At 42.0% G+C, this 144,179-nt stretch overlaps 9 protein-coding genes across 12 annotated transcripts; all 9 read left to right on the forward strand.

The window, feature by feature from the left end:
- Nucleotides 1-6,464: 6,464 nt before the first annotated feature.
- LOC110004578 (acidic mammalian chitinase-like) lies at nt 6,465-22,374 on the forward strand. Its single transcript, XM_065961162.1, has 14 exons — nt 6,465-6,907; nt 7,373-7,469; nt 7,735-7,766; nt 8,094-8,120; nt 8,297-8,498; nt 8,604-8,660; nt 9,188-9,338; nt 9,461-9,585; nt 9,676-9,799; nt 9,889-10,071; nt 10,224-10,340; nt 10,471-10,603; nt 10,848-12,004; nt 22,348-22,374. The coding sequence occupies exons 2-14, from the start codon at nt 7,453-7,455 to the stop codon at nt 22,372-22,374; spliced, it is 2,352 nt and encodes a 783-aa protein (XP_065817234.1). The 5' UTR covers nt 6,465-6,907; nt 7,373-7,452.
- A 1,408-nt stretch (nt 22,375-23,782) lies between these two features.
- LOC110006009 (chitotriosidase-1-like) lies at nt 23,783-40,967 on the forward strand. Its single transcript, XM_065961163.1, has 13 exons — nt 23,783-23,950; nt 24,216-24,247; nt 24,575-24,601; nt 24,803-25,004; nt 25,110-25,166; nt 25,694-25,844; nt 25,967-26,091; nt 26,182-26,305; nt 26,395-26,577; nt 26,730-26,846; nt 26,977-27,109; nt 27,346-28,495; nt 40,937-40,967. Exons 1-13 carry the CDS (start codon nt 23,934-23,936, stop codon nt 40,965-40,967), a joined length of 2,349 nt encoding a protein of 782 aa, XP_065817235.1. The 5' UTR covers nt 23,783-23,933.
- Nucleotides 40,968-41,449: 482 nt separating this feature from the next.
- On the forward strand, nt 41,450-48,606 carry LOC110002874 (chitinase-3-like protein 1). Its single transcript, XM_065961164.1, has 14 exons — nt 41,450-41,889; nt 42,345-42,441; nt 42,707-42,738; nt 43,066-43,092; nt 43,269-43,470; nt 43,576-43,632; nt 44,160-44,310; nt 44,433-44,557; nt 44,648-44,771; nt 44,861-45,043; nt 45,196-45,312; nt 45,443-45,575; nt 45,812-46,140; nt 48,484-48,606. Exons 2-14 carry the CDS (start codon nt 42,425-42,427, stop codon nt 48,604-48,606), a joined length of 1,620 nt encoding a protein of 539 aa, XP_065817236.1. The 5' UTR covers nt 41,450-41,889; nt 42,345-42,424.
- An 8,014-nt stretch (nt 48,607-56,620) lies between these two features.
- On the forward strand, nt 56,621-60,820 carry LOC109978729 (chitinase-3-like protein 1). 2 transcript variants are annotated; one of them, XM_065961750.1, is made up of 12 exons: nt 56,621-56,904; nt 57,370-57,466; nt 57,732-57,763; nt 58,091-58,117; nt 58,319-58,520; nt 58,626-58,682; nt 59,210-59,360; nt 59,483-59,607; nt 59,698-59,821; nt 59,911-60,093; nt 60,246-60,362; nt 60,493-60,820. In XM_065961750.1, the coding sequence occupies exons 2-12, from the start codon at nt 57,450-57,452 to the stop codon at nt 60,679-60,681; spliced, it is 1,224 nt and encodes a 407-aa protein (XP_065817822.1). In that variant the 5' UTR covers nt 56,621-56,904; nt 57,370-57,449; the 3' UTR covers nt 60,682-60,820. The 2 variants fall into 2 exon arrangements, with proteins under 2 accessions (XP_065817822.1, XP_065817823.1); XM_065961751.1 differs by lacking the exon at nt 56,621-56,904 and having other exon boundaries at nt 57,299-57,466.
- Nucleotides 60,821-74,377: 13,557 nt separating this feature from the next.
- On the forward strand, nt 74,378-81,019 carry LOC110004579 (acidic mammalian chitinase-like). 2 transcript variants are annotated; one of them, XM_065961728.1, is made up of 13 exons: nt 74,378-74,434; nt 74,901-74,997; nt 75,284-75,315; nt 75,644-75,670; nt 75,849-76,050; nt 76,152-76,208; nt 76,716-76,866; nt 77,589-77,713; nt 77,804-77,927; nt 78,017-78,199; nt 78,352-78,468; nt 78,600-78,732; nt 78,984-81,019. In XM_065961728.1, exons 3-12 carry the CDS (start codon nt 75,291-75,293, stop codon nt 78,729-78,731), a joined length of 1,143 nt encoding a protein of 380 aa, XP_065817800.1. In that variant the 5' UTR covers nt 74,378-74,434; nt 74,901-74,997; nt 75,284-75,290; the 3' UTR covers nt 78,732; nt 78,984-81,019. The 2 variants fall into 2 exon arrangements, with proteins under 2 accessions (XP_065817800.1, XP_065817799.1); XM_065961727.1 differs by having other exon boundaries at nt 74,901-75,315.
- A 1,243-nt stretch (nt 81,020-82,262) lies between these two features.
- Nucleotides 82,263-86,568, forward strand: LOC110004580 (chitotriosidase-1-like). 2 transcript variants are annotated; one of them, XM_065961729.1, is made up of 13 exons: nt 82,263-82,301; nt 82,533-82,631; nt 82,912-82,943; nt 83,288-83,314; nt 83,503-83,704; nt 83,800-83,856; nt 84,257-84,407; nt 84,530-84,654; nt 84,745-84,868; nt 84,958-85,140; nt 85,281-85,397; nt 85,524-85,656; nt 85,909-86,568. In XM_065961729.1, the coding sequence occupies exons 3-12, from the start codon at nt 82,919-82,921 to the stop codon at nt 85,653-85,655; spliced, it is 1,143 nt and encodes a 380-aa protein (XP_065817801.1). In that variant the 5' UTR covers nt 82,263-82,301; nt 82,533-82,631; nt 82,912-82,918; the 3' UTR covers nt 85,656; nt 85,909-86,568. The 2 variants fall into 2 exon arrangements, with proteins under 2 accessions (XP_065817801.1, XP_065817802.1); XM_065961730.1 differs by lacking the exon at nt 82,533-82,631 and having other exon boundaries at nt 82,268-82,301.
- A 5,801-nt stretch (nt 86,569-92,369) lies between these two features.
- Nucleotides 92,370-95,527, forward strand: LOC110004581 (acidic mammalian chitinase-like). The gene is made up of 10 exons (XM_065961165.1): nt 92,370-92,412; nt 92,591-92,792; nt 92,890-92,946; nt 93,900-94,050; nt 94,174-94,298; nt 94,389-94,512; nt 94,602-94,784; nt 94,937-95,053; nt 95,185-95,317; nt 95,523-95,527. Exons 1-10 carry the CDS (start codon nt 92,370-92,372, stop codon nt 95,525-95,527), a joined length of 1,140 nt encoding a protein of 379 aa, XP_065817237.1.
- A 680-nt stretch (nt 95,528-96,207) lies between these two features.
- LOC109978723 (chitinase-3-like protein 1) lies at nt 96,208-113,431 on the forward strand. The gene is made up of 13 exons (XM_065961166.1): nt 96,208-96,221; nt 98,413-98,716; nt 98,927-99,007; nt 108,898-108,907; nt 109,353-109,554; nt 109,652-109,708; nt 110,659-110,809; nt 110,933-111,057; nt 111,148-111,271; nt 111,361-111,543; nt 111,696-111,812; nt 111,944-112,095; nt 113,113-113,431. The coding sequence occupies exons 1-13, from the start codon at nt 96,208-96,210 to the stop codon at nt 113,429-113,431; spliced, it is 1,839 nt and encodes a 612-aa protein (XP_065817238.1).
- Nucleotides 113,432-128,759: 15,328 nt separating this feature from the next.
- On the forward strand, nt 128,760-137,553 carry LOC109976101 (chitotriosidase-1-like). Its single transcript, XM_065961167.1, has 11 exons — nt 128,760-129,035; nt 129,133-129,189; nt 130,842-130,992; nt 131,111-131,235; nt 131,327-131,450; nt 131,540-131,722; nt 131,870-131,986; nt 132,069-132,201; nt 132,686-132,798; nt 135,439-136,174; nt 137,198-137,553. The coding sequence occupies exons 1-11, from the start codon at nt 128,824-128,826 to the stop codon at nt 137,551-137,553; spliced, it is 2,307 nt and encodes a 768-aa protein (XP_065817239.1). The 5' UTR covers nt 128,760-128,823.
- Nucleotides 137,554-144,179: the final 6,626 nt, after the last annotated feature.

The raw sequence follows: 144,179 nt of genomic DNA on the forward strand, positions 1-144,179 counted from the left end.
TTTTCACTGCAATTATTTATTTTGACAATAAATTATAATAATAATAATATGTCTGTTGCATCAGTTCTCCATTGTTGTTTCATACTCTAGTTAATGGGTGTGTTCTTTTTTGTATTTATATGCAGTCAGTAATTGTTTGCATTTGCCAATATGCAACACAGAAGTTTTATATTGCATATTTATATGGTGTACATCTACATCAAAATACATGCTACTAAATTTTGATGAATGACGTCTATGAAAAAAAAAAATTGTTTAAAAAAATTCTGTGTCGTGACATTTTAAATACAGAAAAAAGAATCAACATCAAAATCAATAAGCAAAATGTACGGTACACATATTCCCACTTGTAGGTCGTGTACAAATAGCAACAAGGTATAGGACATTTGTAAAAGGTCAACTAGACTTTTTCCTTTACATCACTCAATGTGACACATCATATTTGATGGTATTAATTGCCAGTATGGCCCTAACTATTCTTGAACTGCAGTCCAAAACTACAGCAAAAGATTTTTCAACACAGTAGAGTCAGTCAATTATTCATGACTACCGGAAAGGCACAGGAAACAAAGGCAGGGATTAGTAAGAGAAACAAATACTAATGAAACCAGTTCTTAGGATATTATAATATGAAACAGCCTGTGTTTCCACACACAGTATTATAATTCGAACACAGTAGGCACAATTAATTATGCATGATTAAGTACGAGTTTTAAAGAAAGGCTTAGCTGTTTGATATAGATGTTAAATTGTTCCAGCACAGACATGTGGCCATATCTAGAAATTGTCATCTCACATTGGACCCTGATTGAAACATTTGGGCTGTTTTCCTTTTCCATGCATGATTCTTATAGGTCAGATTGAAAATAAAGAAATCCCATTCAACCTTCAGAGTGACCAAAACATTTTTCTATCAAATTGGTGATGCTAAGCAATAGTAATGTGCAGGATTTTCTTCTTTGCAATGTGACATTTTGAAGTCCTCTGTTCCTACTTCATGAGATAGTTGGATGTGGAACATCTCTGTTAAAACTATTGTTATAGGTAAAATAGTTACAGAAACGGCAGCTCATACAGAAAAATGTACTGAAGGGTTGTAATTTGTTGGCTGGATTAACTTTCTGTAAAGAATAAGAATACAAAATGGAATGTTAGTTTAATACCCACAGTATCCATAGCAAGGAAAAATCCTATGACTATTAGTTCCTCATAATTATGGAGTGCTATGACTCCAAAGGCATATGGTATTCTCAGGATAATGATTGTTAATTAGTGCAGTGGAAATGTCAATTGAGAAAAGACCAAATCATTAAATTACCGTTACCATTTAAATTACCATCTATTTTGAAATGCATTGCCTACACCAGTTTTGAACTGTATTATGCTTGACAGATACTGTGGAATCGTTTCACTAATATGTCAGATAACAGGACCAATAAGATGTTTTTTCTTTGGAGTAAACTGTCAAGTTTTCCCTGGGCGACAGATCTTCACCCTGTCTTTGAAGATGCTGAATTACAATACATCTATAGATATAATTTACCATGTAGAGTGAACACAATTAGAAATAAATGACTTGCTGGATATTAAGAGAAAAGGTTAAATGATATCTCGTTAAAAGCAACATTTAAGACATTTGTTCAAATTAAGCACAATTATGTTACTGAATCCCATGTTAAAGCAAACTTATCAAGAAGTCAGAGATCTTTGGTTGATAAGCGGAGAACAGGAATCCTTTCTCTCGCTCTTGAAGTCGGCAGATTCAAAAACATCCCAAAGGAACACAGACTGTGTGAACTATGTGATTCGAAGAAGTTGAGAAGGAATCTTGTTTTCTTTTGTAATGTCTTTTTTATGTCCTTTGATTAATGAAATGTAAGCTCAAAATCCTTCAATGTTTTGGAGCTCTGATGATAACAGGGTGGAGATGTTATTTCATTTCATGTTCATGAGCTGGCCACGATTGTCTCTGAAGCCTGGAAGAAATGTCAGGATGGTTTGTTTCGTTATAACTGTTAAGTGTCACCTTTTGGTCAGTAGTCTGTAGTTTGTTTTGGGCTTTTTTTGGGGCAATTTTTTCATACAATAATGAAATAAAATCATCAATCATCCTCTTCGTCTTCAAATAAAACAGATATTTTATTGTTAATGTTTTGTTGTTTGTAAGATGTACTCAGAATAACTATGAACAGGAACATTTTAATTGATGTGAAAAGGACACAGGGTGTGACCTATGTCTACAAACAGAATGGATCATAGACTGCATAAAAAAATGTAGCGGCGTCACTGTGACATGCATGGAGAAGGAGGTTTCTCTCTCTTACAAACTACGCCATCTGCTGTTGTATTACTGCAAACGTGCTGAACAAAGTTAAATACTTCGCATTATGTATCTCTTTGTCAAACTTTTGTGGTCAGTTCCATCAAGGCTCTCACTAAACTATTGAACACACAATGCTAAAGTTTAGGGGTGTAAGCACATAAAATAAGGTTAGTTGGAAGAGAGATGTTTAAAACATTATTTTAAAACCTAGGTGTGAAAACAAGACCTATGAGGTTTATATCTTATATACTGAATATCAATAATACAAGCCAAGTTTCTTCAAAAAATGTACACTGAAAAAGTCTATAATAATAATACAAAGTAAAGTTTCTATATTTCAAACAAAAAGAAAAACAAGTTTCACTAGTTTCTGGTCAATAATTGGTCTACTGTAAGCTTTGTCCCTGTCTCTAAAGCTACCCACACTTTAAAGCTTTTACTTTAAGGCCAATTAATAATCAAATAAAGCAGAAAGACACAGAGAGTACCTTCATCTCCAAAGCACTTGTGTTATTGTTTAACGTTTGGCCACATGTTAATTTAAAATGTTTTGTCTGACAATTCTTGAAAGCTTCTGCATTACGTCCAAAAGTATTAAATGTGTCAAACAAGAAGGGTTTACCTGTCCTTGATGGTTGAAATAACGAGAATAGGGAGAGAAGATCCTGCTTCAGATAATGATCTAAAACTGTGTACCAATCTGATTTAAGCCTCTTCTCGCAGTGATCTAAGATAGATGCTTGACTTGTAATTATAGGCTGTTGGAACATTTGAACACTTCAGTCATATACTTAAATAAGACACTCAGGTAACACTTTACAATAACCTTACTTAAAAATATATATTTGTAATGCTATAATTTATATTATGTTAACAGTTTATTGTTTCAAACATTACCACAATTTATACACTTTATAAAGTGTTTGTTAATAGTTACCCAAGGATTTGTAAACCGTCTTTTAACATTATTTGGATGGCTATTATAAAGTTGGAACTCAAGATCATAATAACACCTTATTAATACTTTGTAAAGCATCTACAAACCTGTATTAGACAGATAATTAATACTTCATCAATGGTTTATAGTTGGTTTGTAAACCATCTACAATCATTATCTGGATGGTTATTGTAAAGTTGGAACTGATGTTCTTAGAATCGTTTTTTTTATTGCCAAGTACATTTACACATACAAGGAATTTTTCTCTGTATTTTTGTGCAAAAACAGTTAACAAAGGAAATAAAGCAAAAATAGCAAGAACTTAAATAACACAAAAAAGGAGTAATTACAAATCTATACTAGAGTATATAAAAACACAAAATGTACAAAAAGTGCAGAATTAAAAGTCTAGTGAACTTCTCCACAAATGATCAATCAACTCAACAATACTCCATTAATTAACCAAATGCTTCAATTAGTCAGTCTGTTGCCAAGATTTCCTCCTAAATAATTGCAATGTGATATATACGAAGAAATACTGTAAGCCTATATGTGAAAACAAACTAAACATATATCAAAAATGTTGACTATAAATAAATGTATTCACATATAGAGAAATGCAGGTGTTTGTTGAAAGTTGGTGTTTGTGGATAAAACCACACTGGCCTTGATCAAGCTGGATTCAGGATCCCTACGCACTGTTATCTGCAAGCTCCCAATGTTTGTGAAGTAATGCCAGGTATCTCCTCATCTGCCCTTTGGACTGATCCAGTTCAGACACATTCCATCTCCTCCAGTTCTCGCACAACATAGTAAAAACAGAGAAGACAAAAGGGAAACAAAACAAAAGTTTAGTGTCTTAGAGTCACTCTGAATTCGTATACACAATGCAATAACAATTCAGTGAAATATGAACACATTATCTGTTTTTTTGGTTTTTTCTTCTATCTGTGGTAAAAGCTGTCTCCCTGCCGGGGGTGTGTTTTCCGGGAGGAGGAGGGGCTCGCTTTCTCTCCCCACTCCTCATCAAGAGGAGTAATCTAATTGGCTCTCTATTTGAGGCAATGCCCCTTGGACCGCCTCCTAAATTTCTCAAGGGCTTCCAGCCTAACCTGGCTGTCAAAGAGTTAACATCGTCTCCAAACCCAGTGCAGTTAATGCCGAGAGTCTACAGACACACAAAAATCACCACAGTATTTTCCCAATCAACAGCCAAATACAAAAAGTATCCTATGATAGTAAAAACTTCTCCACCTATTTTAAACAAGACTATACGTTCTTTTGAACAGACAAAATTCGCAGCATAATGTGGTAACACACAAACAGACAGAAAGAGAAGAAGAAAATTCACACTCCAATCAGCCGGCAGTTTGAACTTTATCAGGAATTTTTCTGTTCTTTTCTCTAATCTTGCGACCTGAATGTGTACAGACTGTCCTTGCTGGTCCACTTCTGTTAAAAAAACAGATACTATATATACTTATGTATAAACGTCCTTTATTAGGCTCATATGTATTTATCAGATTAAACAAACATCCTCTGAAGGGCTCATATTTTTATCAAAACGAATATATAAACGTCCCCTGAAACAAAGGCTCATGGGTTTTTTTTTAACACTGATGAAGCAAAAATTTCCCCTCTTATGAGTTACTAAAATCGTCTTTATCCAATCTCCTGCTATATATGCCTATTTAATAATACATCTATTCTATTTATCAATTCCACACATACAAGAACATTTCCGGATCACTTACACACATAGCTTCACAGATCTCTCAAAAACATCCACAAGACCCACAAGACACAAGCTGTCTTGCAACACACACATTCCAAGAACTCACACACATAGCCTGCTCCAAGGCTTCAAAAATTCCTCAGCCTCGCACACACAGACAAGCTGTACAGCGACACACATACACACAAGCTTCAACTGCGATTCACCTTAAATCTTAAAGTTGACTCATTTATAATTCTTCTAATAATCCTTCTAACTTTCTTACTTTGGCCAAAATTTTAACAAATTGTCTTTAACCAATTACTTCACACTGCATGCTTCAATGCACACATTTTTTCCTTTATTCAGCACTTTAATTTTTCCTCTTTTCTCAAAACTTTATTCCATTTTTATTTCATCTCTATTTTTTCATCTTCATTTTTCATCTTTTACTTCTCTTCTTTATTTGTCATCTTTATTTCCTCTCTGTATTTCCTACATTATACGTTTAATTCCAATTTCCCTGGCCAGGGATCCCCTTTGTTTTTTTGTTTTTTTTACTCAATTTGACTACTTCTTAAAGCCAACTTTCACTTCAGTGTCTAATTTACACATGACTTACTGTTAAGAGGATACGGGCCCTGTCCTTGTTAAACTTGCATAGTTTTTTAGCTAACTGGTCTCGTTACTCGTTGCGCTTATTAACATTAACTTACTTTCAACTTTATTCTCTTTTCTGTTATTTTATTTTTATCCCCTTCAGTCCCATTCTTTAGAGTTCATGGACTGAGCTGTGAGGCTCAGGGAGCTTTTGAATGTCACAGTTTTCAATAAGATTGAATTGAAATACGACAAGCTCTTCGTAGTTCTTTTTGGAAATTATTTCATTGATGCCATGGAATTTATGAAAAAGATCTTTTAAGGTCTTTTAAAAAGTGAATGTTCATTTTCTAAATTCAATTCCCTCTTTTTGTTATTGCAGGAAAGCGCGGCTTATTCCTCACAAAAGCTAAGGGATTAACTGGGCAAAAGGTTGCTTCTATACAGAGACAGGTGGTGTTTTGGGGTTCCCCTTACATAGTTAAATTAAACTATAGTTTAACATATTTACATTACATATTTGTAATGTTCATATATCCATTTTATGAAATTATGAGGTATAACAACAACTTAAAGGGCTTAAAATAAAATACTTATGAGGTTACAGACTGCTGTTTGGGATGGTGTTGTACTGGACAGTTACAATGAAAGGGGTTTTCTAAATGATTTGCTACTATGAGAAACATAATAACTGGACTGAAAAATAAAAACATTCAATGTTTTACAGTCCATTACAAAAACGAAGCACAGTCTCAGAATACAGAGGGGGGGGGATGTCCGGGTGGTCTAGGATTTGCAGATACTGACCATTTAATCACAATATTACAAGAATGAGACCAGACACAGACCTTTGTTAGAGGAAAAGGACCACAGAATGATTGCAACACTATTGTATCATCTTCAGCGAGTGGTTTAACCTTCTTGGTCATTCTTAGCAGATATCAAAGAATAAACTTGTAGCTCACGATCTGATAAGGTTTCATTGATAAAAAAAAAGCTAATCACACAGTTTGAGTGATCTGGTTGGTTTTCTATTGGATATTAATACTGATGACTGAAGGGTTCTTTTTCTCCCCTAGAAGACGAAAGCTCCTTAAAAAGTGATACTTGAAAATTGAAAGGGCTTGGAATCTCAGGTGATTTCACCCGGCTTCCATGTTGCTTAACAATTAGACAAGAACACTTTAGATAATGCAATATTGCATTATTTATCCCCACCCCCTCTGTTTTTCCACACCTTGTGAGCTGCCTACCTGTATTAAAACTCCACAGCCATCAGTCATCCGTCAGTCACAGTTGAAGAACAGTACATGCTTCTTTCAACATTATTTCTGTGAGTATTCCTTTAACTTTGCATTTATAAAACTAAATATTCTGTTTTAAAAAGTTAGTTAAAGATAAATTTCAACAACTGCTTCGTCTCGCCAACTAGCTCACAAGCTTGACTGGACACATTTTAGCCAGAGAGAGTACAAAAAGGCGGCATTTAACTGGCTTTCTCTTCTAATTTGGATTTAGCTAATATTAATATTTGATTAAATATTGTTAGGATTTGAAGCATTAAAGTTGTGTTTTAAGTCAGGCAAAGGCAATTCATGTGCCAACTTTGTACCATTTAAGTCAAATCAGACCTGACCTGATTTTCAATGGGATAAAAAAACATAAAAGTAAGCTTATATCAAAGCAAATGCTTCACTAGCAACACAGATATGTAACTAGCAATAAAGTTAATTAAAAGATAAGAGAAGAAGTTGGCTGAAAATTCTTGCCTAACAAGTTTGTCTTCTGTGTCTTCCAGCTCAAACCTGTATTTACGGATCAGGTGTTGGAACAATACCTTGGGTGGCTACTGGGCATCATTCCCTTTCCACTCCCTAAATGTTTCCATTGAACAGGTGCTTAGTTTTGATTATTCTACTGTCTTTTGTCACAAAATGTTGCGACTAAGTAAAAGTTTAACCTACCTGTAAAATGATCTGCACTAGTAAGATTGCCTTTTATTTGTTGTGTTTTTATTTTCATGCTTGAGGTTATTTAGACCACATTTATTTTGTGGAAACACACATTCATCTCTAATTATAAATTCTACATTTATTTAAATGAATATATTTTTTGAACTGCATATTCATTCTTTTTTTCTATTTCAATTTATTCAAATAGCAACAAAATGTGGAAGCTAACTCTATCTGCAGGTAAGACATCCTGGTCAAGTATAAGTGTCTTTGAATGTTTGATTAAACTACATCTCCAAAAGTGTTAAGTGTACACGTGTATTGTCTCATGCAGGTAGTTTCTGTTAGGTAACCCCAAGTTATTTTCACTGAGAGGAATTTGTATTCATTTTACCTCCAATGTACTTAGAAATATCAGAAATGTCAGAAAACTTGAATTAATTAACTTGAAACAGTAAACTAGAACTTTTACCTGTAATGCATGAATTATTATGTCAGAAAGCCTGTTTGTATTGGTTGTTTTTTTATTTTATTAAACTGTATACGAACACATGTGTTCTTTTGAAGGTCTCTGTTTGATCCTTGCCAGCTTGGGTAAGTTCATCACACAAATTGATCACAATCATCACCTTTATAGCTGCATAGGACGATTTTTGTAGAAGAAATATAATATCCTTAAGTAAACAGATGTATGTAAGTAAGGACATTGAAATATTTGATCTATACAATAAATAATTAAAATAATCATGATTTTTCTTTCATGTCTATAGCTTCTACCTCCAGGCTGATGTGTTACTATAACAGCAAAGCAGCAGACAGACCAGCTATGGGGAAGTTCAGAGTTTCAGATATTGATCCAGACAAGTGCACCCATCTGATTTTTGGCTTTTCTGACATAATTGAAAATGAGCTGGTTCCCACAACTGTAAATGATGTTCAGCAGTACTTTGGGTTTAATGCACTCAAACAAAGGTCAGTCCTTAAATCTATAAATACTGTGGAGATTATATTGTAATACAAGAATGAATTATGAAAAATGCAAAAAAAAATCATCATTTAAATGTTATGCTCCTGTAGAAATCCACTTCTGAAAACCCTGTTGGCTGTTGGTGGAGAGAAGTTTGGGACAGAAAAGTAAGTTACCTTCAAGGACATTAAGGCTTGTTTGGAAGGACACATATTACTAACAAACTGTTGTAATCCTCTGACGTCCAAATTGGCCTTGCCTTTTGTTGTAGTTTCAGCACTTTGTGCAAAAACAAGCAAATTCAAATTCGTTTTTAAGAGTTGGGAACTCTTGTTTTTTGCTTTAAATTCATTAAAATTGAATGCAACCCAGCTGACCCCTACAGCCAAATAATGAAAAAACGAAGTTTGTAATTCACTGAATCTTGTGCAATATGTATTTCAGACACTCAGGTCAGTGACTGCACATTATAATTATGGGGATTATTTTGCCACTTTTTTTGGCAGCATTTATTATATATAGGCTATGGAAAGCATGGTTGATAATACATTGGATCCACACTAAATATTGGTTTACACCTTATCTCATGTTTTGATTGCCTTGTTCTGTTTGAGCAGAGACCTTCATTGAATAGCTGGAGCGTGAGTCTAAAGACCAAGTTGTGTTTATATTTTTATTTTTGTATACTTACCAGATTCAGGACAATGGCGGGATCACAAAAGAACAGAGAAGTGTTCATCCAGTCTGTAATCAGACTACTCAGAGCATTCAATTTTGATGGGCTAGACGTAGACTGGAGGTACCCAGCTGAAGAGGACAAGCAGAGATTCACAGAGCTTTGCAAGGTCAGATCCTTAATATCTCCTCTGGAACCGGCATTTTCAGAAAAAAGCCATACTGCAAATGCCATGCATGAAATTATAAGTCATTTAACTGAGACTGAGAACCATGCTTCTGTGTTGTATAGGAGCTGGAAACAGCCTTTGTCGATGAAGGAACTTCAAGTAACCAGGAAAGATTAATCCTTGCAGCATCTGTCTCTGCTGAGAGGTCAACCATCGATGCTGGCTATGAAGTGGAAGAAATTGCCATGTAAAATAATTTTTAAGAAATCTCTGCCATAATAACAATAAAAAGCTTCTGTTCTGTTTTAGTAAAGGTGATTTCCTCTTAATTTATCAGGCACCTGGATTTCATCAACGTGTTGACGTTTGACTTCCACGGCCCCTGGGAAAGTGTCACAGCACATCACAGCCCCTTATTCCAGGGATCCCAAGACACTGGAGATGCGATCTACTCTAACACTGTAAGCAAGGGCTTATTTTTTCAAACAGCTTTATATTCAAACATGTACCTGTATCCCATTTGTTTTGATCATTGGTCTTCCCTTCTTAGGCCTCTGCCTTAGAGTACTGGCGGGACCAGGGAGCACCTGAAGAAAAACTGAACATGGGGCTTGGAGCTTTTGGACGAGCTTTTTCCCTGTCCTCTAATTCAAGCGCTGTCGGTGCACCAGCCAGTGGTCCTGGTGAGGAAGGCTGCTACACCGGTGAAGAAGGATTCTGGGCCTCTTATGAGGTATTACTGCACGGTTTCAATATTACCCATTTATATTGATGGCTTTATTATTAGCCAACAGTTTTGGCTGTATTTTGTCTGACAGATATATATCCTTGTAATTATAATTACTTTTATTAGATCTAAATACCAAATCTGACCCTTCTTTTCAGACTTGCCTTTATCTAGATGGGGTACAAAACCATTTTATTTCTGATCAGAAAGTTCCATATGCCACAACAGAAAATCAGTGGGTTGGATTTGACGACACAACCAGTATAAATACCAAGGTAATCATCTGTCTTTAACACAGTATTACTTTTTAGTGGCTGCAAATGACTGATGTGATTGATGTACAAAATTCTGTTAAATTGATTTTTTATACAGACTGTTGAAATGTTGTCTTTCTCATCCTCTCAGATCAATTACCTCAAAGCAAACAAATTCGGAGGGGCCTTTGTCTGGTCTCTGGACCTGGATGACTTCAGAGGAGAGTTCTGTAACCAGGGAAAGTGCCCATTCGTTACCCAACTGCATAATCTGCTTGTACCAGGTAAATCAATCATCAAAATATGTGCTTTTTTATGAGGTAAAGGTTTCACAATTTATTTAATTAAATACCATTAGCAATGAAAAATTCTATATACCACTGTTTTATACTTCTATAACTTTAATATCTAGAACACATCTAGTTCAGATTCAAGGAATCTCAAAAGTCATGCTCTGTCATATCACAATATGATGATCAAGCAAGGGTTAAGATCAATAAAAACAATATCTGACTGTCTTTCTTTCAGGTTTCCCTGAATCACCTACCACATCTCCCCCTACAACAACCACAGCTGCCCCTACTGCAACCACAGCTGCCCCTACTGCAACCACAGCTGCCCCTACTGCAACCACAGCTGCCCCTACTGCAATCACAGCTGCCCCTACTGCAACCACAGCTGCCCCTACTGCAATCACAGCTGCCCCTACAACAACCACAGCTGCCCCGACTACAACCACAGCTGCCCCTACTACAACCACAGCTGCCGCTGCTGCAACCACAGCTGCCCCGACAACAACCACAGCTGCCCCGACTACAACCACAGCTGCCCCGACTACAACCACGGCTGCCCCAACAACAACCACGGCTGCCCCTACTACAACCACAGCTGCCCCTACAACAACCACAGCTGCCCCTACAACAACCACAGCTGCCCCAACTACAACCACAGCTGCCCCTACAACAACCACGGCTGCCCCAACTACAACCACGGCTGCCCCTACAAAAACCACGGCTGCCCCGACTACAACCACAGCTGCCCCAACCACAACCACAGCTGCCCCAACTACAACCACAGCTGCCCCTACTACAACCACGGCTGCCCCAACAACAACCACGGCTGCCCCTACTACAACCACGGCTGCCCCTACTACAACCAAAGCTGCCCCTACTACAACCACAGCTGCCCCTACTACAACCACAGCTGCCCCAACAACAACCACGGCTGCCCCTACTACAACCATGGCTGCCCCAACTACAACCACAGCTGCCCCAACAACAACCACAGCTGCCCCGACTACAACCACAACTGCCCCGACTACAACCACAGCTGCCCCTACTACAACCACAGCTGCCCCAACAACAACCACAGCTGCCCCAACAACAACCACAGCTGCCGCAACAACAACCACAGCTGCCCCAACAACAACCACAGCTGCCGCAACAACAACCACAGCTGCCCCAACAACAACCACAGCTGTCCCGACTACAACCACAGCTGCCCCTACTACAACCACAGCTGCCCCGACTACAACCACAGCTGCCCCTACTACAACCACAGCTGCCCCAACAACAACCACAGCTGCCCCGACTACAACCACAGCTGCCCCTACAACAACCACAGCTGCCCCAACAACAACCACAGCTGCCCCTACTACAACCACAGCTGCCCCTACAACAACCACAGCTGCCCCAACAACAACCACAGCTGCCCCTACTACAACCACAGCTGCCCCTACTACAACCACAGCTGCCCCAACAACAACCACAGCTGCCCCTACTACAACCACAGCTGCCCCAACAACAACCACAGCTGCCCCTACTACAACCACAGCTGCCCCTACTACAACCACAGCTGCCCCAACAACAACCACAGCTGCCCCGACTACAACCACAGCTGCCCCTACTACAACCACAGCTGCCCCAACAACAACCACAGCTGCCCCGATTACAACCACAGCTGCCCCTACAACAACCACAGCTGCCCCTACTACAACCACAGCTGCCCCAACAACAACCACAGCTGCCCCAACAACAACCACAGCTCCCCCAACAACAACCACAGCTGCCCCTACTACAACCATAGCTGCCCCTACTACAACCACAGCTGCCCCAACAACAACCACAGCTGCCCCTACTACAACCACAGCTGCCCCAACAACAACCACAGCTGCCCCAACAACAACCACAGCTGCCCCGACTACAACCACAGCTGCCCCTACAACAACCACAGCTGCCCCTACTACAACCACAGCTGCCCCAACAACAACCACAGCTGCCCCGACTACAACCACAGCTGCCCCTACAACAACCACAGCTGCCCCTACTACAACCACAGCTGCCCCAACAACAACCACAGCTGCCCCTACTACAACCACAGCTGCCCCAACAACAACCACAGCTGCCCCTACTACAACCACAGCTGCCCCAACAACAACCACAGCTGCCCCAACAACAACCACAGCTGCCCCTACTACAACCACAGCTGCCCCTACTACAACCACAGCTGCCCCAACAACAACCACAGCTGCCTCTACTACAACCACAGCTGCCCCTACAACAACCACAGCTGCCCCTACTACAACCACAGCTGCCCCAACAACAACCACAGCTGCCCCTACTACAACCACAGCTGCCCCAACACCAACCACAGCTGCCCCTACTACAACCACAGCTCCCCCAACAACAACCACAGCTGCCCCTACTACAACCACAGCTGCCCCTACTACAACCACAGATGCCCCAACGACAACCACAGCTGCCCCTACTACAACCACAGCTGCCCCTACTACAACCACAGCTGCCCCAACAACAACCACAGCTGCCCTGACTACAACCACAGCTGCCCCTACTACAACCACAGCTGCCCCAACAACAACCACAGCTGCCCCGACTACAACCACAGCTGTCCCTACAACAACCACAGCTGCCCCTACTACAACCACAGCTGCCCCAACAACAACCACAGCTGCCCCTACTACAACCACAGCTGCCCCAACAACAACCACAGCTGCCCCTACTACAACCACAGCTGCCCCAACAACAACCACAGCTGCCCCAACAACAACCACAGCTGCCCCCACTACAACCACAGCTGCCCCTACTACAACCACAGCTCCCCCAACAACAACCACAGTTGCCCCAACAACAACCACAGCTGCCCCTACTACAACCACAGCTGCCCCTACTACAACCACAGCTGCCCCAACAACAACCACAGCTGCCCCTACTACAACCACAGCTGCCCCAACAACAACCACAGCTGCCCCAACAACAACCACAGCTGCCCCGACTACAACCACAGCTGCCCCTACTACAACCACAGCTGCCCCAACAACAACCACAGCTGCCCCTACTACAACCACAGCTGCCCCTACTACAACCACAGCTGCCCCAACAACAACCACAGCTGCCCCAACAACAACCACAGCTGCCCCTACAACAACCACAGCTGCCCCTACTACAACCACAGCTGCCCCAACAACAACCACAGCTCCCCCAACAACAACCACAGCTGCCCCTACTACAACCACAGCTGCCCCTACTACAACCACAGCTGCCCCAACAACAACCACAGCTGCCCCTACTACAACCACAGCTGCCCCGACTACAACCACAGCTGCCCCTACAACAACCACAGCTGCCCCGACTACAACCACAGCTGCCCCTACAACAACCACAGCTGCCCCTACAACAACCACAGCTGCCCCTACAACAACCACAGCTGCCCCTACAACAACCACAGCTGCCCCTACAACAACCACAGCTGCCCCTACTACAACCACAGCTGCCCCTACAACAACCACAGCTGCCCCAACAACAACCACAGCTGCCCCAACAACAACCACAGCTGCCCCTACTACAACCACAGCTGCCCCTACAACAACCACAGCTGCCCCTACAACAACCACAGCTGCCCCTACTACAACCACAGCTGCCCCAACAACAACCACAGCTGCCCCAACAACAACCACAGCTGCCCCTACAACAACCACAGCTGCCCCAACAACAACCACAGCTCTTCCTACAACAACCACAGCTGCCCCAACAACAACCACAGCATCAGGCTCTGTAGTGTGTTCAGGGCCAGGGCATGTCCCCGACCCCAGTGATCCACAATGTTACTACAACTGTGACAATTTTGGTGTAGCTCATCACACATGTTGCGGAGGTAATTTGGTCTTTAAAAACCAAGTCTGTTCATTTCCCTGAAGGGTTTTACATGAATGAAGTCAACACACATATATGGGTTGACCTTTTAAAAACGATTTCTTTGTAAAATATCTTTGTTGAATATAAAGAAAAATGCTCAAAATTGGTAATTCATACCTTTTGTAAGGCTTTGGTGATCTGTACTTTACAAAATATTTTGAAAAGATTCAATCGATTTTGTTTCCTCCTTTTTGTTGACAAGCAAACAAACGTGATAACATGTATAACATTTTTAGCACCATGTGTTCACTTGAAGAGTGGTCCCACTCTTCCATTCATGTCTCTCAATACATAGCATAATATTTATATTACTTTATTCAGAAACACATGACTAAGTGTGTGTATCTTAACCAGTTAGGTGTGTATATTCTCTCTTTTCACCGCAATTATTTATTTTGACAATAAATTATAATAATAATAATATGTCTGTTGCATCAGTTCTCCATTGTTGTTTCATACTGTAGTTCAGGGATGTCAGACATACGGCCCCCCGTATCTGGCCCGACAGCAGGTTTCATACGGCCCGCGAGCCGTTTTGGGAAGAAGGAGGAAATGTATTGAAAAATATTTTGAGATTTTTTATAAATTAAATATTTGTAATACGTATTTTCCCCGAATTGTATTAAAAGCTATGTAAAATGAGCAACGTAAAGGTCGATATCATGATACGAATATGAATTAAACGGGGCACTTTGAATTATCTTCCCAGCAGGGAGTAATCATACAAAAGACGAGTGGCCGAGCGCACGAGCTGCTCCTGCATTATGCTGGTAATACATCACATCAGATAACACTTGAGAGAGGTGACACAGAATGCAGGTTTTCAAGAGAGATCGAAGGAGCGATATTTCTTTAGTTTTATTTGGTCACAAGTTGCCAGAATTTCATCAAAGCTTACGGGACTTAACCACAGGCACACCGCTGCACTGCGCGCGCATCATGGCGGTCTTCGGTTCTGTCCACACTTCTTACCAGTTTCTCCTGTCTTGACTGATGTAAAACAAAAGTTTTAGCTGATAATAACAAAGCTTCCTATGGAGTGAGCCACAAAGAGCAGCTCGTGCAAATAAAAAACAACCATCTCCGTCATGCGTAACGGCCCAGACGTCTCCTCACTTTGAGCCTGATGCATCTCCCGACTAGTTTTACCTCTGGTAAATGTAAAAACAGTAAGTTAAAATGAATATTAACTGATTTTTAATTACAGATGGTTCATTTTTAGGTCACCCAAAGGTGAACGTGTTGTGTTGATCACCTAAAAGTTTCAGCGCAACATCACTTCTAAATGCAGTAGCCTGTTGTTATCACCAGCTTTCATCAGACCGTAAAAATAAAACTATTCACGATATCACGCACAGGCTGTCCAATTATACAGAGGTCCGCTGGTTTAACCGCGGAGCAGCGCTAAAATGCTGTCTCGAATTGCGCACGGAGATGGCACAGATTCAAGACGCAAAAAAGTCAGTGACAGAGTTAAATCACGACATTACGGACACGTAGAATAACGGGCTGCCAGACTCATATGAAATGTCGTTTAACTGAGTTAGTTGATGAACGTGCACTCCACACGGAGCTGATCAGACTGCAGTGCGTAACGCTTAAGGATCAATTCAAGTCTTTTGGTTTGGAAACATGTTATCATTTTATAATGCCTAATAATAAAATACCTGAAGATGACTTCGGTCTTTGCATCAAATACTCTGTGTGTTTGTGACAACTTGTTCATGTGAGCAGGTTTTATCTGTAATGAACCTTAACGAGTGCAAACTGTGCTGTGGCCTGACACACACACATCTAAAGTCTCTCTTTCTCTCTCTCTCTCTCTCTCTCTCTCTCTAATGCACTGATCCCAGGGCAGGTAGAATAACCTGAGTCAAAGTTTCTATAACCTTTAAACAGCAATATTTAAATATAATATAATAATCTCAAACAAAACATAATTATTTATATTTTCTTCTGTAATGTGATACGTTTAAATATTTCCATGTGCCAACATCCAGTTTGCAATGACAGTTAACCCCTCTGATTAATGTTAATGTTAAAGTTTTCTACACAAGCATACATTTGCCTATATATCCATGTGTTGAGTTATAGTGATGTTGGCAAAATTAGTCCGGCCCACTTGAGGGCTCATTTGAACAAATCCGGCCCCCGACCCAATAGAACTCTGACATCCCTGCTCTAGTTAATGGGTGTATTCTTTTTTTGAATTTATATGCAGTCAGTAATTGTTTGCATTTGCCAATATGCAACACAGAAGTTTTATATTGCATATTTATATGGTGTACATCTACATCAAAATACACGCTACTAAATTTTGATGAATGACGTCTATAAAAAAACAAACAAATTGTTGAAAAAAATTCTGTGTCGTTTTAAATACAGAAAAAAGAATCAACATCAAAATCAATAAGCAAAATGTACAGTACACAGATTCCCACTTTTAGGTCGTGTACAAATAGCAACAAGTTATAGGACATTTGTAAAAGGTCAACTAGACTTTTTCCCTTACATCACTCAATGCGACACATCATATTTGATGGTATTAATTGCCAGTATGGCCCTAACTATTCTTGAACTGCAGTCCAAAACTACAGCAAAAGATTTTTCAACACAGTAGAGTCTGTCAATTATTCATGACTACCAGAAAGGCACAGGAAATTAAGGCAGGGATTAGTAAGAGAAACAAATACTAATGAAACCAGTTCTTAGAATATTATAATATAAAACAGCCTGTGTTTCCACATAGTATTATAATTCGAACACAGCGGGCACCGTGAATTATGCATGATTAAGTACGAGTTTTAAAGAAAGGCTTAGCTGTTTGATATAGATGTTAAATTGTTCCAGCACAGACATGTGGCCATATCTAGAAATTTTCATCTCACATTGGACCCTGATTGAAACATTTGGGCTGTTTTCCTTTTCCATGCATGATTCTTATAGGTCAGATTGAAAATAAAGAAATCCCATTCACCCTTCAGAGTGACCAAAACATTTTTCTATCAAATTGGTGATGCTAAGCAATAGTAGTGTGCAGGATTTTCTTCTTTGCAATGTGACATTTTGAAGTCCTATGTTCCTACTTCATGAGATAGTTGGATGTGGAATATCTCTGTTAAAACTATTGTTATAGGTAAAATAGTTACAGAAACGGCAGCTCATACAGAAAAATGTACTAAAGGGTTGTAATTTGTTGGCTGGATTAACTTTCTGTAAAGAATAAGAATACAAAATGGAAATGTTAGTTTAATACCCACAGTATCCATAGCAAGGAAAAATCCTATGACTATTAGTTCCTCATAATTATGGAGTGCTATGACTCCAAAGGCATATGGTATTCTCAGGATAATGATTGTTAATTAGTGCAGTGGAAATGTCAATTGAGAAAAGACCAAATCATGAAATTACCGTTACCATTTAAATTACCATCTATTTTGAAATGCATTGCCTACACCAGCCTACTGTATTATGCTTGACAGATACTGTGGAATTGTTTCACTAATATGTCAGATAACAGGACCAATAAGATGTTTTTTCTTTGGAGTAAACTGTCAAATTTTCCCTGGGCGACAGATCTTCACCCTGTCTTTGAAGATGCTGAATTACAATAAATCTATAGATATAATTTACCATGTAGAGTGAACACAATTAGAAATAAATGACTTGCTGGATATTAAGAGAAATGGTTAAATGATATCTCGTTAAAAGCAACATTTAAGACATTTGTTCAAATTAAGCACAATTATGTTCCTGAATCCCATGTTAAAGCAAACTTATCAAGAAGTCAGAGATCTTTGGTTGCTAAGCGGAGAACAGGAATCCTTTCTCTCGCTCTTGAAGTCGGCAGATTCAAAAACATCCCAAAGGAACACAGACTGTGTGAACTATGTGATTAGAAGAAGTTGAGAAGGAATCTTGTTTTCTTTTGTAATGTCTTTTTTATGTCCTTTGATTAATGAAATGTAAGCTCAAAATCCTTCAATGTTTTGGAGTTCTGATGATAACAGGGTGGAGATGTTATTTAATTTCATGTTCATGAGCTGGCCACGATTGTCTCTGAAGCCTGGAAGAAATGTCAGGATGGTTTGTTTCGTTATAACTATTAAGTGTCACCTTTTGGTCAGTAGTCTGTAGTTTGTTTTGGGCTGGGCCAATTTTTTGATTTGATAATGAAATTAAATCATCAATCATCCTCTTCGTATTCAAATAAAAAAGATATTTGAATGTTAATGTTTTGTTGTTTGTCAGATGTTCTCAGAATAACAATGAACAGGAATATTTTAATTGATGTGTAAAGGACACAGGGTGTGACCCATGTCTACAAACAGAATGGATCATAGACTGCATAAAAAAATGTAGTGGAGTCACTGTGACATGCATGGGGAAGGAGGTTTCTCTCTCCTACAAACTACGCCATCTGCTGTTGTATTACAGCAAACGTGCTGAACAAAGTTAAATACTTTGCATTATGTATCTCTTTGTCAAACCTTTGTGGTCAGTTCCTTCAAGGCTCTCACTAAACTACTGAACACGCAACGCTAAAGTTTAGGGGTGTAAGCACATAAAATAAGGTTAGTTGGAAGAGAAATGTTTAAAACATTATTTTAAAACCTAGGTGTGAAAACAAGACCTATGAGGATTATATCTTAAATACTGAATATCAATAATACAAGCCAAGTTTCTTCAAACATTTTACACTAAAAAAGTCTATAATAATAATACAAAGTAAAGTTTCTATATTTCAAACAAAAAGAAAAACAAGTTTCACTAGTTTCTGGTCAATAATTGGTCTACTGTAAGCTTTGTCTCTGTCTCTAAAGCTACCCACACTTCAAAGCTTTTACTTTAAGGCCAATTAATAATCAAACACAGCAGAAAGAGACAGAGAGTACCTTTAACTCCAAAGCACTTGTGTTACTGTATAATGTTTGGCCACATGTTAATTTAAAATGTTTTGTCTGACAATTCTTGAAAGCTTCTGCATTACGTCCAAAAGTATTAAATGTGTCAAACAAGAAGGGTTTTCCTGTCCTTGATGGTTGAAATAAGGAGAATAGGGAGAGAAGATCCTGCTTCAGATAATGATCTAAAACTGTGTACCAATCTGATTTAAGCCTCTTCTCGCAGTGATTTAAGATAGATGCTTGACTTGTAATTGTAGGTTGTTGGAACATTTTAACACTTCAGTCATATACTTAAATAAGACACTCAGGTAACACTTTACAATAACCTTACTTAAAAAAAATGTATTTGTAATGCTATAATTTATATTATGTTAACAGTTTATTGTTTCACACATTACCACAATTTATACACTTTATAAAGTGTTTGTTAATAATTACCCAAGGATTTGTAAACCGTCTTTTAACATTATTTGGATGGCTATTATAAAGTTGGAACTCAAGATTATAATAACACCTTATTAATACTTTGTAAAGCATCTACAAACTTGTATTAGACAGATAATTAATACTTCATCAATGGTTTATAGTTGGTTTGTAAACCATCTACAATCATTATCTGGATGGTTATTGTAAAGTTGGAACTGATGTTCTTAGAATCGTTTTTTTATTGCCAAGTACATTTACACATACAAAGAATTTTTCTCTGTATTTTTGTGCAAAAACAGTTAACAAAGGAAATAAAGCAAAAATAGCAAGAACTTAAATAACACAAAAAAGGAGTAATTACAAATATATACTAGAGTATATAAAAACACAAAATGTACAAAAAGTGCAGAATTAAAAGTCTAGTGAACTTCTCCACAAATGATCAATCAACTCAACAATACTCCATTAATTAACCAAATGCTTCAATTAGTCAGTCTGTTGCCAAGATTTCCTCCTAAATAATTGCAATGTGATATATACGAAGAAATACTGTAAGCCTATATGTGAAAACAAACTAAACATATATCAAAAATGTTGACTATAAATAAATGTATTCACATATAGAGAAATGCAGGTGTTTGTTGAAAGAGTTTGTGGATAAAACCACACTGGCCTTGATCAAGCTGGATTCAGGATCCCTACGCGCCGTTATCTGCAAGCTCCCAATGTTTGTGAAGTAATGCCAGGTATCTCCTCATCTGCCCTTTGGACTGATCCAGTTCAGACACATTCCATCTCCTCCAGTTCTCGCACAACATAGTAAAAACAGAGAAGACAAAAGGGAAACAAAACAAAAGTTTAGTGTCTTAGAGTCACTCTGAATTCGTATACACAATGCAATAACAATTCAGTGAAATATGAACACATTATCTGTTTTTTTGTTTTTTTCTTCTATCTGTGGCAAAAGCTGTCTCCCTGCCGGGGGTGTGTTTTCCGGGAGGAGGAGGGGCTCGCTTTCTCTCCCCACTCCTCATCAAGAGGAGTAATCTAATTGGCTCTCTATTTGAGGCAATGCCCCTTGGACCGCCTCCTAAATTTCTCAAGGGCTTCCAGCCTAACCTGGCTGTCAAAGAGTTAACATCGTCTCCAAACCCAATGCAGTTAATGCCGAGAGTCTACAGACACACAAAAATCACCACAGTATTTTCCCAATCAACAGCCAAATACAAAAAGTATCCTATGATAGTAAAAACTTCTCCACCTATTTTAAACAAGACTATACGTTCTTTTGAACAGACAAAATTCGCAGCATAATGTGGTCACACACAAACAGACAGAAAGAGAAGAAGAAAATTCACACTCCAATCAGCCGGCAGTTTGAACTTTATCAGGAATTTTTCTGTTCTTTTCTCTAATCTTGCGACCTGAATGTGTACAGACTGTCCTTGCTGGTCCACTTCTGTTAAAAAAACAGATACTATATATACTTATGTATAAACGTCCTTTATTAGGCTCATATGTATTTATCAGATTAAACAAACATCCTCTGAAGGGCTCATATTTTTATCAAAACGAATATATAAACGTCCCCTGAAACAAAGGCTCATGGGTTTTTTTTTAACACTGATGAAGCAAAAATTTCCCCTCTTATGAGTTACTAAAATCGTCTTTATCCAATCTCCTGCTATATATGCCTATTTAATAATACATCTATTCTATTTATCAATTCCACACATACAAGAACATTTCCGGATCACTTACACACATAGCTTCACAGATCTCTCAAAAACATCCACAAGACCCACAAGACACAAGCTGTCTTGCAACACACACATTCCAAGAACGCACACACATAGCCTGCTCCAAGGCTTCAAAAATTCCTCAGCCTCGCACACACAGACAAGCTGTACAGCGACACACATACACACAAGCTTCAACTGCGATTCACCTTAAATCTTAAAGTTGACTCATTTATAATTCTTCTAATAATCCTTCTAACTTTCTTACTTTGGCCAAAATTTTAACAAATTGTCTTTAACCAATTACTTCACACTGCATGCTTCAATGCACACATTTTTTCCTTTATTCAGCGCTTTAATTTTTCCTCTTTTCTCAAAACTTTATTCCATTTTTATTTCATCTCTATTTTTTCATCTTCATTTTTCATCTTTTACTTCTCTTCTTTATTTGTCATCTTTATTTCCTCTCTGTATTTCCTACATTATACGTTTAATTCCAATTTCCCTGGCCAGGGATCCCCTTTGTTTTTTTGTTTTTGTTACTCAATTTGACTACTTCTTAAAGCCAACTTTCACTTCAGTGTCTAATTTACACATGACTTACTGTTAAGAGGATACGGGCCCTGTCCTTGTTAAACTTGCATAGTTTTTTAGCTAACTGGTCTCGTTACTCGTTGCGCTTATTAACATTAACTTACTTTCAACTTTATTCTCTTTTCTGTTATTTTATTTTTATCCCCTTCAGTCCCATTCTTTAGAGTTCATGGACTGAGCTGTGAGGCTTTTAAAAAGTGAATGTTCATTTTCTAAATTCAATTCCCTCTTTTTGTTATTGCAGGAAAGCAGCTTATTCCTCACAAAAGCTAAGGGATTAACTGGGCAAAAGTTTGCTTCTACACAGAGACAGGTGGTGTTTTGGGGTTCCCCTTACATAGTTAAATTAAACTATAGTTTAACATATTTACATTACATATTTGTAATGTTCATATATCCATTTTATGAAATTATGAGGTATAACAACAACTTAAAGGGCTTGTAATAAAATACTTATGAGGTTACAGACTGCTGTTTGGGATGGTGTTGTACTGGACAGTTACAATGAAAGGGGTTTTCTAAATGATTTGCTACTATGAGAAACATAATAACTGGACTGAAAAATAAAAACATTCAATGTTTTACAGTCCATTACAAAAACGAAGCACAGTCTCAGAATACAGAGGGGGGGGATGTCCGGGTGGTCTAGGATTTGCAGATACTGACCATTTAATCACAATATTACAAGAATGAGACCAGACACAGGCCTTTGTTAGAGGAAAAGGACCACAGAATGATTGCAACACTATTGTATCATCTTCAGCGACTGGTTTAACCTTCTTGGTCATTCTTAGCAGATATCAAAGAATAAACTTGTAGCTCACGATCTGATAAGGTTTCATTGATAAAAAAAAAGCTAATCACACAGTTTGAGTGATCTGGTTGGTTTTCTATTGGATATTAATACTGATGACTGAAGGGTTCTTTTTCTCCCCTAGAAGACAAAAGCTCCTTAAAAAGTGATACTTGAAAATTGAAAGGGCTTGGAATCTCAGGTGATTTCACCCGGCTTCCATGTTGCTCAACAATTAGACAAGAACACTTTAGATAATGCAATATTGCATTATTTATCCCCACCCCCTCTGTTTTTCCACACCTTGTGAGCTGCCTACCTGTATTAAAACTCCACAGCCATCAGTCATCCGTCAGTCACAGTTGAAGAACAGTACATGCTTCTTTCAACATTATTTCTGTGAGTATTCCTTTAACTTTGCATTTATAAAACTAAATATTCTGTTTTAAAAAGTTAGTTAAAGATAAATTTCAACAACTGCTTTGTCTCGCCAACTAGCTCACAAGCTTAACTGGACACATTTTAGCCAGACAGAGTACAAAAAGGCGGCATTTAACTGGTTTTCTCTTCTAATTTGGATTTAGCTAATATAAATATTTGATTAAATATTATTAGGATTTGAAGCATTAAAGTTGTGTTTTAAGTCAGGCAAAGGCAATTCATGTGCCAACTTTGTACCATTTAAGTCAAATCAGACCTGACCTGATTTTCAATGGGATAAAAAAACATAAAAGTAAGCTTATATCAAAGCAAATGCTTCACTAGCAACACAGATATGTAACTAGCAATGAAGTTAATTAAAAGATAAGAGAAGAAGTTGGCTGAAAATGCTTGCCAAACAAGTTTGTCTTCTGTGTCTTCCAGCTCAAACCTGTATTTACGTATCAGGTGTTGGAACAATACCTTGGGTGGCTACTGGGCATCATTCCCTTTCCACTCCCTAAATGTTTCCATTGAACAGGTGCTTAGTTTTGATTATTCTACTGGCTTTTGTCACCAAATGTTGCGACTAAGTAAAAGTTTAACCTACCTGTAAAATGATCTGCACTAGTAAGATTGCCTTTTATTTGTTGTGTTTTTATTTTCATGCTTGAGGTTATTTAGACCACATTTATTTTGTGGAAACACACATTCATCTCTAATTATAAATTCTACATTTATTTAAATGAATATATTTTTTGAACTGCATATTCATTCTTTTTTTCTATTTCAATTTATTCACATAGCAACAAAATGTGGAAGCTAACTCTATCTGCAGGTAAGACATCCTGGTCAAGAATAAGTGTCTTTGAATGTTTGATTAAACTACATCTCCAAAAGTGTTAAATGGACATGTGTATTGTCTCATGCAGGTAGTTTCTGTTAGGTAACCCCAAGTTATTTTCACTGAGAGGAATTTGTATTCATTTTACCTCCAATGTACTGACAAACATCAGAAATGTCAGAAAGCTTGAATTAATTAACTTGAAACAGTAAACTAGAACTTTTACCTGTAATGCATGAATTATTATGTCAGGAAGCCTGTTTGTATTGGTTGTTTTTTTATTTTATTAAACTGTATACGAACACATGTGTCCTTTTGAAGGTCTCTGTTTGATCCTTGCCAGCTTGGGTAAGTTCATCACACAAATTGATCACAATCATCACCTTTATAGCTGCATAGGACGAAATATGTATGTTTCTTTTGTAGAAGAAATATAATATCTTTAAGTAAACAGATGTTAAGGTATGTTAATGTTAATAAGGATATTGAAACATTTGATCTATACAATAAATAATTAAAATAATCATGATTTTTCTTTCATGTCTATAGCTTCTACCTCCAGGCTGATGTGTTACTATAACAGCAAAGCAGCAGACAGACCAGCTATGGGGAAGTTCAGAGTTTCAGATATTGATCCAGACAAGTGCACCCATCTGATTTTTGGCTTTTCTGACATAATTGAAAATGAGCTGGTTCCCACAACTGTAAATGATGTTCAGCAGTACTTTGGGTTTAATGCACTCAAACAAAGGTCAGTCCTTAAATCTATAAATACTGTGGAGATTATATTGTAATACAAGAATGAATTATGAAAAATGCAAAAAAAAATCATCATTTAAATGTTATGCTCCTGTAGAAATCCACTTCTGAAAACCCTGTTGGCTGTTGGTGGAGAGAAGTTTGGGACAGAAAAGTAAGTTACCTTCAAGGACATTAAGGCTTGTTTGGAAGGACACATATTACTAACAAACTGTTGTAATCCTCTGACGTCCAAATTGGCCTTGCCTTTTGTTGTAGTTTCAGCACTTTGTGCAAAAACAAGCAAATTCAAATTCGTTTTTAAGAGTTGGGAACTCTTGTTTTTTGCTTTAAATTCATTAAAATTGAATGCAACCCAGCTGACCCCTACAGCCAAATAATGAAAAAACGAAGTTTGTAATTCACTGAATCTTGTGCAATATGTATTTCAGACACTCAGGTCAGTGACTGCACATTATAATTATGGGGATTATTTTGCCACTTTTTTTGGCAGCATTTATTATATATAGGCTATGGAAAGCATGGTTGATAATACATTGGATCCACACTAAATATTGGTTTACACCTTATCTCATGTTTTGATTGCCTTGTTCTGTTTGAGCAGAGACCTTCATTGAATAGCTGGAGCGTGAGTCTAAAGACCAAGTTGTGTTTATATTTTTATTTTTGTATACTTACCAGATTCAGGACAATGGCGGGATCACAAAAGAACAGAGAAGTGTTCATCCAGTCTGTAATCAGACTACTCAGAGCATTCAATTTTGATGGGCTAGACGTAGACTGGAGGTACCCAGCTGAAGAGGACAAGCAGAGATTCACAGAGCTTTGCAAGGTCAGATCCTTAATATCTCCTCTGGAACCGGCATTTTCAGAAAAAAGCCATACTGCAAATGCCATGCATGAAATTATAAGTCATTTAACTGAGACTGAGAACCATGCTTCTGTGTTGTATAGGAGCTGGAAACAGCCTTTGTCGATGAAGGAACTTCAAGTAACCAGGAAAGATTAATCCTTGCAGCATCTGTCTCTGCTGAGAGGTCAACCATCGATGCTGGCTATGAAGTGGAAGAAATTGCCATGTAAAATAATTTTTAAGAAATCTCTGCCATAATAACAATAAAAAGCTTCTGTTCTGTTTTAGTAAAGGTGATTTCCTCTTAATTTATCAGGCACCTGGATTTCATCAACGTGTTGACATTTGACTTCCACGGCCCCTGGGAAAGTGTCACAGCACATCACAGCCCCTTATTCCAGGGATCCCAAGACACTGGAGATGCGATCTACTCTAACACTGTAAGCAAGGGTTTATTTTTTCAAACAGCTTTATATTCAAACATGTACCTGTATCCCATTTGTTTTGATCATTGGTCTTCCCTTCTTAGGCCTCTGCCTTAGAGTACTGGCGGGACCAGGGAGCACCTGAAGAAAAACTGAACATGGGGCTTGGAGCTTTTGGACGAGCTTTTTCCCTGTCCTCTAATTCAAGCGCTGTCGGTGCACCAGCCAGTGGTCCTGGTGAGGAAGGCTGCTACACCGGTGAAGAAGGATTCTGGGCCTCTTATGAGGTATTACTGCACGGTTTCAATATTACCCATTTATATTGATGGCTTTATTATTAGCCAACAGTTTTGGCTGTATTTTGTCTGACAGATATATATCCTTGTAATTATAATTACTTTTATTAGATCTAAATACCAAATCTGACCCTTCTTTTCAGACTTGCCTTTATCTAGATGGGGTACAAAACCATTTTATTTCTGATCAGAAAGTTCCATATGCCACAACAGAAAATCAGTGGGTTGGATTTGACGACACAACCAGTATAAATACCAAGGTAAGCATCTGTCTTTAACACAGTATTACTTTTTAGTGGCTGCAAATGACTGATGTGATTGATGTACAAAATTCTGTTAAATTGATTTTTTATACAGACTGTTGAAATGTTGTCTTTCTCATCCTCTCAGATCAATTACCTCAAAGCAAATAACTTTGGAGGGGCCTTTGTCTGGTCTCTGGACCTGGATGACTTCAGAGGAGAGTTCTGTAACCGGGGCAAGTGCCCATTTGTTACCCAACTGCATAATCTGCTTGTACCAGGTAAATCAATAATCAAAATATGTTCTTTTTTTTATGTTCACCATTTATTTAATTAAATGCCATTAGCAATGCAAAATTCTAAAAGCCACTGTTTTATACTTCTATAACTTTAATATTTAGAACATATCTAATTCAGATTGAAGGAATCTCAAAAGTCATGCTCTGTCACATCACAATATGATGATCAAGCCAGGGTTAAGATCAATTAACACAATATTTGACTGTCTTTCTTTCAGGTTTCCCTGAATCACCTACCACATCTCCCCCTACAACAACCACAGCTGCCCCTGCTGAAACCACAGCTGCCCCTACTGCAATCACAGCTGCCCCTACTGCAATCGCAGCTGCCCCTACTGCAATCACAGCTGCCCCTACTGCAATCACAGCTGCACCTACTGCAACCACAGCTGCCCCTACTGCAATCGCAGCTGCCCCTACTGCAATCACAGCTGCCCCTACTGCAATCACAGCTGCACCTACTGCAACCACAGCTGCCCCTACTGCAATCACAGCTGCCCCGACTACAACCACAGCTGCCCCTACTGCAACCACAGCTGCCCCTACTGCAATCACAGCTGCACCTACTGCAACCACAGCTGCCCCAACTACAACCACAGCTGCCCCTACAACAACCACGGCTGCCCCAACTACAACCACGGCGGCCCCTACAACAACCACGGCTGCCCCGACTACAACCACAGCTGCCCCAACAACAACCACAGCTGCCCCAACTACAACCACAGCTGCCCCTACTACAACCACAGCTGCCCCAACAACAACCACGGCTGCCCCTACTACAACCACGGCTGCCCCTACTACAACCACAGCTGCCCCAACAACAACCACAGCTGCCCCTACTACAACCACAGCTGCCCCTACTACAACCACAGCTGCCCCAACAACAACCACGGCTGCCCCTACTACAACCATGGCTGCCCCAACTACAACCACAGCTGCCCCAACAACAACCACAGCTGCCCCGACTACAACCACAGCTGCCCCTACTACAACCACAGCTGCCCCAACAACAACCACAGCTGCCCCAACAACAACCACAGCTGCCGCAACAACAACCACAGCTGCCCCAACAACAACCACAGCTGCCGCAACAACAACCACAGCTGCCCCAACAACAACCACAGCTGCCCCGACTACAACCACAGCTGCCCCTACTACAACCACAGCTGCCCCAACAACAACCACAGCTGCCTCTACTACAACCACAGCTGCCCCAACAACAACCACAGCTGCCCCTACAACAACCACAGCTGCCCCTACTACAACCACAGCTCCCCCAACAACAACCACAGCTGCCCCTACTACAACCACAGCTGCCCCTACTACAACCACAGCTGCCCCAACCACAGCTGCCCCTACTACAACCACAGCTGCCCCAACAACAACCACAGCTGCCCCTACTACAACCACAGCTGCCCCAACAACAACCACAGCTGCCCCAACAACAACCACAGCTGCCCCAACAACAACCACAGCTGCCCCTACTACAACCACAGCTGCCCCTACTACAACCACAGCTCCCCCAACAACAACCACAGCTGCCCCTACTACAACCACAGCTGCCCCAACAACAACCACAGCTGCCCCTACAACAACCACAGCTGCCCCTACTACAACCACAGCTGCCCCAACAACAACCACAGCTGCCCCTACTACAACCACAGCTGCCCCAACAACAACCACAGCTGCCCCTACTACAACCACAGCTGCCCCTACTACAACCACAGCTGCCCCAACAACAACCACAGCTGCCCCAACAACAACCACAGCTGCCCCAACAACAACCACAGCTGCCCCTACTACAACCACAGCTGCCCCTACTACAACCACAGCTCCCCCAACAACAACCACAGCTGCCCCTACTACAACCACAGCTGCCCCAACAACAACCACAGCTGCCCCTACTACAACCACAGCTGCCCCTACTACAACCACAGCTCCCCCAACAACAACCACAGCTGCCCCTACTACAACCACAGCTGCCCCAACAACAACCACAGCTGCCCCTACTACAACCACAGCTGCCCCTACTACAACCACAGCTGCCCCAACAACAACCACAGCTGCCCCAACAACAACCACAGCTGCCCCAACAACAACCACAGCTGCCCCTACTGCAATCACAGCTGCCCCAACAACAACCACAGCTGCCCCTACTACAACCACAGCTGCCCCTACTACAACCACAGCTGCCCCAACAACAACCACAGCTGCCCCTACTACAACCACAGCTGCCCCAACAACAACCACAGCTGCCCCTACTACAACCACAGCTGCCCCAACAACAACCACAGCTGCCCCTACTACAACCACAGCTGCCCCAACAACAACCACAGCTGCCCCGACTACAACCACAGCTGCCCCTACAACAACCACAGCTGCCCCTACTACAACCACAGCTGCCCCAACAACAACCACAGCTGCCCCAACAACAACCACAGCTCCCCCAACAACAACCACAGCTGCCCCTACTACAACCATAGCTGCCCCTACTACAACCACAGCTGCCCCAACAACAACCACAGCTGCCCCTACTACAACCACAGCTGCCCCAACAACAACCACAGCTGCCCCAACAACAACCACAGCTGCCCCGACTACAACCACAGCTGCCCCTACAACAACCACAGCTGCCCCTACTACAACCACAGCTGCCCCAACAACAACCACAGCTGCCCCGACTACAACCACAGCTGCCCCTACAACAACCACAGCTGCCCCTACTACAACCACAGCTGCCCCAACAACAACCACAGCTGCCCCTACTACAACCACAGCTGCCCCGACTACAACCACAGCTGCCCCTACTACAACCACAGCTGCCCCAACAACAACCACAGCTGCCCCAACAACAACCACAGCTGCCCCTACTACAACCACAGCTGCCCCTACTACAACCACAGCTGCCCCAACAACAACCACAGCTGCCCCTACTACAACCACAGCTGCCCCTACAACAACCACAGCTGCCCCAACACCAACCACAGCTGCCCCTACTACAACCACAGCTCCCCCAACAACAACCACAGCTGCCCCTACTACAACCACAGCTGCCCCTACTACAACCACAGCTGCCCCAACGACAACCACAGCTGCCCCTACTACAACCACAGCTGCCCCTACTACAACCACAGCTGCCCCAACAACAACCACAGCTGCCCTGACTACAACCACAGCTGCCCCTACTACAACCACAGCTGCCCCAACAACAACCACAGCTGCCCCGACTACAACCACAGCTGTCCCTACAACAACCACAGCTGCCCCTACTACAACCACAGCTGCCCCAACAACAACCACAGCTGCCCCTACTACAACCACAGCTGCCCCAACAACAACCACAGCTGCCCCTACTACAACCACAGCTGCCCCAACAACAACCACAGCTGCCCCAACAACAACCACAGCTGCCCCTACTACAACCACAGCTGCCCCTACTACAACCACAGCTCCCCCAACAACAACCACAGCTGCCCCTACTACAACCACAGCTGCCCCTACTACAACCACAGCTGCCCCAACAACAACCACAGCTGCCCCAACAACAACCACAGCTGCCCCTACAACAACCACAGCTGCCCCTACTACAACCACAGCTGCCCCAACAACAACCACAGCTGCCCCGACTACAACCACAGCTGCCCCTACAACAACCACAGCTGCCCCTACTACAACCACAGCTGCCCCAACAACAACCACAGCTGCCCCTACTACAACCACAACTGCCCCAACAACAACCACAGCTGCCCCAACAACAACCACAGCTGCCCCTACTACAACCACAGCTGCCCCTACTACAACCACAGCTCCCCCAACAACAACCACAGCTGCCCCTACTACAACCACAGCTGCCCCAACAACAACCACAGCTGCCCCTACTACAACCACAGCTGCCCCTACTACAACCACAGCTGCCCCAACAACAACCACAGCTGCCCCAACAACAACCACAGCTGCCCCGACTACAACCACAGCTGCCCCTACAACAACCACAGCTGCCCCTACTACAACCACAGCTGCCCCAACAACAACCACAGCTGCCCCTACTACAACCACAGCTGCCCCAACAACAACCACAGCTGCCCCTACTACAACCACAGCTGCCCCTACTACAACCACAGCTGCCCCAACAACAACCACAGCTGCCCCAACAACAACCACAGCTGCCCCTACTACAACCACAGCTGCCCCTACTACAACCACAGCTCCCCCAACAACAACCACAGCTGCCCCTACTACAACCACAGCTGCCCCAACAACAACCACAGCTGCCCCTACTACAACCACAGCTGCCCCTACTACAACCACAGCTGCCCCAACAACAACCACAGCTGCCCCTACTACAACCACAGCTGCCCCAACAACAACCACAGCTGCCCCTACTACAACCACAGCTGCCCCTACTACAACCACAGCTGCCCCAACAACAACCACAGCTGCCCCAACAACAACCACAGCTGCCCCAACAACAACCACAGCTGCCCCTACTACAACCACAGCTGCCCCTACTACAACCACAGCTCCCCCAACAACAACCACAGCTGCCCCTACTACAACCACAGCTGCCCCTACTACAACCACAGCTGCCCCTACAACAACCACAGCTGCCCCAACAACAACCACAGCTGCCCCTACAACAACCACAGCTGCCCCTACTACAACCACAGCTGCCCCAACAACAACCACAGCTCCCCCAACAACAACCACAGCTGCCCCTACTACAACCACAGCTGCCCCTACTACAACCACAGCTGCCCCAACAACAACCACAGCTGCCCCTACTACAACCACAGCTGCCCCAACAACAACCACAGCTGCCCCAACAACAACCACAGCTGCCCCGACTACAACCACAGCTGCCCCTACTACAACCACAGCTGCCCCAACAACAACCACAGCTGCCCCTACTACAACCACAGCTGCCCCTACTACAACCACAGCTGCCCCAACAACAACCACAGCTGCCCCAACAACAACCACAGCTGCCCCAACAACAACCACAGCTGCCCCGACTACAACCACAGCTGCCCCTACTACAACCACAGCTGCCCCAACAACAACCACAGCTGCCCCTACTACAACCACAGCTGCCCCTACTACAACCACAGCTGCCCCAACAACAACCACAGCTGCCCCAACAACAACCACAGCTGCCCCTACAACAACCACAGCTGCCCCTACTACAACCACAGCTGCCCCAACAACAACCACAGCTCCCCCAACTACAACCACAGCTGCCCCTACTACAACCACAGCTGCCCCTACAACAACCACAGCTGCCCCTACTACAACCACAGCTGCCCCGACTACAACCACAGCTGCCCCTACAACAACCACAGCTGCCCCTTCTACAACCACAGCTGCCCCTACAACAACCACAGCTGCCCCTACAACAACCACAGCTGCCCCTACTACAACCACAGCTGCCCCTACAACAACCACAGCTGCCCCTACTACAACCACAGCTGCCCCAACAACAACCACAGCTGCCCCAACAACAACCACAGCTGCCCCTACTACAACCACAGCTGCCCCAACAACAACCACAGCTGCCCCAACAACAACCACAGCTCTTCCTACAACAACCACAGCTGCCCCAACAACAACCACAGCATCAGGCTCTGTAGTGTGTTCAGGGCCAGGGCATGTCCCCGACCCCAGTGATCCACAATGTTACTACAACTGTGACAATTTTGGTGTAGCTCATCACACATGTTGCGGAGGTAATTTGGTCTTTAAAAACCAAGTCTGTTCATTTCCCTGAAGGGTTTTACATGAATGAAGTCAACACACATATATGGGTTGACCTTTTAAAAATGATTTCTTTGTAAAATATCTTTGTTGAATATAAAGAAAAATGCTCAAAATTGGTAATTCATACCTTTTGTAAGGCTTTGGTGATCTGTACTTTACAAAATATTTTTGAAAAGATTCAATCGATTTTGTTTCCTCCTTTTTGTTGACAAGCAAACAAACGTGATAACATGTAAAACATTTTTAGCACCATGTGTTCACTTGAAGAGTGGTCCCACTCTTCCATTCATGTCTCTCAATACATAGCATAATATTTATATTACTTTATTCAGAAACACATGACTAAGTGTGTGTATCTTAACCAGTTAGGTGTGTATATTCTCTCTTTTCACCGCAATTATTTATTTTGACAATAAATTATCATAATAATAATATGTCTGTTGCATCAGTTCTCCATTGTTGTTTCATACTGTAGTTCAGGGATGTCAGACATACGGCCCCCCGTATCTGGCCCGACAGCAGGTTTCATACGGCCCGCGAGCCGTTTTGGGAAGAAGGAGGAAATGTATTGAAAAATATTTTGAGATTTTTTATAAATTAAATATTTGTAATACGTATTTTCCCCGAATTGTATTAAAAGCTATGTAAAATGAGCAACGTAAAGGTCGATATCATGATACGAATATGAATTAAACGGGGCACTTTGAATTATCTTCTCAGCAGGGAGTAATCATACAAAAGACGAGTGGCCGAGCGCACGAGCTGCTCCTGCATTATGCTGGTAATACATCACATCAGATAACACTTGAGAGAGGTGACACAGAATGCAGGTTTTCAAGAGAGATCGAAGGAGCGATATTTCTTTAGTTTTATTTGGTCACAAGTTGCCAGAATTTCATCAAAGCTTACGGGACTTAACCACAGGCACACCGCTGCACTGCGCGCGCATCATGGCGGTCTTCGGTTCTGTCCACACTTCTTATCAGTTTCTCCTGTCTTGACTGATGTAAAACAAAAGTTTTAGCTGATAATAACAAAGCTTCCTATGGAGTGAGCCACAAAGAGCAGCTTGTGCAAATAAAAAACAACCATCTCCGTCATGCGTAACGGCCCAGACGTCTCCTCACATCCAGACGTTGAGCCTGATGCATCTCCCGACTAGTTTTACCTCTGGTAAATGTAAAAACAGTAAGTTAAAATGAATATTAACTGATTTTTAATTACAGATGGTTCATTTTTAGGTCACCCAGAGGTGAACGTGTTGTGTTGATCACCTAAAAGTTTCAGCGCAACATCACTTCTAAATGCAGTAGCCTGTTGTTATCACCAGCTTTCATCAGACCGTAAAAATAAAACTATTCACGATATCACGCACAGGCTGTCCAATTATACAGAGGTCCGCTGGTTTAACCGCGGAGCAGCGCTAAAATGCTGTCTCGAATTGCGCACGGAGATGGCACAGATTCAAGACGCAAAAAAGTCAGTGACAGAGTTAAATCACGATATTACGGACACGTAGAATAACGGGCTGCCAGACTCATATGAAATGTCGTTTAACTGAGTTAGTTGATGAACGTGCACTCCACACGGAGCTGATCAGACTGCAGTGCGTAACGCTTAAGGATCAATTCAAGTCTTTTGGTTTGGAAACATGTTATCATTTTATAATGCCTAATAATAAAATACCTGAAGATGACTTCGGTCTTTGCATCAAATACTCTGTGTGTTTGTGACAACTTGTTCATGTGAGCAGGTTTTATCTGTAATGAACCTTAACGAGTGCAAACTGTGCTGTGGCCTGACACACACACATCTAAAGTCTCTCTTTCTCTCTCTCTCTCTCTCTCTCTCTCTCTAATGCACTGATCCCAGGGCAGGTAGAATAACCTGAGTCAAAGTTTCTATAACCTTTAAACAGCAATATTTAAATATAATATAATAATCTCAAACAAAACATAATTATTTATATTTTCTTCTGTAATGTGATACGTTTAAATATTTCCATGTGCCAACATCCAGTTTGCAATGACAGTTAACCCCTCTGATTAATGTTAATGTTAAAGTTTTCTACACAAGCATACATTTGCCTATATATCCATGTGTTGAGTTATAGTGATGTTGGCAAAATTAGTCCGGCCCACTTGAGGGCTCATTTGAACAAATCCGGCCCCCGACCCAATAGAACTCTGACATCCCTGCTCTAGTTAATGGGTGTATTCTTTTTTTGAATTTATATGCAGTCAGTAATTGTTTGCATTTGCCAATATGCAACACAGAAGTTTTATATTGCATATTTATATGGTGTACATCTACATCAAAATACACGCTACTAAATTTTGATGAATGACGTCTATAAAAAAACAAACAAATTGTTGAAAAAAATTCTGTGTCGTTTTAAATACAGAAAAAAGAATCAACATCAAAATCAATAAGCAAAATGTACAGTACACAGATTCCCACTTTTAGGTCGTGTACAAATAGCAACAAGTTATAGGACATTTGTAAAAGGTCAACTAGACTTTTTCCCTTACATCACTCAATGCGACACATCATATTTGATGGTATTAATTGCCAGTATGGCCCTAACTATTCTTGAACTGCAGTCCAAAACTACAGCAAAAGATTTTTCAACACAGTAGAGTCTGTCAATTATTCATGACTACCAGAAAGGCACAGGAAATTAAGGCAGGGATTAGTAAGAGAAACAAATACTAATGAAACCAGTTCTTAGAATATTATAATATAAAACAGCCTGTGTTTCCACATAGTATTATAATTCGAACACAGCGGGCACCGTGAATTATGCATGATTAAGTACGAGTTTTAAAGAAAGGCTTAGCTGTTTGATATAGATGTTAAATTGTTCCAGCACAGACATGTGGCCATATCTAGAAATTTTCATCTCACATTGGACCCTGATTGAAACATTTGGGCTGTTTTCCTTTTCCATGCATGATTCTTATAGGTCAGATTGAAAATAAAGAAATCCCATTCACCCTTCAGAGTGACCAAAACATTTTTCTATCAAATTGGTGATGCTAAGCAATAGTAGTGTGCAGGATTTTCTTCTTTGCAATGTGACATTTTGAAGTCCTATGTTCCTACTTCATGAGATAGTTGGATGTGGAATATCTCTGTTAAAACTATTGTTATAGGTAAAATAGTTACAGAAACGGCAGCTCATACAGAAAAATGTACTAAAGGGTTGTAATTTGTTGGCTGGATTAACTTTCTGTAAAGAATAAGAATACAAAATGGAAATGTTAGTTTAATACCCACAGTATCCATAGCAAGGAAAAATCCTATGACTATTAGGTCCTCATAATTATGGAGTGCTATGACTCCAAAGGCATATGGTATTCTCAGGATAATGATTGTTAATTAGTGCAGTGGAAATGTCAATTGAGAAAAGACCAAATCATGAAATTACCGTTACCATTTAAATTACCATCTATTTTGAAATGCATTGCCTACACCAGCCTACTGTATTATGCTTGACAGATACTGTGGAATTGTTTCACTAATATGTCAGATAACAGGACCAATAAGATGTTTTTTCTTTGGAGTAAACTGTCAAATTTTCCCTGGGCGACAGATCTTCACCCTGTCTTTGAAGATGCTGAATTACAATAAATCTATAGATATAATTTACCATGTAGAGTGAACACAATTAGAAATAAATGACTTGCTGGATATTAAGAGAAATGGTTAAATGATATCTCGTTAAAAGCAACATTTAAGACATTTGTTCAAATTAAGCACAATTATGTTACTGAATCCCATGTTAAAGCAAACTTATCAAGAAGTCAGAGATCTTTGGTTGCTAAGCGGAGAACAGGAATCCTTTCTCTCGCTCTTGAAGTCGGCAGATTCAAAAACATCCCAAAGGAACACAGACTGTGTGAACTATGTGATTAGAAGAAGTTGAGAAGGAATCTTGTTTTCTTTTGTAATGTCTTTTTTATGTCCTTTGATTAATGAAATGTAAGCTCAAAATCCTTCAATGTTTTGGAGTTCTGATGATAACAGGGTGGAGATGTTATTTAATTTCATGTTCATGAGCTGGCCACGATTGTCTCTGAAGCCTGGAAGAAATGTCAGGATGGTTTGTTTCGTTATAACTATTAAGTGTCACCTTTTGGTCAGTAGTCTGTAGTTTGTTTTGGGCTGGGCCAATTTTTTGATTTGATAATGAAATTAAATCATCAATCATCCTCTTCGTATTCAAATAAAAAAGATATTTGAATGTTAATGTTTTGTTGTTTGTCAGATGTTCTCAGAATAACAATGAACAGGAATATTTTAATTGATGTGTAAAGGACACAGGGTGTGACCCATGTCTACAAACAGAATGGATCATAGACTGCATAAAAAAATGTAGTGGAGTCACTGTGACATGCATGGGGAAGGAGGTTTCTCTCTCCTACAAACTACGCCATCTGCTGTTGTATTACAGCAAACGTGCTGAACAAAGTTAAATACTTTGCATTATGTATCTCTTTGTCAAACCTTTGTGGTCAGTTCCTTCAAGGCTCTCACTAAACTACTGAACACGCAACGCTAAAGTTTAGGGGTGTAAGCACATAAAATAAGGTTAGTTGGAAGAGAAATGTTTAAAACATTATTTTAAAACCTAGGTGTGAAAACAAGACCTATGAGGATTATATCTTAAATACTGAATATCAATAATACAAGCCAAGTTTCTTCAAACATTTTACACTAAAAAAGTCTATACTAATAATACAAAGTAAAGTTTCTATATTTCAAACAAAAAGAAAAACAAGTTTCACTAGTTTCTGGTCAATAATTGGTCTACTGTAAGCTTTGTCTCTGTCTCTAAAGCTACCCACACTTTAAAGCTTTTACTTTAAGGCCAATTAATAATCAAACACAGCAGAAAGAGACAGAGAGTACCTTTAACTCCAAAGCACTTGTGTTACTGTATAATGTTTGGCCACATGTTAATTTAAAATGTTTTGTCTGACAATTCTTGAAAGCTTCTGCATTACGTCCAAAAGTATTAAATGTGTCAAACAAGAAGGGTTTTCCTGTCCTTGATGGTTGAAATAAGGAGAATAGGGAGAGAAGATCCTGCTTCAGATAATGATCTAAAACTGTGTACCAATCTGATTTAAGCCTCTTCTCGCAGTGATTTAAGATAGATGCTTGACTTGTAATTGTAGGTTGTTGGAACATTTTAACACTTCAGTCATATACTTAAATAAGACACTCAGGTAACACTTTACAATAACCTTACTTAAAAAAAATGTATTTGTAATGCTATAATTTATATTATGTTAACAGTTTATTGTTTCACACATTACCACAATTTATACACTTTATAAAGTGTTTGTTAATAATTACCCAAGGATTTGTAAACCGTCTTTTAACATTATTTGGATGGCTATTATAAAGTTGGAACTCAAGATTATAATAACACCTTATTAATACTTTGTAAAGCATCTACAAACTTGTATTAGACAGATAATTAATACTTCATCAATGGTTTATAGTTGGTTTGTAAACCATCTACAATCATTATCTGGATGGTTATTGTAAAGTTGGAACTGATGTTCTTAGAATCGTTTTTTTATTGCCAAGTACATTTACACATACAAAGAATTTTTCTCTGTATTTTTGTGCAAAAACAGTTAACAAAGGAAATAAAGCAAAAATAGCAAGAACTTAAATAACACAAAAAAGGAGTAATTACAAATATATACTAGAGTATATAAAAACACAAAATGTACAAAAAGTGCAGAATTAAAAGTCTAGTGAACTTCTCCACAAATGATCAATCAACTCAACAATACTCCATTAATTAACCAAATGCTTCAATTAGTCAGTCTGTTGCCAAGATTTCCTCCTAAATAATTGCAATGTGATATATACGAAGAAATACTGTAAGCCTATATGTGAAAACAAACTAAACATATATCAAAAATGTTGACTATAAATAAATGTATTCACATATAGAGAAATGCAGGTGTTTGTTGAAAGAGTTTGTGGATAAAACCACACTGGCCTTGATCAAGCTGGATTCAGGATCCCTACGCGCCGTTATCTGCAAGCTCCCAATGTTTGTGAAGTAATGCCAGGTATCTCCTCATCTGCCCTTTGGACTGATCCAGTTCAGACACATTCCATCTCCTCCAGTTCTCGCACAACATAGTAAAAACAGAGAAGACAAAAGGGAAACAAAACAAAAGTTTAGTGTCTTAGAGTCACTCTGAATTCGTATACACAATGCAATAACAATTCAGTGAAATATGAACACATTATCTGTTTTTTTGTTTTTTTCTTCTATCTGTGGCAAAAGCTGTCTCCCTGCCGGGGGTGTGTTTTCCGGGAGGAGGAGGGGCTCGCTTTCTCTCCCCACTCCTCATCAAGAGGAGTAATCTAATTGGCTCTCTATTTGAGGCAATGCCCCTTGGACCGCCTCCTAAATTTCTCAAGGGCTTCCAGCCTAACCTGGCTGTCAAAGAGTTAACATCGTCTCCAAACCCAGTGCAGTTAATGCCGACAGTCTACAGACACACAAAAATCACCACAGTATTTTCCCAATCAACAGCCAAATACAAAAAGTATCCTATGATAGTAAAAACTTCTCCACCTATTTTAAACAAGACTATACGTTCTTTTGAACAGACAAAATTCGCAGCATAATGTGATAACACACAAACAGACAGAAAGAGAAGAAGAAAATTCACACTCCAATCAGCCGGCAGTTTGAACTTTATCAGGAATTTTTCTGTTCTTTTCTCTAATCTTGCGACCTGAATGTGTACAGACTGTCCTTGCTGGTCCACTTCTGTTAAAAAAACAGATACTATATATACTTATGTATAAACGTCCTTTATTAGGCTCATATGTATTTATCAGATTAAACAAACATCCTCTGAAGGGCTCATATTTTTATCAAAACGAATATATAAACGTCCCCTGAAACAAAGGCTCATGGGTTTTTTTTTAACACTGATGAAGCAAAAATTTCCCCTCTTATGAGTTACTAAAATCGTCTTTATCCAATCTCCTGCTATATATGCCTATTTAATAATACATCTATTCTATTTATCAATTCCACACATACAAGAACATTTCCGGATCACTTACACACATAGCTTCACAGATCTCTCAAAAACATCCACAAGACCCACAAGACACAAGCTGTCTTGCAACACACACATTCCAAGAACGCACACACATAGCCTGCTCCAAGGCTTCAAAAATTCCTCAGCCTCGCACACACAGACAAGCTGTACAGCGACACACATACACACAAGCTTCAACTGCGATTCACCTTAAATCTTAAAGTTGACTCATTTATAATTCTTCTAATAATCCTTCTAACTTTCTTACTTTGGCCAAAATTTTAACAAATTGTCTTTAACCAATTACTTCACACTGCATGCTTCAATGCACACATTTTTTCCTTTATTCAGCACTTTAATTTTTCCTCTTTTCTCAAAACTTTATTCCATTTTTATTTCATCTCTATTTTTTCATCTTCATTTTTCATCTTTTACTTCTCTTCTTTATTTGTCATCTTTATTTCCTCTCTGTATTTCCTACATTATACGTTTAATTCCAATTTCCCTGGCCAGGGATCCCCTTTGTTTTTTTGTTTTTTTTACTCAATTTGACTACTTCTTAAAGCCAACTTTCACTTCAGTGTCTAATTTACACATGACTTACTGTTAAGAGGATACGGGCCCTGTCCTTGTTAAACTTGCATAGTTTTTTAGCTAACTGGTCTCGTTACTCGTTGCGCTTATTAACATTAACTTACTTTCAACTTTATTCTCTTTTCTGTTATTTTATTTTTATCCCCTTCAGTCCCATTCTTTAGAGTTCATGGACTGAGCTGTGAGGCTCAGGGAGCTTTTGAATGTCACAGTTTTCAATAAGATTGAATTGAAATACGACAAGCTCTTCGTAGTTCTTTTTGGAAATTATTTCATTGATGCCATGGAATCTATGAAAAATATATTTTAAGGTCTTTTAAAAAGTGAATGTTCATTTTCTAAATTCAATTCCCTCTTTTTGTTATTGCAGGAAAGCGCGGCTTATTCCTCACAAAAGCTAAGGGATTAACTGGGCAAAAGGTTGCTTCTATACAGAGACAGGTGGTGTTTTGGGGTTCCCCTTACATAGTTAAATTAAACTATAGTTTAACATATTTACATTACATATTTGTAATGTTCATATATCCATTTTATGAAATTATGAGGTATAACAACAACTTAAAGGGCTTAAAATAAAATACTTATGAGGTTACAGACTGCTGTTTGGGATGGTGTTGTACTGGACAGTTACATTGAAAGGGGTTTTCTAAATGATTTGCTACTATGAGAAACATAATAACTGGACTGAAAAATAAAAACATTCAATGTTTTACAGTCCATTACAAAAACGAAGCACAGTCTCAGAATACAGAGGGGGGGGGATGTCCGGGTGGTCTAGGATTTGCAGATACTGACCATTTAATCACAATATTACAAGAATGAGACCAGACACAGGCCTTTGTTAGAGGAAAAGGACCACAGAATGATTGCAACACTATTGTATCATCTTCAGCGAGTGGTTTAACCTTCTTGGTCATTCTTAGCAGATATCAAAGAATAAACTTGTAGCTCACGATCTGATAAGGTTTCATTGATAAAAAAAAAAAGCTAATCACACAGTTTGAGTGATCTGGTTGGTTTTCTATTGGATATTAATACTGATGACTGAAGGGTTCTTTTTCTCCCCTAGAAGACAAAAGCTCCTTAAAAAGTGATACTTGAAAATTGAAAGGGCTTGGAATCTCAGGTGATTTCACCCGGCTTCCATGTTGCTCAACAATTAGACAAGAACACTTTAGATAATGCAATATTGCATTATTTATCCCCACCCCCTCTGTTTTTCCACACCTTGTGAGCTGCCTACCTGTATTAAAACTCCACAGCCATCAGTCATCCGTCAGTCACAGTTGAAGAACAGTACATGCTTCTTTCAACATTATTTCTGTGAGTATTCCTTTAACTTTGCATTTATAAAACTAAATATTCTGTTTTAAAAAGTTAGTTAAAGATAAATTTCAACAACTGCTTCGTCTCGCCAACTAGCTCACAAGCTTAACTGGACCAGACAGAGTACAAAAAGGCGGCATTTCACTGGCTTTCTCTTCTAATTTGGATTTAGCTAATATAAATATTTGATTAAATATTATTAGGATTTGAAGCATTAAAGTTGTGTTTTAAGTCAGGCAAAGGCAATTCATGTGCCAACTTTGTACCATTTAAGTCAAATCAGACCTGACCTGATTTTCAATGGGATAAAAAAACATAAAAGTAAGCTTATATCAAAGCAAATGCTTCACTAGCAACACAGATATGTAACTAGCAATGAAGTTAATTAAAAGATAAGAGAAGAAGTTGGCTGAAAATGCTTGCCAAACAAGTTTGTCTTCTGTGTCTTCCAGCTCAAACCTGTATTTACGGATCAGGTGTTGGAACAATACCTTGGGTGGCTACTGGGCATCATTCCCTTTCCACTCCCTAAATGTTTCCATTGAACAGGTGCTTAGTTTTGATTATTCTACTGGCTTTTGTCACCAAATGTTGCGACTAAGTAAAAGTTTAACCTACCTGTAAAATGATCTGCACTAGTAAGATTGCCTTTTATTTGTTGTGTTTTTATTTTCATGCTTGAGGTTATTTAGACCACATTTATTTTGTGGAAACACACATTCATCTCTAATTATAAATTCTACATTTATTTAAATGAATATATTTTTTCAACTGCATATTCATTCTTTTTTTCTATTTCAATTTATTCAAATAGCAACAAAATGTGGAAGCTAACTCTATCTGCAGGTAAGACATCCTGGTCAAGTATAAGTGTCTTTGAATGTTTGATTAAACTACATCTCCAAAAGTGTTAAGTGTACATGTGTATTGTCTCATGCAGGTAGTTTCTGTTAGGTAACCCCAAGTTATTTTCACTGAGAGGAATTTGTATTCATTTTACCTCCAATGTACTGACAAATATCAGAAATGTCAGAAAGCTTGAATTAATTAACTTGAAACAGTAAACTAGAACTTTTACCTGTAATGCATGAATTATTATGTCAGAAAGCCTGTTTGTATTGGTTGTTTTTTTATTTTATTAAACTGTATACTTACACATGTGTTCTTTTGAAGGTCTCTGTTTGATCCTTGCCAGCTTGGGTAAGTTCATCACACAAATTGATCACAATCATCACCTTTATAGCTGTATAGGACTATTTTTGTAGAAGAAATATAATATCCTTAAGTAAACAGATGTATGTAAGTAAGGACATTGAAATATTTGATCTATACAATAAATAATTAAAATAATCATGATTTTTCTTTCATGTCTATAGCTTCTACCTCCAGGCTGATGTGTTACTATAACAGCAAAGCAGCAGACAGACCAGCTATGGGGAAGTTCAGAGTTTCAGATATTGATCCAGACAAGTGCACCCATCTGATTTTTGGCTTTTCTGACATAATTGAAAATGAGCTGGTTCCCACAACTGTAAATGATGTTCAGCAGTACTTTGGGTTTAATGCACTCAAACAAAGGTCAGTCCTTAAATCTATAAATACTGTGGAGATTATATTGTAATACAAGAATGAATTATGAAAAATGCAAAAAAAAATCATCATTTAAATGTTATGCTCCTGTAGAAATCCACTTCTGAAAACCCTGTTGGCTGTTGGTGGAGAGAAGTTTGGGACAGAAAAGTAAGTTACCTTCAAGGACATTAAGGCTTGTTTGGAAGGACACATATTACTAACAAACTGTTGTAATCCTCTGACGTCCAAATTGGCCTTGCCTTTTGTTGTAGTTTCAGCACTTTGTGCAAAAACAAGCAAATTCAAATTCGTTTTTAAGAGTTGGGAACTCTTGTTTTTTGCTTTAAATTCATTAAAATTGAATGCAACCCAGCTGACCCCTACAGCCAAATAATGAAAAAACGAAGTTTGTAATTCACTGAATCTTGTGCAATATGTATTTCAGACACTCAGGTCAGTGACTGCACATTATAATTATGGGGATTATTTTGCCACTTTTTTTGGCAGCATTTATTATATATAGGCTATGGAAAGCATGGTTGATAATACATTGGATCCACACTAAATATTGGTTTACACCTTATCTCATGTTTTGATTGCCTTGTTCTGTTTGAGCAGAGACCTTCATTGAATAGCTGGAGCGTGAGTCTAAAGACCAAGTTGTGTTTATATTTTTATTTTTGTATACTTACCAGATTCAGGACAATGGCGGGATCACAAAAGAACAGAGAAGTGTTCATCCAGTCTGTAATCAGACTACTCAGAGCATTCAATTTTGATGGGCTAGACGTAGACTGGAGGTACCCAGCTGAAGAGGACAAGCAGAGATTCACAGAGCTTTGCAAGGTCAGATCCTTAATATCTCCTCTGGAACCGGCATTTTCAGAAAAAAGCCATACTGCAAATGCCATGCATGAAATTATAAGTCATTTAACTGAGACTGAGAACCATGCTTCTGTGTTGTATAGGAGCTGGAAACAGCCTTTGTCGATGAAGGAACTTCAAGTAACCAGGAAAGATTAATCCTTGCAGCATCTGTCTCTGCTGAGAGGTCAACCATCGATGCTGGCTATGAAGTGGAAGAAATTGCCATGTAAAATAATTTTTAAGAAATCTCTGCCATAATAACAATAAAAAGCTTCTGTTCTGTTTTAGTAAAGGTGATTTCCTCTTAATTTATCAGGCACCTGGATTTCATCAACGTGTTGACATTTGACTTCCACGGCCCCTGGGAAAGTGTCACAGCACATCACAGCCCCTTATTCCAGGGATCCCAAGACACTGGAGATGCGATCTACTCTAACACTGTAAGCAAGGGTTTATTTTTTCAAACAGCTTTATATTCAAACATGTACCTGTATCCCATTTGTTTTGATCATTGGTCTTCCCTTCTTAGGCCTCTGCCTTAGAGTACTGGCGGGACCAGGGAGCACCTGAAGAAAAACTGAACATGGGGCTTGGAGCTTTTGGACGAGCTTTTTCCCTGTCCTCTAATTCAAGCGCTGTCGGTGCACCAGCCAGTGGTCCTGGTGAGGAAGGCTGCTACACCGGTGAAGAAGGATTCTGGGCCTCTTATGAGGTATTACTGCACGGTTTCAATATTACCCATTTATATTGATGGCTTTATTATTAGCCAACAGTTTTGGCTGTATTTTGTCTGACAGATATATATCCTTGTAATTATAATTACTTTTATTAGATCTAAATACCAAATCTGACCCTTCTTTTCAGACTTGCCTTTATCTAGATGGGGTACAAAACCATTTTATTTCTGATCAGAAAGTTCCATATGCCACAACAGAAAATCAGTGGGTTGGATTTGACGACACAACCAGTATAAATACCAAGGTAAGCATCTGTCTTTAACACAGTATTACTTTTTAGTGGCTGCAAATGACTGATGTGATTGATGTACAAAATTCTGTTAAATTGATTTTTTATACAGACTGTTGAAATGTTGTCTTTCTCATCCTCTCAGATCAATTACCTCAAAGCAAATAACTTTGGAGGGGCCTTTGTCTGGTCTCTGGACCTGGATGACTTCAGAGGAGAGTTCTGTAACCGGGGCAAGTGCCCATTTGTTACCCAACTGCATAATCTGCTTGTACCAGGTAAATCAATAATCAAAATATGTTCTTTTTTTTATGTTCACCATTTATTTAATTAAATGCCATTAGCAATGCAAAATTCTAAAAGCCACTGTTTTATACTTCTATAACTTTAATATTTAGAAAATATCTAATTCAGATTGAAGGAATCTCAAAAGTCATGCTCTGTCACATCACAATATGATGATCAAGCCAGGGTTAAGATCAATTAACACAATATTTGACTGTCTTTCTTTCAGGTTTCCCTGAATCACCTACCACATCTCCCCCTACAACAACCACAGCTGCCCCTGCTGAAACCACAGCTGCCCCTACTGCAATCACAGCTGCCCCTACTGCAATCGCAGCTGCCCCTAATGCAATCACAGCTGCCCCTACTGCAATCACAGCTGCACCTACTGCAACCACAGCTGCCCCTACTGCAATCACAGCTGCCCCGACTACAACCACAGCTGCCCCTACTGCAACCACAGCTGCCCCTACTGCAATCACAGCTGCCCCTACTGCAATCACAGCTGCACCTACTGCAACCACAGCTGCCCCTACTGCAATCACAGCTGCACCTACTGCAACCACAGCTGCCCCAACTACAACCACAGCTGCCCCTACAACAACCACGGCTGCCCCAACTACAACCACGGCTGCCCCTACAACAACCACGGCTGCCCCGACTACAACCACAGCTGCCCCAACAACAACCACAGCTGCCCCAACTACAACCACAGCTGCCCCTACTACAACCACAGCTGCCCCAACAACAACCACGGCTGCCCCTACTACAACCACGGCTGCCCCTACTACAACCACAGCTGCCCCAACAACAACCACAGCTGCCCCTACTACAACCACAGCTGCCCCTACTACAACCACAGCTGCCCCAACAACAACCACAGCTGCCCCGACTACAACCACAGCTGCCCCTACAACAACCACAGCTGCCCCGACTACAACCACAGCTGCCCCAACAACAACCACAGCTGCCCCAACAACAACCACAGCTGCCGCAACAACAACCACAGCTGCCCCAACAACAACCACAGCTGCCCCGACTACAACCACAGCTGCCCCTACTACAACCACAGCTGCCCCAACAACAACCACAGCTGCCCCTACTACAACCACAGCTGCCCCAACAACAACCACAGCTGCCCCTACTACAACCACAGCTGCCCCTACTACAACCACAGCTCCCCCAACAACAACCACAGCTGCCCCTACTACAACCACAGCTGCCCCTACTACAACCACAGCTGCCCCAACCACAACCACAGCTGCCCCTACTACAACCACAGCTGCCCCAACAACAACCACAGCTGCCCCTACTACAACCACAGCTTCCCCTACTACAACCACAGCTGCCCCAACAACAACCACAGCTGCCCCGACTACAACCACAGCTGCCCCTACTACAACCACAGCTGCCCCTACTACAACCACAGCTGCCCCAACAACAACCACAGCTGCCCCAACAACAACCACAGCTGCCCCTACTACAACCACAGCTGCCCCTACTACAACCACAGCTGCCCCAACAACAACCACAGCTGCCCCTACAACAACCACAGCTGCCCCTACTACAACCACAGCTGCCCCAACAACAACCACAGCTGCCCCGACTACAACCACAGCTGTCCCTACAACAACCACAGCTGCCCCTACTACAACCACAGCTGCCCCAACAACAACCACAGCTCCCCCAACAACAACCACAGCTGCCCCTACTACAACCACAGCTGCCCCTACTACAACCACAGCTGCCCCAACAACAACCACAGCTGCCCCTACTACAACCACAGCTGCCCCAACAACAACCACAGCTGCCCCAACAACAACCACAGCTGCCCCGACTACAACCACAGCTGCCCCTACAACAACCACAGCTGCCCCGACTACAACCACAGCTGCCCCTACAACAACCACAGCTGCCCCTACAACAACCACAGCTGCCCCTACAACAACCACAGCTGCCCCTACAACAACCACAGCTGCCCCTACAACAACCACAGCTGCCCCTACTACAACCACAGCTGCCCCTACAACAACCACAGCTGCCCCTACTACAACCACAGCTGCCCCAACAACAACCACAGCTGCCCCAACAACAACCACAGCTGCCCCTACTACAACCACAGCTGCCCCTACAACAACCACAGCTGCCCCTACAACAACCACAGCTGCCCCTACTACAACCACAGCTGCCCCAACAACAACCACAGCTGCCCCAACAACAACCACAGCTGCCCCTACAACAACCACAGCTGCCCCAACAACAACCACAGCTCTTCCTACAACAACCACAGCTGCCCCAACAACAACCACAGCATCAGGCTCTGTAGTGTGTTCAGGGCCAGGGCATGTCCCCGACCCCAGTGATCCACAATGTTACTACAACTGTGACAATTTTGGTGTAGCTCATCACACATGTTGCGGAGGTAATTTGGTCTTTAAAAACCAAGTCTGTTCATTTCCCTGAAGGGTTTTACATGAATGAAGTCAACACACATATATGGGTTGACCTTTTAAAAACGATTTCTTTGTAAAATATCTTTGTTGAATATAAAGAAAAATGCTCAAAATTGGTAATTCATACCTTTTGTAAGGCTTTGGTGATCTGTACTTTACAAAATATTTTGAAAAGATTCAATCGATTTTGTTTCCTCCTTTTTGTTGACAAGCAAACAAACGTGATAACATGTATAACATTTTTAGCACCATGTGTTCACTTGAAGAGTGGTCCCACTCTTCCATTCATGTCTCTCAATACATAGCATAATATTTATATTACTTTATTCAGAAACACATGACTAAGTGTGTGTATCTTAACCAGTTAGGTGTGTATATTCTCTCTTTTCACCGCAATTATTTATTTTGACAATAAATTATAATAATAATAATATGTCTGTTGCATCAGTTCTCCATTGTTGTTTCATACTGTAGTTCAGGGATGTCAGACATACGGCCCCCCGTATCTGGCCCGACAGCAGGTTTCATACGGCCCGCGAGCCGTTTTGGGAAGAAGGAGGAAATGTATTGAAAAATATTTTGAGATTTTTTATAAATTAAATATTTGTAATACGTATTTTCCCCGAATTGTATTAAAAGCTATGTAAAATGAGCAACGTAAAGGTCGATATCATGATACGAATATGAATTAAACGGGGCACTTTGAATTATCTTCCCAGCAGGGAGTAATCATACAAAAGACGAGTGGCCGAGCGCACGAGCTGCTCCTGCATTATGCTGGTAATACATCACATCAGATAACACTTGAGAGAGGTGACACAGAATGCAGGTTTTCAAGAGAGATCGAAGGAGCGATATTTCTTTAGTTTTATTTGGTCACAAGTTGCCAGAATTTCATCAAAGCTTACGGGACTTAACCACAGGCACACCGCTGCACTGCGCGCGCATCATGGCGGTCTTCGGTTCTGTCCACACTTCTTACCAGTTTCTCCTGTCTTGACTGATGTAAAACAAAAGTTTTAGCTGATAATAACAAAGCTTCCTATGGAGTGAGCCACAAAGAGCAGCTCGTGCAAATAAAAAACAACCATCTCCGTCATGCGTAACGGCCCAGACGTCTCCTCACTTTGAGCCTGATGCATCTCCCGACTAGTTTTACCTCTGGTAAATGTAAAAACAGTAAGTTAAAATGAATATTAACTGATTTTTAATTACAGATGGTTCATTTTTAGGTCACCCAAAGGTGAACGTGTTGTGTTGATCACCTAAAAGTTTCAGCGCAACATCACTTCTAAATGCAGTAGCCTGTTGTTATCACCAGCTTTCATCAGACCGTAAAAATAAAACTATTCACGATATCACGCACAGGCTGTCCAATTATACAGAGGTCCGCTGGTTTAACCGCGGAGCAGCGCTAAAATGCTGTCTCGAATTGCGCACGGAGATGGCACAGATTCAAGACGCAAAAAAGTCAGTGACAGAGTTAAATCACGACATTACGGACACGTAGAATAACGGGCTGCCAGACTCATATGAAATGTCGTTTAACTGAGTTAGTTGATGAACGTGCACTCCACACGGAGCTGATCAGACTGCAGTGCGTAACGCTTAAGGATCAATTCAAGTCTTTTGGTTTGGAAACATGTTATCATTTTATAATGCCTAATAATAAAATACCTGAAGATGACTTCGGTCTTTGCATCAAATACTCTGTGTGTTTGTGACAACTTGTTCATGTGAGCAGGTTTTATCTGTAATGAACCTTAACGAGTGCAAACTGTGCTGTGGCCTGACACACACACATCTAAAGTCTCTCTTTCTCTCTCTCTCTCTCTCTCTCTCTCTCTAATGCACTGATCCCAGGGCAGGTAGAATAACCTGAGTCAAAGTTTCTATAACCTTTAAACAGCAATATTTAAATATAATATAATAATCTCAAACAAAACATAATTATTTATATTTTCTTCTGTAATGTGATACGTTTAAATATTTCCATGTGCCAACATCCAGTTTGCAATGACAGTTAACCCCTCTGATTAATGTTAATGTTAAAGTTTTCTACACAAGCATACATTTGCCTATATATCCATGTGTTGAGTTATAGTGATGTTGGCAAAATTAGTCCGGCCCACTTGAGGGCTCATTTGAACAAATCCGGCCCCCGACCCAATAGAACTCTGACATCCCTGCTCTAGTTAATGGGTGTATTCTTTTTTTGAATTTATATGCAGTCAGTAATTGTTTGCATTTGCCAATATGCAACACAGAAGTTTTATATTGCATATTTATATGGTGTACATCTACATCAAAATACACGCTACTAAATTTTGATGAATGACGTCTATAAAAAAACAAACAAATTGTTGAAAAAAATTCTGTGTCGTTTTAAATACAGAAAAAAGAATCAACATCAAAATCAATAAGCAAAATGTACAGTACACAGATTCCCACTTTTAGGTCGTGTACAAATAGCAACAAGTTATAGGACATTTGTAAAAGGTCAACTAGACTTTTTCCCTTACATCACTCAATGCGACACATCATATTTGATGGTATTAATTGCCAGTATGGCCCTAACTATTCTTGAACTGCAGTCCAAAACTACAGCAAAAGATTTTTCAACACAGTAGAGTCTGTCAATTATTCATGACTACCAGAAAGGCACAGGAAATTAAGGCAGGGATTAGTAAGAGAAACAAATACTAATGAAACCAGTTCTTAGAATATTATAATATAAAACAGCCTGTGTTTCCACATAGTATTATAATTCGAACACAGCGGGCACCGTGAATTATGCATGATTAAGTACGAGTTTTAAAGAAAGGCTTAGCTGTTTGATATAGATGTTAAATTGTTCCAGCACAGACATGTGGCCATATCTAGAAATTTTCATCTCACATTGGACCCTGATTGAAACATTTGGGCTGTTTTCCTTTTCCATGCATGATTCTTATAGGTCAGATTGAAAATAAAGAAATCCCATTCACCCTTCAGAGTGACCAAAACATTTTTCTATCAAATTGGTGATGCTAAGCAATAGTAGTGTGCAGGATTTTCTTCTTTGCAATGTGACATTTTGAAGTCCTATGTTCCTACTTCATGAGATAGTTGGATGTGGAATATCTCTGTTAAAACTATTGTTATAGGTAAAATAGTTACAGAAACGGCAGCTCATACAGAAAAATGTACTAAAGGGTTGTAATTTGTTGGCTGGATTAACTTTCTGTAAAGAATAAGAATACAAAATGGAAATGTTAGTTTAATACCCACAGTATCCATAGCAAGGAAAAATCCTATGACTATTAGTTCCTCATAATTATGGAGTGCTATGACTCCAAAGGCATATGGTATTCTCAGGATAATGATTGTTAATTAGTGCAGTGGAAATGTCAATTGAGAAAAGACCAAATCATGAAATTACCGTTACCATTTAAATTACCATCTATTTTGAAATGCATTGCCTACACCAGCCTACTGTATTATGCTTGACAGATACTGTGGAATTGTTTCACTAATATGTCAGATAACAGGACCAATAAGATGTTTTTTCTTTGGAGTAAACTGTCAAATTTTCCCTGGGCGACAGATCTTCACCCTGTCTTTGAAGATGCTGAATTACAATAAATCTATAGATATAATTTACCATGTAGAGTGAACACAATTAGAAATAAATGACTTGCTGGATATTAAGAGAAATGGTTAAATGATATCTCGTTAAAAGCAACATTTAAGACATTTGTTCAAATTAAGCACAATTATGTTACTGAATCCCATGTTAAAGCAAACTTATCAAGAAGTCAGAGATCTTTGGTTGCTAAGCGGAGAACAGGAATCTTTTCTCTCGCTCTTGAAGTCGGCAGATTCAAAAACATCCCAAAGGAACACAGACTGTGTGAACTATGTGATTAGAAGAAGTTGAGAAGGAATCTTGTTTTCTTTTGTAATGTCTTTTTTATGTCCTTTGATTAATGAAATGTAAGCTCAAAATCCTTCAATGTTTTGGAGTTCTGATGATAACAGGGTGGAGATGTTATTTAATTTCATGTTCATGAGCTGGCCACGATTGTCTCTGAAGCCTGGAAGAAATGTCAGGATGGTTTGTTTCGTTATAACTATTAAGTGTCACCTTTTGGTCAGTAGTCTGTAGTTTGTTTTGGGCTGGGCCAATTTTTTGATTTGATAATGAAATTAAATCATCAATCATCCTCTTCGTATTCAAATAAAAAAGATATTTGAATGTTAATGTTTTGTTGTTTGTCAGATGTTCTCAGAATAACAATGAACAGGAATATTTTAATTGATGTGTAAAGGACACAGGGTGTGACCCATGTCTACAAACAGAATGGATCATAGACTGCATAAAAAAATGTAGTGGAGTCACTGTGACATGCATGGGGAAGGAGGTTTCTCTCTCCTACAAACTACGCCATCTGCTGTTGTATTACAGCAAACGTGCTGAACAAAGTTAAATACTTTGCATCATGTATCTCTTTGTCAAACCTTTGTGGTCAGTTCCATCAAGGCTCTCACTAAACTACTGAACACGCAACGCTAAAGTTTAGGGGTGTAAGCACATAAAATAAGGTTAGTTGGAAGAGAAATGTTTAAAACATTATTTTAAAACCTAGGTGTGAAAACAAGACCTATGAGGATTATATCTTAAATACTGAATATCAATAATACAAGCCAAGTTTCTTCAAACATTTTACACTAAAAAAGTCTATACTAATAATACAAAGTAAAGTTTCTATATTTCAAACAAAAAGAAAAACAAGTTTCACTAGTTTCTGGTCAATAATTGGTCTACTGTAAGCTTTGTCTCTGTCTCTAAAGCTACCCACACTTTAAAGCTTTTACTTTAAGGCCAATTAATAATCAAACACAGCAGAAAGAGACAGAGAGTACCTTTAACTCCAAAGCACTTGTGTTACTGTATAATGTTTGGCCACATGTTAATTTAAAATGTTTTGTCTGACAATTCTTGAAAGCTTCTGCATTACGTCCAAAAGTATTAAATGTGTCAAACAAGAAGGGTTTTCCTGTCCTTGATGGTTGAAATAAGGAGAATAGGGAGAGAAGATCCTGCTTCAGATAATGATCTAAAACTGTGTACCAATCTGATTTAAGCCTCTTCTCGCAGTGATTTAAGATAGATGCTTGACTTGTAATTGTAGGTTGTTGGAACATTTTAACACTTCAGTCATATACTTAAATAAGACACTCAGGTAACACTTTACAATAACCTTACTTAAAAAAAATGTATTTGTAATGCTATAATTTATATTATGTTAACAGTTTATTGTTTCACACATTACCACAATTTATACACTTTATAAAGTGTTTGTTAATAATTACCCAAGGATTTGTAAACCGTCTTTTAACATTATTTGGATGGCTATTATAAAGTTGGAACTCAAGATTATAATAACACCTTATTAATACTTTGTAAAGCATCTACAAACTTGTATTAGACAGATAATTAATACTTCATCAATGGTTTATAGTTGGTTTGTAAACCATCTACAATCATTATCTGGATGGTTATTGTAAAGTTGGAACTGATGTTCTTAGAATCGTTTTTTTATTGCCAAGTACATTTACACATACAAAGAATTTTTCTCTGTATTTTTGTGCAAAAACAGTTAACAAAGGAAATAAAGCAAAAATAGCAAGAACTTAAATAACACAAAAAAGGAGTAATTACAAATATATACTAGAGTATATAAAAACACAAAATGTACAAAAAGTGCAGAATTAAAAGTCTAGTGAACTTCTCCACAAATGATCAATCAACTCAACAATACTCCATTAATTAACCAAATGCTTCAATTAGTCAGTCTGTTGCCAAGATTTCCTCCTAAATAATTGCAATGTGATATATACGAAGAAATACTGTAAGCCTATATGTGAAAACAAACTAAACATATATCAAAAATGTTGACTATAAATAAATGTATTCACATATAGAGAAATGCAGGTGTTTGTTGAAAGAGTTTGTGGATAAAACCACACTGGCCTTGATCAAGCTGGATTCAGGATCCCTACGCGCCGTTATCTGCAAGCTCCCAATGTTTGTGAAGTAATGCCAGGTATCTCCTCATCTGCCCTTTGGACTGATCCAGTTCAGACACATTCCATCTCCTCCAGTTCTCGCACAACATAGTAAAAACAGAGAAGACAAAAGGGAAACAAAACAAAAGTTTAGTGTCTTAGAGTCACTCTGAATTCGTATACACAATGCAATAACAATTCAGTGAAATATGAACACATTATCTGTTTTTTTGTTTTTTTCTTCTATCTGTGGCAAAAGCTGTCTCCCTGCCGGGGGTGTGTTTTCCGGGAGGAGGAGGGGCTCGCTTTCTCTCCCCACTCCTCATCAAGAGGAGTAATCTAATTGGCTCTCTATTTGAGGCAATGCCCCTTGGACCGCCTCCTAAATTTCTCAAGGGCTTCCAGCCTAACCTGGCTGTCAAAGAGTTAACATCGTCTCCAAACCCAGTGCAGTTAATGCCGAGAGTCTACAGACACACAAAAATCACCACAGTATTTTCCCAATCAACAGCCAAATACAAAAAGTATCCTATGATAGTAAAAACTTCTCCACCTATTTTAAACAAGACTATACGTTCTTTTGAACAGACAAAATTCGCAGCATAATGTGGTCACACACAAACAGACAGAAAGAGAAGAAGAAAATTCACACTCCAATCAGCCGGCAGTTTGAACTTTATCAGGAATTTTTCTGTTCTTTTCTCTAATCTTGCGACCTGAATGTGTACAGACTGTCCTTGCTGGTCCACTTCTGTTAAAAAAACAGATACTATATATACTTATGTATAAACGTCCTTTATTAGGCTCATATGTATTTATCAGATTAAACAAACATCCTCTGAAGGGCTCATATTTTTATCAAAACGAATATATAAACGTCCCCTGAAACAAAGGCTCATGGGTTTTTTTTTAACACTGATGAAGCAAAAATTTCCCCTCTTATGAGTTACTAAAATCGTCTTTATCCAATCTCCTGCTATATATGCCTATTTAATAATACATCTATTCTATTTATCAATTCCACACATACAAGAACATTTCCGGATCACTTACACACATAGCTTCACAGATCTCTCAAAAACATCCACAAGACCCACAAGACACAAGCTGTCTTGCAACACACACATTCCAAGAACGCACACACATAGCCTGCTCCAAGGCTTCAAAAATTCCTCAGCCTCGCACACACAGACAAGCTGTACAGCGACACACATACACACAAGCTTCAACTGCGATTCACCTTAAATCTTAAAGTTGACTCATTTATAATTCTTCTAATAATCCTTCTAACTTTCTTACTTTGGCCAAAATTTTAACAAATTGTCTTTAACCAATTACTTCACACTGCATGCTTCAATGCACACATTTTTTCCTTTATTCAGCGCTTTAATTTTTCCTCTTTTCTCAAAACTTTATTCCATTTTTATTTCATCTCTATTTTTTCATCTTCATTTTTCATCTTTTACTTCTCTTCTTTATTTGTCATCTTTATTTCCTCTCTGTATTTCCTACATTATACGTTTAATTCCAATTTCCCTGGCCAGGGATCCCCTTTGTTTTTTTGTTTTTTTTACTCAATTTGACTACTTCTTAAAGCCAACTTTCACTTCAGTGTCTAATTTACACATGACTTACTGTTAAGAGGATACGGGCCCTGTCCTTGTTAAACTTGCATAGTTTTTTAGCTAACTGGTCTCGTTACTCGTTGCGCTTATTAACATTAACTTACTTTCAACTTTATTCTCTTTTCTGTTATTTTATTTTTATCCCCTTCAGTCCCATTCTTTAGAGTTCATGGACTGAGCTGTGAGGCTTTTAAAAAGTGAATGTTCATTTTCTAAATTCAATTCCCTCTTTTTGTTATTGCAGGAAAGCAGCTTATTCCTCACAAAAGCTAAGGGATTAACTGGGCAAAAGTTTGCTTCTATACAGAGACAGGTGGTGTTTTGGGGTTCCCCTTACATAGTTAAATTAAACTATAGTTTAACATATTTACATTACATATTTGTAATGTTCATATATCCATTTTATGAAATTATGAGGTATAACAACAACTTAAAGGGCTTGTAATAAAATACTTATGAGGTTACAGACTGCTGTTTGGGATGGTGTTGTACTGGACAGTTACAATGAAAGGGGTTTTCTAAATGATTTGCTACTATGAGAAACATAATAACTGGACTGAAAAATAAAAACATTCAATGTTTTACAGTCCATTACAAAAACGAAGCACAGTCTCAGAATACAGAGGGGGGGGATGTCCGGGTGGTCTAGGATTTGCAGATACTGACCATTTAATCACAATATTACAAGAATGAGACCAGACACAGGCCTTTGTTAGAGGAAAAGGACCACAGAATGATTGCAACACTATTGTATCATCTTCAGCGACTGGTTTAACCTTCTTGGTCATTCTTAGCAGATATCAAAGAATAAACTTGTAGCTCACGATCTGATAAGGTTTCATTGATAAAAAAAAAAGCTAATCACACAGTTTGAGTGATCTGGTTGGTTTTCTATTGGATATTAATACTGATGACTGAAGGGTTCTTTTTCTCCCCTAGAAGACAAAAGCTCCTTAAAAAGTGATACTTGAAAATTGAAAGGGCTTGGAATCTCAGGTGATTTCACCCGGCTTCCATGTTGCTCAACAATTAGACAAGAACACTTTAGATAATGCAATATTGCATTATTTATCCCCACCCCCTCTGTTTTTCCACACCTTGTGAGCTGCCTACCTGTATTAAAACTCCACAGCCATCAGTCATCCGTCAGTCACAGTTGAAGAACAGTACATGCTTCTTTCAACATTATTTCTGTGAGTATTCCTTTAACTTTGCATTTATAAAACTAAATATTCTGTTTTAAAAAGTTAGTTAAAGATAAATTTCAACAACTGCTTCGTCTCGCCAACTAGCTCACAAGCTTAACTGGACACATTTTAGCCAGACAGAGTACAAAAAGGCGGCATTTAACTGGCTTTCTCTTCTAATTTGGATTTAGCTAATATAAATATTTGATTAAATATTATTAGGATTTGAAGCATTAAAGTTGTGTTTTAAGTCAGGCAAAGGCAATTCATGTGCCAACTTTGTACCATTTAAGTCAAATCAGACCTGACCTGATTTTCAATGGGATAAAAAAACATAAAAGTAAGCTTATATCAAAGCAAATGCTTCACTAGCAACACAGATATGTAACTAGCAATGAAGTTAATTAAAAGATAAGAGAAGAAGTTGGCTGAAAATGCTTGCCAAACAAGTTTGTCTTCTGTGTCTTCCAGCTCAAACCTGTATTTACGTATCAGGTGTTGGAACAATACCTTGGGTGGCTACTGGGCATCATTCCCTTTCCACTCCCTAAATGTTTCCATTGAACAGGTGCTTAGTTTTGATTATTCTACTGGCTTTTGTCACCAAATGTTGCGACTAAGTAAAAGTTTAACCTACCTGTAAAATGATCTGCACTAGTAAGATTGCCTTTTATTTGTTGTGTTTTTATTTTCATGCTTGAGGTTATTTAGACCACATTTATTTTGTGGAAACACACATTCATCTCTAATTATAAATTCTACATTTATTTAAATGAATATATTTTTTGAACTGCATATTCATTCTTTTTTTCTATTTCAATTTATTCACATAGCAACAAAATGTGGAAGCTAACTCTATCTGCAGGTAAGACATCCTGGTCAAGAATAAGTGTCTTTGAATGTTTGATTAAACTACATCTCCAAAAGTGTTAAATGGACATGTGTATTGTCTCATGCAGGTAGTTTCTGTTAGGTATCCCCAAGTTATTTTCACTGAGAGGAATTTGTATTCATTTTACCTCCAATGTACTGACAAACATCAGAAATGTCAGAAAGCTTGAATTAATTAACTTGAAACAGTAAACTAGAACTTTTACCTGTAATGCATGAATTATTATGTCAGGAAGCCTGTTTGTATTGGTTGTTTTTTTATTTTATTAAACTGTATACGAACACATGTGTCCTTTTGAAGGTCTCTGTTTGATCCTTGCCAGCTTGGGTAAGTTCATCACACAAATTGATCACAATCATCACCTTTATAGCTGCATAGGACGAAATATGTATGTTTCTTTTGTAGAAGAAATATAATATCTTTAAGTAAACAGATGTTAAGGTATGTTAATGTTAATAAGGATATTGAAACATTTGATCTATACAATAAATAATTAAAATAATCATGATTTTTCTTTCATGTCTATAGCTTCTACCTCCAGGCTGATGTGTTACTATAACAGCAAAGCAGCAGACAGACCAGCTATGGGGAAGTTCAGAGTTTCAGATATTGATCCAGACAAGTGCACCCATCTGATTTTTGGCTTTTCTGACATAATTGAAAATGAGCTGGTTCCCACAACTGTAAATGATGTTCAGCAGTACTTTGGGTTTAATGCACTCAAACAAAGGTCAGTCCTTAAATCTATAAATACTGTGGAGATTATATTGTAATACAAGAATGAATTATGAAAAATGCAAAAAAAAATCATCATTTAAATGTTATGCTCCTGTAGAAATCCACTTCTGAAAACCCTGTTGGCTGTTGGTGGAGAGAAGTTTGGGACAGAAAAGTAAGTTACCTTCAAGGACATTAAGGCTTGTTTGGAAGGACACATATTACTAACAAACTGTTGTAATCCTCTGACGTCCAAATTGGCCTTGCCTTTTGTTGTAGTTTCAGCACTTTGTGCAAAAACAAGCAAATTCAAATTCGTTTTTAAGAGTTGGGAACTCTTGTTTTTTGCTTTAAATTCATTAAAATTGAATGCAACCCAGCTGACCCCTACAGCCAAATAATGAAAAAACGAAGTTTGTAATTCACTGAATCTTGTGCAATATGTATTTCAGACACTCAGGTCAGTGACTGCACATTATAATTATGGGGATTATTTTGCCACTTTTTTTGGCAGCATTTATTATATATAGGCTATGGAAAGCATGGTTGATAATACATTGGATCCACACTAAATATTGGTTTACACCTTATCTCATGTTTTGATTGCCTTGTTCTGTTTGAGCAGAGACCTTCATTGAATAGCTGGAGCGTGAGTCTAAAGACCAAGTTGTGTTTATATTTTTATTTTTGTATACTTACCAGATTCAGGACAATGGCGGGATCACAAAAGAACAGAGAAGTGTTCATCCAGTCTGTAATCAGACTACTCAGAGCATTCAATTTTGATGGGCTAGACGTAGACTGGAGGTACCCAGCTGAAGAGGACAAGCAGAGATTCACAGAGCTTTGCAAGGTCAGATCCTTAATATCTCCTCTGGAACCGGCATTTTCAGAAAAAAGCCATACTGCAAATGCCATGCATGAAATTATAAGTCATTTAACTGAGACTGAGAACCATGCTTCTGTGTTGTATAGGAGCTGGAAACAGCCTTTGTCGATGAAGGAACTTCAAGTAACCAGGAAAGATTAATCCTTGCAGCATCTGTCTCTGCTGAGAGGTCAACCATCGATGCTGGCTATGAAGTGGAAGAAATTGCCATGTAAAATAATTTTTAAGAAATCTCTGCCATAATAACAATAAAAAGCTTCTGTTCTGTTTTAGTAAAGGTGATTTCCTCTTAATTTATCAGGCACCTGGATTTCATCAACGTGTTGACATTTGACTTCCACGGCCCCTGGGAAAGTGTCACAGCACATCACAGCCCCTTATTCCAGGGATCCCAAGACACTGGAGATGCGATCTACTCTAACACTGTAAGCAAGGGTTTATTTTTTCAAACAGCTTTATATTCAAACATGTACCTGTATCCCATTTGTTTTGATCATTGGTCTTCCCTTCTTAGGCCTCTGCCTTAGAGTACTGGCGGGACCAGGGAGCACCTGAAGAAAAACTGAACATGGGGCTTGGAGCTTTTGGACGAGCTTTTTCCCTGTCCTCTAATTCAAGCGCTGTCGGTGCACCAGCCAGTGGTCCTGGTGAGGAAGGCTGCTACACCGGTGAAGAAGGATTCTGGGCCTCTTATGAGGTATTACTGCACGGTTTCAATATTACCCATTTATATTGATGGCTTTATTATTAGCCAACAGTTTTGGCTGTATTTTGTCTGACAGATATATATCCTTGTAATTATAATTACTTTTATTAGATCTAAATACCAAATCTGACCCTTCTTTTCAGACTTGCCTTTATCTAGATGGGGTACAAAACCATTTTATTTCTGATCAGAAAGTTCCATATGCCACAACAGAAAATCAGTGGGTTGGATTTGACGACACAACCAGTATAAATACCAAGGTAAGCATCTGTCTTTAACACAGTATTACTTTTTAGTGGCTGCAAATGACTGATGTGATTGATGTACAAAATTCTGTTAAATTGATTTTTTATACAGACTGTTGAAATGTTGTCTTTCTCATCCTCTCAGATCAATTACCTCAAAGCAAATAACTTTGGAGGGGCCTTTGTCTGGTCTCTGGACCTGGATGACTTCAGAGGAGAGTTCTGTAAACGGGGCAAGTGCCCATTTGTTACCCAACTGCATAATCTGCTTGTACCAGGTAAATCAATAATCAAAATATGTTCTTTTTTTTATGTTCACCATTTATTTAATTAAATGCCATTAGCAATGCAAAATTCTAAAAGCCACTGTTTTATACTTCTATAACTTTAATATTTAGAACATATCTAATTCAGATTGAAGGAATCTCAAAAGTCATGCTCTGTCACATCACAATATGATGATCAAGCCAGGGTTAAGATCAATTAACACAATATTTGACTGTCTTTCTTTCAGGTTTCCCTGAATCACCTACCACATCTCCCCCTACAACAACCACAGCTGCCCCTGCTGAAACCACAGCTGCCCCTACTGCAATCACAGCTGCCCCTACTGCAATCGCAGCTGCCCCTACTGCAATCACAGCTGCCCCTACTGCAATCACAGCTGCACCTACTGCAACCACAGCTGCCCCTACTGCAATCGCAGCTGCCCCTACTGCAATCACAGCTGCCCCTACTGCAATCACAGCTGCACCTACTGCAACCACAGCTGCCCCTACTGCAATCACAGCTGCCCCGACTACAACCACAGCTGCCCCTACTGCAACCACAGCTGCCCCTACTGCAATCACAGCTGCCCCTACTGCAATCACAGCTGCACCTACTGCAACCACAGCTGCCCCAACTACAACCACAGCTGCCCCTACAACAACCACGGCTGCCCCAACTACAACCACGGCGGCCCCTACAACAACCACGGCTGCCCCGACTACAACCACAGCTGCCCCAACAACAACCACAGCTGCCCCAACTACAACCACAGCTGCCCCTACTACAACCACAGCTGCCCCAACAACAACCACGGCTGCCCCTACTACAACCACGGCTGCCCCTACTACAACCACAGCTGCCCCAACAACAACCACAGCTGCCCCTACTACAACCACAGCTGCCCCTACTACAACCACAGCTGCCCCAACAACAACCACGGCTGCCCCTACTACAACCATGGCTGCCCCAACTACAACCACAGCTGCCCCAACAACAACCACAGCTGCCCCGACTACAACCACAGCTGCCCCTACTACAACCACAGCTGCCCCAACAACAACCACAGCTGCCCCAACAACAACCACAGCTGCCGCAACAACAACCACAGCTGCCCCAACAACAACCACAGCTGCCGCAACAACAACCACAGCTGCCCCAACAACAACCACAGCTGCCCCGACTACAACCACAGCTGCCCCTACTACAACCACAGCTGCCCCAACAACAACCACAGCTGCCTCTACTACAACCACAGCTGCCCCAACAACAACCACAGCTGCCCCTACAACAACCACAGCTGCCCCTACTACAACCACAGCTCCCCCAACAACAACCACAGCTGCCCCTACTACAACCACAGCTGCCCCTACTACAACCACAGCTGCCCCAACCACAACCACAGCTGCCCCTACTACAACCACAGCTGCCCCAACAACAACCACAGCTGCCCCTACTACAACCACAGCTGCCCCTACTACAACCACAGCTGCCCCAACAACAACCACAGCTGCCCCGACTACAACCACAGCTGCCCTTACTACAACCACAGCTGCCCCAACAACAACCACAGCTGCCCCGACTACAACCACAGCTGCCCCTACAACAACCACAGCTGCCCCAACAACAACCACAGCTGCCCCTACTACAACCACAGCTGCCCCTACAACAACCACAGCTGCCCCAACAACAACCACAGCTGCCCCTACTACAACCACAGCTGCCCCAACAACAACCACAGCTGCCCCTACTACAACCACAGCTGCCCCAACAACAACCACAGCTGCCCCTACTACAACCACAGCTGCCCCAACAACAACCACAGCTGCCCCTACTACAACCACAGCTGCCCCTACTACAACCACAGCTGCCCCTACTACAACCACAGCTGCCCCAACAACAACCACAGCTGCCCCAACAACAACCACAGCTGCCCCTACTACAACCACAGCTGCCCCTACTACAACCACAGCTGCCCCAACCACAACCACAGCTGCCCCTACTACAACCACAGCTGCCCCAACAACAACCACAGCTGCCCCTACTACAACCACAGCTGCCCCTACTACAACCACAGCTGCCCCAACAACAACCACAGCTGCCCCGACTACAACCACAGCTGCCCTTACTACAACCACAGCTGCCCCAACAACAACCACAGCTGCCCCGACTACAACCACAGCTGCCCCTACAACAACCACAGCTGCCCCAACAACAACCACAGCTGCCCCTACTACAACCACAGCTGCCCCTACAACAACCACAGCTGCCCCAACAACAACCACAGCTGCCCCTACTACAACCACAGCTGCCCCAACAACAACCACAGCTGCCCCTACTACAACCACAGCTGCCCCAACAACAACCACAGCTGCCCCTACTACAACCACAGCTGCCCCAACAACAACCACAGCTGCCCCTACTACAACCACAGCTGCCCCTACTACAACCACAGCTGCCCCAACAACAACCACAGCTGCCCCAACAACAACCACAGCTGCCCCTACTACAACCACAGCTGCCCCAACAACAACCACAGCTGCCCCGACTACAACCACAGCTGCCCCTACTACAACCACAGCTGCCCCAACAACAACCACAGCTGCCCCGACTACAACCACAGCTGCCCCTACAACAACCACAGCTGCCCCTACTACAACCACAGCTGCCCCAACAACAACCACAGCTGCCCCAACAACAACCACAGCTGCCCCGACTACAACCACAGCTGCCCCTACAACAACCACAGCTGCCCCTACTACAACCACAGCTGCCCCAACAACAACCACAGCTGCCCCGACTACAACCACAGCTGCCCCTACAACAACCACAGCTGCCCCTACTACAACCACAGCTGCCCCAACAACAACCACAGCTGCCCCTACTACAACCACAACTGCCCCAACAACAACCACAGCTGCCCCAACAACAACCACAGCTGCCCCTACTACAACCACAGCTGCCCCTACTACAACCACAGCTCCCCCAACAACAACCACAGCTGCCCCTACTACAACCACAGCTGCCCCAACAACAACCACAGCTGCCCCTACTACAACCACAGCTGCCCCTACTACAACCACAGCTGCCCCAACAACAACCACAGCTGCCCCAACAACAACCACAGCTGCCCCGACTACAACCACAGCTGCCCCTACAACAACCACAGCTGCCCCTACTACAACCACAGCTGCCCCAACAACAACCACAGCTGCCCCTACTACAACCACAGCTGCCCCAACAACAACCACAGCTGCCCCTACTACAACCACAGCTGCCCCTACTACAACCACAGCTGCCCCTACTACAACCACAGCTGCCCCAACAACAACCACAGCTGCCCCAACAACAACCACAGCTGCCCCAACAACAACCACAGCTGCCCCTACTACAACCACAGCTGCCCCTACTACAACCACAGCTCCCCCAACAACAACCACAGCTGCCCCTACTACAACCACAGCTGCCCCAACAACAACCACAGCTGCCCCTACTACAACCACAGCTGCCCCTACTACAACCACAGCTCCCCCAACAACAACCACAGCTGCCCCTACTACAACCACAGCTGCCCCAACAACAACCACAGCTGCCCCTACTACAACCACAGCTGCCCCTACTACAACCACAGCTGCCCCAACAACAACCACAGCTGCCCCAACAACAACCACAGCTGCCCCAACAACAACCACAGCTGCCCCTACTACAACCACAGCTGCCCCTACTACAACCACAGCTCCCCCAACAACAACCACAGCTGCCCCTACTACAACCACAGCTGCCCCTACTACAACCACAGCTGCCCCTACAACAACCACAGCTGCCCCAACAACAACCACAGCTGCCCCTACAACAACCACAGCTGCCCCTACTACAACCACAGCTGCCCCAACAACAACCACAGCTCCCCCAACAACAACCACAGCTGCCCCTACTACAACCACAGCTGCCCCTACTACAACCACAGCTGCCCCAACAACAACCACAGCTGCCCCTACTACAACCACAGCTGCCCCAACAACAACCACAGCTGCCCCAACAACAACCACAGCAGCCCCGACTACAACCACAGCTGCCCCTACTACAACCACAGCTGCCCCAACAACAACCACAGCTGCCCCTACTACAACCACAGCTGCCCCTACTACAACCACAGCTGCCCCAACAACAACCACAGCTGCCCCAACAACAACCACAGCTGCCCCTACAACAACCACAGCTGCCCCTACTACAACCACAGCTGCCCCAACAACAACCACAGCTCCCCCAACTACAACCACAGCTGCCCCTACTACAACCACAGCTGCCCCTACAACAACCACAGCTGCCCCTACTACAACCACAGCTGCCCCGACTACAACCACAGCTGCCCCTACAACAACCACAGCTGCCCCTTCTACAACCACAGCTGCCCCTACAACAACCACAGCTGCCCCTACAACAACCACAGCTGCCCCTACTACAACCACAGCTGCCCCTACAACAACCACAGCTGCCCCTACTACAACCACAGCTGCCCCAACAACAACCACAGCTGCCCCAACAACAACCACAGCTGCCCCTACTACAACCACAGCTGCCCCAACAACAACCACAGCTGCCCCTACAACAACCACAGCTGCCCCTACTACAACCACAGCTGCCCCAACAACAACCACAGCTGCCCCTACAACAACCACAGCTCTTCCTACAACAACCACAGCTGCCCCAACAACAACCACAGCTCTTCCTACAACAACCACAGCTGCCCCAACAACAACCACAGCATCAGGCTCTGTAGTGTGTTCAGGGCCAGGGCATGTCCCCGACCCCAGTGATCCACAATGTTACTACAACTGTGACAATTTTGGTGTAGCTCATCACACATGTTGCGGAGGTAATTTGGTCTTTAAAAACCAAGTCTGTTCATTTCCCTGAAGGGTTTTACATGAATGAAGTCAACACACATATATGGGTTGACCTTTTAAAAATGATTTCTTTGTAAAATATCTTTGTTGAATATAAAGAAAAATGCTCAAAATTGGTAATTCATACCTTTTGTAAGGCTTTGGTGATCTGTACTTTACAAAATATTTTTGAAAAGATTCAATCGATTTTGTTTCCTCCTTTTTGTTGACAAGCAAACAAACGTGATAACATGTAAAACATTTTTAGCACCATGTGTTCACTTGAAGAGTGGTCCCACTCTTCCATTCATGTCTCTCAATACATAGCATAATATTTATATTACTTTATTCAGAAACACATGACTAAGTGTGTGTATCTTAACCAGTTAGGTGTGTATATTCTCTCTTTTCACCGCAATTATTTATTTTGACAATAAATTATCATAATAATAATATGTCTGTTGCATCAGTTCTCCATTGTTGTTTCATACTGTAGTTCAGGGATGTCAGACATACGGCCCCCCGTATCTGGCCCGACAGCAGGTTTCATACGGCCCGCGAGCCGTTTTGGGAAGAAGGAGGAAATGTATTGAAAAATATTTTGAGATTTTTTATAAATTAAATATTTGTAATACGTATTTTCCCCGAATTGTATTAAAAGCTATGTAAAATGAGCAACGTAAAGGTCGATATCATGATACGAATATGAATTAAACGGGGCACTTTGAATTATCTTCTCAGCAGGGAGTAATCATACAAAAGACGAGTGGCCGAGCGCACGAGCTGCTCCTGCATTATGCTGGTAATACATCACATCAGATAACACTTGAGAGAGGTGACACAGAATGCAGGTTTTCAAGAGAGATCGAAGGAGCGATATTTCTTTAGTTTTATTTGGTCACAAGTTGCCAGAATTTCATCAAAGCTTACGGGACTTAACCACAGGCACACCGCTGCACTGCGCGCGCATCATGGCGGTCTTCGGTTCTGTCCACACTTCTTATCAGTTTCTCCTGTCTTGACTGATGTAAAACAAAAGTTTTAGCTGATAATAACAAAGCTTCCTATGGAGTGAGCCACAAAGAGCAGCTTGTGCAAATAAAAAACAACCATCTCCGTCATGCGTAACGGCCCAGACGTCTCCTCACATCCAGACGTTGAGCCTGATGCATCTCCCGACTAGTTTTACCTCTGGTAAATGTAAAAACAGTAAGTTAAAATGAATATTAACTGATTTTTAATTACAGATGGTTCATTTTTAGGTCACCCAGAGGTGAACGTGTTGTGTTGATCACCTAAAAGTTTCAGCGCAACATCACTTCTAAATGCAGTAGCCTGTTGTTATCACCAGCTTTCATCAGACCGTAAAAATAAAACTATTCACGATATCACGCACAGGCTGTCCAATTATACAGAGGTCCGCTGGTTTAACCGCGGAGCAGCGCTAAAATGCTGTCTCGAATTGCGCACGGAGATGGCACAGATTCAAGACGCAAAAAAGTCAGTGACAGAGTTAAATCACGATATTACGGACACGTAGAATAACGGGCTGCCAGACTCATATGAAATGTCGTTTAACTGAGTTAGTTGATGAACGTGCACTCCACACGGAGCTGATCAGACTGCAGTGCGTAACGCTTAAGGATCAATTCAAGTCTTTTGGTTTGGAAACATGTTATCATTTTATAATGCCTAATAATAAAATACCTGAAGATGACTTCGGTCTTTGCATCAAATACTCTGTGTGTTTGTGACAACTTGTTCATGTGAGCAGGTTTTATCTGTAATGAACCTTAACGAGTGCAAACTGTGCTGTGGCCTGACACACACACATCTAAAGTCTCTCTTTCTCTCTCTCTCTCTCTCTCTCTCTCTCTAATGCACTGATCCCAGGGCAGGTAGAATAACCTGAGTCAAAGTTTCTATAACCTTTAAACAGCAATATTTAAATATAATATAATAATCTCAAACAAAACATAATTATTTATATTTTCTTCTGTAATGTGATACGTTTAAATATTTCCATGTGCCAACATCCAGTTTGCAATGACAGTTAACCCCTCTGATTAATGTTAATGTTAAAGTTTTCTACACAAGCATACATTTGCCTATATATCCATGTGTTGAGTTATAGTGATGTTGGCAAAATTAGTCCGGCCCACTTGAGGGCTCATTTGAACAAATCCGGCCCCCGACCCAATAGAACTCTGACATCCCTGCTCTAGTTAATGGGTGTATTCTTTTTTTGAATTTATATGCAGTCAGTAATTGTTTGCATTTGCCAATATGCAACACAGAAGTTTTATATTGCATATTTATATGGTGTACATCTACATCAAAATACATGCTATTAAATTTTGATGAATGACGTCTATAAAAAAACAAACAAATTGTTGAAAAAAATTCTGTGTCGTTTTAAATACAGAAAAAAGAATCAACATCAAAATCAATAAGCAAAATGTACAGTACACAGATTCCCACTTTTAGGTCGTGTACAAATAGCAACAAGTTATAGTACATTTGTAAAAGGTCAACTAGACTTTTTCCCTTACATCACTCAATGCGACACATCATATTTGATGGTATTAATTGCCAGTATGGCCCTAACTATTCTTGAACTGCAGTCCAAAACTACAGCAAAAGATTTTTCAACACAGTAGAGTCTGTCAATTATTCATGACTACCAGAAAGGCACAGGAAACGAAGGCAGGGATTAGTAAGAGAAACAAATACTAATGAAACCAGTTCTTAGAATATTATAATATAAAACAGCCTGTGTTTCCACATAGTATTATAATTCGAACATGAATTAACGTGAATTATGCATGATTAAGTACGAGTTTTAAAGAAAGGCTTAGCTGTTTGATATAGATGTTAAATTGTTCCAGCACAGACATGTGGCCATATCTAGAAATTTTCATCTCACATTGGACCCTGATTGAAACATTTGGGCTGTTTTCCTTTTCCATGCATGACTCTTATAGGTCAGATTGAAAATAAAGAAATCCCATTCAACCTTCAGAGTGACCAAAACATTTTTCTATCAAATTGGTGATGCTAAGCAATAGTAGTGTGCAGGATTTTCTTCTTTGCAATGTGACATTTTGAAGTCCTATGTACCTACTTCATGAGATAGTTGGATGTGGAACATCTCTGTTAAAACTATTGTTATAGGTAAAATAGTTACAGAAACGGCATCTCACACAGAAAAATGTACTAAAGGGTTGTAATTTGTTGGCTGGATTAACTTTCTGTAAAGAATAAGAATACAAAATGGAATGTTAGTTTAATACCCACAGTATCCATAGCAAGGAAAAATCCTATGACTATTAGTTCCTCATAATTATGGAGTGCTATGACTCCAAAGGCATATGGTATTCTCAGGATAATGATTGTTAATTAGTGCAGTGGAAATGTCAATTGAGAAAAGACCAAATCATTAAATTACCGTTACCATTTAAATTACCATCTATTTTGAAATGCATTGCCTACACCAGTTTTGAACTGTATTATGCTTGACAGATACTGTGGAATCGTTTCACAAATATGTCAGATAACAGGACCAATAAGATGTTTTTTCTTTGGAGTAAACTGTCAAATTTTCCCTGGGCGACAGATCTTCACCCTGTCTTTGAAGATGCTGAATTACAATACATCTATAGATATAATTTACCATGTAGAGTGAACACAATTAGAAATAAATGACTTGCTGGATATTAAGAGAAATGGTTAAATGATATCTCGTTAAAAGCAACATTTAAGACATTTGTTCAAATTAAGCACAATTATGTTACTGAATCCCATGTTAAAGCAAACTTATCAAGAAGTCAGAGATCTTTGGTTGCTAAGCGGAGAACAGGAATCCTTTCTCTCGCTCTTGAAGTCGGCAGATTCAAAAACATCCCAAAGGAACACAGACTGTGTGAACTATGTGATTAGAAGAAGTTGAGAAGGAATCTTGTTTTCTTTTGTAATGTCTTTTTTATGTCCTTTGATTAATGAAATGTAAGCTCAAAATCCTTCAATGTTTTGGAGCTCTGATGATAACAGGGTGGAGATGTTATTTAATTTCATGTTCATGAGCTGGCCACGATTGTCTCTGAAGCCTGGAAGAAATGTCAGGATGGTTTGTTTCGTTATAACTATTAAGTGTCACCTTTTGGTCAGTAGTCTGTAGTTTGTTTTGGGCTTTTTTTGGGGCAATTTTTTCATACAATAATGAAATAAAATCATCAATCATCCTCTTCGTCTTCAAATAAAACAGATATTTTATTGTTAATGTTTTGTTGTTTGTAAGATGTACTCAGAATAACTATGAACAGGAACATTTTAATTGATGTGAAAAGGACACAGGGTGTGACCCATGTCTACAAACAGAATGGATCATAGACTGCATAAAAAAATGTAGCGGCGTCACTGTGACATACATGGGGAAGGAGGTTTCTCTCTCTTACAAACTACGCCATCTGCTGTTGTATTACAGCAAACGTGCTGAACAAAGTTAAATACTTTGCATCATGTATCTCTTTGTCAAACTTTTGTGGTCAGTTCCTTCAAGGCTCTCACTAAACTATTGAACACACAATGCTAAAGTTTAGGGGTGTAAGCACATAAAATAAGGTTAGTTGGAAGAGAGATGTTTAAAACATTATTTTAAAACCTAGGAGTGAAAACAAGACCTATGAGGTTTATATCTTTTATACTGAATATCAATAATACAAGCCAAGTTTCTTCAAACATTTTACACTAAAAAAGTCTATAATAATAATACAAAGTAAAGTTTCTATATTTCAAACAAAAAGAAAAACAAGTTTCACTAGTTTCTGGTCAATAATTGGTCTACTGTAAGCTTTGTCCCTGTCTCTAAAGCTACCCACACTTTAAAGCTTTTACTTTAAGGCCAATTAATAATCAAACACAGCAGAAAGAGACAGAGAGTACCTTTAACTCCAAAGCACTTGTGTTACTGTATAATGTTTGGCCACATGTTAATTTAAAATGTTTTGTCTGACAATTCTTGAAAGCTTCTGCATTACGTCCAAAAGTATTAAATGTGTCAAACAAGAAGGGTTTTCCTGTCCTTGATGGTTGAAAAAAGGAGAATAGGGAGAGAAGATCCTGCTTCAGATAATGATCTAAAACTGTGTACCAATCTGATTTAAGCCTCTTCTCGCAGTGATTTAAGATAGATGCTTGACTTGTAATTGTAGGTTGTTGGAACATTTGAACACTTCAGTCATATACTTAAATAAGACACTCAGGTAACACTTTACAATAACCTTACTTAAAAAAAATATATTTGTAATGCTATAATTTATATTATGTTAACAGTTTATTGTTTCACACATTACCACAATTTATACACTTTATAAAGTGTTTGTTAATAATTACCCAAGGATTTGTAAACCGTCTTTTAACATTATTTGGATGGCTATTATAAAGTTGGAACTCAAGATTATAATAACACCTTATTAATACTTTGTAAAGCATCTACAAACTTGTATTAGACAGATAATTAATACTTCATCAATGGTTTATAGTTGGTTTGTAAACCATCTACAATCATTATCTGGATGGTTATTGTAAAGTTGGAACTGATGTTTATAATACTTCGTTTTTTTATTGCCAAGTACATTTACACATACAAGGTGTATGTAAGGTCTCTGTATTGTGGTGAAAAAACAGTTAACAAGAGAAATAAAGCAAAAATAGGAAGAATAGCACAAAATATAAGGAGTAATTACAAATATATAACAGAGTATATAAAAACACAAAATGTAGAAAAAGTGCAGAATTAAAAGTCCAGTGAGCGCTGCTGTAACACATAAAAGCAGATTCAGCCTTCACATTACTGTGATGCTGTCTTACTGTGGGGCTTGATGAGAGTCTGGGTTATGTGAGGGGAGGGCAGTGACATTGTTCCACAGGCAAGAAACTGCTCTTGTGGCGAGAGGTTTTTGTCCTGATGGACCGCAGCCTCTTGCCAGAGGGGAGGGTCTCAAACAGTCCATGTCCGGGGTGAGAGGGGTGGACCACAATCTTACCTGAGTGCCTCAGGGTCCTGGAGGTGTACAGGTCATGGACAGATGGTAGATTACATCAAATCCCCTTCTCTGCAGAGCGGATGATACCAGACTGTGATGGTTAATAAATACAGTGTAGAGCATCTATTAACATTATTTGGGTGGTAATACTAAAGTTGGAACAACATACTATAATCGTCAGTTGCAACTTTGCAATAGCCATCCAAATAATGTTAATAGATGCTTTGCAAAATATTTATTAACCATTAACAAAGTGTTACAAATATCAGGTCCATGTTATCTATGTAATGTTCATAGATGTTTTATAAACCATCTTTTAAAGGTTTACTAATCCTTTGGTAATCATTAACACACACTTTATATAGTGTGTAACATTACTGGTTGTAAGTCAACATTCAAATTGGGATTTAAGTGTGGCTTTTTGGTACTGGTGGTGGGTAAAAAGATGTCCTTGCAGAAGAAATTGCTCAGGAGGCAGAAATAGTTGCAAAAATAAGGTGGTTGATTTATTAACCAAAAATTGCACAAAAGAGCCAAAAACAACCTAATAAAACAACCAGACTAAATAAACTGAAAGAAAACACAGCCTCAAAGCAAGCTGCCACAAACAACAATTTTTTCCCCACAGACTCTGGCTGAGTCTGCGTTCATGCTCCTCTTGACTCCGCCCTGATTGGAGCAAACCATTTCAGGCACAAAGTGAAGTGAAAGATCAAAATTCCCACTAAAACAATAATACATCATTTAACAGCTAAATAACATGATAATATTCAAGATTCAAGTCAGAATCTAAAGCACACTATAAATTTACAACCGTAAACAGAAACTTGTTTTAGTTAACCTTTTTAAGTACAAACAAGAAAGACATCGCAAACTGAAGGCTCCACTCTGTCCAATTCGGCACAGGTGACCTCACTCAGGCTTATCACTCTGCAGTAAGTGTATGGAAGGTGGGGGCAGGTTAAAAGGTATGGCAGAACCTTTTCACATAGCGTATAAAATGTTATGTGTGCAACAATAACTGTTAATATAACATAAATTATACAAAGCAAAACAAACAATTATCAAACATTATTAATTATCTTTGTGTGTTAACAGTAAAATAACTATTGACTTAAGTTTAATTAACTATCAGTTTACCCTTAATTGATGATGGTTATTATAAAGTGTTAACCAAACTCAAAAAGTTCATCTTTTTCACAGTGTGTAGAAAATCTTCTGAAGACAATCTTTATTCTTCATCGTTCAGATTCAGCACGCTGGTATAAACAGCAACCACCACATTATGGAGAAGACTTTTAGAGTTTCTTATGAGTAGCAAAAAAATATTTGCATGTCATTCCTTCTAAGATAGGTACCATTACTTTCAAAAATTTAAATGCGCAAAAAGATTCATCAGTAAGTTTATGAAATTGTAACATTATTATTTCACTGTCAAAAATCATCTCAGGCAGTCAGCTGCTGATCGTGTTCACAACTTCAAAGGATTTCAATCATTTCATTAATTGAGGTCATTTCAAAGCACAACTCAGAGCAAATACTGTATGTCATCAAATTATTAAATGTTGTTAACAATAGAGCCTTAACTAAGTAGAGAATGTTACTTTCTGGCTCTTGAATTCAATATTTTTTTTATTTACATTTTGATAAAAATGAACAAACACATCCTGACAGGTGGTGTTGAAATTATTTGAAATGACAATAATGAAGGCTTTTCCAGAATCAGTTGTTTGAGGTGTTACCCATATTGTCCCATTCTTTAGAGTTCATGGACTGAGCCGTGAGGCTCAGGGAGCTTTTGAATGTCAAAGTTTTCAATAAGAATGAAGTGAAATACGACAAGCTCTTTGTAGTTCTTTTTGGAAATTATTTCATTGATGCCATGGAATCTATGAAAAAGATCTTTTAAGGTCTTTTAAAAAGTGAATGTTCATTTTCTAAATTCAATTCCCTCTTTTTGTTTTTGCAGGAAAGCAGCTTATTCCTCACAAAAGCTAAGGGATTAACTGGGCAAAAGTTTGCTTCTATACAGAGACACGTGGTGTTTTGGGGTTCCCCTTACATAGTTAAATTAATCTATAGTTTAATTTATAAAGACAAATTTGTAATGTTCATATATCCATTTTATGAAATTATGAGGTATAACAACAACTTAAAGGGCTTGTAATAAAATACTTATGAGGTTACAGACTGCTGTTTGGGATGGTGTTGTACTGGACAGTTACATTGAAAGGGGTTTTCTAAATGATTTGCTACTATGAGAAACATAATAACTGGACTCAAAAATAAAAACATTCAATGTTTTACAGTCCATTACAAAATGGGGGGGATGTCCGGGTGGTCTAGGATTTGCAGATACTGACCATTTAATCACAACATTACAAGAATGAGACCAGACACAGACCTTTGTTAGAGGAAAAGGACCACAGAATGATTACAACACTATTGTATCATCTTCAGCGAGTGGTTTAACCTTCTTGGTCATTCTTAGCAGATATCAAAGAATAAACTTGTAGCACACAATCTGATAAGGTTTAATTGATAAAAAAAAAAGCTAATCACACAGTTTGAGTGATCTGGTTGGTTTTCTATTGGATATTAATACTGATGACTGAAGGGTTCTTATTCTCCCCTAGAAGACAAAAGCTCCTTAAAAAGTGATACTTGAAAATTGAAAGGGCTTGGAATCTCAGGTGATTTCACCCAGCTTCCATGATGCTTAACAATTAGACAATAACACTTTAGATAATGTAATAGTGCATTATTTATCCCCACCCCCTCTGTTTTTCCACACCTTGTGAGCTGCCTACCTGTATTAAAACTCCACAGCCATCAGTCATCAGTCAGTCACAGTAGAAGAACAGTACATGCTTCTTTCAACATTATTTCTGTGAGTATTCCTTTAACTTTGCATTTATAAAACTAAATATTCTGTTTTAAAAAGTTAGTTAAAGATAAATTTCAACAACTGCTTCGTCTCTCCAACTAGCTCACAAGCTTAACTGGACACATTTTAGCCAGAGAGAGTACAACAAGGTGGCATTTCACTGGCTGTTTCTCTTCTAATTTGGATTTAGCTGATAAAAACATTTGTTTAAATATTGTTAGGATTTGAAGCATTAAAGTTGTGTTTTAAGTCAGACAAAGGCAATTCATGTGCCAACTTTGTACCATTTAAGTCAAATCAGACCTGACCTGATTTTCAATGGGATAAAAAACATAAAAGTAAGCTTATATCAAAGCAAATGCTTCACTAGCAACACAGATATGTAACTAGCAATGAAGTTAATTAAAAGTTAAGAGAAGAAGTTAGCTGAAAATGCTTGCCAAACTAGTCCATCTCCTGTGTCTTCCAGCTCAAACGTGTATTTACGGAAAACTTGTTGGAACAAGACTTTGGGTGGCTACTGGGCATCATTCCCTTTCCACTCCCTAAACGTTTCCATTGAACAGGTGCTTAGTTTTGATTATTCTACTGGCTTTTGTCACCAAATGTTGCGACTAAGTAAAAGTTTAACCTACCTGTAAAATGATCTGTGTGCCTCGAGTTGGGAACAGCACTAGTAAGATTGTCTTTTATTTGTTGTGTTTTTATTTTCATGCTTATGGTTATTTGGATCAAATTTATTTTGTGGAAACACACATTCATCTCTAATTATAAATTCTACATTTATTTAAATGAATATATTTTTTCAACTGCATATTCATTCTTTTTTTCTGTTTCAATTTATTCACATAGCAACAAAATGTGGAAGCTAACTCTATCTGCAGGTAAGACATCCTGGTCAAGTATAAGTGTCTTTGAATGTTTGATTCAACTACATCTCCAAAAGTGTTAAGTGTACATGTGTATTGTCTCATGCAGGTAGTTTCTGTTAGGTATCCCCAAGTTATTTTCACTGAGAGGAATTTGTATTCATTTTACCTCCAATGTACTGAGAAATATCAGAAATGTCAGAAAGCTTGAATTAATTAACTTGAAACAGTAAACTAGAACTTTTACCTGTAATGCATGAATTATTATGTCAGAAAGCCTGTTTGTATTGGTTGTTTTTTTTATTTTATTAACCTGTATACTAACACATGTGTCCTTTTGAAGGTCTCTGTTTGATCCTTGCCAGCTTGGGTAAGTTCATCACACAAATTGATCACAATCATCACCTTTATAGCTGCATAGGACGATTTTTGTAGAAGAAATATAATATCTTTAAGTAAACAGATGTTAATGTTAATAAGGACATTGAAACGTTTGATCTATACAATAAATAATTAAAATAATCATGATTTTTCTTTCATGTCTATAGCTTCTACCTCCAGGCTGATGTGTTACTATAACAGCAAGGCACAAAACAGACCAAATGTCGGGAAGTTCAGAGTTTCAGATATTGATCCAGACAAGTGCACCCATCTGATTTTTGCCTTTTCTGACATAATTGAAAATGAGCTGGTTCCCACAACTGTAAACGATGTTCAGCAGTACGTGGAGTTTAACGCACTCAAACAAAGGTCAGTCCTTAGGTCTATAAATACTGTGGAGATTACATTGTAATACAAGGTATTTGTTTTGCAAAAAAAAAAATCATCATTTAAATGTTATGCTCCTGTAGAAATCCACTTCTGAAAACCCTGTTGGCTGTTGGTGGAGAGAAGTTTGGGACAGAAAAGTAAGTTACCTTCAAGGACATTAAGGCTTGTTTGGAAGGACACATATTACTAACAAACTGTTGTAATCCTCTGACGTCCAAATTGGCCTTGCCTTTTGTTGTACTGTTTCAGCACTTTGTGCAAAAACAAGCAAATTCACATTCGTTTTTAAGAGTTGGGAACTCTTGTTTTTTGCTCTAAATTCATTAAAATTGAATGCAACCCAGCTGACCTCTACAGCCAAATAATGAAAAAATGAAGTTTGAAATTCACTGAATCTTGTGCAATATGTATGTTAGACACTCAGGTCAGTGACTGCACATTATAATTATGGGGATTATTTTGCCACTTTTGTTGGCATCATTTATTATATATAGGCTATGGAAAGCATGGCTGATAACACATTGCATCCACACTAAATATTGGTTTACACCTTATCTCATGTTTTGATTGCCTTCATTGAATAGCTGGAGTGTGAGTCTAAAGACCAAGTTGTGTTTATATTTTTATTTTTGTATGCTTAACAGATTCAGGACAATGGCGGGATCACAAGAGAACAGAGAAGTGTTCATCCAGTCTGTAATCAAACTACTCAGAGCATTCAATTTTGATGGGCTAGATGTAGACTGGAGGTACCCAGCTGAAGAGGACAAGCAGAGATTCACAGAGCTTTGCAAGGTCAGATCTTTAATATCTCCTCTGGAATTGGTATTTTCAGAAAAAAGCCATACTGCAAATGCCATGCATGTCGTCTTCTTAATGTCTTCTCTTACTGGTTTTACTATTTGTATCTTCTTCTACTTCTTACTGTCTTTTATTTATGGTCTTATCTCGTATTTATGCTCATATCTTAATCTCCTCTTGTGTTTTAACTTGGTAATTTCTTATCTTACTTACTTTGTCTATTTATGTTTCGTATTTATAGTTAATTTTTATTTTTATTAATATTATAGTTTTGGGTTTTTTGATCCTTTAACCACTTGTTTTTATTTCCTTTACTGCGCTTACCTTCTCATTGCTTTTTATTTGCTTTTATCTCTTAGTTTCTTACATCTTTTTAAATCTTTGGTCCTCTTGGTCTCAGCTCATGTTGTTGGGTTCTTGTGTTCCTGGGTTCTTATGATGGTTCTTATGATGGTTGGGTTATATATGTCTGGTTGTGTATCGTGCACTTTGGGTTCTTTTCTGTTGAATTGTTTTTAATTATTTTTGGTATTTTGCATCTGTTATATTCTTACTGTTGTTAATGTTTTTCTGTGTTTAGTTTGCTTTGTTCTTGCTGTTTGTCAAAGCACTTTGTAAACGTGTGTTTTTAAAAGGTGCTATATAAATAAAGTTATTATTATTATTATTAAAATGTATGTAACTGAGACTGAGAACCATGCTTCTGTGTTGTACAGGAGCTGGAAACAGCCTTTGTCGATGAAGGAACTTCAAGTAACCAGGAAAGATTAATCCTTGCAGCATCTGTCTCTGCTGAGAGGTCAACCATCGATGCTGGCTATGAAGTGGAAGAAATTGCCAAGTAAAATAATATTTAAGAAATCTCTGCCATAATGACAATAAAAAGCTGCTGTTCTGTTTTAGTAAAGGTAATTCCCTCTTAATTTATCAGGCACCTGGATTTCATCAACGTGTTGACGTTTGACTTCCACGGCCCCTGGGAAAGTGTGACAGCACATCACAGCCCCTTATTCCAGGGATCCCAAGACACTGGAGATGCGATCTACTCTAACACTGTAAGCAAGGGTTTATTTTTTCATACAGCTATGTTTCCAAACATGTACCTGTATCCCATTTGTTTTGATCATTGGTCTTCCCTTCTTAGGCCTCTGCCTTAGAGTACTGGCGGGACCAGGGAGCACCTGAAGAAAAACTGAACATGGGGTTTGGAGCTTTTGGACGAGCTTTTTACCTGTCCTCTAATTCAAGCGCTGTCGGTGCACCAGCCAGTGGTCTTGGTGAGGAAGGCTGCTACACTGGTGAAGAAGGATTCTGGGCCTCTTATGAGGTATTACTGCACGGTTTCAATATTACCCATTTATATTGATGGCTTTATTATTAGCTAACAGTTTTGGCTGTATTTTGTCTGCCAGATATATATCCTTGTAATTATAATTACTTTTATTAGATCTAAATACCAAATCTGACCCTTCTTTTCAGACTTGCCTTTATCTAGATGGGGTACAAACCCATCTTATTTCTGATCAGAAAGTTCCATATGCCACAACAGAAAATCAGTGGGTTGGATTTGACGACACAATCAGTATAAGTACCAAGGTAATCATCTTTTTTTAACACAGTATTACTTTTTAGTGACTGCAAATGACTGATGTGACTGATGTACAAAATTCCGTTACATTGATTTTTTTATACAGACTGTTGAAATGTTGTCTTTCTCATCCTCTCAGATCAATTACCTCAAAGCAAATAACTTTGGAGGGGCCTTTGTCTGGTCTCTGGACCTGGATGATTTCAGAGGAGAGTTCTGTAACCAGGGCAAGTGCCCATTTGTTAGCCAACTACATAATCTGCTAGTATAAGGTAAATCAATCATCAAAATATGTCCTTTTTTATGAGGTAAAGGTTTCACAATTTATTTAAGTAAATACCATTAGTAATGCAAAATTCTATATACCACTGTTTTATACTTCTATAACTTTAATATTTAGAACATATCTAGTTCAGCTTTTTTAAATCAAGGGATCTCAAAAGTCATGCTCTGTCATATAACAATATGATGATCAAGCAATGTTAAGATCAATTAAAACAATATCTGACTGTCTTTCTTTCAGGTTTTCCTGAATGACCTACGACATGCCCCAACAACAACCAGGAGATATTCTGGTATTTTGGTTCTGGAGATATGTCCAAATGCAAAGTACTTTATCAAAATGGTTAGGAAGCCCCCTTATATGCCCGACAGGCAGCCCAAACGAAGAACTGCTTACTAAATCCTAATCATGCAGAGGCATTGCCTCGAAGATTTATCATTCACTACTCAATCAATTGAGTGATCCTTTGATAAAAGTAAAAGAACAATTGGCAAAAGACATGGCTGTGGACATATCACCTGAGGATAAGAATTCATGTTTGAAAATATTAATACAATGTATAAAGAAGTTGGCAATAAATTCATCGTATTGAAATAATTAATACTCAGGTGGCATCAGCCGCCTCAACAATTACACAAGTGGAAACTAATACCTTCAGATTCTTGCTGGAGGCTGGTGCCTCTATCTTTCATGTACTCTGGACATGTTCTGCAATTAAAGACTGGTGGAACAATATACAAAAGGTAATCTACGAGGTACTGAAAAATAAATTCCAAGTCTCTGCTAAACTGGCTATTCTGGACTCGATCACGAGGCTTAAAGACTGTGACTTGTCCTCTTTTGAAAAACGATGGATTATTTTGGCTTTGACAACAGCTAAACGGATACTTCTGAGACACTGGAGGAGGAAACACCCACCTCCTTATGAAGAATGGGCCACAACTGTGGCTCAATAAGCTGCTTATGAGAGAGTAACATATTCTCTGTTGGACAAGGTAGATGCTTACGTGGGGCCATTTTACTGCTTAGCTTTCAGTGTCTGTAACTTAAGAGGTCAATTTAGTAATTTGATTCATTTTAATATTGGTGTTACGTTCCCCAAGATGGCTAAGGGATGAGGGGAGTAACAATAAATTAAAACCCAGGAAAAGAAGAAGGAACTAAATATAAACAAATTTAAAAAAGGATTTATTTACAACAAAATTTTCAACACAAAACAAGCTTCTTCCACAAACACAAAACAAAACAGAAGCAAATATATCTCAAACAAAATGTCACAAATTAAGAAGGCAAAGACAACTAACAATAAGGCCTCAATCGAAATCACACTCCTTCCACAGAAGCATCACACCTAAGTTTGTCGACGTCACAGACGAGCCCAACACGCAGCAGAATGACCCACTGGCCACTGGCATCTTCCTCTCCTGCTATTTATAGTTTTGCTCCTGATTAGTCATTAGCCACAGGTGTGGTTGGGCACACTCAGGCTGAGGAGCAACCCCTGGGGAGCACACACAGGACAGAGAGAGAACACAAACAAAAGTATGGCACATAACAATTGGACAGATGTATTTAACCTGGGGAAACAGTGTGTGCACTATTATTATTAATTTATTTTTATTTCTATTTAATTTTTCTTTGTTGCTTTGTTTGTCTATGTCCGTTTCTCTCATGATGTATGTTAAGTACAAGATTCTATGTATGATATGGGAAATTAGATTTTTTTGTGATTCCCTGTTTAAAGAACCAATAAAAATGTTAAATACAAATTAAGCACAATTATATTACTGAATACTGTTAAAGCAAACTTATCAAGAAGTCAGAGATCTTTGGTCTCTCAGCTGAGAACAGGAATCATTTCTCTCGCTCTTGAAGTCGGCAGATTCAAAAACATCCCAAAGGAACACAGACTGTGTGAACTATGTGATCAGGAGAAGTGGAGAACAAATCTTGTTTTCTTTTGTAATGTCCTTTGTATGTCCTATTATAAATTAATTGAAATATACGCTCAAAATCCTGCAATGTTTTGGAGTTCTGATGATAACAGGGTGGAGATGTTATTTAATTTCATGTTCATGAGCTGGCCACGATTGTCTCTGAAGCCTGGAAGAAATGTCAGGATGGTTTGTTTCGTTATAACTATTAAGTGTCACCTTTTGGTCAGTAGTCTGTTGTTTGTTTTGGGCTTTTTTGGGGGAATTTTTTTGATACAATAATGAAATTAAATCATCAATCATCCTCTTCGTCTTCAAATAAAACAGATATTTTAATGTTAATGTTTTGTTGTTTGTCAGATGTACTCAGAATAACTATGAACAGGAATATTTTAATTGATGTGAAAAGGACACAGGGTGTGACCCATGTCTACAAACATGATGGCTCATAGACATAAAAAAAAATGTTGCGGCGTCACTGTGACATGCATGGGGAAGGAGGTTTCTCTCTCTTACAAACTACGTCATCTGCTGTTGTATTACAGCAAACGTGCTGAACAAAGTTAAATACTTTGCATCATGTATCTCTTTGTCAAACTTTTGTGGTCAGTTCCTTCAAGGCTCTCACTAAACTATTGAACACACAATGCTAAAGTTTAGGGGTGTAAGCACATAAAATAAGGTTAGTTGGACGAGAGATGTTTAAAACATTATTTTAAAACCTAGGTGTGAAAACAAGACCTATGAGGTTTATATCTTACATACTGAATATCAATAACAGAAGCCAAGTTTCTTCAAACATTTTACACTAAAAAGGTCTATACTAATAATACAAAATAAAGTTTCTATATTTCAAACAAAAAGAAAAACAAGTTTCATTAATTTCTGGTCAATAATTGGTCTACTGTAAGCTTTGTCCCTGTCTCTAAAGCTACCCACACTTTAAAGCTTTTACTTTAAGGCCAATTAATAATCAAACACAGCAGAAAGAGACAGAGAGTACCTTTATCTCCAAAGCACTTGTGTTACTGTATAATGTTTGGCCACATGTTTATTTAATATGTTTTGTCTGACAATTCTTGAAAGCTTCTGCATTACGTCCAAAAGTACTAAATGTGTCAAACAAGAAGGGTTTTCCTGTCCTTGAGGGTCGAAATAACAAGCAGAGGGAGAGAAGATCCTTCTACAGATAATGATCTAAAACTGTGTACCAATCTGATATATCCGACATTTTCATCATCAACATGGGTTGCAAACTATGTTTTGTTAATGTTAAGATACTTTTTAATAGGCTAACCTAATGTTGGTTTTCTATTGGATATTAATACTGATTGCTGAAGGGTTCTTGTTCTCCCCTAGAAGTCGAAAGGCTCTACCTAACTTTTAACAAGTAATACTTGAAAGTTGAAAGGGCTTGGCATTTCAGGTGACTTCGCCCAGCTTCCATCATGCTTAACAATTGGACAACAAGACTTTGGACAATGGAAAATTGCACTAATTATCCCTGTCCTTCTTGTTTTTGCCACACCTTGTGAGCTGTCTAACTGTATTAAAACTCCACAGCTAACAGTCATCAGTCAGTCACAGTAGAAGAACAGTACAGGATTCTTTCAACATTATTTCTGTGAGTATTCCTTTAACTTTGAATTTATTAAACCGAACTTTCTTTTTTAAAATTTGTTTCAAGATTAATTGCAACAACTGCTTTGTCTCTCCAACTAGCTCACAAGCTAACTGGACACATTTTATCCAGAGAGAGTACAACAAGCGGGCATGTCAGTTACAGTTATTAGAGTTAAGAGAAGCAGTTGGCTGAAAACTCTTGCTAAACTAGTCCGTCTTCTGTGTATTCCAGCTCAAACCCATATTTACGGATCAGTTGTTGGAACAAGACTTTGGGTGGCTACTGTGCATCATAGCCTTTCCACACTCTTTCCACGTTTCCATATAACAGGTGCTTAGTTTTTATTTTACTGCTGGCTTTTGTCAGTAATTGCTGCGACTAAGTAAAAGTAAAACCTACCTTTAAAATGCTTTGAGTGCCTCAAATTGGAACCACCCCTCATAAGATAACCTTATATTTATTGTGATTTTACCTTTAATTTTATATTCATATGCTTAAGGATATTAGGACCAGATTTATTTTGTGGAAACACACATTCACCTCTAACTATAAATTCCATTTTTTAATCTGCATATTCATTCTTTTTTTCTATTTCTATTTATTCACATAGCAACAAAATGTGGAAGCTAACTCTATCTGCAGGTAAGACATGCTGGTCAAGTATAAGTGTCTTTGAATGTTTGATTCAATTAAATCTCCAAAAGTGTTGAGTGGACATGTGTATTGTCTCATGCAGGTAGTTTCTGTTGGGTAACCCCAAGTTATATTCACTGAGAGGAATTTGTATTCATTTTACCTCCAATGTACTGAGAAATATCAGAAATGTCAGAAAGCTTGAATTAATTAACCCTGAACAGTAAACTAGAACTTTTACCTGTAATGCATGAATTATTATGTCAGAATTTGTATTATTATTTGTATTATTATTGACTCAACAGTTAAGCATTTTTATCAAACTGTATACTAACACATGTGTTCTTCTGAAGGTCTCTGTTTGATCTTTGCCAGCTTGGGTAAGTTCATCAGACAAATTGATCACAATCATCACCTTTATAGCTGCATAGGACTATCTGTCTAGAAGAAATATAATATCCCCGAGTAAACAGATGTTAATGTATGTTAATGTTAATAAGGACATTGAAACGTTTGATCTATACAATAAATAATTAAAATAATCATGATTTTTCTTTCATGTCTATAGCTTCTACCTCCAGGCTGATGTGCTACTATAACAGCAAGGCACAAAACAGACCAAATGTCGGGAAGTTCAGAGTTTCAGATATTGATCCAGACAAATGCACCCATCTGATTTTTGCCTTTTCTGACATAAGTAAAAATGAGCTGGTTCCCACAACTGTAAATGATCTTCAGCAGTACTTGGAGTTTAACGCACTCAAACAAAGGTCAGTCCTTAGGTCTATAAATACTGTGGAGATAACATTGTAATACAAGGTATTTGTTTCGCAAAAAAAAACATTTAAATGTTATGCTCCTGTAGAAATCCACTTCTGAAAACCCTGCTGGCTGTTGGTGGAGAGAAGTTTGGGACAGAAAAGTAAGTTACCTTCAAGGACATTAAGGCTTGTTTGGAAGGACACATATTACTAACAAACTGTTGTAATCCTCTGACGTCCAAATTGGCCTGCCTTTTGTTGTACTGTTTCAGCACTTTGTGCAAAAACAAGCAAATTCACATTCGTTTTTAAGAGTTGGGAACTCTTGTTTTTTGCTTTAAATTCATTACAATTGAATGCAACCCAGCTGACCCCCTTGCCACTTTTGTTGGCATCATTTATTATATATAGGCTATGGAAAGCATGGTTGATAACATATTGCATCCACACTAAATATTGGTTTACACCTTATCTCATGTTTTGATTGCCTTCATTGAAAAGCTGGAGTGTGAGTCTAAAGACCAAGTTGTGTTTATATTTTTATTTTTGTATGCTTAACAGATTCAGGACAATGGCGGGATCACAAAAGAACAGAGAAGTGTTCATCCAGTCTGTAATCAGACTACTCAGAGCATTCAATTTTGATGGGCTAGACGTAGACTGGAGGTACCCAGCTGAAGAGGACAAGCAGAGATTCACAGAGCTTTGCAAGGTCAGATCCTTAATATCTCCTCTGGGACCGGTATTTTCAGAAAAAAGCCATACTGCAAATGCCATGCATGACATTAAAAGTTATTTAACTGAGACTGAGAACCATGCTTCTGTGTTGTATAGGAGCTGGAAACAGCCTTTGTGGATGAAGGAACTTCAAGTAACCAGGAAAGATTAATCCTTGCAGCATCTGTCTCTGCTGAGAGGTCAACCATCGATGCTGGCTATGAAGTGGAAGAAATTGCCAAGTAAAATAATATTTAAGAAATCTCTGCCATAATGACAATAAAAAGCTGCTGTTCTGTTTTAGTAAAGGTGATTCCCTCTTAATTTATCAGGCACCTGGATTTCATCAACGTGTTGACGTTTGACTTCCACGGCCCCTGGGAAAATGTGACAGCACATCACAGCCCCTTATTCCAGGGATCCCAAGACACTGGAGATGCGATCTACTCTAACACTGTAAGCAAGGGTTTATTTTTTCATACAGCTTTATATTCAAACATGTACCTGTATCTTATTTGTTTTGATCATTGGTCTTCCCTTCTTAGGCCTCTGCCTTAGAGTACTGGCGGGACCAGGGAGCACCTGAAGAAAAACTGAACATGGGGCTTGGAGCTTTTGGACGAGCTTTTTCCCTGTCCTCTAATTCAAGCGTTGTCAGTGCACCAGCCAGTGGTCCTGGTGAGGAAGGCTGCTACACCGGTGAAGAAGGATTCTGGGCCTCTTATGAGGTATTACGGCACGGTTTCAATAGTACCCATTTATATTATTAGCTAACAGTTTTGGCTGTATTTGGTGTGCCAGATATATATCCTTGTAATTATAATTACTTTTATTAGATCTAAATACCAAATCTGACCCTTCTTTTCAGACTTGCCTTTATCTAGATGGGGTACAAACCCATCTTATTTCTGATCAGAAAGTTCCATATGCCACAACAGAAAATCAGTGGGTTGGATTTGACGACACAATCAGTATAAGTACCAAGGTAAGCATCTGTCTTTAACACAGTATTACTTTTTAGTGACTGCAAATGACTGATGTGGTTGATGTACAAAATTCTATTACATTGATTTTTTATACTGTTGAAATGTTGTCTTTCTCATCCTCTCAGATCAATTACCTCAAAGCAAACAAATTTGGAGGGGCCTTTGTCTGGTCTCTGGACCTGGATGACTTCAGAGGAGAGTTCTGTAACCAGGGCAAGTGCCCATTCGTTACCCAACTCCATAATCTGCTAGTATAAGGTAAATCAATCATCAAAATATGTCCTTTTTTATGAGGTAAAGGTTTCACAATTTATTTAATTAAATACCATTAGCAATGAAAAATTCTATATACCACTGTTTTATACTTCTATAACTTTAATATCTAGAACATATCTAGTTCAGCTTTTTTAAATCAAGGGATCTCAAAAGTCATGCTCTGTCATATAACAATATGATGATCAAGCAAGGGTTAAGATCAATTAAAACAATATCTGACTGTCTTTCTTTCAGGTTTCCCTGAATGACCTACCACATGCCCCAACAACAACCACAGCTGCCGCTACAACAACCACAGCATCAGGCTCTGGAGGCATGTGTTCAGATGGGCCAGGGCTTGTCCCCGACCCCAGTGATCCAAACTGTTACTTCAACTGTGACAATTTTGGTGTAGCTTTTCACGATTGATGCGTTGCTACTTTGGTCTTTAAAGACTCCTATAAGTGCTGTGATTTTCCCTGAAGGGTTTCACATGAATTAAGTCAACACACATATATGGGTTGACCTTATAAAAATGATTTCTTTGTAAAATATCTTTGTTGAATATAAAGAAAAATGCTCAAAATTGGTAATTCATGCCGTTTGTAAGGCTTTGGTGATCTGTACTTTACAAAATATTTTGAAAAGATTCAATTGATTTTGTTTCCTCCTTTTTGTTGACAAGCAAACAAACGTGATAACATTTAATTTTTTTTAGCACGAACACATATTATGGCATCATTTGAAGAGTGGTCACGCTCTTCCATTCATGTCTCTCAATACATATAATAATATTTATATTACTTTATTCATAAACACATGACTAAGTGTGTGTATCTCAACCAGTTAGGTGTGTATATTCTCTCTTTTCACTGCAATTATTTATTTTGACAATAAATTATAATAATAATAATACGTCTGTTGCATCAGTTCTCCATTGTTGTTTCATACTCTAGTTAATGGGTGTGTTCTTTTTTGTATTTATATGCAGTCAGTAATTGTTTGCATTTGCCAATATGCAACACAGAAGTTTTATATTGCATATTTATATGGTGTACATCTACATCAAAATACATGCTACTAAATTTTGATGAATCACGTCTATAATAAAAAACTATTTGTTTAAAAAGATTCTGTGTGGGGACTTTATTTCTGAATTCAAATACAGAAAAAAGAATCAACATCAAAATCAATAAGCAAAATGTACAGTACACAGATTCCCACTTGTAGGTCGTGTACAAACAGCAACAAGTTCTAGTACATTTGTAAAAGGTCAACTAGACATTTTCCCTTACATCACTCAATGCGACACATCATATTTGATGGTATTAATTGCCAGTATGGCCCTAACTATTCTTGAAATGCAGTCCAAAACTACAGCAAAAGATTTTTCAACACAGTAGAGTCTGTCAATTATTCATGACTACCAGAAAGGCACTGGAAATGAAGGCATTAGTAAGAGAAACAAATACTAATAAAACCAGTTCTTACGATATTATAATATAGGGTGAAACGGCCTGTGTTTCCACATAGTATTATAATTCGAACCCAGCGGGCACCGTCCATTATGCATGATTAAGTACGAGTTTTAAAGCAAGGCTTAGCTGTTTGATATAGATGTTAAGTTGTTCCAGCACAGACATGGGTAGATATGTCTGTAGGTCAGAGGGACCGAAACATTTTTCTATTAAATTGATGATGCAAAGCAATAGTAGTGTGCAGGATTTTTTTCTTTGCAATGTGACCTTTTACGTCCTACGCTCCAATCATAAGATAGTTGGATGTGGAACACCTCTGTTAAAACTATTGTTATAGGTAAATTAGTTACAGAAACGTCATCTCATACAGAAAAATGTGCTAAAGGGTTGTAATTTGTTGGCTGGATTAACTTTCTCTAAAGAATAAGAATACAAAATGGAAATATTAGTTTCATACCCACAGTTTCAGACATTTATTCAAATTAAGCACAATACTTTGACAATCTCATTCTATATTTCTTTGGGGCAAATCATAGCATCGGTTGGGAATAAAGAAATTACAATCCCACATGAAGAAAGGGGGATTTTCTCTCCCTGATTTTAAATGTTACTATTGGGCTATCAGTGTTAGATACATGAGAACCTGGTTAACAGGTCATGAAGTAAGGGACAACCCCAGCTGGTTACAGAAAGAGGTTGAAATTTGCGAGGGGTCAACCCCATGGTCAGGTCTGTTTGGTCCCAAATCACTGCCACAAAAAGAACATCCTGTTATTGCTAATGCTAGATTAATATGGAATAAACTACATAGAGCTGGAAGCTGGGATGTATTTAAATCCCCTCTAGTACCTTTATGGAACAATAGTAGAATTCTTGTTGGAGATAAATCGGTTAACTGGACTCTATGGAGGAGGGCTAGGATTTTGTACATCTCAGATTTGTTTGATGGCCGAACTAAACAATTTCTAAGCTTCAACCAAATCGTTTATAAGTATAATTTACCATGTAACCAATTTTGGAGATATGTCCAAATGCAAAGTACTTTATCAAAATGGTTAGGAAGCCCCCTTATATGCCCGACAGGCAGCCCAAACAAAGAACTGCTTACTAAATCCTAATCATGCAGAGGCATTGCCTCGAAGATTTATCATTTACTACTCAATCAATTGAGTGATCCTTTGATAAAAGTAAAAGAACAATTGGCAAAAGACATGGCTGTGGACATATCACCTGAGGATAAGAATTCATGTTTGAAAATATTAATACAATGTATAAAGAAGTTGGCAATAAATTCATCGTATTGAAATAATTAACACTCAGGTGGCATCAGCCGCCTCAACAATTACACAAGTGGAAACTGATACCTGCAGATTCTTGCTGGAGGCTGGTGCCTCTATCTTTCATGTACTCTGGACATGTTCTGCAATTAAAGACTGGTGGAACAATATACAAAAGGTAATCTACGAGGTACTGAAAAATAAAGTCTCTGCTAAACTGGCTATTCTGGACTCGATCACGAGGCTTAAAGACTGTGACTTGTCCTCTTTTGAAAAACGATGGATTATTTTGGCTTTGACAACAGCTAAACGGATACTTCTGAGACACTGGAGGAGGAAACACCCACCTCCTTATGAAGAATGGGCCACAACTGTGGCTCAATAAGCTGCTTATGAGAGAGTAACATATTCTCTGTTGGACAAGGTAGATGCTTACGTGGGGCCATTTTACTGCTTAGCTTTCAGTGTCTGTAACTTAAGAGGTCAATTTAGTAATTTGATTCATTTTAATATTGGTGTTACGTTCCCCAAGATGGCTAAGGGATGAGGGGAGTAACAATAAATTAAAACCCAGGAAAAGAAGAAGGAACTAAATATAAACAAATTTAAAAAAGGATTTATTTACAACAAAATTTTCAACACAAAACAAGCTTCTTCCACAAACACAAAACAAAACAGAAGCAAATATATCTCAAACAAAATGTCACAAATTAAGAAGGCAAAGACAACCAACAATAAGGCCTCAATCGAAATCACACTCCTTCCACAGAAGCATCACACCTAAGTTTGTCGACGTCACAGACGAGCCCAACACACAGCAGAATGACCCACTGGCCACTGGCATCTTCCTCTCCTGCTATTTATAGTTTTGCTCCTGATTAGTCATTAGCCACAGGTGTGGTTGGGCACACTCAGGCTGAGGAGCAACCCCTGGGGAGCACACACAGGAGAGAGAGAGAGAACACAAACAAAAGTATGGCACATAACAATTGGACAGATGTATTTAACCTGGGGAAACAGTGTGTGCACTATTATTATTAATTTATTTTTATTTCTATTTAATTTTTCTTTGTTGCTTTGTTTGTCTATGTCCGTTTCTCTCATGATGTATGTTAAGTACAAGATTCTATGTATGATATGGGAAATTGGATTTTTTTGTGATTCCCTGTTTAAAGAACCAATAAAAATGTTAAATACAAATTAAGCACAATTATATTACTGAATACTGTTAAAGCAAACTTATCAAGAAGTCAAAGATCTTTGGTCTCTCAGCTGAGAACAGGAATCATTTCTCTCGCTCTTGAAGTCGGCAGATTCAAAAACATCCCAAAGGAACACAGACTGTGTGAACTATGTGATCAGGAGAAGTGGAGAACAAATCTTGTTTTCTTTTGTAATGTCCTTTTTATGTCCTATTATAAATTAATTGAAATATACGCTCAAAATCCTGCAATGTTTTGGAGTTCTGATGATAACAGGGTGGAGATGTTATTTAATTTCATGTTCATGAGCTGGCCACGATTGTCTCTGAAGCCTGGAAGAAATGTCAGGATGGTTTGTTTCGTTATAACTATTAAGTGTCACCTTTTGGTCAGTAGTCTGTTGTTTGTTTTGGGCTTTTTTTTGGGCAATTTTTTGATACAATAATGAAATAAAATCATCAATCATCCTCTTCGTCTTCAAATAAAACAGATATTTTAATGTTAATGTTTTGTTGTTTGTCAGATGTACTCAGAATAACTATGAACAGGAATATTTTAATTGATGTGAAAAGGACACAGGGTGTGACCCATGTCTACAAACATGATGGCTCATAGACATTAAAAAATGTAGCGGCGTCACTGTGACATGCATGGGGAAGGAGGTTTCTCTCTCTTACAAACTACGTCATCTGCTGTTGTATTACAGCAAACGTGCTGAACAAAGTTAAATACTTTGCATTATGTATCTCTTTGTCAAACTTTTGTGGTCAGTTCCTTCAAGGCTCTCACTAAACTATTGAACACACAATGCTAAAGTTTAGGGGTGTAAGCACATAAAATAAGGTTAGTTGGAAGAGAGATGTTTAAAACATTATTTTAAAACCTAGGTGTGAAAACAAGACCTTTGAGGTTTATATCTTACATACTGAATGTCAATAACAGAAGCCAAGTTTCTTCAAACATTTTACACTAAAAAGGTCTATACTAATAATACAAAATAAAGTTTCTATATTTCAAACAAAAAGAAAAACAAGTTTCATTAATTTCTAGTCAATAATTGGTCTACTGTAAGCTTTGTCCCTGTCTCTAAAGCTACCCACACTTTAAAGCTTTTACTTTAAGGCCAATTAATAATCAAACACAGCAGAAAGAGACAGAGAGTACCTTTATCTCCAAAGCACTTGTGTTACTGTATAATGTTTGGCCACATGTTAATTTAATATGTTCTGTCTGACAATTCTTGAAAGCTTCTGCATTACGTCCAAAAGTACTAAATGTGTCAAACAAAAAGGGTTTTCCTGTCCTTAAGGGTCGAAATAACAAGCAGAGGGAGAGAAGATCCTTCTACAGATAATGATCTAAAACTGTGTACCAATCTGATATATCCGACATTTTCATCATCAACATGGGTTGCAAACTATGTTTTGTTAATGTTAAGATACTTTTTAATAGGCTAACCTAATGTTGGTTTTCTATTGGATATTAATACTGATTGCTGAAGGGTTCTTGTTCTCCCCTAGAAGTCGAAAGGCTCTACCTAACTTTTAAAAAGTGATACTTGAAAGTTGAAAGGGCTTGGCATTTCAGGTGACTTCGCCCAGCTTCCATCATGCTTAACAATTGGACAATAACACTTTGGACAATGGAAAATTGCACTAATTATCCCTGTCCTTCTTGTTTTTGCCACACCTTGTGAGCTGTCTAACTGTATTAAAACTCCACAGCTAACAGTCATCAGTCAGTCACAGTAGAAGAACAGTACAGGATTCTTTCAACATTATTTCTGTGAGTATTCCTTTAACTTTGAATTTATTAAACCGAACTTTCTTTTTTAAAATTTGTTTCAAGATTAATTGCAACAACTGCTTTGTCTCTCCAACTAGCTCACAAGCTAACTGGACACATTTTATCCAGAGAGAGTACAACAAGCGGGCATATCAGTTACAGTTATTAGAGTTAAGAGAAGCAGTTGGCTGAAAATTCTTGCTAAACTACTCCGTCTTCTGTGTCTTCCAGCTCAAACCTATATTTACGGATCAGTTGTTGGAACAAGACTTTGGGTGGCTACTGTGCATCATAGCCTTTCCACTCTCTTCCCACGTTTCCATATAACAGGTGCTTAGTTTTTATTTTACTGCTGGCTTTTGTCAGTAATTGCTGCGACTAAGTAAAAGTAAAACCTACCTTTAAAATGCTTTGAGTGCCTCGAATTGGAACCACCCCTAATAAGATTACCTTATATTTATTGTGATTTTACCTTTAATTTTATATTCATATGCTTAAGGATATTAGGACCAGATTTATTTTGTGGAAACACACATTCACCTCTAAGTATAAATTCCATTTTTTTTTTATCTACATATTCATTCTTTTTTTTCTATTTCTATTTATTCACATAGCAACAAAATGTGGAAGCTAACTCTATCTGCAGGTAAGAAATGCTGGTCAAGTATAAGTGTCTTTGAATGTTTGATTCAAATAAATCTCCAAAAGTGTTGAGTGGACATGTGTATTGTCTCATGCAGGTAGTTTCTGGTAGGTAACCCCAAGTTATATTCACTGTGAGGAATTTGTATTCATTTTACCTCCAATGTACTGAGAAATATCAGAAATGTCAGAAAGCTTGAATTAATTAACCCTGAACAGTAAACTAGAACTTTTACCTGTAATGCATGAATTATTATGTCAGAATTTGTATTATTATTTGTATTATTATTGACTCAACAGTTAAGCATTTTTATCAAACTGTATACTTACACATGTGTTCTTCTGAAGGTCTCTGTTTGATCCTTGCCAGCTTGGGTAAGTTCATCACACAAATTGATCACAATCATCACCTTTATAGCTGCATAGGACTATCTGTCTAGAAGAAATATAATATCCTTGAGTAAACAGATGTTAATGTTAATAAGGACATTGAAATGTTTGATCTATACAATAAATAATTAAAATAATCATGCTTTTTCTTTCATGTCTATAGCTTCTACCTCCAGGCTGATGTGTTACTATAACAGCAAAGCAGCAGACAGACCAGCTATGGGGAAGTTCAGAGTTTCAGATATTGATCCAGACAAATGCACCCATCTGATTTTTGGCTTTTCTGACATAATTGAAAATGAGCTGGTTCCCACAACTGTGAATGATGTTCAGCAGTACTTCGAGTTTAACGCACTCAAACAAAGGTCAGTCCTTAAATCTATAAATACTGTGGAGATTACATTATAATACAAGGTATTTGTTTTGCAAAAAAGTTGTATTTGAATTTGTTTGCTCCTGTAGAAATCCACTTCTGAGAACTATGCTGGCTGTTGGTGGAGAGAAGTTTACGACAGAAAAGTAAGTTACCTTCAAGGACATTAAGGCTTGTTTGCAAGCATACAAAATTACTAACAAACTGTTGTAATCCGCTGACGTCCAAATTGCCTTGCTTTTTGTTGTACTGTTTCAGCACTTTGTGCAAAAAGAAGGAAAAATATTTAGAGTTATTAAGAGTTGGAAACTTTAGTTTTTTTGCACAAAATAATTAAAATTGAATGCAACCAAATTGACCCCTTCAACGAATTAATGAAAATAACAAAACATTGAAAAGAGATTTGTATTCCACTGAAACTTGTGCAATATGTATTTTAATCGCTTAGGTCAGTGACTGCACATTATAATAATTATTGGGATCATCATACCTTTTATTAGGGCCTGAGCACCAACCTCGGAGCAAAGAACCTATTGGAATGCAAGGAATTGTCATTCAGTGTTTTCCTTTGAACCACAAGGTTTCATAATAGGGCCGTGGCGTGACGTCAAAGTTTGAAGTTGTTTTTGGCATAGTGCCAAAAAAAGTAAATGCTTATAACTCTACTATACAGTGTGCAATCATCACCAGAATATTCATGCATGACACCCCACCCGCAAGCAGTCCGCCCTGAACACATCCATGGTTTAAATTATTGAATTAGTCACAGTGCAACCTGTTGACATAAGCTAGTCACTACTTCTGAGCAATATTTAATTTGCATTAGCCATTGCTGAACAGTTGCTCTTATCTCCCTAAAAATTACTGTTGACCATTCTAAGACCTTGGCCATACTACCTTTCCAAGCTCAAGGGCCTGCGTCAAAAGCTTTGCATTACGGACGCGTCGTTCACCATCAAACAGGAAGTAGTTATTAGAGTGGGGTGGTGGTGCAGGGTCCTTGCCTTTTTCTGTTTGAGCAGAGGCCTTCATTGAATAGGTGGAGTGTGAGTGCAATGATCCCTTTGTGTTTATCTTTTTATATTTTTATGCTTACCAGATTCAGGACAATGGCGGGATCACAAGAGAACAGAGAAGTGTTCATCAAGTCTGTTATCAAACTACTAAGACCATTGAAGTTTGATGGGCTAAACCTTGACTGGAGGTACCCAACTGAAGAGGACAAGCAGAGATTCACAGAGCTTTGCAAGGTCAGATCCTTAATATCTCCTCTGGGACCGGTATTTTCAGAAAAAAAGCCATACTGCAAATGCCAGGAGTGACAATAAAATGTATTTAACTGAGACTGAGAACCATGCTTCTGTGTTGTATAGGAGCTCAAAACAGCCTTTGTGGTTGAAGGAACTTCAAGTAACCAGAAAAGATTAATCCTTGCAGCATCTGTCTCTGCTGAGAGGTCAACCATCGATGCTAGCTATGAAGTGGAAGAAATTGCCATGTAAAATATTTTTTAATAAATCTCTGCCATAATAATAATAAAAACCTGCTGTTCTGTTTTAGTAAAGGTAATTTCCTCTTAATTTATCAGGCACCTGGATTTCATCAATGTGTTGACGTTTGACTTCCACGGCCCCTGGGAAAATGTGACAGCACATCACAGCCCCTTATTCCAGGGATCCCAAGACACTGGAGATTCTATCTACTCTAACACTGTAAGCAAGGGTTTATTTTTTCATACAGCTTTATATTCAAACATGTAGCTGTATCCTATTTGTTTTGATTATTGGTTTTTACTTCTTAGGCCTCTGCCTTAGAGTACTGGCGGGACCAGGGAGCACCTGAAGAAAAACTGAACATGGGGATCGCAGCTTATGGACGGGCTTTTTCCCTGTCCTCTAATTCAAGCGCTGTCGGTGCACCAGCCAGTGGTCCTGGTGAGGAAGGCTGCTACACCGGTGAAGAAGGATTCTGGGCCTCTTATGAGGTATTACTGCACGGTTTCAATATTACCCATTTATATTGATGGCCTTATTATTGGCTAAGAGTTTTGGCTGTATTTGGTGTGCCAGATATATATCCTTGTAATTATAATTACTTTTATTAGATCTAAATACCAAATCTGACCCTTCTTTTCAGACTTGCCTTTATCTAGATGGGGTACAAACCCATCTTATTCCTGATCAGAAAGTTCCATATGCCACAACAGAAAATCAGTGGGTTGGATTTGACGACACCTACAGTATAAGTACCAAGGTAAGCATCTGTCATTAACACAGTATTACTTTTTAGTGACTGCAAATGACTGATGTGACTGATGTACAAAATTCTGTTACATTGATTTTTTTATACAGACTGTTGAAATGTTGTCTTTCTCATCCTCTCAGATCAATTACCTCAAAGCAAACAACTTCGGAGGAGCCTTTGTCTGGTCTCTGGACCTGGATGACTTAAGTGGGCAGTTCTGTAACCAGGGCAAGTTCCCATTCGTTAGCCAACTGCATAATCTGCTAGTACCAGGTAAACAACTCGTCAAAAAGTGTCCATATTTTTTTTTAAGGGGTACAGGTTTCACCATTAATTTGTTCAAAAACCATTAGCAATGCAAAATCCTATAAGCCACCGTCTTAAACTTCTATAACTTTTTATGCAGAGTACATATCTAGTTCAGCATTTTTGAAATCAAGGCATCTCAGAAGTCATGCTCTTTATGTGTTTCCCACAGATTGATGCGATACCTGGGCGATGGAGTTCTGGGGGAGGGGGGTGAAGGGGATCGCCATACTTTTTTTCTTTACTCTTATCTTAGGGTATATTTTAATATTACGTTTTTATTTATATCAAATATGTTCTTCCCTCTGAATTAATTTAGTGTTTGCAACAAACAACTTTAATCTGCTTTAATCTGAGTGGAGATGTTCACAGACTACAGCAGGCTGTGAGATGGCGCTGCTATTGTTAAAATAGTTGCAGACACGGTGAGAGTCAACGGAGTAAAGGTAAACCGACCGTTTGACCGGATCACATGTGTTCCCGACTCTGTCCGTATGGATCACGGATCAACTGAGTGCTGTTTCAAGTAAAAAGCGTGCGCATGGTGACTGGTGCTCCAGTGTGTGTGTATGTGTGTTTGAGCGCGGTGTATGTTGTTGTGTCTCAGAGTGCCCCACGATGCTGACAGTCGTGACAGCAGAGAGAGGAGCAGTAAAAAGCAACTGCAGTTACATAAAATTAACTCGCCTAACGGAAAGTCTTCCAGCATTTGGTGCTTTCCTGGTGTTAATTTCGGACCCTGGGAGCCAGGCACCTCAATCAGTGCAGTGGAGCAATTTTATGAATAAATAAAAAATTAAACAAAAACAAGTCGGAAATATATTTATCCAGACAGAAATATACTTAAGCGGTCCGCAATGATATCGTCTATGTGAGAGAAAAAGTGTCTGTCATTTCACAAAATGGTGATCAAAAAAGGGTAAAGATAAATTAACACAATATATGCCTGTTTTTCTTTCAGGTTTCCCTGAATCAACTACAACATCTCCCCCTAATACAACATTAGCTCCCCCTACTGTAACCACAGCTCCCCCTACAGCCACAGCAGCCCCTACTACAATCTCAGCTGCCCCAACAGCTAAAGGCGCACCTTCTACAATCACAGATGCCCCTACTACAACCACAGTTGCCCCAAAAACAACCACAGCTGCCGCTACAACAACCACAGCTGCCCCTACTACAACCACAACTGCACCCACTACAACAACAGCTGCCCCTACTACAATCACAGCTGCCCCGACAACAACCGCAGATACCCCTACAGCCACAGCAGCCCCTACTGCAATCTCAGCTGCCCCAACAGCCAAAGATGCACCTTCTACAATCACAGATGCCCCTACAACAACCACAGCTGCCCCTACAACAACCACAGCTGCCCGAACTACAACCACAGCTGCCCCAACCACAGCTGCCCCTACTACAAACACAGCTTCCCCAACAACAACCACAGCTGCCCCAACCATAGCTGCCCCTACTACAAACACAGCTTCCCCAACAACAACCACAGCTGCCCCAACCACAGCTGCCCCTACTACAAACACAGCTTCCCCTACTACAACCACAGCTGCCCCAACCACAGCTGCCCCTACTACAAACACAGCTTCCCCAACTACAACCACAGCTGCCCCAACCACAGCTGCCCCTACTACAAACACAGCTTCCCCAACAACAACCACAGCTGCCCCAACAACAACCACAGCTGCCCCAACTACAACCACAGCTGCCCCAACAACAACCACAGCTGGCCCAACATCAACCACAGCTGCCCCAACAACAACCACAGCTGCCCCAACCACAGCTGCCCCTACAACAACAACAGCTGCCCCAACAACAACCACAGCTGCCCCAACAACAACCACAGCTTCCCCAACTACAACCACAGCTGCCCCTACGACAACCACAGCTGCCCCAACAACAACCACAGCTGCCGCTACAACAACCACAGCTGCCCCTACAACAACCACAGCTGCCCCAACAACAACCACAGCTGCCCCAACAACAACCACAGCTGCCCCAACAACAACCACAGCTGCCCCAACAACAACCACAGCTGCCCCAACCACAGCTGCCCCTACTACAACCACAGCTTCCCCAACAACAACCACAGCTGCCCCAACAACAACCACAGCTGCCCCAACTACAACCACAGCTGCCCCTACTACAACAACCACAGCTGCCGCTACGACAACCACAGTTGCCCCAACCACAGCTGCCCCTACTACAACCACAGCTTCCCCAACAACAACCACAGCTGCCCCAACAACAACCACAGCTGGCCCAACATCAACCACAGCTGCCCCAACAACAACCACAGCTGCCCCAACCACAGCTGCCCCTACTACAACCACAGCTGCCCCAACAACAACCACAGCTGCCCCTACGACAACCACAGCTGCCCCAACAACAACCACAGCTGCCCCAACAACAACCACAGCTGCCCCAACTACAACCACAGCTGCCGCTACAACAACCACAGCTGCCCCAACAACAACCACAGCTGCCCCAACTACAACCACAGCTGCCCCAACTACAACCACAGCTGCCCCAACAACAACCACAGCTGCCCCAACAACAACCACAGCTGCTGCTACAACAACTACAGCTGCCCCTACAACAACAACAGCTGCCCCAACAACAACCACAGCTGCCCCAACAACAACCACAGCTGCCCCAACCACAGCTGCCCCTACAACAACAACAGCTGCCCCAACAACAACTACAGCTGCCCCAACAACAACCACAGCTGCCCCAACTACAACCACAGCTGCCCCTACGACAACCACAGCTGCCCCAACAACAACCACAGCTGCCGCTACAACAACCACAGCTGCCCCTACAACAACCACAGCTGCCGCTACAACAACCACAGCTGCCCCTACAACAACCACAGCTGCCCCAACAACAACCACAGCTGCCCCAACAACAACCACAGCTGCCGCTACAACAACCACAGCTGCCCCAACAACAACCACAGCTGCCGCTACAACAACCACAGCTGCCCCTACAACAACCACAGCTGCCCCAACAACAACAACAGCTGCCCCAACAACAACCACAGCTGCCCCAACAACAACCACAGCTGCCCCAACCACAGCTGCCCCTACTACAACCACAGCTTCCCCAACAACAACCACAGCTGCCCCAACAACAACCACAGCTGCCCCAACTACAACCACAGCTGCCCCTACTACAACAACCACAGCTGCCGCTACGACAACCACAGTTGCCCCTACAACAACTACAACTGCCCCAACAACAACCACAGCTGCCCCAACTACAACCACAGCTGCCCCAACAACAACCACAGCTGCCCCTACGACAACCACAGCTGCCCCAACAACAACCACAGCTGCCCCAACAACAACCACAGCTGCCCCAACTACAACCACAGCTGCCGCTACAACAACCACAGCTGCCCCAACAACAACCACAGCTGCCCCAACTACAACCACAGCTGCCCCAACTACAACCACAGCTGCCCCAACAACAACCACAGCTGCCCCAACAACAACCACAGCTGCCCCTACAACAACAGCTGCCCCAACAACAACCACAGCTGCCCCAACAACAACCACAGCTGCCCCAACCACAGCTGCCCCTACAACAACAACAGCTGCCCCAACAACAACCACAGCTGCCCCAACTACAACCACAGCTGCCCCTACGACAACCACAGCTGCCCCAACAACAACCACAGCTGCCGCTACAACAACCACAGCTGCCCCTACAACAACCACAGCTGCCCCAACAACAACCACAGCTGCCCCAACAACAACCACAGCTGCTGCTACAACAACTACAGCTGCCCCTACAACAACAACAGCTGCCCCAACAACAACCACAGCTGCCCCAACAACAACCACAGCTGCCCCAACCACAGCTGCCCCTACTACAACCACAGCTTCCCCAACAACAACCACAGCTGCCCCAACAACAACCACAGCTGCCCCAACTACAACCACAGCTGCCCCTACTACAACAACCACAGCTGCCGCTACGACAACCACAGTTGCCCCTACAACAACTACAACTGCCCCAACAACAACCACAGCTGCCCCAACTACAACCACAGCTGCCCCAACAACAACCACAGCTGCCCCTACGACAACCACAGCTGCCCCAACAACAACCACAGCTGCCCCAACAACAACCACAGCTGCCCCAACAACAACCACAGCTGCCCCAACTACAACCACAGCTGCCGCTACAACAACCACAGCTGCCCCAACAACAACCACAGCTGCCCCAACAACAACCACAGCTGCCCCTACAACAACAACAGCTGCCCCAACAACAACCACAGCTGCCCCAACAACAACCACAGCTGCCCCAACCACAGCTGCCCCTACAACAACAACAGCTGCCCCAACAACAACCACAGCTGCCCCTACAACAACCACAGCTGCCCCAACTACTACCACAGCTGCCCCAACAACAACCACCGCTGCCCCAACCACAGCTGCCCCTACAACAACAACAGCTGCCCCTACTACAACCACAGCTGCCCCAACAACAACCACAGCTGCCCCTACTACAACCACAGCTACCCCAACAACAACCACAGCTGCCCCTACAACAACAACAGCTGCCCCAACAACAACCACAGCTGCCCCAACAACAACCACAGCTGCCGCTACAACAACTACAGCTGCCCCTACAACAACCACAGCTGCCGCTACAACAACTACAGCTGCCCCTACAACAACAACAACCACAGCTGCCCCAACAACAACCACAGCTGCCCCAACCACAGCTGCCCCTACTACAACCACAGCTTCCCCAACAACAACCACAGCTGCCCCAACAACAACCACAGCTGCCCCAACCACAGCTGCCCCTACTACAACCACAGCTTCCCCAACAACAACCACAGCTGCCCCAACAACAACCACAGCTGCCCCAACAACAACCACAGCTGCCGCTACGACAACCACAGCTGCCCCTACGACAACCACAGCTGCCCCAACTACAACCACAGCTGCCCCAACAACAACCACAGCTGCTGCTACAACAACCACAGCTTCCCCTACAACAACAACAGCTGCCCCAACAACAACCACAGCTGCCCCAACAACAACCACAGCTGCCCCAACAACAACCACAGCTGCCGCTACGACAACCACAGCTGCCCCAACAACAACCACAGCTGCCCCAACTACAACCACAGCTGCCGCTACAACAACCACAGCTGCCCCTACAACAACAACAGCTGCCCCAACAACAACCACAGCTGCCCCAACTACAACCACAGCTGCCCCTACGACAACCACAGCTGCCGCTACGACAACCACAGCTGACCCTACAACAACAACAGCTTCCCCTACAACAACAACAGCTGCCCCAACAACAACCACAGCTGCCCCAACAACAACCACAGCTGCCCCAACTACAACCACAGCTGCCCCAACAACAACCACAGCTGCCCCGACTACAACCACAGTTGCCCCAACAACAACCACAGCTGCCGCTACAACAACCACAGCTGCCCCAACTACAACCACAGCTGCCCCAACTACAACCACAGCTGCCCCAACAACAACCACAGCTGCCCCAACTACAACCACAGCTTCCCCAACAACAACCACAGCTGCCCCAACAACAACCACAGCTGCCCCTACAACAACCACAGCTGCCCCAACTACAACCACAGCTGCCCCTACTACAACCACAGCTGCCCCAACAACAACCACAGCTGCCGCTACGACAACCACAGCTGCCCCAACTACAACCACAGCTGCCCCAACTACAACCACAGCTGCCCCAACCACAACTACAGCTGCCCCTACAACAACAATAGCTGCCCCAACAACAACCACCGCTGCCCCAACTACAACCACAGCTGCCCCAACTACAACCACAGCTGCCCCAACAACAACCACAGCTGCCCCTACAACAACTACAGCTGCCCCAACAACAACCACAGCTGCCCCAACTACAACCACAGCTGCCCCAACTACAACCACAGCTGCCCCAACAACAACCACAGCTGCCGCTACAACAACCACAGCTGCCCCTACAACAACAACAGCTGCCCCAACAACAACCACAGCTGCCCCTACAACAACCACAGCTGCCCCACTTACAACCACAGCTGCCCCAACAACAACCACAGCTGCCCCAACAACAACCACAGCTGCCGCTACAACAACTACAGCTGCCCCTACAACAACAACAGCTGCCCCAACAACAACCACAGCTGCCCCAACAACAACCACAGCTGCCCCAACCACAGCTGCCCCTACTACAACCACAGCTTCCCCAACAACAACCACAGCTGCCCCAACAACAACCACAGCTGCCCCTACTACAACCACAGCTGCCCCAACAACAACCACAGCTGCCCCTACAACAACAACAGCTGCCCCAACAACAACCACAGCTGCCCCAACAACAACAACAGCTGCCCCAACAACAACCACAGCTGCCGCTACAACAACCACAGCTGCCCCAACAACAACCACAGCTGCCCCTACAACAACCACAGCTGCCCCAACTACAACCACAGCTGCCCCTACTACAACCACAGCTGCCCCAACAACAACCACAGCTGCCGCTACGACAACCACAGCTGCCCCAACTACAACCACAGCTGCCCCAACTACAACCACAGCTGCCCCAACTACATCCACAGCTGCCCCTACTACAACCACAGCTTCCCCAACAACAACCACAGCTGCCCCTACAACAACCACAGCTGCCCCAACTACTACCACAGCTGCCCCAACAACAACCACAGCTGCCCCAACAACCACAGCTGCCGCTACAACAACTACAGCTGCCCCTACAACAACAACAGCTGCCCCTACAACAACCACAGCTGCCCCAACAACAACCACAGCTGCCCCAACAACAACCACAGCTGCCCCAACTCCAACCACAGCTGCCCCAACAACAACCACAGCTGCCGCTACAACAACTACAGCTGCCCCTACAACAACAACAGCTGCCCCAACAACAACCACAGCTGCCCCAACAACAACCACCGCTGCCCCAACAACAACCACCGCTGCCCCAACCACAGCTGCCCCTACAACAACAACAGCTGCCCCTACTACAACCACAGCTGCCCCTACTACAACTACAACTGCCCCAACAACAACCACAGCTGCCCCAACTACAACCACAGCTGCCCCAACAACAACCACAGCTGCCGCTACAACAACCACAGCTGCCCCAACAACAACCACAGCTGCCCCAACTACAACCACAGCTGCCCCTACAACAACTACAGCTGCCCCAACAACAACCACAGCTGCCCCAACTACAACCACAGCTGCCCCAACAACAACCACAGCTGCCGCTACAACAACCACAGCTGCCCCTACAACAACAACAGCTGCCCCAACAACAACCACAGCTGCCCCTACAACAACAACAGCTGCCCCAACAACAACCACAGCTGCCCCTACAACAACCACAGCTGCCCCAACAACAACCACAGCTGCCCCAACGACAACCACAGCTGCCCCAACTACAACCACAGCTGCCCCAACAACAACCACAGCTGCTGCTACAACAACCACAGCTTCCCCAACTACAACCACAGCTGCCCCAACTACAACCACAGCTGCCCCAACAACAACCACAGCTGCCCCAACAACAACCACAGCTGCCCCAACTACAACCACAGCTGCCCCTACGACAACCACAGCTGCCGCTACAACAACCACAGCTGCCCCTACAACAACCACAGCTGCCCCAACAACAACCACAGCTGCCCCTACTACAACCACAGCTGCCCCAACAACAACCACAGCTGCCCCTACAACAACCACAGCTGCCCCAACAACAACCACAGCTGCCCCAACAACAACCACAGCTGCCCCAACAACAACCACAGCTGCCCCAACTACAACCACAGCTGCCCCAACTACAACCACAGCTGCCCCTACTACAACCACAGTTGCCCCAACTACAACCACAGCTGCCGCTACGACAACCACAGCTGCCGCTACGACAACCACAGCTGCCCCTACGACAACCACAGCTGCCCCAACTACAACCACAGCTGCCCCAACTACAACCACAGCTGCCCCAACTACAACCACAGCTGCCCCAACTACAACCACAGCTGCCCCTACTACAACCACAGCTGCCGCTACAACAACCACAGCTGCCCCTACAACAACCACAGCTGCCCCTACTACAACCACAGCTGCCCCAACAACAACCACAGCTGCCGCTACAACAACCACAGCTGCCCCTACAACAACCACAGCTGCCCCAACAACAACCACAGCTGCCCCAACTACAACCACAGCTGCCCCAACTACAACTACAGCTGCCCCAACAACAACCACAGCTGCCCCAACTACAACCACAGCTGCCCCAACTACAACCACAGCTGCCCCTACTACAACCACAGCTGCCCCAACAACAACCACAGCTGTCTTAACTACAACCACAGCTGCCCCAACAACAACCACAGCTGCCCCTACGACAACCACAGCTGCCCCTACTACAACCACAGCTGCCCCAACTACAACCACAGTTGCCCCAACTACAACCACAGCTGCCCCTACTACAACCACAGTTGCCCCAACAACAACCACAGCTGCCGCTACAACAACCACAGCTGCCCCAACAACAACTACAGCTGCCCCTACAACGACAGCTGCCCCTACTACAACCACAGCTGCCCCTACTACAACCACAGCTGCCCCAACAACAACCACAGCTGCCCCAACTACAACCACAGCTGCCCCAACAACAACCACAGCTGCCCCAACAACAACCACAGCTCTCCCTACAACAACCACAGCTTAAAATACTTAACTTTGGTAATTCATGCCTTTTGTCAAGGCTTTGAGGATCTTTACTTTACAACACATTTTTAAACTATTCAATCCATTTTGTCTCCTTTTTTTTTCACAACCAAACAAATCTTGTAACGACACTGATTTTTTCAGCATTTACTTACATGTACTATTGCATCATTTTTAAGCTGTGTATGCTTAAAGAGTGATCATTCTCTTCCATTCATGTCTATCATTATATATTGTTTTATTTATCATAATTTATTCAGACACATATGACTAGATATTGTGTGTATCTCAAGCAGTTAGTTGTGTATATTCTCTATCTTTTCACTGCAATTATTTATTTTGACAACCCTTCCCTAATTATATATCTGTTGGAACATTTCTCCATTGTTGTTTCATACTCTAGTTAATGGTTGTGTACTTTTTTCTATTTATATGCAGTCAGTGCATTTGGCAATATTCTACTCAGACGTTTCATATTGCATATTTATATGGTGTACACCTACATCAACATACATTTTTCTGAATTTTTAAGAATCACATTAATAAAACATTTTTAAAAAGTATAATACCACAAGATTTATTCACTGTTTGACATTTGTTCTGTGTTGTTTTTTTTTCATTACTACACCTAAAACAACCACTTTAGACAGAAGACTTCTTAATTACAGAAAAATAACTTTTCTTGAACTGCAGTCCAAATCTACAGAAAAAGATTTATCAACACAGTAGAGTCACAAATATATTCATGACTATTAGAAAGGCACAGTAAATGATAGAAGGGATTACTCAGAGAAATAATATTTTAAACCAGTTCTTATGATATAATAGAACATTGATACAGCATGTTTTTTCAATTACACATTATTATAATTTTAACACAGCAGGCACAATGAAACATGCATGATTAAGTACAGATTTGAAAGCAAGACTTAGCTGTTTGATATAGACGTTAAGTTGTTCCAGCCAAGACATATGGCCATATCCAGCAATTTTCATCTCACATTGGACCCTGATTGAAACCTTTGGGCTATTTTCCTTTTCCATGCACTATTTTTATAGGTCACATTGAAAATTAAAAAATCCCACACAACCTTCAGAGGGACCGAAACGATGTGATTTTATCTAATAGATTAGTGATGCAAAGCAATAGTAGTGTGCAGGATTTTTTGCAATGTGACAGTTGGATGCCCACATGAGATAGTTGTAAAGGGTTGTACCCCAAGGTTAGCTGCCTGGAATACCTTTCTGTCAAGAATAACAATAATTGAAAAGGTAGTTTAATATCCACAGTATCCATAGTAAGGAAAATTCATATGACTATTAGTTCCTCATAATTATGGAGTAATATGACTCCTTATGGTATTCGCAGGATAAACTAATTGATTGTTAATTAGTGCAGTGGAAATAGAAATGGAGAGAAAACCTATCAGACCAAATCATTAAATTACCTTTACCATTTAAATTACCATCTATTTCTAAATGCATTGCCTACAACAGTTTTGAATAATAATAATAATTGTGTTGTACTTACTCTCTGATGTACGTCGCTTTGGATAAAAGTGTCTTCTAAGTGAAATGCAATAATAATAATACATTTATTTATAAAGCGCTTTAAATCAAAGTGCTGTACAAAGCAATACAGTATAAAAAACATTTCAAAAACTAAAAACAATTAAAAATACATTTACATTCTCTGGAAAAACATACAGAGAAATTACGACTCATACACAACAGTAAACAGATGGGTCTTTAACTTTGCTTTAAATACCTCAACAGGACAAGCCTGCCTGATTTCCAGAGGTAAACTGTTTCAAACTGTCGGTGCACGGATAGAAAAAGCCCGCTCCCGAACTGTCTTCTTTCTGACATTTGGGACACTCAGAAGACCCGTCCCCTGAGAACGAAGGGCTCGGGCAGGCACATAGGGGTTCACAGGATCAGTAAGATACAATGGTGCGCTGCAATTTAATATTTTAAAGGTTAGCAGCAGCACCTTAAAGTCTGTAATACGCTTGGTATTATGCTTGAAAGAGACTCTGGAATCGTTTCACTAATATGTCATGTAACAGGACCAATAAGAAGTTTTTATTTTGGAGTAAACTGTCAAATTTTCCCTGCATGGGTGACAGAGGTTGCTGAATTACAATACATCTATAGATATATTTTACCATGTAGAGTGAACATGATTAGTAATAAATGACTTGCTGGATATGAAGATAAATGGTTAAATGATATCTCGTTAAAACCAACATTTCAGACTTTTGTTCAAATTAAGCACAATTATGTTACTGAATCCCATGTTAAAGCAAACTTATCAAGAAGTCAGAGATCTTTGGTTGCTAAGATGAGAACAGGAATCCTTTCTCTCGCTCTTGAAGTCGACAGATTCAAAAACATCCCAAAGGAACACAGACTGTGTGAACTATGTGATTAGGAGAAGTTGAGAAGGAATCTTGTTTTCTTTTGTAATGTCTTTTTTACGTCCTTTGACTAATGAAATGTAAGCTCAAAATCCTTCAATGTTTTGGAGTTCTGATGATAACAGGGTGGAGTTGTTATTTAATTTCATGTTCATGAGCTGGCCACAATTGTCTCTCAAGCCTGGAAGAAATGTCAGGATGGTTTGTTTTGTTATAACTATTAAGTGTCACCTTTTGGTCAGTAGTCTGTAGTTTGTTTTGGGCTGGGCCAATTTTTTGATACGATAATGAAATTAAATCATCAATCATCCTCTTCGTATTCAAATAAAAAAGATATTTTAATGTTAATGTTTTGTTGTTTGTACTCAGAATAACAATGAAAAGGATTATTTTAATTGATGTGAAAAGGACGCAGGGTGTGACCCATGTCTACAAATAGAATGGCTCATAGACATTAAAAAATGTAGCGGCGTCACTGTGACATGCATGGGGAAGGAGGTTTCTCTCTCTTTCAAACTACGCCATCTGCTGTTGTATTACTGCAAACGTGCTGAACAAAGTTAAATACTTTGCATTATGTATCTCTTTGTCAAACTTTTGTGGTCAGTTCCATCAAGGCTCTCACTAAACTACTGAACACACAATGCTAAAGTTTAGGGGTGTAAGCACATAAAATAAGGTTAGTTGGAAGAGAGATGTTTAAAACATTATTTTAAAACCTCGGTATAAAAACAAGACCTATGAGGTTTATATCTTATATCCTGAATATCAATAATACAAGCCAAGTTTCTTCAAAAAATGTACACTGAAAAAGTCTATAATAATAATACAAAGTAAAGTTTCTATATTTAAAAAAGAAAAGAAAAACAAGTTTCATTAATTTCTGGTCAATAATTGGTCTACTGTAAGCTTTGTCTCTGTCTCTAAAACTACTCACTCTTTAAAGCTTTTACTTTAATATCAATAATCAAACACAGCTGAAAGAGACAGAGAGTACCTTTATCTCCAAAGCACTTGTGTTACTGTATAATGTTTGGCCACATGTTCATTTAATATGTTTTGTCTGACAATTCTTGAAAGCTTCTGCATTACGTCCAAAAGTACTAAATGTGTCAAACAAAAAGGGTTTTTCTGTCCTTGAGGGTCGAAATAACAAGCAGAGGGAGAGAAGATCCTGCTTCAGATAATGATCTAAAACTGTGTACCAATCTGATATATCCGACATTTTCATCATCAACATGGGTTGCAAATTATGTTTTGTTAATGTTAAGATACTTTTTAATTGGCTAACCTAATGATGGTTCTTTATTGGATATTAATACTGATTGCTGAAGGGTTCTTGTTCTCCCCTAGAAGTCGAAAGGCTCTACCTAACTTTTAACAAGTGATACTTGAAAGTTGAAAGGGCTTGGCATTTCAGGTGACTTCGCCCAGCTTCCATCATGCTTAACAATTGGACAATAACACTTTGGAGCACTAATTATCCTTGTCCTTCTTGTTTTTGCCACACCTTGTGAGCTGTCTAACTGTATTAAAACTCCACAGCTAACAGTCATCAGTCAGTCACAGTAGAAGAACAGTACAGGATTCTTTCAACGTTATTTCTGTGAGTATTCCTTTAACTTTGAATTTATTAAACCGAACTTTCTTTTTTTAAAGTTGTTTCAAGATTAATTGCAACAACTGCTTTGTCTCTCCAACTAGCTCACAAGCTAACTGGACACATTTTATCCAGAGAGAGTACAAAAAGCGGGCATATCAGTTACAGTTATTAGAATTAAGAGAAGCAGTTGGCTGAAAATTCTTGCCAAACTAGTCCGTCTTCTGTGTCTTCCAGCTCAAACCTATATTTACGGATCAGTTGTTGGAACAAGACTTTGGGTGGCTACTGTGCATCATAGCCTTTCCACACTCTTTCCACGTTTCCATATAACAGGTGCTCGGTTTTTATTTTACTGCTGGCTTTTGTCAGTAATTGCTGCGCCTAAGTAAAAGTAAAACCTACCTTTAAAATGCTTTGAGTGCCTCGAATTGGAACCACCCCAAACAAGATTACCTTATATTTATTGTGATTTTAGCTTTAATTTTATATTCATATGCTTAAGGATATTAGGACCAGATTTATTTTGTGGAAACACACATTCACCTCTCACTATAAATTCCACATTCATTTTTACAAATTATTTTTTTAATCTGCATATTCATTCTTTTTTTCTATTTCTATTTATTCACATAGCAACAAAATGTGGAAGCTAACTCTATCTGCAGGTAAGAAATGCTGGTCAAGTATAAGTGTCTTTGAATGTTTGATTCAATTAAATCTCCAAAAGTGTTGAGTGGACATGTGTATTGTCTCATGCAGGTAGTTTCTGGTAGGTAACCCCAAGTTATATTCACTGAGAGGAATTTGTATTCATTTTACCTCCAATGTACTGAGAAATATCAGAAATGTCAGAAAGCTTGAATTAATTAACCCTGAACAGTAAACTAGAACTTTTACCTGTAATGCATGAATTATTATGTCAGAATTTGTATTATTATTTGTATTATTATTGACTCAACAGTTAAGCATTTTTATCAAACTGTATACTTACACATGTGTTCTTCTGAAGGTCTCTGTTTGATCCTTGCAAGCTTGGGTAAGTTCATCAGACAAATTGATCACAATCATCACCTTTATAGCTGCATAGGACTATCTGTCTAGAAGAAATATAATATCCTTGAGTAAACAGATGTTAATGTTAATAAGGACATTGAAATGTTTGATCTATACAATAAATAATTAAAATTATCATGCTTTTTCTTTCATGTCTATAGCTTCTACCTCCAGGCTGATGTGTTACTATAACAGCAAGGCTGAAGGCAGACCAGCTGTGGGGAAGTTCAGAGTTTCAGATATTGATCCAGACAAATGCACCCATCTGATTTTTGGCTTTTCTGACATAATTGAAAATGAGCTGGTTCCCACAACTGTGAATGATGTTCAGCAGTACTTCGAGTTTAACGCACTCAAACAAAGGTCAGTCCTTAAATCTATAAATACTGTGGAGATTACATTATAATACAAGGTATTTGTTTTGCAAAAAAGTTGTATTTGAATTTGTTTGCTCCTGTAGAAATCCACTTCTGAGAACTATGCTGGCTGTTGGTGGAGAGAAGTTTACGACAGAAAAGTAAGTTACCTTCAAGGACATTAAGGCTTGTTTGCAAGCATACAAAATTACTAACAAACTGTTGTAATCCGCTGACGTCCAAATTGCCTTGCTTTTTGTTGTACTGTTTCAGCACTTTGTGCAAAAAGAAGGAAAAATATATTCATATTTAAGAGTTGGAAACTTTAGTTTTTTTGCACAAAATTAATTAAAATTGAATTCAACCAAATTGACCCCTTCAGCGAATTAATGAAAATAACAAAACATTGAAAAGAGATTTGTATTCCACTGAAACTTGTGCAATATGTATTTTAATCGCTTAGGTCAGTGACTGCACATTATAATAATTATTGGGATCATCATACCTTTTATTAGGGCCTGAGCACCAACCTCGGAGCAAAGAACCTATTTGAATGCAAGGAACTGTCATTCAGTGTTTTCCTTTGAACCACAAGGTTTCATAATAGGGCCGTGGCGTGATGTCAAAGTTTGAAGTTGTTTTTGGCATAGTGCCAAAAAAAGCAAATGCTTATAACTCTACTATACAGTGTGCAATCATCACCAGAATATTCATGCATGACACCCCACCCGCAAGCAGTCCGCCCTGAACACATCCATGGTTTAAATTATTGAATTAGTCACAGCGCCACCTGTTGACATAAGCTAGTCACTACTTCTGAGCAATATTTAATTTGCATTAGCCATTGCTGAACAGTTGCTCATATCTCCCTAAAAATTACTGTTGACCATTCTAAGACCTTGGCCATACTACCTTTCCAAGCTCAAGGGCCTGCGTCAAAAGCTTTGCATTACGGACGCGTCGTTCACCATCAAACAGGAAGTAGTAATTAGAGTGGGGGGTGGTGCAGTCCTTGCCTTTTTCTGCTTGAGCAGAGGCCTTCTTTGAATAGGTGGAGTGTGAGTGCAATGACCCCTTTGTGTTTATCTTTTTATATTTTTATGCTTACCAGATTCAGGACAATGGCGGGATCACAAGAGAACAGAGAATTGTTCATCAAGTCTGTTATCAAACTACTAAGACCATTGAAGTTTGATGGGCTAAACCTTGACTGGAGGTACCCAACTGAAGAGGACAAGCAAAGATTCACAGAGCTTTGCAAGGTCAGATCCTTAATATCTCCTCTGGGACCGGTATTTTCAGAAAAAAAGCCATACTGCAAATGCCATGAGTGACAATAAAATGTATTTAACTGAGCCTGAGAACCATGCTTCTGTGTTGTATAGGAGCTCAAAACAGCCTTTGTGGTTGAAGGAACTTCAAGTAACCAGAAAAGATTAATCCTTGCAGCATCTGTCTCTGCTGAGAGGTCAACCATCAATGCTAGCTATGAAGTGGAAGAAATTGCCATGTAAAATATTTTTTAATAAATCTCTGCCATAATAATAATAAAAACCTGCTGTTCTGTTTTAGTAAAGGTAATTCCCTCTTAATTTATCAGGCACCTGGATTTCATCAATGTGTTGACGTTTGACTTCCACGGCCCCTGGGAAAGTGTGACAGCACATCACAGCCCCTTATTCCAGGGATCCCAAGACACTGGAGATGCTATCTACTCTAACACTGTAAGCAAGGGTTTATTTTTTCATACAGCTTTGTTTCCGAACATGTACCTGTATCTTATTTGTTTTGATTATTGGTTTTTACTTCTTAGGCCTCTGCTTTAGAGTACTGGCGGGACCAGGGAGCACCTGAAGAAAAACTGAACATGGGGATCGCAGCTTATGGACGGGCTTTTTCCCTGTCCTCTAATTCAAGCGCTGTCGGTGCACCAGCCAGTGGTCCTGGTGAGGAAGGCTGCTACACCGGTGAAGAAGGATTCTGGGCCTCTTATGAGGTATTACTGCAGGGTTTCAATATTACCCATTTATATTAATGGCCTTATTATTGGCTAAGAGTTTTGGCTGTATTTGGTGTGCCAGATATATATCCTTGTAATTATAATTACTTTTATTAGATCTAAATACCAAATCTGACCCTTCTTTTCAGACTTGCCTTTATCTAGATGGGGTACAAACCCATCTTATTTCTGATCAGAAAGTTCCATATGCCACAACAGAAAATCAGTGGGTTGGATTTGACGACACAACCAGTATAAGTACCAAGGTAAGCATCTGTCGTTAACACAGTATTACTTTTTAGTGACTGCAAATGACTGATGTGACTGATGTACAAAATTCTGTTACATAGATTTTTTTATACAGACTGTTGAAATGTTGTCTTTCTCATCCTCTCAGATCAATTACCTCAAAGCAAACAACTTCGGAGGAGCCTTTGTCTGGTCTCTGGACCTGGATGACTTAAGTGGGCAGTTCTGTAACCAGGGCAAGTTCCCATTCGTTAGCCAACTGCATAATCTGCTAGTACCAGGTAAACAACTCGTCAAAAAGTGTCCATATTGTTTTTAAGGGGTACAGGTTTCACCATTAATTTGTTCAAAAACCATTAGCAATGCAAAATCCTATAAGCCACCATCTTAAACTTCTATAACTTTTTATGCAGAGTACATATCCAGTTCAGCATTTTTGAAATCAAGGCATCTCAGAAGTCATGCTCTTTATGTGTTTCCCACAGATTGATGCGATACCTGGGCAATGGAGTTCTGGGGGAGGGGGGTGAAGGGGATCGCCATACTTTTTTTCTTTACTATTATCTTAGGGTATATTTTAATATTACGTTTTTATTTATATCAAATATGTTCTTCCCTCTGAATTAATTTAGTGTTTGCAACAAACAACTTTAATCTGCTTTAATCTGAGTGGAGATGTTCACAGACTACAGCAGGCTGTGAGATGGCGCTGCTATTGTTAAAATAGTTGCAGACACGGTGAGAGTCAACGGAGTAAAGGTGAACCGACCGTTTGACCGGATCACGTGTTCCCGACTCTGTCCGTATGGATCACGGATCAACTGAGTGCTGTTTCACTCAAAGTAAAAAGCGTGCGCATGGTGACTGGTGCTCCATGTATGTGTGTTTGTGCGCAGTGCATGTTGTTGTGTCTCAGAGTGCCCCACGATGCTGACAGTCGTGACAGCAGAGAGAGGAGCAGTAAAAAGCAACTGCAGTTACATGAAATTAACTCATCTAACGGAAAGTCTTCCAGCATTTGATGCTTTCCTGGTGTTAATTTCGGACCCTGGGAGCCAGGCACCTCAATCAGTGCAGTGGAGCAATTTTATGAATAAATAAAAAATTAAACAAACAAAAAGTCGGAAATATACTTAAGCGGTCCGCAATGATATCGTCTATGTGAGAGAAAAAGTGTCTGTCATTTCACAAAATGGTGATCAAAAAAGGGTAAAGATTAATTAACACAATATATGCCTGTTTTTCTTTCAGGTTTCCCTGAATCAACAACAACATCTCCCCCTAATACAACATTAGCTCCCCCTACTGTAACCACAGCTCCCCCTACCATCAACAAAGCTCCCCCTACAACACCCGAAACACGACCAATTACAACTATATCTCCTCCTACTACAACCACCACAATTCGCCCTACTACAACTGCAACTCCCCCCACAACAGCCACAGCTCCCACTACAAAAACCACAACTCCCCCGACAACAACCGCAGCTACCCCTACAGCCACAGCAGCCGCTACAACAATCTCAGCTGCCCCCATTACAACAACAGCTGCACCTTCTACAATCACAGATGCCCCTACTACAACCACAGTTGCCCCAAAAACAACCACAGCTGCCGCTACAACAACCACAGCTAAACCTACTACAACCACAACTGCACCCACTACAACAACAGCTGCCCCCATTACAACAACAGCTGCCCCTACTAAAACCACAGCTGCCCCGACAACAACCGCAGATACCACTACAGCCACAACAGCCCCTACTACAATCTCAGGTGCCCCAACAGCCAAAGATGCACCTTCTACAATCACAGATGCCCCTACTACAACCACAGCTGCCCCAAAAACAACCACAGCTGCCGCTACAACAACAACAGCTGCCCCCACAAATGCACCCACAGCTGCCCCAACAACAACCAAAACTGCCCCAACTACAACCATAGCTGCCCCTACAACAACCACAGCTGCCACTACTACAACCATAACTGCACCCACAACAATAAAAGCTGCCCCGACTACAACCACAACTGCACCCACTACAACCACAGCTGCCCCTACTATAACCACAGCTGCCCCAACAACAACCACAGCTGCCCCAACTATGACCAAAAATGCACCCACAGATGCCCCAACAACCACAGCTGCCCCAACTACAACAACAGCTGCCGCTACTACAACCACAGCTGCCCCTACAACCACGACAGCTGCCCCAACAACAACCACAGCTGCCCCAACGACAACCACAGCTTCCCCAACAACAACCACGGCTTCGCCAACAACAACCACAGCTGCCCCAACATCAACCACAGCTGCCGCTACAATAACCACAGCTACCCCTACAATCACCACAGCTGCCCCTACAACAACCACAGCTACCCCAACAACAACCACAGCTGCCCCTACTACAACCACAGCTGCCCCAACAACAACCACAGCTGCCCCTACAACGACAGCTGCCGCTACAACAACCACAGTTGCTCCTACAACAACAACAGCTGCCCCAACAACAACCACAGCTGCCCCAACAACAACCACAGCTGTCCCAACCACAGCTGCCCCTACTACAACCACAGCTTCCCCAACAACAACCACAGCTGCCGCTACAACAACCACAACTGCCCCAACAACAACCAGAGCTGCCCCTATGATGACAGCTGCCCCAACAACATCCACAGCTGCCCCAACCACAGCTGCCCCTACTACAACCACAGCTTCCCCAACAACAGCTGCCCCTACTACAACCACAGCTTCCCCAACGACAACCACAGCTGCCGCTACAACAACCACAGCTGCCCCAACAACAACCACAGCTGCCCCAACAACAACCACAGCTTCCCCTACTACAACCACAGCTGTCACTACAACAACCACAGCTGCCCCAACAACAACCACAGCTGCCCCTACAACGACAGCTGCCGCTACAACAACCACAGTTTCTCCTACAACAACAACAGCTGCCCCAACAACAACCACAGCTGCCCCAACAACAACCACAGCTGTCCCAACCACAACCACAGCTTCCCCAACAACAACCATAGCTGCCGCTACAACAACCACAGCTGCCCCAACAACAACCACAGCTGCCCCTACTACAACTACAGCTGCCCCAACAACAACCACAGCTGCCCCTACAATGACAGCTGCCCCAACAACATCCACAGCTGCCCCAACCACAGCTGCCCCTACTACAACCACAGCTTCCCCAACAACAGCTGCCCCTACTACAACCACAGCTGCCCCAACAACAACCACAGCTGCCCCAACTACAACCACAGTTGCCCCAACAACAACCACAGCTGCCCCAACAACAACAACAGCTGCCCCAACAACAACCACAGCTGCCCCAACTACAACCACAGCTGCCGCTACAACAACCACAGCTGCCCCTACAACAACAACAGCTGCCCCAACAACAACCACAGCTGCCCCAACTACAACCACAGCTGCCCCTACGACAACCACAGCTGCCCCAACGACAACCACAGCTGCCGCTACAACAACCACAGCTGCCCCTACAACAACAACAGCTGCCCCAACAACAACCACAGCTGCCCCAACTACAACCACAGCTGCCCCTACGACAACCACAGCTGCCCCAACAACAACCACAGCTGCCCCAACTACAACCACAGCTGCCCCAACAACAACCACAGCTGCCGCTACAACAACCACAGCTGCCCCTACAACAACAACAGCTGCCCCTACTACAACCACAGCTGCCCCTACTACAACCACAGCTGCCCCAACAACAACCACAGCTGCCCCTACTACAACCACAGCTGCCCCTACTACAACCACAGCTGCCCCAACAACAACCACAGCTGCCCCTACCACAACCACAGCTGCCCCAACGACAACCACAGCTGCCCCTACGACAACCACAGCTGCCCCAACGACAACCACAGCTGCCCCAACCACAGCTGCCCCTACTACAACCACAGCTGCACCTACTACAACCACAGCTGCCCCAACAACAACCACAGCTGCCCCTACTGCAACCACAGCTGCCCCAACAACAACCACAGCTGCCCCTACAACGACAGCTGCTCCTACTACAACCACAGCTGCCCCAACAACAACCACAGCTGCCCCAACTACAACCACAGCTGCCCCAACAACAACCACAGCTGCCCCTATTACAACCACAGCTGCCCCAACAACAACCACAGCTGCCGGTACAACAACTACAGCTGCCCTAACTACAACCACAGCTGCCCCAACAACAACCACAGCTGCCCCAACTACAACCACAGCTGCCCCAACAGCAACCACAGCTGCCCCTACAACAACCACAGCTGCCCCTACTACAACCACAGCTGCCCCAACAACAACCACAGCTGCCCCTACAACGACAGCTGCTCCTACTACAACCACAGCTGCCCCAACAACAACCACAGCTGCCCCAACTACAACCACAGCTGCCCCAACAACAACCACAGCTGCCCCAACAACAACCACAGCTGCCGGTACAACAACTACAGCTGCCCTAACTACAACCACAGCTGCCCCAACAACAACCACAGCTGCCCCAACTACAACCACATCTGCCCCAACAGCAACCACAGCTGCCCCTACAACAACCACAGCTGCCCCTACTACAACCACAGCTGCCCCAACAACAACCACAGCTGCCCCTACTACAACCACAGCTGCCCCAACAACAACCACAGCTGCCCCAACTACAACCACAGCTGCCCCAACAACAACCACAGCTGCCCCTACTACAACCACAGCTGCTCCAACTACAACCACAGCTGCCCCAACAACAACCACAGCTGCCCCTACCACAACCACAGCTGCCCCAACGACAACCACAGCTGCCCCAACCACAGCTGCCCCTACTACAACCACAGCTGCCCCTACTACAACCACAGCTGCCCCAACTACAACCACAGCTGCCCCTACTACAACCACAGCTGCCCCAACAACAACCACAGCTGCCCCTACAACGACAGCTGCTCCTACTACAACCACAGCTGCCCCAACAACAACCACAGCTGCCCCAACTACAACCACAGCTGCCCCAACAACAACCACAGCTGACCCTATTACAACCACAGCTGCCCCAACAACAACCACAGCTGCCCCTACCACAACCACAGCTGCCCCAACGACAACCACAGCTGCCCCAACGACAACCACAGCTGCCCCAACCACAGCTGCCCCTACTACAACCACAGCTGCCCCTACTACAACCACAGCTGCCCCAACAACAACCACAGCTGCCCCTACTACAACCACAGCTGCCCCAACAACAACCACAGCTGCCCCTACAACGACAGATGCTCCTACTACAACCACAGCTGCCCCAACAACAACCACAGCTGCCCCAACTACAACCACAGCTGCCCCAACAACAACCACAGCTGCCCCTACTACAACCACAGCTGCCCCAACAACAACCACAGCTGCCGGTACAACAACTACAGCTGCCCTAACTACAACCACAGCTGCCCCAACAACAACCACAGCTGCCCCAACTACAACCACAGCTGCCCCAACAGCAACCACAGCTGCCCCTACTACAACCACAGCTGCCCCTACTACAACCACAGCTGCCCCAACAACAACCACAGCTGCCCCAACTACAACCACAGCTGCCCCAACAACAACCACAGCTTCCCCGACTACAACCACAGCTGCCCAAACAACAACCACAGCTGCCCCAACAACAACCACAGCTGCCCCTACTACAACCACAGCTGCTCCAACTACAACCACAGCTGCCCCAACAACAACCACAGCTGCCCCTACCACAACCACAGCTGCCCCAACTACAACCACAGCTGCCCCAACAACAACCACAGCTGCCGCTACAACAACCACAGCTGCCCCTACTACAACCACAGCTGCCCCTACTACAACCACAGCTGCCCCAACAACAACCACAGCTGCCCCAACAACAACCACATCTGCCCCTACTACAACCACAGCTGCCCCAACTACAACCACAGCTGCCCCAACGACAACCACAGCTGCCCCAACGACAACCACAGCTGCCCCTACTACAACCACAGCTGCCCCTACAACAACAACAACAGCTGCCCCAACAACAACCACAGCTGCCCCAACAACAACCACAGCTGCCCCAACTACAACCACAGCTGCCCCTACGACAACCACAGCTGCCCCTACTACAACCACAGCTGCCCCTACTACAACCACAGCTGCCCCAACAACAACCACAGCTGCCCCTACTACAACCACAGCTGCCCCAACAACAACAACAGCTGCCCCAACAACAACCACAGCTGCCCCTACTACAACCACAGCTGCCCCAACAACAACCACAGCTGCCCCTACTACAACCACAGCTGCCCCAACAACAACCACAGCTGCCCCAACTACAACCACAGCTGCCCCAACAACAACCACAGCTGCCGCTACAACAACCACAGCTGCCCCAACTACAACCACAGCTGCACCAACAACAACCACAGCTGCCCCTACCACAACCACAGCTGCCCCAACGACAACCACAGCTGCCCCAACGACAACCACAGCTGCCCCTACGACAACCACAGCTGCCCCAACGACAACCACAGCTGCCCCTACTACAACCACAGCTGCCCCTACAACAACCACAGCTGCCCCAACAACAACCACAGCTGCCCCAACAACAACCACAGCTGCCGCTACAACAACCACAGCTGCCCTAACTACAACAACAGCTGCCCCAACAACAACCACAGCTGCCCCAACAACAACCACAGCTGACCCTACGACAACCACAGCTGCCCCAACGACAACCACAGCTGCCGCTACAACAACCACAGCTGCCCCTACGACAACAACAGCTGCCCCAACTACAACCACAGCTGCCCCAACAACAACAACAGCTGCCCCAACTACAACCACAGTTGCCCCAACAACAACCACAGCTGCCCCTACTACAACCACAGCTGCCCCTACTACAACCACAGCTGCCCCAACGACAACCACAGCTGCCCCTACTACAACCACAGCTGCCCCAACTACAACCACAGCTTCCCTAACAACAACCACAGCTGCCCCTACTACAACCACAGCTGCCCCTACTACAACCACAGCTGCCCCAACAACAACCACAGCTGCCCCAACAACAACCACATCTGCCCCTACTACAACCACAGCTGCCCCAACTACAACCACAGCTGCCCCAACGACAACCACAGCTGCCCCAACGACAACCACAGCTGCCCCTACTACAACCACAGCTGCCCCTACAACAACAACAGCTGCCCCAACAACAACCACAGCTGCCCCAACAACAACCACAGCTGCCCCAACGACAACCACAGCTGCCCCTACGACAACCACAGCTGCCCCTACTACAACCACAGCTGCCCCTACTACAACCACAGCTGCCCCAACAACAACCACAGCTGCCCCTACCACAACCACAGCTGCCCCAACGACAACCACAGCTGCCCCTACGACAACCACAGCTGCCCCAACGACAACCACAGCTGCCCCAACCACAGCTGCCCCTACTACAACCACAGCTGCCCCTACTACAACCACAGCTGCCCCAACAACAACCACAGCTGCCCCTACTACAACCACAGCTGCCCCAACAACAACCACAGCTGCCCCTACAACGACAGCTGCTCCTACTACAACCACAGCTGCCCCAACAACAACCACAGCTGCCCCAACTACAACCACAGCTGCCCCAACAACAACCACAGCTGCCCCTATTACAACCACAGCTGCCCCAACAACAACCACAGCTGCCGGTACAACAACTACAGCTGCCCTAACGACAACCACAGCTGCACCAACAACAACCACAGCTGCCCCAACTACAACCACAGCTGCCCCAACAGCAACCACAGCTGCCCCTACAACAACCACAGCTGCCCCTACTACAACCACAGCTGCCCCAACAACAACCACAGCTGCCCCTACTACAACCACAGCTGCCCCAACAACAACCACAGCTGCCCCAACTACAACCACAGCTGCCCCAACAACAACCACAGCTGCCCCGACTACAACCACAGCTGCCCCAACAACAACCACAGCTGCCCCAACAACAACCACAGCTGCCCCTACTACAACCACAGCTGCTCCAACTACAACCACAGCTGCCCCAACAACAACCACAGCTGCCCCTACCACAACCACAGCTGCCCCAACGACAACCACAGCTGCCCCTACGACAACCACAGCTGCCCCTACGACAACCACAGCTGCCCCTACGACAACCACAGCTGCCCCAACGACAACCACAGCTGCCCCAACCACAGCTGCCCCTACTACAACCACAGCTGCCCCTACTACAACCACAGCTGCCCCAACAACAACCACAGCTGCCCCTACTACAACCACAGCTGCCCCAACAATAACCACAGCTGCCCCTACAACCACAGCTGCTCCTACTACAACCACAGCTGCCCCAACAACAACCACAGCTGCCCCAACTACAACCACAGCTGCCCCAACAACAACCACAGCTGCCCCTATTACAACCACAGCTGCCCCAACAACAACCACAGCTGCCGGTACAACAACTACAGCTGCCCTAACTACAACCACAGCTGCCCCAACAACAACCACAGCTGCCCCAACAACAACCACAGCTGCCCCAACTACAACCACAGCTGCCCCAACAGCAACCACAGCTGCCCCTACTACAACCACAGCTGCCCCTACTACAACCACAGCTGCCCCAACAACAACCACAGCTGCCCCTACTACAACCACAGCTGCCCCAACTACAACCACAGCTGCCCCAACTACAACCACAGCTGCCCCAACCACAACCACAGCTGCCCCAACGACAACCACAGCTGCCCCTACGACAACCACAGCTGCCCCAACGACAACCACAGCTGCCCCAACGACAACCACAGCTGCCCCAACCACAGCTGCCCCTACTACAACCACAGCTGCCCCTACTACAACCACAGCTGCCCCAACAACAACCACAGCTGCCCCTACTACAACCACAGCTGCCCCAACAACAACCACAGCTGCCCCTACAACGACAGATGCTCCTACTACAACCACAGCTGCCCCAACAACAACCACAGCTGCCCCAACTACAACCACAGCTGCCCCTACAACGACAGCTGCCCCTACTACAACCACAGCTGCCCCAACAACAACCACAGCTGCCCCAACAACGACCACAGCTGCCCCTACTACAACCACAGCTGCCCCAACTACAACCACAGCTGCCCCAACAACAACCACAGCTGCCCCTACAACAACTACAGCTGCCCCAACAACAACCACAGCTGCCCCAACTACAACCACAGCTGCCGCTACAACAACCACAGCTGCCCCTACCACAACCACAGCTGCCCCTACTACAACCACAGCTGCCCCAACAACAACCACAGCTGCCGCTACAACAACCACAGCTGCCCCTACGACAACAACAGCTGCCCCAACAACAACCACAACAACAACCACAGCTGCCCCTACTACAACCACAGCTGCCCCAACAACAACCACAGCTGCCGCTACAACAACCACAGCTGCCCCTACTACAACAACAGCTGCCCCAACTACAACCACAGCTGCCCCTACGACAACCACAGCTGCCCCAACGACAACCACAGCTGCCCCTACTACAACCACAGCTGCCCCAACAACAACCACAGCTGCCCCAACTACAACCACAGTTGCCCCAACAACAAACACAGCTGCCCCAACAACAACCACAGCTGCTCCTACTACAACCACAGCTGCCCCAACTACAACCACAGCTGCCCCAACAACAACCACAGCTGCCCCTACAACAACTACAGCTGCCCCAACAACAACCACAGCTGCCCCAACTACAACCACAGCTGCCGCTACAACAACCACAGCTGCCCCTACAACAACAACAGCTGCCCCAACAACAACCACAGCTGCCCCAACTACAACCACAGCTGCCCCTACGACAACCACAGCTGCCCCAACGACAACCACAGCTGCCGCTACAACAAACACAGCTGCCCCTACTACAACCACAGCTGCCCCAACAACAACCACAGCTGCCCCAACTACAACCACAGCTGCCCCAACAACAACCACAGCTGCCGCTACAACAACTACAGCTGCCCCAACTACAACCACAGCTGCCCCAACAACAACCACAGCTGCCCCTACCACAACCACAGCTTCCCCAATGACAACCACAGCTGCCCCAACGACAACCACAGCTGCCCCAACTACAACCACAGCTGCCCCTACGACAACCACAGCTGCCCCAACGACAACCACAGCTGCCGCTACAACAACCACAGCTGCCCCTACGACAACAACAGCTGCCCCAACAACAACCACAGCTGCCCCAACTACAACCACAGCTGCCCCAACGACAACCACAGCTGCCCCTACTACAACCACAGCTGCCCCAACAACAACCACAGCTGCTCCTACTACAACCACAGCTGCCCCAACAACAACCACAGCTGCCCCTACAACGACAGCTGCTCCTACTACAACCACAGCTGCCCCAACGACAACCACAGCTGCCCCTACTACAACCACAGCTGCCCCAACAACAACCACAGCTGCTCCTACTACAACCACAGCTGCCCCAACAACAACCACAGCTGCCCCTACAACGACAGCTGCTCCTACTACAACCACAGCTGCCCCAACAACAACCACAGCTGCCCCTACTACAACCACAGCTGCCCCAACTACAACAACAGCTGCCCCAACTACAACAACAGCTGCCCCAACTACAACCACAGCTGCCCCTACAACGACAGCTGCTCCTACTACAACCACAGCTGCCCCAACAACAACCACAGCTGCCCCAACTACAACCACAGTTGCCCCAACAACAACCACAGCTGCCCCAACAACAACAACAGCTGCCCCAACTACAACCACAGCTGCCCCAACAACAACCACAGCTGCCCCTACTACAACCACAGCTGCCCCAACTACAACCACAGCTGCCCCAACAACAACCACAGCTGCCCCTACAACAACTACAGCTGCCCCAACAACAACCACAGCTGCCCCAACTACAACCACAGCTGCCCCAACGACAACCACAGCTGCCCCAACGACAACCACAGCTGCCGCTACAACAACCACAGCTGCCCCTACTACAACCACAGCTGCCCCAACAACAACCACAGCTGCCCCTACTACAACCACAGCTGCCCCAACAACAACCACAGCTGCCCCTACTACAACCACAGCTGCCCCTACTACAACCACAGCTGCCCCAACAACAACCACAGCTGCCCCTACGACAGCTGCCCCTACTACAACCACAGCTGCCCCAACAACAACCACAGCTGCCCCAACTACAACCACAGCTGCCCCAACAACAACCACAGCTGCCCCTACTACAACCACAGCTGCCCCAACAACAACCACAGCTGCCGCTACAACAACTACAGCTGCCCCAACTACAACCACAGCTGCCCCAACAACAACCACAGCTGCCCCAACTACAACCACAGCTGCCCCAACTACAACCACAGCTGCCCCTACGACAACCACAGCTGCCCCAACAACAACCACATCTGCCCCTACTACAACCACAGCTGCCCCAACAACAACCACAGCTGCCCCTACTACAACCACAGCTGCCCCTACTACAACCACAGCTGCCCCAACTACAAACACAGCTGCCCCAACAACAACCACAGCTGCCGCTACAACAACTACAGCTGCCCCAACTACAACCACAGCTGCCCCAACAACAACCACAGCTGCCCCTACTACAACCACAGCTGCCCCAACGACAACCACAGCTGCCCCAACAACAACTACAGCTGCCCCAACAACAACCACAGCTGCCGCTACAACAACCACAGCTGCTCCTACAACAACCACAGATCCCCCTACAACAACCACAGCTTAAAATCCTTAACTTTGGTAATTCATGCCTTTTGTCAAGGCTTTGAGGATCTGTACTTTACAACACATTTTTAAACTATTCAACCCATTTTGTCTCCTTTTTTTTTCACAACCAAACAAATCTTGTAACGACACTGATTTTTTCAGCATTTACTTACATCTACTATTGCATCATTTTTAAGCTGTGTATGCTTAATGAGTGATCATTCTCTTCCATTCATGTCTATCATTATATATTGTTTTATTTATCATAATTTATTCAGACACATATGACTAGATATTGTGTGTATCTCAAGCAGTTAGTTGTGTATATTCTCTATCTTTTCACTGCAATTATTTATTTTGACAACCCTTCCCTAATTATACATCTGTTGGAACATTTCTCCATTGTTGTTTCATACTCTAGTTAATGGTTGTGTACTTTTTTCTATTTATATGCAGTCAGTGCATTTGGCAATATTCTACTCAGACGTTTCATATTGCATATTTATATGGTGTACACCTACATCAACATACATTTTTCTGAATTTTTAAGAATCACATTAATAAAAAAAAATTAAAAAGTATAATACCACAAGATTCATTCACTGTTTGACATTTGTTCTGTGTTTTTTTTTTTCATTACTACACCTAAAACAACCACTTTAGACAGAAGACTTCTTAATTACAGAAAAATAACTTTTCTTGAACTGCAGTCCAAATCTACAGAAAAAGATTTATCAACACAGTAGAGTCACAAATGTATTCATGACTATTAGAAAGGCACAGTAAATGATAGAAGGGATTACTCAGAGAAATAATATTTTAAACCAGTTCTTATGATATAATAGAACATTGATACAACATGTTTTTTCAATTACACATTATTATAATTTTAACACAGCAGGCACAATGAAACATGCATGATTAAGTACAGATTTGAAAGCAAGACTTAGCTGTTTGATATAGACGTTAAGTTGTTCCAGCCAAGACATATGGCCATATCCAGCAATTTTCATCTCACATTGGACCCTGATTGAAACCTTTTCCATGCACTATTCTTATAGGTCACATTGAAAATTAAAAAACCCCACACAACCTTCAGAGGGACCGAAACGATGTGATTTTATCTAATAGATTAGTGATGCAAAGCAATAGTAGTGTGCAGGATTTTTTCTTTGCAATGTGACAGTTGGATGCCCACATGAGATAGTTGGTTTTTAAAACTATTGTGATAGGTAGAATAGTTACAGAAATGTTATCTCATACAGAAAATGTGCTAAAGGGTTGTACCCCAAGGTTAGCTGCCTGGAATACCTTTCTGTCAAGAATAACAATAATTGAAAAGGTAGTTTAATATCCACAGTATCCATAGTAAGGAAAATTCATATGACTATTAGTTCCTCATAATTATGGAGTAATATGACTCCTTATGGTATTCGCAGGATAAACTAATTGATTGTTAATTAGTGCAGTGGAAATAGAAATGGAGAGAAAACCTATCAGACCAAATCATTAAATTACCTTTACCATTTAAATTACCATCTATTTCTAAATGCATTGCCTACAACAGTTTTGAATAATAATAATAATTGTGTTGTACTTACTCTCTGATGTACGTCGCTTTGGATAAAAGTGTCTTCGAAGTGAAATGCAATAAAAGTAATACATTTATTTATAAAGCGCTTTAAATCAAAGTGCTGTACAAAGCAATACAGTATAAAAAACATTTCAAAAACTAAAAACAATTAAAAACACATTTTTATTCTCTGAAAAAACATACAGAGAAATTACAACTCATACACAACATTAAAAATATGGGTCTTTAACTTTGCTTTAAATACCTCAACAGGACAAGCCTGCCTGATTTCCAGAGGTAAACTGTTCCAAACTGTCGGTGCACGGAAAGAAAAAGCCCGCTCCCGAACTGTCTTCTTTCTGACATTTGGGACACTCAGAAGACCCGTCCCCTGAGAACGAAGGGCTCGGGCAGGCACATAGGGGTTCACAGGATCAGTAAGATACAATGGTGCGCTGCAATTTAATATTTTAAAGGTTAGCAGCAGCACCTTAAAGTCTGTAATACCCTTTGTATTATGCTTGAAAGAGACTCTAGAATCGTTTCACTAATATGTCATGTAACAGGACCAATAAGATGTTTTTATTTTGGAGTAAACTGTCAAATTTTCCCTGCATGGGTGACAGAGGTTGTTGAATTACAATACATCTAAAGATATAATTTACCATGTAGAGTGAACATGATTAGTAATAAATGACTTGCTGGATATGAAGATAAATGATATCTCGTTAAAACCAACATTTCAGACTTTTGTTCAAATTAAGCACAATTATGTTACTGAATCCCATGTTAAAGCAAACTTATCAAGAAGTCAGAGATCTTTGGTTGCTAAGATGAGAACAGGAATCCTTTCTCTCGCTCTTGAAGTCGGCAGATTCAAAAACATCCCAAAGGAACACAGACTGTGTGAACTATGTGATTAGGAGAAGTTGAGAACAAATCTTGTTTTCTTTTGTAATGTCTTTTTTATGTCCTTTGATTAATGAAATGTAAGCTCAAAATCATGAGCTGGCCACGATTGTCTCTGAAGTCTGGAAGAAATGTCAGGATGGTTTGTTTTGTTATAACTATTAAGTGTCACCTTTTGGTCAGTAGTCTGTAGTTTGTTTTGGGCTGGGCCAATTTTTTGATTTGATAATGAAATTAAATCATCAATCATCCTCTTTGTATTCAAATAAAAAAGATATTTTAATGTTAATGTTTTGTTGTTTGTAAGATGTACTCAGAATAACAATGAAAAGGATTATTTTAATTGATGTGAAAAGGACACAGGGTGTGACCCATGTCTACAAATAGAATGGCTCATAGACATAAAAAAATGTAGCGGCGTCACTGTGACTTGCATGGGGAAGGAGGTTTCTCTCTCTTTCAAACTACATAATCTGCTGTTGTATTACTGCAAACGTGCTGAACAAAGTTAAATACTTTGCATCATGTATCTCTTTGTCAAACTTTTGTGGTCAGTTCCATCAAGGCTCTCACTAAACTACTGAACACACAATGCTAAAGTTTAGGGGTGTAAGCACATAAAATAAGGTTAGTTGGAAGAGAGATGTTAAAAAAATTATTTTAAAACCTAGGTGTAAAAACAAGACCTATGAGGTTTATATGTTATATCCTGAATATCAATAATACAAGCCAAGTTTCTTCAAAAAATGTACACTGAAAAAGTCTATAATAATAATACAAAATAAAGTTTCTATATTTAAAAAAGAAAAGAAAAACAAGTTTCACTAGTTTCTGGTCAATAATTGGTCTACTGTAAGCTTTGTCCCTGTCTCTAAAACTACTCACTCTTTAAAGCTTTTACGTTAAGGCCAATTAATAATCAAACACAGCTGAAAGAGACAGAGAGTACCTTTATCTCCAAAGCACTTGTGTTACTGTGTAACGTTTGGCCACATGTTCATTTAATATGTTTTGTCTGACAATTCTTGAAAGCTTCTGCATTACGTCCAAAAGTATTAAATGTGTCAAACAAGAAGGGTTTTCCTGTCCTTGAGGGTCGAAATAACAAGCAGAGGGAGAGAAGATCCTTCTACAGATAATGATCTAAAACTGTGTACCAATCTGATATATCCGACATTTTCATCATCAACATGGGTTGCAAATTATGTCTTGTTAATGTTAAGATACTTTTTAATAGGCTAACCTAATGATGGTTCTTTATTGGATATTAATACTGATTGCTGAAGGGTTCTTGTTCTTCCCTAGATGTCGAAAGGCTCTACCTAACTTTTAACAAGTGATACTTGAAAGTTGAAAGGGCTTGGCATTTCAGGTGACTTTGGCCAGATTCCATCATGCTTAACAATTGGACAATAACACTTTGGACAATGCAAAATTGCACTAATTATCCCTGTCCTTCTTGTTTTTGCCACACCTTGTGAGCTGTCTAACTGTATTAAAACTCCACAGCTAACAGTCATCAGTCAGTCACAGTAGAAGAACAGTACAGGATTCTTTCAACATTATTTCTGTGAGTATTCCTTTAACTTTGAATTTATTAAACCGAACTTTCTTTTTTAAAATTTGTTTAAAGATTAATTGCAACAAATGCTTTGTCTCTCCAACTAGCTCACAAGCTTAACTGGACACATTTTAGCCAGAGAGAGTACAACAAGCGGGCATGTCAGTTACAGTTATTAGAGTTAAGAGAAGCAGTTGGCTGAAAATTCTTGCCAAACTAGTCCGTCTTCTGTGTCTTCCAGCTCAAACCTATATTTACGGATCAGTTGTTGGAACAAGACTTTGGGTGGCTAATGTGCATCATAGCCTTTCCACACTCTTTCCACGTTTCCATATAACAGGTGCTTAGTTTTTATTTTACTGCTGGCTTTTGTCAATAATTGCTGCGCCTAAGTAAAAGTAAAACCTACCTTTAAAATGCTTTGAGTGCCTCGAATTGGAACCACCCCTAATAAGATTACCTTATATTTATTGTGATTTTAGCTTTAATTTTATATTCATATGCTTAAGGATATTAGGACCAGATTTATTTTGTGGAAACATACATTCACCTCTAAATATAAATTCCACATTCATTTTTATAAATTCCATTTTTTAATCTGCATATTCATTCTTTTTTTCTATTTCTATTTATTCACATAGCAACAAAATGTGGAAGCTAAGTCTATCTGCAGGTAAGACATGCTGGTCAAGTATAAGTGTCTTTGAATGTTTGATTCAATTAAATCTCCTGTATTGTATTGTCTCATGCAGGTAGTTTCTGTTAGGTAACACCAAGTTATATTCACTGAGAGGAATTTGTATTCATTTTACCTCCAATGTACTGAGAAATATCAGAAATGTCAGAAAGCTTGAATTAATTAACCCTGAACAGTAAACTAGAACTTTTACCTGTAATGCATGAATTATTATGTCAGAATTTGTATTATTATTGACTCACCCGTTAAGCATTTTTATTAAACCGTATACTTACACATGTGTCCTTTTGAAGGTCTCTGTTTGATCTTTTCCAGCTTGGGTAAGTTCATCAGACAAATTGATCATAATCATCACCGTTATAGCTGCAATGTCTACATAGGACTGTCTGTCTAGAAGAAATATAATATCCTTGAGTAAACAGATGTTAAAGTTAATAACGACATTGAAACATTTGATCGACACAATAAATAATTAAAATAATCATGATTTTTCTTTCATGTATATAGCTTCTACCTCCAGGCTGATGTGTTACTATAACAGCAAAGCAGCAGACAGACCTGCTATGGGGAAGTTCAGTGTTTCAGATATTGATCCAGACAAGTGCACCCATCTGATTTTTGCCTTTTCTGACATAATTGAAAATGAGCTGGTTCCCACAACTGTGAATGATGTTCAGCAGTACTTTGTCTTTAACGCACTCAAACAAAGGTCAGTCCTTAGGTCTATAAATACTGTGGAGATTACATTGTAATACAAGGTATTTGTTTTGCAAAAAAATCATAAATGAATTTGTTTGCTCCTGTAGAAATCCACTTCTGAGAACTATGCTGGCTGTTGGTGGAGAGAAGTTTACGACAGAAAAGTAAGTTGCCTTCAAGGACAAAATTACTAGCAAACTGTTGTAATACCATGACGACCAAATTGCCTTGCTTTTTGTTATACGGTTTCAGAACTTCGTGCAAAAAGAAGGAAAAATATATTCATATTTAAGATTTGGAAACTTTAGTTTTTTTGCACAAAATTAATTAAAATTGAAAATGCAAAATTGCATGCAACCAAAATGACCCCTTCAGCGAATTAATGAAAATAACAAAACATTGAAAAGAGATTTGTATTTCACTGAAACTTTGCAATATGTATTTTAATCGCTTAGGTCAGTGACTGCACATTATAATAATTATGGGGATCATCATACCTTTTATTAGGGCCTGAGCACCAACCTCGGAGCAAAGAACCTATTTGAATGCAAGGAATTGTCATTCAGTGTTTTCCTTTGAATAACAAGGTTTCATAATAGGGCCGTGGCGTGATGTCAAAGTTTGAAGTTGTTTTTGGCATAGTGCCAAAAAAAGTAAATGCTTATAACTCTACTATGCAGTGTGCAATCATCACCAAAATATTCATGCATGACACCCCACCCGCAAGCAGTCCGCCCTGAACACATCCATGGTTTAAATTATTGAATTAGTCACAGCGCCACCTGTTGACATAAGCTAGTCACTACTTTTGAGCAATATTTAATTTGCATTAGCCATTGTTGAACAGTTGCTCATAGCACCCTAAAAATCACTGTTGACCATTCTAAGACCTTGGCCATACTACCTTTCCAAGCTCAAGGGCCTGCGTCAAAAGCTTTGCATTACGAACGCGTCGTCCGCCATCAAACAGGAAGTAGTTATTAGAGTGGCTTACCTTGGTCGTATATGCACAAAACTTCATACACATCATCCCTCTGGGAAAGTAAACATTTCCATATAGGTGTAGTAAGTGGGTCACCAACATAGCTCTACCTACTGGTGAGAGGCGGCACTACATTTCAAATACAATGTTAGATTTGCTCAAAATTTCACAGATAGTATCAGGTTTGGCCTCTAACAAAGTCACATTCCAATAATAAACTGTAACCATAGTGCCCCTTACTGCAAGGACTAAGTACTACCTCCTATTTACAATGTTAGATTGTTTTCAAATTTCACATGAATGATGTCAGTCCTGCCTTTATCACATCTAGCTTAATACAATTACACTATCAATGAAGCGCCCCCTATTGGAAATAGCCAGTTCTACATCTCATATACAATGTTAGATTTTCATGAAATTGCACAGGTGTCATGACAATGCCAGCCTGAAGTGCTCTACTTAAAAATAATACGGGATCTTCATTGCGTTGCCTACTTTTGCGTTTGCCAGTAGTACAACTTTTACACTAATGGATCTGCTGACCTGGTCCCTGGCCCCACCTTGCTGCTGCTGTATTCCTCGCACTTGCGACACCCCGACATGCACAGGGGTGGTGCAGGGTTCCTTCATCATTGCATCGGGTTTTCATTTTTGTTAATATTTTTAATATATATTGAAATCATGGTTGTACACATTGCAATCAAACGCAAAATTGGTTTACACGTTATCTCACGTTTTGATTGCCTTGTTCTGCTTGAGCAGAGGGCTTCATTGAATAGGTGTGAGTGCAAATACCCCTTTGTGTTTATCTTTTTATATTTTTATGCTTACCAGATTCAGGACAATGGCGGGATCACAAGAGAACAGAGAATTGTTCATCAAGTCTGTTATCAAACTACTAAGACCATTGAAGTTTGATGGGCTAAACCTTGACTGGAGGTATCCAACTGAAGAGGACAAGCAGAGATTCACAGAGCTTTGCAAGGTCAGATCCTTAATATCTCCTCTGGGACCGGTATTTTCAGAAAAAAGCCATACTGCAAATGCCATGAGTGACAATAAAATGTAACTGAGACTGAGAACCATGCTTCTGTGTTGTATAGGAGCTCAAAACAGCCTTTGTGGATGAAGGAACTTCAAGTAACCAGAAAAGATTAATCCTTGCAGCATCTGTCTCTGCTGAGAGGTCAACCATCGATGCTAGCTATGACGTGGAAGAAATTGCCATGTAAAATATTTTTTAAATAAATCTCTGCCATGATAATAATAAAAAGCGGCTGTTCTGTTTTAGTGAAGGTGATTCCCTCTTAATTTATCAGGCACTTGGATTTCATCAATGTGTTGACATTTGACTTCCACGGCCCCTGGGAAAGTGTCACAGCACATCACAGCCCCTTATTCCAGGGATCCCAAGACACTGGAGATTCTATCTACTCTAACACTGTAAGCAAGAGTTTATTTTTTCATACAGCTTTGTTTCCGAACATGTACCTGTATCCTATTTGTTTTGATTATTGGTTTTCACTTCTTAGGCCTCTGCCTTAGAGTACTGGCGGGACCAGGGAGCACCTGAAGAAAAACTGAACATGGGGATCTCAGCTTATGGACGGGCTTTTTCCCTGTCCTCTAATTCAAGCGCTGTCGGTGCACCAGCCAGTGGTCCTGGTGAGGAAGGCTGCTACACCGGTGAAGAAGGATTCTGGGCCTCTTATGAGGTATTACTGCACGGTTTCAATACAACCATTTATATTAATGGCCTTATTATTGGCCAACAGTTTTGGCTGTATTTGGTGTGCCAGATATATATCCTTGTAATTATTACTTTATTAGATCTCAATACGAAATATGATCCTTCTTTTCAGACTTGCCTTTATCTGGATGGGGTACAAACCCATCTTATTTCTGATCAGAAAGTTCCATATGCCACAACAGAAAATCAGTGGGTTGGATTTGACGACACAACCAGTATAAGTACCAAGGTAATCATCACTGAAGTACAAAATGTGGTTACATTTACTTTTTTTACAGACTGTTGAAATGTTATCTTTCTCATCCTCTCAGATCAATTACCTCAAAGCAAACAACTTCGGCGGAGCCTTTGTCTGGTCTCTGGACCTGGATGACTTAAGTGGGCAGTTCTGTAACCAGGGCAAGTTCCCATTCGTTAGCCAACTGCATAATCTGCTAGTACCAGGTAAACAACTCGTCAAAAAGTGTCCATATTGTTTTTAAGGGGTACAGGTTTCACCATTAATTTGTTCAAAAACCATTAGCAATGCAACATCATATAAGCCACCGTCTTGTACTTCTATAACTTTTTATGCAGAGTACATATCTAGTTCAGCATTTTTTAAATCAAGGCATCTCAGAAGTCATGCTCTTTATGTGTTTCCCACAGATTGATGCGATACCAGGGCGATGGAGTTCTGGGGGAGGGGGGTGAAGGGGATCGCCATACTTTTTTTCTTTACTCTTATCTTAGGGTATATTTTAATATTGCGTTTGTATTCATATCAAATATATTCTTCCCTCTGAATTAATTTAGTGTTCGCAACAAATGACTTTAATCTGCTTTAATCTGAGTGGAGATGTTCACAGACTACAGCAGGCTGTGAGATGTCAGCTATCTATTGAGGCTGCCATGCCTGCCCAAAAGGTCTTTACCGCACTCTCTACAGACGAGGCTACAGACATAATCTGCTCCACACTAGCCTCATCTCTGAACAAGCACTGCCCTCTGGTGTCCAAACCCGCTCGCAAAACCCACCCTAGCCCATGGCTCATGGAAGTCGTAAGAGAGCAAAGAGCAGGGCTGAGGTCAGCAGAGAGAAAATGGCAAAAATCCAAACAGTCCGCTGACCTCAATGACTATAAGCAAAGACTTGTCTCATTCTCCTTCAGCCTGAAAACGGCCAAGACAACATATTATCAGAACAAGATATGCAATGCCAGAGATACAAGAAAAATGTTTTCTGCTTTTAACTCACTGCTTCAACCACCTCCCCCTCCACCCTCCAATCTGTTCACACCAGACATGTTTGCCTCGTATTTTACTGAAAAGGTTGCAACCATCAGTAACCAGTTTTCTGAATCTGACCAACTCAGCCCAAAGGCACCAACCAAAAGTGCCTCACTCGACTCATTCTCCTCTCTGACTGAGGATGAAGTCTCTAAGCTTGTGCTAGATTCTCGGCCCACCACCTGTCCTCTGTACCCAATACCATCAAGCCTCCTGCAGACCATTTCCTCTCCGCTTAATGCTGCACTTAAACATGTCATCAACTCCTCTCTGTCAACGGGTGTGTTCCCCACTGCATTCAAGCAAGCTCGGGTCACCCCTCTGCTCAAAAAACCCACACTAAACCGAGCGCAGGTTGACAACTACAGACCGGTTTCTCTTCTGCCCTTTCTGTTAGACCTGTCTGCTGCCTTTGACACAGTCAACCATCAAATCCTCCTATCCACGCTCTCTGAACTTGGAATCTCAGGATCTGCCCTCTGCTGGTTCGTGTCCTACCTCTCTGGGCGATCCTTTAGAGTGTCGTGGAAGGGAGAAGTGTCCAAAGCGCACAGCTTATCCACAGGGGTACCTCAAGGGTCAGTGCTTGGTCCCCTTTTCTTCTCCATATTCACGAGATCACTTGGTTCAATAATCCGCTCTCATGGCTTCTCATACCACTGCTATGCTGACGATACCCAACTCTTCCTGTCATTCCCACCAGACGATGTTACAGTCTCTACAAGAATCTCATCATGCCTTGCTGATATCTCTAAATGGATGAATGAACGGCACCTTCAACTCAATCTTTCAAAGACTGAGCTCCTTGTCATCCCAGCCAGTCCCTCTATGCAACCACAGATCAATATCCAGCTTGGAATAACCAAACTCATGCCCACAAAGTCTGCCCAGAACCTGGGTGTCATGATTGATGACCAGCTAACTTTTAAGGTTCAAGTAGCCTCGATTGCCCGGTCATGTCGATTTGTCCTGTACAACATCAGGAAGATCAGACCTTACCTGTCAGAACAAGCTACACAGCTCCTGGTACAGGCTCTTGTAATATCGATTATTGCAACTCTCTACTGGCAGGTCTTCCTACATCCACTATCAAACCTCCGCAAATGATACAAAATGCAGCAGCACGACTGGTCTTCAACCTTCCTAGAAGAGCACATGTCACTCCGCTGTTCATCTCCTTACACTGGCTCCCAGTTACTGCTCGCATCAAATTTAAAACTCTGCTGCTCGCTTACAAAACAGCGACAAAAACGGCTCCTCCTTACTTTAACTCTCTCATCCAGGTCTACACTCCCTCCTGCCCACTACGCTCTGCCAATGAAAGGTGTCTGATCCAACCTTCACAACAGGGTCCAAAGTCTCTGACTAGACTCTTCTCCTCTGTTGCCCCCCCGGTGGTGGAATGAAGTTCCAAACTCCATTCGATCTGCAGACTCCCTCTGCACCTTTAAGAAAAAGCAAAAGACCCAGCTCTTTTATGAATACCTACTAAATTAATGATGATGGTTTCGATATCATTGATGATGATGATGGTTGTGACGATTGTTTTTGTTTGATAACGATGACTTATAAGATGGTTTCTATACTGATTAGAGCTCTCAAGAATTGCCGTCAATGTTGTGCTTTGCCTCTGCGCAATGCCTGTCAGCACCCATGTGTCCAATCGGACTCAAAGCTGATCGTTTGCTCTTACTGATATTGTTCCCTTTTTTCTAGATCCTTGCTTGTGTTGTACTTACTCTCTGATGTACGTCGCTTTGGATAAAAGCGTCTGCTAAGTGAATTGTAGAATTGTAGAAGATGCTGCTATTGTTAAATTAGTTGCAGACACGGTGAGAGTCAACGGAGTAAAGTTAAGCCGACCGTTTGACCGGATCACATGTTTACCCGACTCGGTCCGTACAGATCACGGCTCAACTGAGTGCTGTTTCACTAAAAATAAAAAGGTGCGCATGGTGACTGGTGCTCCAGTGTGTGTGTATGTGTGTTTGTGCACGGTGTATGTTGGTGTGTCTCAGCGTGCCCCACGATGCTGACAATCGTGACAGCAGAGAGAGGAGCAGTAAAAAGCAACTGCAGTTCCATGAAATTTACTTTTGGTTTTGGAACCGTAAGGTCCTCGCGCATGCCTTCTCTCTCTCACTAACTCTCTTGTGGACGGAGCACTTTTATGAATAGAAAAAAAAATTAATAAAAACAAGTTGGAAATATACTTGGCCGGCCAGAAATGAACTTAAGCGGTCCGCAATAGTATCGTCTATGTGTGGGAAACACTGTCTGTCATTTCACAAAATGGTGATCAAAAAAGGGTCAAGATAAATTAACAAGATATATGCCTGTTTTTCTTTCAGGTTTCCCTGAATCAACAACAACATCTCCCCCTAATACAACATTAGCTCCCCCTACTGTAAGCACAGCTCCCCCTACCCTCAACAAAGCTCCCCCAGCAAAAACAACAACAACTCTCCTTTCTCAAACCTCAGCTCCCCCTACAACGCACAAAACACTACCTACTACAACCATATCTCCTCCTACTACAACCACAACAACTCCCCCTACTACAACCACAATTCGCCCTACTACAACTGCAACTCCCCCCACAACAGCAACAGCTCCGCCTACAAAAACCACAACTCCCCATACAATAACCACAGCTTCCCCTACAACAACCGCAGATACCCCTACAGCAACAGCAGACCCTACAACAACCACAGCTGCCCCTACTACCACAGCTGCTGCTTCAACAACCACAGGTGCACCAACTACAACCACATCTGCCGCTACAACCACATCTGCCGCTACAAACACATCTGCCCCTACAACAACCACATCTGCCCCAACAACAACCACAGTTGCCCCAATTACAACCATAGTTGCCGCTACAACAACCACATCTACCACAACAACAAACACAGCTTCCCCAACTACAATCACAACTGCCGCTACACAAACCACAGCGGCACCAACAACATCCACAGCTGCCCCAACAACAACCACTGCTACCCCAACAACAACCACAACTGCCCTAACTACAACCACAGCTGCCCCAACTACAATCACAACTGCCGCTACACAAACCACAGCGGCACCAACAACATCCACAGCTGCCCCAACAACAACCACTGCTACCCCAACAACAACCACAACTGCCCTAACTACAACCACAGCTGCCCCAACTACAACCACAGCTGCCGCTACACCAACCACAGCGGCACCAACAACAACCACAGCTGCCCCAAAAACAACCACAGCTGCCCCAATTACAACCACATCTGCCCCAACAACAACCACAGTTGCTTCAACAACAACCAAAGCTGCCCCAACTACAACCACATCTGCCCCTACTACAACCACAGCTGCCGCTACAACAACGACAGCGGCACCAACAACAACCACAGCTGCCCAAACAACAACTACTTCTGCCGCTACACCAACCACAGCGGCCCCAACTACAACCACAACTGCCCGAACTACAACCACAGCTGCCCCAACTACAACCACAGCTGCCCCAACTACAACCACATCTGCCCCTACTACAACCAAAGCTGCGCCAACAACAACCACAGCTGCCCCAACTACAATGACAACTGCCGCTACAACAACCACATCTGACCCAATTACAACTACATCTGCCCCTACAACAACCACAGCTACCCCAACTACAACTGCCCCAACTACAACCACAGCTGTCACTATTAAAACCACAGTTGCCCCAACAACAACCACAGCTGTCCCTACAAAAACCACAGCTGCCCCTACAACAACAGCAGCCCCAACAACAACCACAGCTGCCTCACCTACAACCACAGCTGCTGCTACAACAACCAAAGCTGCCACTACAAAGATCACATCTGCCCCTACTACAACCACAGCTGCCCCAACCACAGCTGCCCCTTCAACAACTTCAGCTGCCCCTACAAACACAGCTTCTGGAATCATTGCTCCCACTACAAAAACCACAGCTGCCCCTACTACAACCACAGCTGCCGCTACAACAACGACAGCGGCACCAACAACAACCACATCTGCCCCAACAACAACCACAACGGCCCTAACTACAACCACAACTGCCCCAACTACAACCACAGCTGCCCCAACTACAACCACATCTGCCCCAACTACAACCACAGCTGCCCCAACTACAACCACATCTGCCCCTACTACAACAGAGGCTTTCCCTACAACAACGACAGCGGCACCAACAAAAACTACTGCTGCAGCTACACCAACCACAGCGGACCCAACTACAACCACAGCTGTCCCAACTACAACCACAGCTGCCCCAACTACAACAGAGGCTTTCCCTACAACAACCACAGCTGCCCCTACTACAACCACTGTGGCCCCAACAACAACAACAGCAGCCCCTACAACAACCACAGCTGCCCCAATTACAACTACAACTGCCGCAGCTGTCACTACTACAACCACAGCTGCACTAACAACAACCACAGCTGCCCCAACTACAACCAAAACTGCCCCAACAACAACTACAGCTGCCCCAACTACAACCACAGCTGTCCCTAAGACAACCACAGCTGTCCCTACAACGACAGCTGCCCCTACTACAACAACAGCTGCCCCAACCACATCTGCCCCTACAACAACCTCAGCTGCCCCTACAAACACAGCTTCTGGAATCATTAATCCCACTACAACAACCACAGCTGCCCCTACTACAACCACAGCTGCCGCTACAACAACGACAGCGGCACCAACAACAACCACATCTGCCCCAACAACAGCTGCTGCTGCCGCTACACCAGACACGGCGGCCCCAACTACAACCATAGCTGTCCTAACTACAACCACAGCTGCCCCAACAACAACAACAGCAGCCCCAACCACAATCACAGCTGCTGCTACACAAAACACCGCTGCCGCTACAACAACCACAGCTGCCCCTATAACAACCACATCTGCCCCAACAACAAACACAGCTTCCCCAACTACAACCACAGCTGCCGCTACACCAACTACAGGGGCACCAACAACAACCACAACTGCCCCAACTACAACCACATCTGACCCAACTACAACCACAGCGGCCCCTACAACAACCACATCTGCCCCTACTACAACCACAGATGCCCCTACCACAACGACAGCTGCGCCAACAACAACCACAGCTGCCGCTACACCAACCACAGCTGCCCCAACTACAATGACAACTGCCGCTACAACAACCACATCTGACCCAACTACAACCACAGATGCTGCAACTACAACCACATCTGCCCCTACAACAACCACAGCTACCACAACTACAACTGCCCCAACTACCACCGCAGCTGTCACTACTACAACCACAGCTGCCCCTACAACAACAGCAGCTCCAACAACAACCACAGCTGCCCCACCTACAACCACAGATGCCGCTACAACAACCAAAGCTGCCACTACAAAAACCACATCTGCCCCTACTACAACCACAGCTGCCCCAACCACAGCTGCCCATACAACAACCACAGCGGCCCCAACTACAACCACAGCTGTCCTAACTACAACCACAGCTGCCCCTACTACAACCACTGTGGCCCCCACAACAACCATAGCTACCCCTACTACAACCACAACTGCCCCAACTACAACTACAGCTGCCCCAACGACAACCACAGCTGTCCCTAAGACAACCACAGCTGCCCCTACAACGACAGCTGCCCCTACTACAACCACAGCTGCCCCAACCACAGCTGCCCCTACAACAACCTCAGCAGCCCCTACAAACACAGCTTCTGGAATCATTGCTCCCACTACAACAACCACAGCTGCCCCTACTACAACCACAGCTGCCGCTACAACAACGACAGCGGCACCAACAAAAACCACATCTGCCCCAACAACAACTACTGCTGCAGCTACACCAACCACAGCTGCCCCAACTACAACCACAGCTGCTGCTACACCAACCACAGCTGCCGATACAACAACCACAGATGCCCCTACTACAACCACAGCTGCGCCAACAACAACCACAGCTGCCCCAACTACAACTACAGCTGTGCGAACAACAACCACATCTGCTGCTACAACAACCACAGCTTCCCCTACAACAACCACAGCTTCCCCTACAACAACCACAGCTGCCCCAACTACAACCACAGCTTCCCCTACAACAACCACAGCTGCCCCAACTACAACCACATCTGCCCCAACAACAACCACAGCTGCCCCAACTACAACCACAGCTGCCGCTACACCAAGCACAGCGGCACCAACAACAACCACATCTGCCCCTACTACAACCACAGCTGCCCCAACAACAACCACAGCTGCCGTTACAACAACCACATTGGCACCAACAACAACCACAGCTGCCCGAACAACAACAGCAGCCCCAACAACAAACACAGCTGCCCCAACAACAACTACAGCTGTGCCAACAACAACCACTGCTGCCCCAACTACAACAACATCTGCTGCTACAACAACCTCAGCTGCCCCTACAAACACAGCATCTGGAATCTTTGCTCCCACTACAACAACCACATCTGCCCCAACAACAAACACAGCTTCTCCAACTACAACCACAGCTGCCGCTACACCAACCACAGCTGCCCCAACTACAACAACATCTGCTGCTACAACAACCTCAGCTGCCCCTACAAACACAGCATCTGGAATCTTTGCTCCCACTACAACAACCACATCTGCCCCAACAACAAACACAGCTTCTCCAACTACAACCACAGCTGCCGCTACACCAACCACAGCGGCACCAACAACAACCACAACTGCCCCAACTACAACTGCCCCAACTACAACCACAGATGCCACAACTACAACCACAGCTGCGCCAACAACAACCACAGCTGCCACAACTACAACAAAAGCTGTGCCAACAACAACCACTGCTGCCCCAACTACAACCACATCTGCTGCTACAATAACCACAGCTGCCCCAACTACAACTACATCTGCCCCAACAACAACCACAGCTGCCCCAACTACAACCACAGCTGCCAATACAACAACCACAGCGACACCAACAACAACCACAGCTGCCCCAACTACAACCACAACTGCCGCTACAACAACCACAGCTGCAGCTATACCAACAACAGCGGCACCAACAACAACCACATCTGCCCCTACTACAACCACAGCTGCTCCTACTACAACCACAGCTGCAACAACTACAACAAAAGCTGTGCCAACAACAACCACTGCTGCCCCAACTACAACCACATCTGCTGCTACAATAACCACAGCTGCCCCAACTGCAACCACAGCTGCCCCAACAACAACCACAGCTGCCCCAACTACAACCACAGCTGCCATTACAACAACCACAGCGACACCAACAACAACCACAGCTGCCCCAACTACAACCACAACTGCCGCTACAACAACCACAGCTGCCCCAACTACAACCACAGCTGCTGCTTCACCAACCACAGCTGCCGCTACAACAACCACAGCTGCCGCTACACCAACCACAGCTGCCCCAACTACAACAACATCTGCTGCTACAACAACCTCAGCTGCCCCTACAAACACAGCATCTGGAATCTTTGCTCCCACTACAACAACCACATCTGCCCCAACAACAAACACAGCTTCTCCAACTACAACCACAGCTGCCGCTACACCAACCACAGCGGCACCAACAACAACCACAACTGCCCCAACTACAACTGCCCCAACTACAACCACAGATGCCACAACTACAACCACAGCTGCGCCAACAACAACCACAGCTGCCACAACTACAACAAAAGCTGTGCCAACAACAACCACTGCTGCCCCAACTACAACCACATCTGCTGCTACAATAACCACAGCTGCCCCAACTACAACTACATCTGCCCCAACAACAACCACAGCTGCCCCAACTACAACCACAGCTGCCAATACAACAACCACAGCGACACCAACAACAACCACAGCTGCCCCAACTACAACCACAACTGCCGCTACAACAACCACAGCTGCAGCTATACCAACAACAGCGGCACCAACAACAACCACATCTGCCCCTACTACAACCACAGCTGCTCCTACTACAACCACAGCTGCAACAACTACAACAAAAGCTGTGCCAACAACAACCACTGCTGCCCCAACTACAACCACATCTGCTGCTACAATAACCACAGCTGCCCCAACTGCAACCACAGCTGCCCCAACAACAACCACAGCTGCCCCAACTACAACCACAGCTGCCATTACAACAACCACAGCGACACCAACAACAACCACAGCTGCCCCAACTACAACCACAACTGCCGCTACAACAACCACAGCTGCCCCAACTACAACCACAGCTGCTGCTTCACCAACCACAGCTGCCGCTACAACAACCACAGCTGCCCCAACTACAACTACAGCTGTGCCAACAACAACCACATCTGCTGCTACAACAACCACAGCTTCCCCTACAACAACCACAGCTGCCCCAACAACAACTACAACTGTCGCAGCTGTCACTACTACAACCACAGCTGCCCTAACAACAACCATAGCTGCCCCTACTACAACCACAACTGCTCCAACTACAACTACAGCTGCAACAACGACAACCACAGCTGTCCCTAAGACAACCACAGCTGCCACTACAACGACAGCTGCCCCTACTACAACCACAGCTGCCCCAACCACAGCTGCCCCTACAACAACCTCAGCTGCCCCTACAAACACAGCTTCTGGAATCATTGCTCCCACTACAACAACCACATCTGCCCCAACTACAACCACAGCTGCCGCTACACCAACCACAGCGGCACCAACAACAACCACAACTGCCCCAACTAAAACCACAACTGCCCCAACTACAACCACAGATGCCACAACTACAACCACAGCGGCCCCTACAACAACCACATCTGCCCCAACTACAACTACAGCTGTGCCAACAACAACCACATCTGCTGCTACAACAACCACAGCTTCCCCTACAACAACCACAGCTGCCCCAACAACAACTACAACTGTCGCAGCTGTCACTACTACAACCACAGCTGCCCTAACAACAACCATAGCTGCCCCTACTACAACCACAACTGCTCCAACTACAACTACAGCTGCAACAACGACAACCACAGCTGTCCCTAAGACAACCACAGCTGCCACTACAACGACAGCTGCCCCTACTACAACCACAGCTGCCCCAACCACAGCTGCCCCTACAACAACCTCAGCTGCCCCTACAAACACAGCTTCTGGAATCATTGCTCCCACTACAACAACCACATCTGCCCCAACTACAACCACAGCTGCCGCTACACCAACCACAGCGGCACCAACAACAACCACAACTGCCCCAAGTAAAACCACAACTGCCCCAACTACAACCACAGATGCCACAACTACAACCACAGCGGCCCCTACAACAACCACATCTGCCCCAACTACAACTACAGCTGTGCCAACAATAACCACATCTGCTGCTACAACAACCACAGCTTCCCCTACAACAAACACAGCTGCCCCAACAACAACCACAGCTGCCCCAACTACAACCACAGCTGCTCCTACTTCAACCACAGCTGCGCCAACAACAACCACAGCTGCCCCAACAACAACCACAGCTGTGCCAACAACAACCACTGCTGCCCCAACTACAACCACAGCTGCCCCAACAACAACCACAGCTGCCCCAACTACAACCACAGCTGCCGCTACAACAACCACAGCTGCCGCTACAACAACCACAGCTGCCGCTACACCAACCACAGCGGCACCAACAACAACCACATCTGCCCCTACTACAACCACAGCTGCCCCTACTACAAGCACAGCCGCCCCTACTACAAGCACAGCCGCCCCTACTACAACCACTACTGCTCCTACTACAACCACAGCTGCCCCAACAACAACCACAGCTGCCCCAACTACAACCACAGGGGCACCAACAACAACCACAGCTGCCCCAACAACAACCACAGCTGCGCCAACAACAACCACAGCTGCGCCAACAACAGCCACAGCTGCCGCTAAAACAACCACAGTGGCACCAACAACAACCACATCTGCCCCTACTGCAGCCACAGCTGCCCCAACTACAACCACAGCTGCCCCAACAACAACCACAGCTGCCCCAACAACAACCACATCTGCCCCTACTACAACCACAGCTGCCCCAACCACAGCTGCCCCTACAACAACCTCAGCTGCCCCTACAAACACAGCTTCTGGAATCATTGCTCCCACTACAACAACCACATCTGCCCCAACTACAACCACAGCTGCCGCTACACCAACCACAGCGGCACCAACAACAACCACAACTGCCCCAACTACAACTACAGCTGTGCCAACAACAACCACATCTGCTGCTACAACAACCACAGCTTCCCCTACAACAAACACAGCTGCCCCAACAACAACCACAGCTGCCCCAACTACAACCACAGCTGCCGCTACAACAACCACAGCTGCAGCTACACCAACCACAGCTGCTCCTACTACAACCACAGCTGCGCCAACAACAACCACAGCTGCCCCAACAACAACCACAGCTGTGCCAACAACAACCACTGCTGCCCCAACTACAACCACAGCTGCCCCAACAACAACCACAGCTGCCCCAACTACAACCACAGCTGCCGCTACACCAACCACAGCGGCACCAACAACAACCACATCTGCCCCTACTACAACCACAGCTGCCCCTACTACAACCACAGCTGCCCCTACTACAAGCACAGCCGCCCCTACTACAACCACTACTGCTCCTACTACAACCACAGCTGCCCCAACAACAACCACAGCTGCCCCAAAAACAACCACATCTGCCCCTACTACAACCACAGCTGCCCCAACTACAACCACAGCTGCCGCTACAACCACAGCTGCCCCAACAACAACCACAGCTGCCCCAACTACAACCACAGCTGCCGCTACAACAACCACAGCTGCCCCAACTACAACCACAGCTGCCGCTACAACAACCACAGCTTCCCCAACAACAACCACAGCTGCCCCAACTACAACCCCAGTGGCACCAACAACAACCACAGCTGCCCCAACACCACCCACATCTGCCCCTACTACAACCACAGCTGCCCCAACTACAACCACAGCTGCCGCTACAACAACCACAGCTGCCCCAACTACAACCACAGCTGCCGCTACAACAACCACAGCTTCCCCAACAACAACCACTGCTGCCCCAACTACAACCACAGCGGCACCAACAACAACCACAGCTG

This window comes from Labrus bergylta, chromosome 12 (assembly GCF_963930695.1).
Source record: "Labrus bergylta chromosome 12, fLabBer1.1, whole genome shotgun sequence".
Lineage (NCBI taxonomy): Eukaryota > Metazoa > Chordata > Actinopteri > Labriformes > Labridae > Labrus > Labrus bergylta.

Excerpts from the sequence above, each read along its gene's own strand:
- LOC110004579 (XM_065961727.1), top strand. The coding sequence starts at position 75,144 with ATGCTTATGGTTATTTGGATCAAATTTATTTTGTGGAAACACACATTC. Across the intron at positions 75,671-75,848 it reads TTTGATCCTTGCCAGCTTGG|CTTCTACCTCCAGGCTGATG; the intron begins GTAAGTTCATCA and ends TCATGTCTATAG. Across the intron at positions 77,714-77,803 it reads GAAGTGGAAGAAATTGCCAA|GCACCTGGATTTCATCAACG; the intron begins GTAAAATAATAT and ends TTAATTTATCAG.
- LOC110004580 (XM_065961729.1), top strand. The coding sequence starts at position 82,919 with ATGTGGAAGCTAACTCTATCTGCAG. Across the intron at positions 82,944-83,287 it reads GAAGCTAACTCTATCTGCAG|GTCTCTGTTTGATCTTTGCC; the intron begins GTAAGACATGCT and ends GTTCTTCTGAAG. Across the intron at positions 83,315-83,502 it reads TTTGATCTTTGCCAGCTTGG|CTTCTACCTCCAGGCTGATG; the intron begins GTAAGTTCATCA and ends TCATGTCTATAG.
- LOC110006009 (XM_065961163.1), top strand. Across the intron at positions 24,602-24,802 it reads TTTGATCCTTGCCAGCTTGG|CTTCTACCTCCAGGCTGATG; the intron begins GTAAGTTCATCA and ends TCATGTCTATAG. Across the intron at positions 25,005-25,109 it reads TTTAATGCACTCAAACAAAG|AAATCCACTTCTGAAAACCC; the intron begins GTCAGTCCTTAA and ends ATGCTCCTGTAG.
- LOC110002874 (XM_065961164.1), top strand. Across the intron at positions 43,471-43,575 it reads TTTAATGCACTCAAACAAAG|AAATCCACTTCTGAAAACCC; the intron begins GTCAGTCCTTAA and ends ATGCTCCTGTAG. Across the intron at positions 44,558-44,647 it reads GAAGTGGAAGAAATTGCCAT|GCACCTGGATTTCATCAACG; the intron begins GTAAAATAATTT and ends TTAATTTATCAG.
- LOC109976101 (XM_065961167.1), top strand. The coding sequence starts at position 128,824 with ATGTATATAGCTTCTACCTCCAGGCTGATGTGTTACTATAACAGCAAA. Across the intron at positions 130,993-131,110 it reads GATTCACAGAGCTTTGCAAG|GAGCTCAAAACAGCCTTTGT; the intron begins GTCAGATCCTTA and ends TGTGTTGTATAG. Across the intron at positions 136,175-137,197 it reads CCCCAACAACAACCACAACT|GCTTTCCCTACAACAACGAC; the intron begins GCCCTAACTACA and ends ACTACAACAGAG.
- LOC110004581 (XM_065961165.1), top strand. The coding sequence starts at position 92,370 with ATGTGTTCTTCTGAAGGTCTCTGTTTGATCCTTGCCAGCTTGG. Across the intron at positions 94,051-94,173 it reads GATTCACAGAGCTTTGCAAG|GAGCTCAAAACAGCCTTTGT; the intron begins GTCAGATCCTTA and ends TGTGTTGTATAG. Across the intron at positions 94,785-94,936 it reads GATTCTGGGCCTCTTATGAG|ACTTGCCTTTATCTAGATGG; the intron begins GTATTACTGCAC and ends CCTTCTTTTCAG.
- LOC109978723 (XM_065961166.1), top strand. Across the intron at positions 110,810-110,932 it reads GATTCACAGAGCTTTGCAAG|GAGCTCAAAACAGCCTTTGT; the intron begins GTCAGATCCTTA and ends TGTGTTGTATAG. Across the intron at positions 111,058-111,147 it reads GAAGTGGAAGAAATTGCCAT|GCACCTGGATTTCATCAATG; the intron begins GTAAAATATTTT and ends TTAATTTATCAG.
- LOC109978729 (XM_065961750.1), top strand. Across the intron at positions 59,608-59,697 it reads GAAGTGGAAGAAATTGCCAT|GCACCTGGATTTCATCAACG; the intron begins GTAAAATAATTT and ends TTAATTTATCAG. Across the intron at positions 60,363-60,492 it reads CAACCAGTATAAATACCAAG|ATCAATTACCTCAAAGCAAA; the intron begins GTAAGCATCTGT and ends TCATCCTCTCAG.
- LOC110004578 (XM_065961162.1), top strand. Across the intron at positions 7,767-8,093 it reads GAAGCTAACTCTATCTGCAG|GTCTCTGTTTGATCCTTGCC; the intron begins GTAAGACATCCT and ends GTTCTTTTGAAG. Across the intron at positions 10,604-10,847 it reads GCATAATCTGCTTGTACCAG|GTTTCCCTGAATCACCTACC; the intron begins GTAAATCAATCA and ends TCTTTCTTTCAG.